This window comes from Theropithecus gelada, chromosome 16, assembly GCF_003255815.1.
Source record: "Theropithecus gelada isolate Dixy chromosome 16, Tgel_1.0, whole genome shotgun sequence".
NCBI classification, from domain to species: Eukaryota; Metazoa; Chordata; class Mammalia; order Primates; family Cercopithecidae; genus Theropithecus; species Theropithecus gelada.
In genome coordinates, this window is record NC_037684.1 from 30,711,467 (window position 1) to 30,848,558 (window position 137,092).

A 137,092-nucleotide genomic window follows, 5' to 3' on the forward strand; every position below is an offset into this window, starting at 1 on the left:
CTCCTCCTCGTTTTCCCTTCTCCCACACTGCCTCCCTGGCCAAGGCAGGACAGGTGGTAGGCACAGAGGTGAATGAAGGGCAGGGGGCCCTTTCAGTATAGGGCTTTCTCCAAAAGCGTCTTACATTCTCCCATAGACTCTTCTGAGACCCAACCGTGAGCAGAGACCCTGCCCCTTTTCTGGGGCTTAGGAAGGGCGGGCCAGACTGAGGAATGGCACACCCTCTGGAGGCAGGTGTAGTTCAGGGTTTTGCCCTCCCCCTCCCCCTCCCTTCCCCCTGTCCTGGAACTTCAACTGTAGACTGGGGTCTGAGAGAGGCCACAAACCCAACCCGGAGGCCAGCCAGGCGGGGAACCGTGCCATCCTCATATTGCTCCCAGACTGCTAGAGCCAAGAGGGGGAGGTGGGGGAGGGGGCCAGGGACACCTGTCCCCAGGCTCCGGGAAAGGGGGAGTTGAGGTGGAGCATGAGGGAGGCAATGGCCTGGTAAAGCTGACCCTGCCCAAGCGGGAAGTTTGGGGACGCCTGGGTCCTGCGCCTTTTCTATGTGAACCTCTACCTATTTTCTGGAAGGTCTGAGTGGGGCTATCAGCCACACCACATGTGGCAGGTACTGACCACCCTCTTAGGCTAACTCCCCTAATCGCAGTGCCCTGCTTCCCTCCCTCCCCCCCTCTATATTTATCCACCCTCCGCCTCCGCCAGGTGCTGGCGCCGGACCCGGCGGCGCAGCCCGCCCCACCCGGGCACCGAGCCACTGGGCCTGCTGGGGACCCCTGCGCGGGGGATGGGAGCCTGACCTGGGCCACAGCACACGGGAGTCTGGCCGCCAGTGTGCAGGGGGGATGGGGGAGGAGACGTCAGGGGATGGAGGTCTCCCACACCAATCGTGCCTCCGTTTCCCCACGGGGAGATTCGACAAAATCAGGCAGCAGCCCAGTGTCCCTCACCATCCATTCCCTCAGGGGTTTCCCAGGAGCCTCACCCGGGAAAGCCGAGAGTTCTGTCCTGAGTGGCAGGGTAATGAGGAGGGGTCCTCAAAGAGCCCCCACCTCCTTTTCCGTGGGGTCCCCGCCACAGACCCCAATCCTGGGATGACTTCTCCCCCTCGCCCAGGTCTCCGCAACGGGAGCTCTCGCATCTGGCCTCAGCGCTTGCGAACTGGGAGCGGAGGGGGACCCAGGCGTTCCAGCCGCCCAGCCGGCCTCGCCACATTCCTCGGCGCTGGCGGAGGCGGAAGGAGACGGGATGGGACGCGGGCCCAGCGGGGAAGGGAGAGGCAGGGCCAGGTCGGGCCACGCGTGACGCCTCCCCTGCCTCAGGGCCCCCAGCAGGTGGACAGCACCCAGCCTGCGGCGGGAGGCCCACAGGCACATCCCGAGTAGGGCTGCTGCTCCGAGAGCTCCCGGGGGCTTTGGCCCCCAGGCAAAAACCTCCCCTACGTCCCTAGTTCGCCAAGCGCGCAGCGTGTGGCTGGAGGCTGGAGCGAGTTCCACGGCCGGTTGCAGACAGAGTGATTGAGACGAGGTTCCAAACCCCCGGGACTTACCCTCCCGCCGCCCGCTGGACTCGGGGTCCGTAGCTCAAAGGTTTCCTCGTCCTCGTCCTCGTCCCCGTCCCCGCTAAGCTCGCCGTCCCCGTAGTCCCGGTGCAGAAGAGTGAAGCCTCGACGGCAGCAGAGAAGCCACCACAGTCCCCCGGGGAGAGGCATCCGGGCGAGGAGCCGGGGATGGGGGCGCGGGCAGCCGCGGCCGAGCAGCAGGGGGTCGGAGGAACTGGCGGGGCTCCGACCCGAGGAGGGGAAAGATGAGGTGGGAGGAGCAGGAGGGAGAAGAGCACAGGGAGGAGGCAGTGTCCTGGGCTGGGGTGCAAGGGGACGCTAGCCAGACGCTGAGGGGGGCTCAGTGTCTGGGCCCCCGGAGGGGGGAGGGGGAAAAGCGTCCAGGGCCCCGGGAGAGGAGGGAGCAATGTCCGGAGCTGGGAAGTAGTGTCCGTTGGAGTGTCCAGCCCTGTGGGGGGCAGTGTCCGGTGCAGCGTCCGAGGTGGGCAGTTGTCCAAGCTCCAGGGAGGGTCGTGTCCGGTAGGGCGTCCGGTGGCCGGGGCCCGGGCCGCGCGCGCTGCGCTCCCTGCAGCCCCGGGACTGGCGCGCTGGGGGCGCGAGCACAGAGCTGGGACCCCGCCCCCCCCAGCCCCCTCCCTCCCGGGGGGCCCCCCTTCTCTCTTCTTTCTCTCCTCCCTTCTTTACTAGGCAGGGTCCAGGTTTCGTCACAGCCTCCTCTGTCCAATCCCTGTGCCTGGCGCCGGGCGCGGCTACCAATCAGACGGCTGAAACCCCGGTGGGTTGCATCATGTGCCCCTGGCTGGGTGACAGCGGGGAGGGGCGGGGAAACAGGGAGGGAGGGGACGAGAAGATGTTAGCCACGCCCCAGTCTCTGAGGTCGGACGCGGGGTGCTAGTGACGTCACGGAAGCCCGCCTTCAGGCTCTCGGTTTAACTCTTGGCTCACCAACCAACAAATTAAAATCCCTGTGAGGAGCTTTGGTACAGGACAGAGGAAAACCCAACTGTCGCTCTCTGAACCCCTGTCTCGTCTCAGGGTCCCTGAGAAAGGGAAACGCCTTGGCTACTAAGAGGATGTAGCTCTGGAGGTGGCCCTCCACGTCTGGGGAGGAGTCCAGTTTCTCGAGTTTCTGGGTCTGATTCAGCTCTCCCCTGTCCTTTTTCTTTTTTTTTTTTTTTTTCTTCCACACAGGGTCTCGCTGTTTCGCCCAGGCTGGGGTGCAGTAGAGCCATCATAGTTTACTACAGCCTCGAACTCCTGGGCTCAAGGGATCCTCCCACCTCAGCCTCTCCAGGAGCTGGGACTACAGGTGCACACCACTATGCCTGGCTAATTTTTTAAATGTATTTTTTGTAGAAATGGAGCCTCACTATGTTGCCTAGGCTGGTCTCGAACTCCTGGGCTCAAGCGATCCTCCCAGCTTGGCTTTCCAAAGTGCTGGGATTACAGGTGTGAGCCACTGCACTTGGCCTCACCTCCTTTTTGAGGTGAAGCAGTTGAGGCAGGCACTCTGGGAAGGCGCAGACCTAGGCCAGAAATAAAATCGAATATAGAGCTCACAGCTCACCGAACTCAGCTGGGGAGAGTGGCTTGAGATTCTAAGGAATTCTGTGGTCTCGGAACAGAGTGGAGGCCTCTTAGGGCGAATATCCTGCTGTTCTGTGTAGGAAGGGGTTAACCCAGGCGTTAGGCGGCCGGGGCGGGGCCGCGGCCTTCGCGGGCGCGCGCGCGTGTTGCTGACTCAGCGGCGATTCCCGAGATCTCTGATGGGGGGTTCCAGGTCGGTCCCCAGTGGCTGGCGAGGAGGACCCTTTGAGGATCGGCGCCGTCTCCGGGTCTTCCCTGGATCCTGGCCCCTAGAGGCCGTGGGGGACCTCTTTTCGCAGCTGCTGCCGGAGGCTCTGAGAAGGACTGCTAGCCCGGGCTGGGCTGGGATGGGCGGGAAGGGGCGGGGCAGGGCGGGACGGGCGGGGCCGTCGGGCCAGCGCCTCCCTTGAGACCTCCTCGCCACGCCCCGCCCTTCTCGACCCTAGACTCCAAGCTGGAGTGGTGGGGACAGCTTTGCTGACCGGTATTAAACCGCGAGAACTGTCGCACGTGAACACCATCCTGCCCGTTTTGATTGTGTAAAACAAAGACCAGGAATCAATGCGAGCGGGTTTAGAGGCCATCTCGGCTGTGGCCTCTCTCCAGATGAGAGTGGCCTGTACTGAGAGATTTCCTAGGAATAGAGATACCACAACCATCTTCCCGGTCTGGATCCCAGGCCCTTGCCTGCAGAGAAGTTTTTTCCCATATCCAACCTCTCTCTTTCCGGCCAGCTCAGTGCATTTCCTCTGACCCAGTCCCCAGAGAAGATGGAGAACAGCAAGTATCCCTCACCCCCACCGCACCCCTGATAACTACTCCGGAAATTTGCAGATTGCAGTCCCTCCTAGGTTTTTCTTCAAGGTGAAAAACTTCAACTCAACTTTTAAAATTAATTTTTTCATTTTCCTTCCATCAGACACTAGGAAGGGATTGTAAACTGGTAATGTAATCCAAATGCCCACCCAAAACGGGAATCTCTTGCCCCTCTCCCCCCTCCCCCCACACCACGCAAAGGCCCACAGCGTCCACGACGGTCTGAACATTCCAATAGCGGGAACTCCGTATTTGCTAAGGCAGCCATTACTGGAGAGCGCTCTGGTTGTTAGAAAGCTCTGCTTTACAGTATTGCAAGAGGAACCCGCGCCCCTCCTTGCCTGGCAGCTTTCCCACCTCACCTCTGTTGGCTGAGGCCGGGTGACGGTGGAGGGAGTGTCAGTGGCTAGAGCTTTAGCAGACTCAGCAGCCCCCCACCCCCACCCAGGCCCTCAGCGTCTTCCACTCAGAGAGCCAAGCGCTGGGGTTGAGGGGCGGGCAGGGGCGGGATGTTAACCCACCGGCTCTGCCCTGCCACAAATCACTTCCAAGTCGGTGACTCAAAAATAGTAACAGTTGTTGGGTTGCATCTAATTTCCATGTTATCGATTTAATGTGGCAAGGCACAGAGGTAGTCCCTTTAGGTCCCTGTCTCTTTCTCAGTGTCCCCCCACCTACTCCCCTTTCCCACGACCCTCAGCCTGCCCCCTCCTCTAGATTCGCAGCCCTAGTTGTCCCAGGAGAGACTGTGGGTCTCCGTGGGAGCTGAGCAGGAAGAAAGGCGGGGCCGGCGGGGGCAGCCGCGGCGGCGATGAGGCCCTGAGGGGCATCCCCCACCCCGTAGCAGCCTCCGCAGGTCCTGGCGGAAGCGCAGACCCAGGAAGGCGTAGAGCACTGGATTGAGGCCGCAGCGGGCGAGGGCCAAGCCGCTGGTCACCAGCAGTGCGACATCCTTGCGTTTGCTGGCTGGGCAGCTCCGCTCGCGCGCAGCCAGTAGATCGGCCGTCTCCAGCAGCAGGGCGAGGCTGTAGGGCAGCTGCAGCACCACGAAGGCCGCCACCAGAGCCACCACGACGCGCAGCGCACGCCGGCGCTCGGGCCCCCTGGCGGCCAGCAGCGTGCGGCCCAGGAGCGCGTAGCAGGCTACCATGACGCCCAGCGGCAGCGCGAAGCCCAGGGCCACCTGCGCCACGGCGCTCGCCCCCTTCACCGTCTGCGTGAGGCCCTCGGGGAAAATGAGACGACAGCGTCGTTGGCCTTCCCGCTGCCCGTCCCGGCTGAAGAGGAGCGCAGGCAGCGCCAGGAGCAGCGACAGCAGCCACACAATGACAGAGACCAAGTGTGCGCGGCCGGGAGTGGAGGGCCGCGGCCCTGCTGGGAGCGCTCGCGCTATGGCCACGTAGCGGTCGGCGCTGATACAGGCCAGGAAGAGGAAGCCGGCGTGGAAGGAGGCCGAGTAGAGGCCAGAGATGGTGCGGCAGGTGACACTTCCCAGACTCCAGCCCTGAAGAGCCCCTGCTGCCGCGAAGGGCAGAGTCAGGGCCAGCAAGAGGTCGGCCAGGGCCAGCTGGAGCAGGTGGGCGGAGGTGGGCGAGCGCGCTGCGCGTCGGGCTGCTAGGTGGGTAGCCAGGACCAGGCCATTGCCGGCCAGACCCAGCGCAGCCACGGTCAGGGAGACACTGGGTTGGAAGGCCCGGCTGAAGGCCTGGACATCGGCCTTGTAGCAAAGCTCTGGCAGCGGCTCAGCCGAGTATGCCTCCTCTTCATCCCCAGAGTAATGGCCCCAGGAGACCTGGGAGGGTCAAATGAGAGGCGGGATCTTATGAGACACATCTGACCACACCACTCCCCTGCCCACACATGCCTTCCAAGCTGAGAGCTCCTGTGTGGTCAGATGTAACAGTACACGGAGAGACATAAGCTCTTCTCCAGACTCTTCCTAGCACACCTTCAGCAGGCCTAGGCTTCTCTTGCACTCCTCCTATCTCTGCTTCCAGCTTTCTAGGTGACCTTGAGCAAGTCACTTGCTCTTTCTAGACCTCAGTTACCTAACATGTAATGTTGAGATTATAAATCCTGACCAGCCGACCTCTCAAGATTTGCTGTGAAGATGGCAATACGGAAGATAATGGCTGGGGAGAACTTGTGTTCTCCAAAGACCATAATACAGAGTTTGTATTATTATTATTTATTATTATTATTTTTGGAGACAGAGCCTTGCTCTGTCGCCCAGGCTGGATTGCAGTGGCACAATCTCGATTCACTGCAATCTCTGCCTCCCAGGTTCAAGCGATTCTCCTGCCTCAACCTCCCGAGTAGGTGGGACTACAGACGCCCCACTACAGACACCCACCACCACGCCCAGCTAATTTTTGTATTTTTAGTAGAGATGGGGTTTCACCATGTTGGCCAGGCTGGTCTCGAACTCCTGGCCTCAGGTGATCCACCCACCTCGGCCTCCCAAAGTCCTGGGATTACAGGCCTGAGCTACCGGACCCAGCCCAGAGTTGTATTATTAATAAATCCTAGAGCTTCAGTTCCCTTTGCAGCGCCCTCTCCTGGAATAATGCCCATATGCAGGCTTTTTCTCAGACCTGAGTCCTGCACTCCAACCTCGGTCTGGGGTGGGTTTCTGTTTGTCTTCTTTCCCTTCCCTACCCACCTTCCCTCTACCTCCAATACCAGCACACTGAACCACTCATGCCAAGGGGGTCTCCGGGGTTGGGACTCAGGTTTTCAGGGCCCAGGTGGGACCCTGGACCTCTAGGTTCAACCCGCCTTTCCCCTCAGCCCTAGTCTCCGTCCCACAACCCCAGCCTCACACCACCAGCCCATTTATCTGGAGGACTCCTAGTCTGAGATAGTGCCAAGAATCCCGAATAAGCCATAGGATGGCAGAGGCCTATTGCCAGGTGGAGAATCCCATTCCTTCCCTGTTTCCTCCCTCTCTGTAACCCTTCTCCCCCTCCCTGCCCCCACTCCCACCTGCTCTGTGGCCTCCGTTCCCATCTCTGGCTACACAGGTTTCTGAGGTATAGCCACAGGGGGTAGAAGTTAAACTACTAGAGGGACAGGAAGGAAGAGGCGGGGAGAGGGGCCGAGAGGGAGGTGGGGATTAGGGTCTAGGGGGTCACTTTCCCATTCCACATCCTCCAAAAGACTTTACTCTCTTGTGCAGGATCTGGATTTTATGAAAAAAAAAAAAAGAAGAAAGGAAGAAAGGAAGGAAGGAAGGAAGAAAGAAAGGAAGAAAGAAAGAAAAGGAAGGAAAGAAAAAAGAATGAAAGAAAGAAAAAAATAATTTACTGTCTTTACTCTGTCAGTGAAGAAAGAATGGGCTTCAGAATATAATCGTTTGCTGTATGATATTGACTCAGTTTCTTGACCTCTCTGAGCCTGAGGTTTTTCATCTGCAAAGTGGAGTAAAGCAAAAATCCTAAATTCATAGTGCCCAGCACCACTCCTAGAGCTTAATTTGCCTTCAGAAATGTTTACTTACCCTTCATTCCATTTCCAGGCACCCCGCCCCCGCCACCACCTCCCTTTTCTTGAAATTTACAGGATGCTTCTGGCCCTAGGTTCCCTATCCTCACCCCTGTGGCCCTAGTCCCGGGCAGCCTCGGGTTACTTGGGGTTTTCTCGGTGGCTAGAGGCTCTCTACCCCCGCCCTTTCGCAGCAGGGCTGAGGCACGCGCTTGCGCGGGGTCCGGGAAACCGGCGCGTGCCAGGAGACAGAGGCTGGGGAAGGGGGGAGGTGAGAGGAGAGAGGGTGGAAAGGAGAAGAGAGAGCGGAGGACCAGGAACGACAGCGAGAGAGAGAGAGAGAGAGAGAGAGAAGAGAGAAGAGAGAGAGAGCGCTTGGGGGCGAAAGGAAAGAGGGAGGGAGGGGTCGGTAAGGAGGAGAGAGCCGTCTGCTGCAAACCCCAGGAGAAGAGCTTGGAGCCCAAGCCAGAACTCGAGCCATAGCCGGAGCCGTTCACAGGGAGGCGGCTGCCGGGACCGTCAGCCCTGCATGATGCGTCTCCGGCTCTTCTGCATCCTGCTCGCCGCGGTCTCAGAAGCCGAGGGCTGGGGCTACTGTGAGTGTTGGGCTTGGAGGCAGGTGGGGTTGGGCCCAGGTGTCCTGAGCCTGCAGGGGGGCCCCGCACCGCATTGCGGCTGGGTGGTCGCGGGTCCTTCCCGGCCGGCGCGCGCCCGCTGGCTCTCATCTTTTCCTCTTTTCCTGCCTCTCCCCCGCGCTCCGCATTGCAGCTCTGAGGCTGCCGCGCGCGCCCGGGGGCTGGGGCTGGGCTCCGGGGCGAGGATGAAGTCAGCCGGGCAGGGATTTGGGGATGGGATCCAAGCAGGAGCTGGTGCCTGGGTTTGAGGCTAGGGCTGGGGGATAAGTGTATACTGGTGACCGAGACTAGGATTAAGGTTTTTCCAGGGCTTGAGGCTGGACTTTGGAGCTGGCCAAGGAGTGGGGTTTGTGGCTAGGGCTGGGGTTTGTGGCTGGGGCTGGGTTTTGTGGCTGGGATCCAAGCAGGAGCTGGTGCCCCTGACTGGTGCTAAGGCTGGACATGGAGCTGGTGATGGTGCTAGGACTGGCTGAGGTTGGGTACAAGGCCTGTATTTGGGGATGGTGCAGGTTTTGGGGGCCGAGTGGGATTGAGGCTAGGGTTGGAGCTGGATTGGTGTCTTGGGCTGACTTAGGTTCTGGAAGATGCTGAGGTTTAGGATTGAGTTTGGGGAAGTACTAAACCAGGGCAGGTATTGGGCTAGCTAGGGAGGGTCTGGCCTTGGGCCTATAGGTGTAGCCTAGGGGTTTCCCTAGAAGGAGAAGGCAGCCTCCTCTGAGCATGCAGCTGTTGCTGCAGCCAGGATTGAATAGATGGCTTTAAGGTAGAGCTGGGCGTGCCTCTGGGGGTGGTGGCTGGGGGCAGAGAAGGGAAGCTTCGGTGGCTAAGTGGGCGGGCCTTTGGAAGGGCCTGGGAGGTGCTAGCGCTAACATGTCGGTTTCCCTACCCTAGACGGCTGCGACGAGGAGCTGGTGGGTCCCCTCTATGCACGCTCCCTGGGCGCCTCCTCCTACTACAGTCTCCTTACGGCCCCGCGATTCGCCAGGCTGCACGGTGAGCTCCGCGGAACATCAGCTGTGAACTGGCAGCGCACCGCGGCAGGGTAGGGGTCTCTGGAGGGCTTCGGGGAGAAGGATAGCCGGTTAAAGCTCCTGTCTCTTCTATAGGCATAAGCGGGTGGTCACCACGGATTGGAGATCCGAATCCCTGGCTCCAGATAGACTTAATGAAGAAGCACCGGATCCGGGCCGTGGCGACACAAGGCTCCTTTAATTCTTGGGACTGGGTCACACGTTACATGCTGCTCTATGGCGACCGAGTGGACAGCTGGACACCGTTCTACCAGCGAGGGCACAACTCGGTACTCTGGGCACCAAGGCGGTAACAGTTGGGGAGCTTCCTCTGCTCCAGGCTCTGGAGGGGCACCAGCCTCTGGGAAAATGGAGGGGGCGGTGGTGAGGGCATGGACGAGGGGCAGTGACTCCACTCCAGGGACTCTGTCCAGAGGGGCTGTCAACTTAGGACGTGCACGAAACACTCGGTTCACAGGGTTTAACACACTTTAGGGTAAAATCTGGGAGAGCTTCCTAAGGAGGTGACATTTGATTTCAGGTCTGAGGAAATAATAGGATGGTGGGAGAGGACACTTTATGGAAACTGACCAGGCAAAGCCGCCTAGCAGGGGAGACCAAAGAGTATTTACTTTCCAGAAGTCGAGATTGGCTGGGTGTGAAAGTTGTGGGCTGGAAGGCTATGGAGAAAGAAGCAGAGGGGGTCCGGGTGCAGTGGCTCCCGCCTGTAATCCTGGCATTTTGGGAGGCCAAGGCAGGTGGATCACTAGGTCAGGAGTTCAAGACCAGCCTGGCCAACATGGTGAAACCCCGTCTCTACGGGGGAAAAAAAAATTAGCCGGGCGTAGTGGTGGACGCCTGTAATCCTAGCTACTCGGGAGGCTGAGGCAGAGAATTGTTTGAACCCGGGAGGCAGAGGTTGCAGTGAGCTGAGATCGCACCACTGCACTCCAGCCTGGGCGACAGAGGGAGACTCTGTCTCAAAAAATAAAATAAAAAAAGAAGCAGAGGGTGGAACGTGGTTACTACTCTCTCCCACCTCCTCAGACCTTCTTTGGTAACGTGAACGAGTCTGCGGTGGTGCGCCATGACCTGCACTACCACTTCACCGCGCGCTACATCCGCATCGTGCCCCTGGCCTGGAACCCACGCGGCAAGATCGGCTTGAGGCTCGGCATCTACGGCTGCCCATACAGTAAGCATGCAGAGAGCGCGGAGGGGGCCCGGGAGACAGACAGCCTCCCCAGTCCCCGGCCCACCTACGGTCCTTTGCTCCTTTGCGCAGAGTCCGACATACTCTATTTCGACGGTGACGATGCCATCTCATACCGCTTCCCACGAGGGGTCAGCCGAAGCCTGTGGGACGTGTTCGCCTTCAGCTTCAAGACCGAGGAGAAGGACGGGCTTCTGCTGCACGCCGAGGGCGCCCAGGGCGACTACGTAACGATCGAGCTGGAGGGGGCACACCTGCTGCTGCACATGAGCCTGGGTGAGCTCGGCGGCCGGGTGCGATGGGGGGTCAACCCCTGAAGTTCTCTCACCGCCCTCCTCGCAGCACCTCCTCCGCGCAGCCGCGCTCGCCTGGTCTTCCACTTCTCTAAGGCCTGGACCAAACTACGCCTTTCTTGTAGTATTTGGTGCTAGCAAAACACTGGAGTCGGAGTGAGAACTGGATTCCAGTCTCAGCTCTACCACTACCCAGAGATGTGACCTCGGATGGGGCACTTCCGAGCCTCAGTTCCTTCCTTGTACACACACACACAGTATCTCATTAGCTTTTCATAACACCCGCGCGATGAAATAGAAGCAGCTCATGTGTTCCCACTTTCATAGACAGGAAGCCAGGCTAAATGGCTTACCCTGTCACACACTCACCAATGGCTGTTGATCTATTAGCCCACTCTCCCTGCTTGCCCTGGGCTTTGTTACAGGCTGCTGCTCTGCCTAGGAGCTTGGACTCCATGGAGTTCTCCTGGCTTGAGGTCTTACTCTGTCCTGCCCCACCCTCAGGCAGCAGTCCCATCCAGCCAAGACCAGGTCACACCACCGTGAGCGCTGGCGGAGTCCTCAATGACCAGCACTGGCACTACGTGCGGGTGGACCGATTTGGCCGCGACGTAAATTTCACCCTGGACGGCTATGTGCAGCGCTTTATTCTCAATGGAGACTTCGAGAGGCTGAACCTGGACACTGAGGTGAGAGACTAGGGAGGTGCTATTTCGTGGTAGGGGCAGGATGCTGGATGAGTGAGTGCAGGTCGGTCTCTCTCTCTCTCTCTTTCTCTGTCTCTCAGAGGTAAGACCTCACATTCAGGCTGTGGGTGGTGGCTCATGCCTGTAATCCCAGCACTTTGGGAAGCTGAGGTGGGAGGATTGCTTGAGGCCAGGTGTTCAAGACCCACCAGGGAAACACAGTGACATCCTACCTCTATTTAAAAAAAAAAAAAGATTATTTTTTAAAGACCTCGTATTCCAATTCCTGAATATCCTAGCAGCCCTTGGCAAACTTGCCGCTCACCAGAAAAAGACCGTTTTTTTTTTTTTTTTTTTTTTTTTTTTTATTTTTGTGGGTGTTGGTGTTAGCATGCAGACTTCCAGGCACCATTTCAGAACTAATGAGGTGGGGTTTGGAAATCCAGATTTTGGGGACTAGGCAAGGTTGGAAAATTGTCCCTTGGATCCTCCCACAACTTTGTGGAGTTGTTAAAGACCCTGACCCCATCTGCAGATAAGAATCCCAGGCAGGCTAATTGACTTGCCCAAGGGCGTGCAGCAGATTTGTGTTGGAGTCAGAGCTTGAACTCGAGCCTTGAAAGGCCTAGCAAGCTTTAGTACCGACGCTGGGGAAATGTGTGTTTCAAATCTTTTACAAAGCCCCACCTGGCGTTTGGGAAAGCATATACGGCGGGGATGCGCGAGAAAGGCAGGCGCGCTCCTGTGCCTAAGGGGCCTCATTCCCACCTCTCCCGCAGATGTTCATCGGAGGACTGGTGGGCGCCGCGCGGAAGAACCTAGCCTATCGGCATAACTTCCGCGGCTGCATAGAAAACGTAATCTTCAATCGCGTCAACATCGCAGACCTGGCTGTGCGGCGCCATTCCCGGATCACCTTCGAGGCCAGTGGGCAGGGGGGTCTGGGAGGACAGGATACCAAAGCCTTGTGGAAAGCAAAGAGGTGGAGCGGGAAGAGATATTGAACATCAGATAAAAGCGGAGGATCCCTCAGTCCCCAGCCAAATGCTCAAGTTGGGAGGAGAGCGGGTCTCACTTGAGGTGCACGAGCCACGCAGGCCCCTCGTTAAGAAGCCGTGGTCGGGTCCAATCACCTTGGTTCACAGATGGGAGCGTAAGGCGCAGAGACAGGGGGTGGCTTGACCAGGGGTCGTGCAGCTGCACAGTGACTGAGTAGGGACTTGAATCGATGGTTTCTTTGATATGCCCCCCTCACCCCTCTCCGACTCTGGAGCTTTGTCGGGAAGCTGGCAGGAGCCTGCTCTGTGGCCCGAAATTGCCTCTCGATACTGGAAGGAGAGAAGCGGTTGCCTAGCAGACGGTGGAGATCAGCGAGAGCAAGCGAGCAGAGTTCCGAGGGCCGACTGGGTTGGGGCCCCCTCCACAGATGGACGAGCTTGGAGGGGATGGGGTCATGTCCTGGTTGGAGATCTCACTCCCGCCAACACCGAAGGAGGGCGGTGACCAGGGTCTTAGACCAGTGTGAAAACCGAATCCCAGCTGAGGCAGAGGCGGCTCACGGGTGTTGATGCGTCTTCACTTGTGCCCCTAGGGTAAGGTGGCGTTTCGTTGCCTGGACCCGGTACCGCACCCTATCAACTTCGGAGGCCCTCACAACTTCGTTCAAGTGCCCGGTTTCCCACGCCGCGGCCGTCTGGCAGTCTCATTTCGCTTCCGCACCTGGGACCTCACCGGGCTTCTCCTTTTCTCTCGTCTGGGGGACGGGCTGGGCCACGTGGAGCTGACACTCAGCGAAGGGCAGGTCAACGTGTCCATCGCGCAGAGCGGCCGAAAGAAGCTTCAGTTCGCTGCTGGTGAGGGCGTTTCGGGGGAGGCACAAGCAGAGAAAAGAAGGGTAGAGGAGCCCGAGAAAGTTGTAGGCCTGGACTGAGGCCTTTACATGCTGGTGAGGGGAGAGGGAGTGAAGGGGGCAGGGCAGGAAGCCCCAGGGTACTGGGAAAAGATGGGAGTGGCTGGAGGCAGTGAGGAGGCGGATCTGAGGGACTAAGGATTCTTGGAGAAGGGGGAAGCCTGGGAGTCCTGGTATTCTTCAGTTCCAGAGGGCCCCTGGAGATCGTTACTCATTTATAACTGTGCAGACTCTGTGGCAGTTGCTGGGTCATGGATAATGAAGAGGCATTCAGAGAGGTCTCCACTGGGTGTGAGAAGTGTAATCACAGGGGCACACAGGCTGCTCCTGGGACACAGTGGGGCTGCTTCCCCACTCAGGACATTCTTCTAGCCTAGTTGCTGCTTGCCTCCACCCACACTATCATCCATTCTTGTCCAGGGTACCGACTGAACGATGGCTTTTGGCACGAGGTGAATTTTGTGGCACAGGAAAACCATGCAGTCATCAGCATTGATGATGTGGAGGGGGCAGAGGTCAGGGTGTCATACCCACTGCTGATTCGGACAGGGACCTCATATTTCTTTGGGGGTAAGTGAGGGCCAACCTGACCAGATCTCTGTTTCTGGGTGGGAAGGCTCCATCTAAGTCCACCCAGATGGGGCCATATGGAGAATTTTGGAGGGAGCAAGCCCTCTTTCCTCTCTGGGGCCTTGGGGAGTAGAAGGTCATTGCCATCTACACTTTGGGTCTAGTCCCCTTTCTTCCTTTATGTCTGGCACCCCCTTGGCATCTCCCTGGGGGAGGGTCTTTGGGGTCTCCCCTGGAGAGGGTCTCACGGGGTGGTTGCTCCAGGTTGTCCCAAGCCAGCCAGTCGATGGGACTGCCACTCCAACCAGACGGCATTCCATGGCTGCATGGAGCTGCTCAAGGTGGATGGTCAGCTGGTCAACCTGACTCTGGTGGAGTTCCGGCGGCTTGGATTCTATGCTGAGGTCCTTTTTGATACATGTGGCATCACTGATAGGTACCCAGGAGCCCCTAACAAGAGGTGACCCCTCCAAAGCCCTCTTCCCTGGTCTCCCAGTAGGAATGGCCTTTCTCAATAGTCTCCCTTCTCCTTGTCTCTGCTCCTTAGTCCCCTGCTTGGGGATGATTCTTCTTTGATCTTTTACCTCTGATTTCCTCCCTTAAGGTGATACACGCTCAGGATGGAAATGACACATCTGTTTTTGGTCCTAGAGGGGTTTTTTGTGCGGGGGGGATGATGGGGGTAGAATAAGGCATGTTTTGCTGTTTTCAGGAAGGGGGAACAGTAGTACTTGAGCCCCGAGGACTGCCTAGTGCCCCTGCATCTGGGCTTACACCCGGCTGGCTAGGCGGGGTGTGTCTCGCTGGGTTCTGGGGCTCCAAGGAGCTGGGAGTGAAGCTTGCAAGGATCAGACCCCCTCTCCAGCTCCCAGTAAGGCTCTTTCCCTTGGTCCTGACCCCTTCCCTAGGTGCAGCCCTAACATGTGTGAGCATGATGGACGCTGCTACCAGTCTTGGGATGACTTCATCTGCTACTGCGAACTCACGGGCTATAAGGGAGAGACCTGCCACACACGTAAGCCAGATGCAGTATGGGGGAGAGTCAGGGACAAGGGAGGTCAGGAGAAGGTTGCTGGGGATCATGAGGCTGCTAGAGATGGTGAGGATGGCCCTTCCAGCCCTCTCTCTTTTTGTTTTTGGTTTTTTGAGACAGAGTCTCACTCTGTTGCCCAGGATGGAGTGCAGTGGTGCCATCTGGGCTCACTGAAACCTCTGCCTCTGAGGTTCAAGCAATTCTCCTACTTCAGCCTCCCAAGTAGCTGGGACTACAGGTGCACACCACCACGCCTAGCTAATTTTTGTATTTTTAGTAGAGATGGGGTTTCACCATGTTGGCCAGGCTGGTCTCGAACTCCTGACCTTAGGTGATCCATCACCTCGGCCTCCCAAAGTGCTGGGATTACAGACCTGAGCCACTGCACCCGGCCAGCCCTCTAACTCTCTAACTGCCTTTGTCTCACCTTACTATCTGCCAGCTTTGTATAAGGAATCCTGTGAGGCTTATCGGCTCAGTGGGAAAACTTCTGGAAACTTCACTATTGATCCTGATGGCAGTGGCCCCCTGAAGCCATTTGTAGTGTACTGTGATATCCGAGGTAAGTGTTTCTGATGGGTGGTGGGTGAGGAGGGAACCGGGAAGGATAGAGTGGTGGTGGTGGTGGTGGGGGCAGTTAGACTAAACAGGTGGGGTAAAGGAGGACAGAGGGTAAGGGGATACTGAGGAATTTGTAACCTAGCCTTAAAAATAAATCCCACGCCAGGTGCAGTGGCTCACCCTGTACTCCCAGCACTTTGGGAAGCTGCTCGGGAGGCTGAGGCAGGAGAATCACTTGAACTTGGGAGGTGGAGGTTGCAGTGAGCTAAGATAGCACCATTGGACTTCATCCTGGGCAACAGAGTGAGACTCCGTCTCAAAAAAAAAAAAAAAAAAAAGTAAATTCCAGCTTCCTTACCCATTCCAGCTATCTCATTTCCAGCCTACAATGCAGAGTGCCCAGGGCAGAGGGGCAATGGAGCTGCTGGCCACGTTCAGTGGCTCTGAGTTGCAGCAGCGGTGGTGAAGGTGGGCAGGGAGATGGGTAGAGAATGCCCAACTCCAGCCAAAGCTCTGTCCCCTCTTGTCTCCCAGAGAACCGAGCGTGGACAGTTGTGCGACATGACAGGCTGTGGACAACTCGAGTGACAGGTTCCAGCATGGAGCGGCCATTCCTGGGGGCTATCCAGTACTGGAATGCATCCTGGGAGGAAGTCAGTGCCCTTGCCAATGCTTCCCAGCATTGTGAACAGTGGATCGAGTTCTCCTGCTACAATTCCCGGCTGCTCAACACTGCAGGTTAGGGCTGGGGTCAGGGAGGGAGGTGGCGGAACTGGAGGAGACACCAGTGGGGGCCTGGGAGAAGGAAGCCAGAGAGCTAGCTGGGGCTTTGGGTTGGAAGATTCAAGGAGGGGTCTGGGCTGGTTGGAAGGGTGAGAGGAGCCCAGAGGCTAACGGAGGGACAGGGCCTGGAAGCTGCCTGCACCTCTTCCCCAGGAGGCTACCCCTACAGCTTTTGGATTGGCCGAAATGAGGAGCAGCACTTCTACTGGGGAGGCTCCCAGCCTGGGATCCAGCGCTGTGCCTGTGGTCTGGACCGGAGCTGTGTGGACCCTGCCTTGTACTGCAACTGTGATGCCGACCAGCCCCAGTGGTGAGAGGGCAAAGAGACAGGGTTTTTAGGACTCCGGCGGGTGGGGGAGCTGAGTGGCTGGGTCTGAGCCATGGAAACCTGCCCCCACAGGAGAACTGACAAGGGACTGCTGACCTTTGTGGACCATCTGCCTGTCACTCAGGTGGTGATAGGGGATACGAACCGCTCCACTTCCGAGGCCCAGTTCTTCCTGAGGCCTTTGCGCTGTTATGGAGATCGTGAGTGGCAATCGCCTTTTGTGTGCCCTCCCAGAGCTGACTCTCCAGTTTCCAAAAGCTAGGCTGCATGAGTCACCGGGGGTCTCTAGCTGGGGTGCCCGACCCCCAGCTCCTGCTGTGATCTCATTGCCACTCTGCACCTCGCTGCTCTTTCATTCCACTCCTTAGTCTCTCCTCCATCACCTCAAACTCTCCCCCTTTGCCCGACTTCCCCTGCCCCCAACCCCAGGTTCTCTTCCTTTTCCACCCTCCAATCTCCCTGACAAGACTTTCCTCCATCTGCTTTTGTAGGAAATTCCTGGAACACCATTTCCTTCCACACTGGGGCTGCACTACGCTTCCCCCCAATCCGTGCCAACCACAGCCTGGATGTCTCCTTCTACTTCAGGACCTCTGCTCCCTCGGGAGTCTTCCTAGAGAATATGGGGGGCCCTTACTGCCAGTGGCGCCGACCTTATGTGCGGGTGGAACTCAACAGTGAGCAGGCAGACTGTGGGAGGGCCTCGGGGTAGATGAAAGTGCTGTCTGGGGAGACATGGGCAGGTGCAGGCTGCGGTTGGAGCCAACGGCAGATGCCCTTTTGACAGGCAGCATGGGAAGGGTTGAGATACCCTGGGTTCTAGCCCTCACTCGGTCTTGATGGCTGCTCAGGTGACCCTAGGCACTCACTTGGCCTCTCTTGGCCTTAAGTCCCTTCCTTGTACATAAGGAAGCTAGACCTTCGAGTCCCTCTCACCGCTGATTAGCCATGCTTCTAGCCTGGGAGGTGAGGCTGGGAAGCTGGTTTCAGGGATCTGTGATGTGGGGAGAGACGAAGGGTATGAGGTTTTAAGCAGTTGGTAAGTTTCATTGTAAGCTACAGACAAATTGGAGGGATATTCAAGAAGCTCCAAAGAGGTGAGGTAAAGAGGTTGTATTGGACAAGGAATCCATGAAGGATCTTGTAGGTCTGAGTCCTTTTCTCCCCCACCCTGCATGACACTGTCCAGCATCCCGGGATGTGGTCTTCGCCTTTGATGTGGGGAATGGGGATGAGAATCTCACAGTACACTCAGACGACTTTGAGTTCAACGATGACGAGTGGCACCTGGTCCGGGCTGAAATCAATGTGAAGCAGGCCCGGCTCCGAGTAGATCACCGGCCCTGGGTTCTGCGGCCTATGCCACTGCAGACCTACATCTGGATGGAGTATGACCAGCCCCTCTATGTGGGTAAGCAGCAACCCAGAGGCAAGTCTGAAGCCTCCTTTACCTTCTCACCCTCCAAGGCCGCTCGCCTTGTTTCCAGGAGCCTCTGTCTTAGGTGCCAGTCCTCTCTGCTTCAGAGCAAGCCAGGGTCTCACTTGTCCCTCCAGGCCTTTGTATCCTATTCTATTCTTCCAGCCCCCTTGGCTCCCTTTCCAACTACAGTACTTACTCCTCTCTCTGGCTCTGCCTCCATTTCTTGACCTGTTGCCTACCCTTTCCAGGATCTGCAGAGCTTAAGAGACGCCCCTTTGTGGGTTGCTTGAGGGCCATGCGTCTGAATGGAGTGACTCTGAACCTGGAGGGCCGTGCCAATGCCTCTGAGGGAACCTCACCCAACTGTACAGGCCACTGTGCCCACCCCCGGCTCCCCTGTTTCCATGGAGGCCGCTGCGTGGAGCGCTATAGCTACTACACATGTGACTGTGACCTCACGGCTTTTGATGGGCCATACTGCAACCACGGTCAGTGCTGCTGGTTACGGGGCAACAGGAAGCCATAGGGTGTAATGGGATGTAGGGAGGGCAGGGAAGGAAATAGCATGTAAAGCCCACATCATGGAAAATTAGAGTTGTCCCTGGATTCCTGAGCTCTGAGTTTGGGGAGTCAGGCAGTTGAAGATGATGGGTGACTCCAAAGGCATGGACAAGGAAGGGATAGTACAGATAGCTGGTGCAAAAAGAGATCAAAATCACCAAGCATGCTTTGGGAGCCCAAGGTGGGAGGACTGCTTGAGGCTAGGAGTTCGAGACCAGCCTGGGCAACGTGGCAAGACCCTGTCTCTACAAAAAAAAATTCTTTTTTTTTTTCTGAGATGGAATCTCACTGTGTCACCCAGGCTGGAGTGCAGTGGTGTGAACCCGGCTCACTGCAACCTTCACCTGGTTCAAGCGATTCCTTTGCTTTAGCCTCCCGAGTAGCTGGGACTACAGGTGTGCACCACTATGCATGGCTAATTTTTGTATTTTTAGTGGAGATGGGCTTTCACCACATTGGCCAGGCTGGTCTCGAACTCTTGACCTTGTGATCCGCCTGCCTCAGCCTCCCAAAGTGCTGGGATTACAGGTTTGAGCCACCGCGCCCAGCCAAAAAAGAAATTTCTTAATTAGCTGGGCATGGTGGTGCACACTTAGGCCTAGCTACTCGGGAGGCTGAAGTGGGAGGATCACTTGCACCTAGGTCAAGGCTGCAGTGAGCTATGATCGTGCCACTGCACTCCAGCCTGGCGGACGCAGCAAGGACTGCGTCTACAAAAAAAAAAAAAAAAAGCAAATTGCTTCCCCACCTTCCCACCATCACCATGGTAACACAGGCGAACTCTCTTGTAAATGTATTTGATAATTGCTGCATTCCTAAAACACGTCAATGACTTGGTTCTTGGTTAAGGTGAGCCTTGACATTCCCCATAGCAAGATTCTACACACATAGCAAGACTGCATCCTCCCTAAGGCTGGCCTATAGGGAGGATGTATGGGCAGATGGGTTACTGGTGGGAGGAGTGTGGGGGACTAGGGAGATACAAGATTTAAGGACCAACAGATTTCTGGTGCTGGTTTGGAAGTGTGAGTAGTGGCACATATACTACATGGGGTCAGGATATCCCCATTCTGATCTTGGCTGTCCCCTTACTGTGTGTCTTTTTTTTGTGTGTGTGAGACAGAGTCTCACTCTGTCACCCAGGCTGGCATGCAGTGGCACGATCTTGGCTCACTGCAACCTCTGCCCTCTGGGTTCAAGCAATTCTCCTGCCTTGGCCTTCCTATAGTAGCAGGGATTACAGGCATGCACTACTACACCTAGCTAAGTTTTGTATTTTTAGTAGAGATGGGGTTTTGCCACATTGGTCAGGCTGTTCTCGAACTCCTGACCTCAGATGATCTGCCTGCCTTGGCCTCCCAAAGTGCTGGGATTACAGGCGTGAGCCACTGTGCCCGGTGTTACTGTGTATATTTAAGCAAGTCACTCCTCATCTCTGAGCCTGTTTCCCCAGTTGTAAAATGCAGGGGTTGGATCAGATGATCTCAAGTTTCCCATGGCTGTAAGAGTCTGTTCTGTGACAGAGGGGCTCAAAGGAACCTAAAAGTAAATGGAGGGTTGTGAGGGTGGCGGAAACTGAAGTCTCAGGATGTGTGTATGGATGACATAAAACCTCTGAATTGGGGAGCGAGCAGTGTGGGGCCCTGACCTCCCTGCTTCTACCTGCAGATATTGGTGGTTTCTTTGAGCCGGGCACCTGGATGCGCTACAACCTACAGTCAGCGCTGCGCTCTGCAGCCAGGGAGTTCTCCCACATGCTGAGCCGGCCGGTGCCAGGCTATGAGCCTGGCTACATCCCGGGCTATGATACTCCGGGCTATGTGCCTGGCTACCATGGCCCCGGGTACCGCCTGCCTGACTACCCCCGGCCTGGTCGGCCTGTGCCCGGTTACCGTGGGCCTGTCTACAATGTTACGGGAGAGGAAGTCTCTTTCAGCTTCAGCACCAGCTCTGCCCCCGCTGTCCTGCTCTACGTCAGTTCCTTTGTTCGTGACTACATGGCTGTGCTCATCAAGGATGATGGTAAGCTCTCCGGGGCTCTCTCACCCCACTCCAGCTTCACCCAGGTGCCCCTAATTCTCCTATTGATTCACAAAGGACTATGTGCTGTTAGAAGATAGGGGTCATGGGAGATGAGACCCTGAATTTCTTCTCTGCACCCCACAGGGACCCTTCAGCTACGCTATCAGCTGGGCACCAGCCCCTACGTGTACCAGCTAACCACCCGCCCAGTGACCGACGGCCAGCCCCACAGTGTCAACATCACCCGTGTTTACCGGAACCTCTTCATCCAGGTATGCATAGAGGGAGGTGAGCCAGTTCAGATCATAACCTCATGATCTCGGTTGTGGCATCCAGGAAAACATCAAATACTCAACATTTGTAGATCACATTTGAATGTATAGAGGATTTTCATGTGTGTCACCTCATGTAACCCTCACAATAGCTCCAAGAGGACAACAGGCATTTTTTTTTTTTTTTTTTTGAGATGGAGTTTTGCTCTTGTTGCCCAGGCTGGAGTGTAATGGTGTGATCTCGGCTCACTGCAACCTCTGCCTCCCAGGTTCAAGTGATTCTCCTGCCCCAGCCTCCTGCGCAGCTGAGATTACAGGCATGCGCCACAATGCCCAGCTAATTTTGTATTTTTAGTAGAGACAGTGTTTCTCCATGTTGGTCAGGCTGGTTTCAAACACCTGACCTCAGATGATCCACCTGCCTCGGCCTCCCAAAGTGCTGAGATTATAGGCATGAGCCACCACGCCCAGCCAGACAGTAGGCATTCTTATTTAAGTGTTTTACAAATCAGTAAACAGCCTCAGAAAGTAAAGTGGTTTCAGCTACTCAGGAGGCTGAGGCAGGAAAATTGCTTGAACCTGGGAGGCGGAGGTTGCAGTGAGCTGAGATCGTGCCACTGCACTCCAGGCCTAGGGGACAGAGTGAGACTCCATCTCAAAAAAAAAAAAAAAAAAAGGAAAGTAAAGTAGTTTACCAAAAGTCAAACTGCTGGTAAGCTGCAAAGATGGGGCTCAAAACCAGGTTTTTAAAAAATATATAGGCCAGGTGCAGTGGCTCACACCTGTAATCCCAACACTTTGGGAGGCTGAAGTGGGAGGATTGCTTGAGGCCAGGAGTTTGAGACCAACCTGAGCAACATAGCAAGACATCGTCTTCATAAAAATATTTAATGAATAAAATAAAAAAATAAAAAAATAAATATATATATATACCAAATCCTACATCTAGGCCCAGGAGTTGCCCACTTCAGACTGAGCTAGGACTCACCCAGCTGGCACCACCAGTTTGGACAGAATGAGAGATCTCCAGTATCTGCCCCCAAGTATATTCCCAGGGTCCACACAGCTCCAGTCCAGCCCACAGGCATCTGCTTGTGGTCCCCGCTCCCTCATCACCCTCCCACTCCCCACCTCAGGTGGACTACTTCCCACTGACAGAGCAGAAGTTCTCGCTGTTGGTGGACAGCCAGTTGGACTCACCCAAGGCCTTGTATCTAGGGCGTGTGATGGGTAAGCTGCAGGTGCGAACGCGTTTTAGGCAAGGAGCTGTGGGATATGTTCCTGGATCCTCAAGGAAACTGAAGGCCCTGGGAATGGCTGTGAGGGTGGTGGGAAAGATGAGTGGGAAACCTGTGGACAGTGAGAGTGGCAGGGCCTTTGGGTCCAAGTCCCTCTTTCTGGGCCTGCCTCTCCCTCAGAGACAGGAGTCATTGACCCGGAGATCCAGCGCTACAACACCCCAGGTTTCTCGGGCTGCCTGTCTGGTGTTCGATTCAACAATGTGGCTCCCCTCAAGACCCACTTCCGAACCCCTCGACCCATGACTGCTGAGCTAGCTGAAGCCCTTCGAGTTCAGGGAGAACTGTCCGAATCTAATTGCGGAGCTATGCCACGTCTTGTTTCAGAGGTGCCACCTGAGCTTGATCCCTGGTATCTGCCCCCAGGTACATTCCCAGGACACAGAGGATGGAAGGGAGGGATGCCAGGAAAGGGAAATGATTCTTAACATGGAGGAGGCATATCCTAACTGGTGCTTTCTCCTCTCCAGACTTCCCGTACTACCATGATGAAGGATGGGTTGCCATACTTTTAGGCTGTGAGTAGCACTGATCACTAAGCTGACCTCCCAAGACTATCCTCTGACTGTCAGCATCCTTTCCCTGCCCCTGATCCCCAAGGCTGCAGGATGGCAAAGGCACTAGATGCATGATGGCACAAAGGATGATAAGACAGGCTATTCTGAAGGTGCCATATAACTGGGCAGAGATTTTTAAATGTTGAGGATGCTACAGATTTTTAAATAAAATATTAAAATGGGGCTATAGCTAAGGGATGGGAAAATGGGGATACAGTAACACCTAGAGAGATGAGAAATTGGGGTAACTACCAGGAATGTGGAAAAAGAATATTAGAAACAGAAGGTGGCAGGGGGTAAGCCAGGAATTCAAACCTGCCAGACACTTGAGATGAGCTTAGTGTGGTCGAACAGCTAGCTGAGTGTCATATATTATGCTTTTGGCCAAAAGTAAGTATGTGTGTGTGTGTGTGTGTGTATACAGGTGAAATCCCAAAGAGTGTGTGTGTGTGTATACAGGTGAAATCCCAAAGAGTGTGTGTGTGTGTATACAGGTGAAATCCCAAAGTGTGTGTGTGTGTGTGTATACAGGTGAGATCCCAAAGATCTGCCCTGAATTGTCCCTTTTCTTCCTTTCGGTTTTGTTGGCCTTTCTGCTGCTGGGGCCGGTGGGAATATTGGTGCATGCGTGCATGCGCGCGTGTGTGCGTCAGTGTGTATATAGGTGAAATCCCAAAGATCTGAATTGTCCCTTTTCTTCCTTTCAGTTTTGGTGGCCTTTCTGCTGCTGGGGCTGGTGGGAATGTTGGTGCTTTTCTATCTGCAAAATCATCGCTACAAGGGCTCCTACCATACCAACGAGCCCAAAGCTGCCCACGAGTACCATCCTGGCAGCAAACCTCCCCTACCCACTTCAGGCCCTGCCCAGGCGCCCACCCCTACACCAGCTCCCACCCAAGCTCCAGCCTCAGCCCCAGCCCCAGCCCCAGCCCCAGCCCCAGCCCCTGGCCCTCGGGATCAGAACCTACCCCAGATCCTGGAGGAGTCCAGGTCTGAATAAGTCAGAAGGGCTTCTGGGACCAATTCCAACTCCTCTGAAATTCCCCGAGTCCTGCCTCTCCCCCACCCGATCAGGGACATTTGGCTTCTCTTAGCTGGCTCTGCTCATCCAGAGGATACCCCCATGCCCCCGCCAAGTTTGGTGGGCAGAGCTATAGATGGGACCCAAGGGAGTGGCCGAGCCTCACTGCCTAAACCAATGCCCTGCTCATTCCTGTTTCCCCAGGCTCCTGGCTGTTTGCCCCAAAGGAGAAGTCTCGTGGGGTTGACATAGGTCCTTCCTGCCATCTCTGTCCCAGCTGCTGTCAGGGATTAACAACAGTGTAGGGGAGATTAACTGCCTCCCTTGCAATAGACACTATCAGCAGGGACAGATGTGTGGGAGTGCAGGGCTGCAGAGGGTATGGGGGGAGGAGGCTGCTAAACCCTATCCCCCAGCCTCCCCCCTGCCCTGAAGAAGATCTTCCATCTGCTTCCACTCAGCTGGGGGCTCGAGAGGGCTTGACGGCTGTCCCCTGTCCCCCTCCTTTGGTTTTTACACAGAGACCAAGAGGCCTCAGTTTAGCACCTTAGTACCTCCGCTGCTTCACTTGCTTTAGCCAAAGCCATAAAAAACCTGCAACGTAGAGAAAATAATGCAGATACCCTGATTAGCCAGCCCTCTACTCCTCCACCCTTTTCCAAGATATGCAATGGCCTTGGTGCCTGTCCAAAGGCTTCGCCCCCTCCAGTGCATGAGGAGCCCTCTTTCCTCCGCTCAGAGATGCTGCTTCATTTACCCAGGAGGTCATATTCTTTATATGTATTTTTTGTTGCAAAGTCTCTCTCTAGAGAAACTCTATATATTATTCGAATTTTTAAAGTATTTGTTTATATATAAAAGAAAAGCTCAGTTGGCCGTGCTGTCCTGTGCTGTGCTGTGCCCACAGTCCGTAGTTTGCCTCTCCTGTGTTGGAAGTCTCATGAGTCCTGCTGGTCACTCACCAGCCTGGTCCGGCCTCCACTCTGAAGCAGGGTTGAGCCTGCTGTGCTCTCAGACACGGAGCCGTTCCAATAAAGCAGAGTGGCAGAGCCCCAGTCTGTGTGTGGTAGCTGGCGTCGTGGTTAGGGGATAAGTGGGATGATTTTAAGGGAACTAACCTGAGGGCTCAGGAATTTCTAGAAGGAGCTCTCAGAATCCTTGCATCACCTTCCAGGGGCTTGACTGGCTCTTGCCGGACCCCCCATCTCCCCCTTTGCCAGACCTCAGTGGGTAAGTGGGGATCAGAATGCTGATGCTTTGGCCCGACCTGCTCCTGGACCCCATCCCTGGATCCTTCCAGCCCCAAAGCACACAGTACACAGCTTGCCAAAATGGATTCTAACACTTTATTCAGATAAGAGGTCACAAGCCACAGGACTTTTAAAGTGCGTGAAATTTATTGGCAATGAAGCCGCATGTATACCAGGCTCCCCCAGTCCCCACCACCTTGCCCCATCCATCATGACGTGGTGGGGAGGGGTTAAGACCCATCTTTAAAAGTGGGAGACAGCAGGGACAAAGGATGGGAAACTGGAGGAACAGGAGTATTCATGAACTGAAGCTGGGACAGGAGGAGACTGACCACAGTGATTCTGCTCACTGAGGGAAGGGTAGGGTCAGTCTAGTCTCTCAAAGGCTGGTGAAAAGTTTTTTTTCACCTATTCCTCATGGCCAGCCCCTGGCATTTCAAACAGACCTAACTCCTCCTCTTCATCTTTCTCCGGTTTTCTCCTCTATGAGTAATTTGGAGCCCACAGTCCAGCTTGAGGGTATCCCTGATATGCACAATGAATACAAACCACGGCAGATGCAGATTTCAGGATCATGCTGGGGCCTGGCCTATTTGGGTGGGAAGAGCTTTCTGTCAGGAGTTGCTGAGTGCGGGATGCATGTGTGCCCTCCAGTGTGGTGAGTGAGAGCGTGTGAGTGTGTGTGCATGTCTCACACCAAACCCTAAGAGGCAGCTGGGTCAGGGGGAACCCCACTTCTTCCTTCATGGGACAACCAGTGGAGTGGGAAGAAGTGGGGGCTGCGAGTCTCAGAAAGAAGGAAGAAGCCTGCTCCCTACTATAACACTCCCAGGCCAATCTACACCCGCCCACGCCCTTTCTACCCAGCACACTATTCCTTGTTCCCAGCCAGCCTGGCACACCTGCCGTGGACACAGGGCAGCTCTTGCTGGCCCCATTCACATGAAATTCTGTGTGAAGCTCGCTCCTCTGCCTCTCCCAGGAGATGAGACAGGACTGGAAGAGAATCTCCCGCTCTTTCTTCTTCCCCCTCAGGAGTGGGATTTGGGCAGGGACCCTAGAGACCTTAGCCCAAACTCTACCCCAATCTATAGACCTTCTAAAATAAATGGTTAAAGTGCTTTGCTCTGCATGAATCCCAGAGAGGGTGGCACCACAGCCTGGAACAGGTGGTCTACCTGCTTCTTCTCCCACTTCACATACCCTCCACCAGTATGCCCTGCACACGGGATGCCAGCCTAAACACGTGCAGTTTAGCCCCTCACCCAACTTGGAACACATATTCCAACTCACCCTTTCCAAACAGCAGGCACTACAGACAGGAAAGCAGATTACACCAATCTTTCTCCTCTCTAGTCCAGGCCTATGCCTGCCTACCCTGAAGAGATAAGCAACACTGGCCGTTGGGCCTTGCCTCCATGGGGAATGGAAGGCCTGAAAACACCTACAAATCCAGCGAGCCAGGGTGCTCACACCTGCCAGGCACACCCCTAATGCTTCTTCAATAGCAGCATAATGCCTGCCTGCAGCTGCTAAGCCAGAACTTTGGAGAGCTGGGCACTGGCGTCTGCTCCCAGGAATCTGAAAACACTTCTCCGTCTATCTCCAGAGTACACAGAGAAGGCTTTCTCAAAGCCTCCTGGGCCCAAGCATAGCAGTTTAACTACTATCACCTGGCTGGTTCTCCCTCTCTGGCCAAGGAAGGATGGCATAGCTTTCCTTCCCCAAGCCTCAAATGCCTGTATTTAGAACCCACACTCTTTCAGTTTGAGCCCTGCCACAAGGGAGGAGGTAGTAAGGTGACCCGTCTACCTCTGAGTTCAGTCTGTGCTGCCTGCCAGGCCTGCCTCTAACCCAGACCACTTGTAGGGTCCAGGGACCACGCTTTACTTAGCCTGTCCTCTCCAGGTCTTAGGATCACAGAGGTTTGCCTGCACCCCAATGACATAGGGACGCCTGATGGGGAAAGCTACAATTACAGGCTAGTGCTTGTGGGGAACTGCCTAAGTTGATTCCTGAGGCCCACAACCTGGGGAGCCGACACGAAATCACATATAAGTCATCTACTCCAGCCTGTGCTCACTTCCTCTGAGGCCAGAGAAAGTCTCCCATTTCTGCAACTCTCTCCTGGGAGGCCAAGCCCTAGCTGCCTCTGTCTCCCCTCTCATTGAGACAGTTTTGTGCCCACTTGACATGGCAGAGGCCTCACTAGAGGGAGTGGGTGGGGGGTTTCTCAGTGTGGGAGACACAGTGCAGGAGACTCGAGCAGCAGTGGTGTGAGCATGAAAGCCAAGACAGTGCCGCTACCATAAATGCTGCCATGGGGCCTGGGAGGGCTAAAGGACGTCGGTCTCCCTCTCGATCCCCACGTACTTGAGAGCATCAGCTTGGCTGTACCTGTCCCAGAGCAGGGAGGAGGAACCAGGTTACTCTCATGACTTTTGTGATTGAAAAGGCGGAGTCCCCTTCCGTTTCACTTCCCCTCCCACTCCTTAACGGCTGTTTACAATGGTCCCACTTCTGAGGCAAGGCACCAGATATCAGAACAAGGGACACAGCCTTGTTCACCGGAAGACTCTCCTCCATCCCCATTACCCTCCCTGAGCCTCCAAATCTATTCCAATGCTAGTCTTTCCAGTTCCGGGGCCACAACCCAAGGACCATTACTGGCACCTCACCTGTAATCAAAGAAGAGCTCTTCGCCAGCTTGAATTGCCCTCTTGGCAAAGATCCCAATCCGATGGTCTCCATTCACCATGACCACTGCAAGCAGGATAAACCCAAGGCTAGGTTCCTACCCAACTCCAAATCAATAACCAGTAGGCTTCTGGGTTGATTTTCTCCAAATTCCCAGTGAAAACATGAATCAAATGGAATTACAAAGTAGTCAATACGGTAGTTGCCTCTATGCTTTTAGATCTGTTATTATGGCAGAAAAATTATCTTTATTATTATTAGTGGTTTTTTTTTTTTTTTTTTTTTGAGACAGAGTCTTGTTCTGTTGCCCAGGCTGGAGTGCCGTGGCATGATCTCGGCTCACTGCAAGCTCCGCCTCCAGGGTTAAGTGATTCTTGTGCCTCAGCCACCTGAGTAGCTGGGACTACAGGCGCGCGCCACCACGCCCAGCTGATTTTTGTATTTTTAGTAGAGATGAGGTTTCACCATGTTGGCCAGGCTGGTCTTGAACTCCTGGCCTCAAGTCATCCACCTGCCTCGGCCTCCCAAAGTGCTGGGATTACAAGCGTGAGCCACTGCACCCAGCCTATTATTATTTGGTGAGGTGGGTCTCACTATGTTGCTCAGGCTGGTTAAATCATGTTTGTGGGAAAGTGTTTATAATGTATTCGCTGAAAAAAGCAGATTATAAAACTAAGATTGAGAGGGGCCTAAAATGATCCCAGACATTAATCATGATTATCTTTGGACAAAAAATAGCTCAGCTATGGAAAAGGTTCAACAACGGATGGAAATCACATTAAAGAGGCATCCATCGCCCGCCCCACCTCCCAGGTCACTGGGACTCACCTTTGGCATAACAGTTGGGATTCACTGAATGATTTGCAAATCGAATTTTGTTTCCTTTCCGAGTAGCATCCACTACAAAATCTGTATAAAGTAAAGTAAATCAAGGAAAACCATGAGCACGCTGGCAACCCCACAGCTTCTCAGCCTGAATTTAAAATCAATTAAATAGTAACAAACACTTTAGTCTGATGGGAATTTTGAAGCCCAGTGTGCTAACAGAAGCAGAGGAAAGCATGCAGCCTCAGAATTCAGCCTTGTGTGGGAGCTCTCCTTTTGGTTCCTCACTCTTTGAATTATGGATCTTCTCATCTACCGGGCAGGAAGATTTCTCAGGTAAAGGCGCTCAGTGCTCCTATTACGAACAGACCCCGGAAATGGAGGTTCTTCCAAAGCAAGGGCACTGTGGCCTGTGGGATCCCCAAGTGTGATCCTGCCCCCTTGCTCTGTGCATCTGCTGGAAGATTTGGAGCTGATCTACACTTGGACTACAGCAAGGGCGATCTGGTAGAAAGACCACCTTGGGGCTGGGCGCAGTGGCTCACTCCTGTAATCCCAGCACTTTGGCAGGCCAAGGCTGGTGGATCACTTGAGGCCAGGAGTTCGATACCAGCCTGGCCAACATGGTGAAATCCAGTCTCTACTAAAAATACAAAAAATTAGCTGGGCATGGTGGTGGGTGCTTATAGTCCCAGCTACTCAGGAGGCTGAGGCAGGAGAATCACTTGAACCCAGGAGGCAGAGGCTGCAGTGAGCCAAGATCGTGCCACTGCACTTCAGCCTGGGCAACAGAGCAAGACTCCGTCTCAAAAAAAAGGAAAAAAAAAAAAAAAGACTACCTTGGAACAAGACAAAGAGACTTCATACCATTATTGAGGTTGAAGAGGAAGCTGGACATGTATTTGTCATAGACCTTTCCGCGACGATCAGCCTCGTCCTGAGAAATGAGCTAGAGAGATAGACAAATAACAAATAGGAGTATCAGGCTGCCTGCTCAGGGCACGGTATCCTGTCCCCAGAAAGGGCTGGGTGGTATCTCACATGGGTGCTTACTAAGTATCACGATGCGAATCATAAGAGAGCAAGCTCAAGTTATGCTGTTCCAATTCCCACCCAGGCCAACTAGTTTGAAGGCTGAAGACAGCCCCCCTCATCTCGTGTCTGGAGTTGCCAAAGAGTTGAACAGTGGTTTCAGTACTGCAAAACGGTTCTGTGGGATCTCCCCAAGAGGCCATGTGAGAACACAGCTAAGTTATTTAGAGATTAATTCAAAGAAGCCTGGCCCACAGAAAATCAGAGTTTCTCATCAGTCTCCCCCGAGTAAGAATGTGGGCCAAAACTATAGCACTCACCTCACCACAGTATTCAGAAATGAATTCATTCTTCTGCACAGACTCCTTTATGAAGGTGCCCCATCCAGCCACATCCGAGGGGGCCAGCAGCAGGTGCTGGGGAAGAGGGGGCCAAGTCTCAGACTACAGGGTGTGCATGAGTAGGGGGTGTGTGCTGGATGTGCACGTGTGTGGTGGGGGTGGGGTGGAAAGAACCAGTAACTGTTAAGAGGATCTGAAAGCAGAAAAAGGTCTAAGCCATTCTGTTCTGCTTGGGGGAGAAAAGAAAATGGGAAGTGGTGATGAATGGAAATAGGATATCTCTTCCCCTATCCATGGAGCCCTCCTGGGCCTTAGTCTGTAGGAATTCACTGCGATGTGTGAGGTAAACATAGACGTCACCAAAGGTGCATACACCTCTCAGCTCCTTTTTGTCTGGCCAGTTCAAGGAACCACTTTTCTTTCTTTTTTGGAGATGGAATCTCGCTCTGTCCCAGGCTGGAGTGCAGTGATGTGATCTCGGCTCACTGCAACCTCTACCTTCTGGGTTCAAGCGATTCTCCTACCTCAGCCTTCTGAGTAGCTGAGATTACAGGTGTGCACCACCATGCCTGGCTAATTTTTATATTTTTAGTAGAGACAGGGTTTCACCATGTTGGCCAGGCTGTTCTCGAACTCTTGACCTCATGAATCGCCAGCCTCGGCCTCCCAAAGTGCTGGGATTACAGGTGTGAGCCACCTCACCTGGCCAGGAACCACTTTTCTAAACCCTACTGGGACTGAAGCCTTTATTAATTCAGTAAATATGTGTCTTTTAGGATTTATCAAGCACTTTCACATATAAAGCCTCAAAAGAACCAGTGGAAAGAGAATGCTTGGAACCGTTCCTTCCTTCCTCCTCCATTTTATCTCGTGTGGGGTCCTAAGGAAAGGCCTCACCTTCTTGAGGCCACGCTGGATGCTGCAGTTTTTACAGGAAACCACCTTGCAGTCCCAGTGCTCTGAGGCCCCACAGGTGAGACACAGGTCAGGGTCACATTCTCGCACTGCCAGATAGCAAGGACATTGCTTGGTATTGCACTGAGTCTTACAGCGACAGCCAGGGAAACGATTCTGACCTGGGAAGGGAAAACAGGTAAGTCTTAGAAGGGAAATAAGCTAATACGCTAATACTGGGGCTTGTGGTTGACTCAAGGGACAGCAAAGGAGTAATTTTTTTGTGTTCAAGGATGTTTGGCAAAATAAGAGGAAGCTCCCTTCCAAATAATCAAATACACAAGTTTTGTCCATAGAAAACCGAGTGCTTCAAACATTCATGCCTTTGAGTCAAAAAAGCAGGTGTGGTCAGTCATGGTGGCTCATGCCTGTAATCCCAGCACTTTGGGAGGCCAAGGCAGGAGAATCACCTGAGCCCAGGAGTTCAAGACCAGGCTGGGCAACATAGGGAGACTCTGTCTCCACAAAAAATTTTTAAAAAATAGCCAGGTGTAATGGCACCTGCCTGCAGTCCCAGCCTTGACGGATGTGGGGGGATGAATTGCTTGAGCCAGGGAGGTTGAGGCTGCAGTGAGCCATAATTGTGCCACTGCTCTCCATCCTGAGCAACAGAGCTGAGATCCTGTCTCAAAAAAATAAAAAAAAATTAAAAAAAAGCAGGTATAATAATAAGAAAAAAGCAGGTATAATAATAAGTGTCCCCTAGAGATTTCCCCAACAAACTTCTCCCTCCCGCTGAGGTGGAGAGTACCCCAGAGAAAATGAAATCAGTGCTTTTCACTGGTAAAATGTCACCATCAAAACAAGTATCATTTTGAGAACAGAATGCATCCGTTCTGTGCCATCCTTCTCCACCCACTGCCCAACCCAGCACAACCACTTCTCTGCTGTGGCTAAGATCACTATCTGCTATGGGTTAGGAGGTATTTCCTCCAGCAAAACCGCCTGGGCACCAAGTTCTGCAAGCTCTGGGGACTGCCATCAAACTGCTCAGCTTTGAGTTGGGAAGGGCATAGTGGGATAAGAAGTGAAAGATAAGTACCCGGATGTCTCTGCTGACATCCAGGCCCTGTCTTCTATCTGATATTAAAACTCCAGCTATTAAATGAAAATAGACATACACAGAATCACAAACAGAAAATATCTGAATTAAAAAAAAATTTAAACAGTATCCAGAAAAGGGAAACTGGGGCTGTAACTTAAAAAAAAAAAGAATCTCACATTTCTTTTCTTTTTGAGACAGAGTCTCGTCCTGTTGCCCAGGCTGGAGTGCAGTGGCACAATCTTGGCTCACTGCAGCCTCTGCCCCCTGGGTTCAAGCGATTCTTGTGCCTCAGCCTCCCAAGTAGCTGGGACTACAGGCATGCACCACCATGTCTGGCTAATTTTTGTATTTTTAGTAGAGACGGGGTTTCGCCATGTTGGCCAGGCTGGTCTTGACTCCTGACCTCAAGTGATCCGCCCACCCAAAGTGCTGGGATTACAGGCAAGAGCCACCACGCCTGGCCTAATTTTTTTATTTTTAGTAGAGATGGGGTTTTGCCATGTTGGCCAGGCTAGTCTTGAACTCCTGACCTCAGGTGATCTGCCCACCCAAAATGCTGGGATTACAGGCATGAGTGGCTGTGCCTGCTGGCCCCCCTCATTTCTTAATTCTCCCCTAGAAGACAAAGTTGGGAAAGTATCTGATTTCTGCTTTTACAATCATGAACCTAAACGTTTTCCAGAAATGACTCTTGCAGATCTCATGCACTTATTTCATTTGTAGAATCCCTAAAACACAGCAAAGAGACTATCAGAAGGCTCATAAGTAGTAAAGGGCACAGGAATGGGGCAAGCCTATGGCACACTGGTGCCGACTGTTTTGGTAGACTATAGGGAAGACGCAGCACACTTACAGTCTGGGTTGCACTGGCAGAACTTCTCACAGAAATTCTGAGTCATGATGCAGGGGCAGGTGCTGTCACAGGGGCGGTCTGGGTGGTCACAGGGTTGGTAGTTGTACACTTGTGTGGAAGAGTTATCTAGGAGAGAGAACAGAGGAAGACGCTGCTGTGACCATACGCTCCAGCTATCTTCCCTCCCAAGTGTCCAGTTGCCCTGATTCAGAGAAGGCTGGTCCTAACAATCTCCTTGGACACACATTTAGCACCTGAAGTGAGAAGACAGGGATGACTGTTATTCATAAGCTGCAATGGGGTGGTCTGCTTTATGGGGAGGATGTGGAGATGCTACACAGAAGTATCTAGAAGTGGTGTCAGCTTCTTCCTTTGATAGGTGATAGGGAAGCTATTCTAAACATTAAATGAAGTCTGGAACCTAGCAAATGGCACACTAGAAAAGTCACAGACTGGCCAGGCACAGTGGCTCATGCCTGTAATCCCAGCACTTTGCGAGGCCAAGGCAGGTGGATCATTTGAGGTCAGGAGTTTGAGACCAGCCGGGCCAACATGGTGAAACCCCATCTATACTAAAAATACAAAAATTAGCCGGGAGTGGTGGTACATGCCTGTAATCCCAGCTACTTGGGAAGCTGAGCCAGGAGAATTGCTTGAACCTGGGAGGCGGAGGTTGCAGTGAGCCGAGATTGTGCCACTGCACTCCAGCCTGGGTGACACAGCAAGGCTCCATCTCAAAAAAAAAGAAAAATCACCGATCACAAGGCCCCTAATGCTACCTCCTAAGAGGTCTTCTCAGTTGCAGTGAGAGGCTGAGCTGTTCTCAGTTGCTGCAGAGAATTCTGCAATCTGCGAAAGTGGCACAGGGTCAACAAGTGCAGCTGTGGGGTAGGGTGATGACCATAGGGTGAAGCCTCCAACTGAACTGCTGAAGAATGCCCTGGTAGAACTTACCTTTCTTCAGCTGAATCTTCCTGCAGTGTGCAGCCCACAATCTGAAAAAGACAGGAAGAATAAGTCTCAGTCACGGCTCTAGGGAGCTCTGTAAATGCAGGTAAATGACAACGTGACTTGCTCTGAGGGACTGTGTTTGATGACTGGGGAGTATCTTCCCAAACCCCTCAACAAGACGACTTTGGTACACAGAAGCAAGAGTCCAGCCTAAATCCAGCTGGCCTGTTCTACAAGATTTAAACTTAAACACAACCCCTCCCAAACGACCAAATAACATAAAAGAACACAACACAGAAACAAAAGAAAGCCCAAGCCTATCGGTCTATTATAAAGCTATTGTTTGTCTCCCCATCTCTCCCTTTGTCTTTGTGGAGGTGGAGATATGGGGGAGTTTCAAGATGGGGAGGTGGGAAGGCCTTTCAGGAATCTTCTCCCAAAGAACTGAAAGGGAGGAGTCACAGGGATTTCCTTCTGTATCTAGAAGTGGTGTCAGCTCCTTCCCCTGATAGGTGATAGTCATTAGGGAACAGAGCCAGGGTACACAATTTTTTTTAAAAAACTTCTAACCTAAGTAAAGGCTAGCTAGAAGACAGTGTTATTATGTAACTCAGAAAAACAACACAAACCAAACAAATAAATAAACTCTGGTCAGAGTTGAGAAATGGGTAAGGTGGTAACTAAACCAACAAGGAGAAATGGCTTCGGAGTGGAGCCATGAAGCCAGCTCATGTCCTATTGGCCAGGAGCTTAAACAGAAAAACAGCCAGTTATGTCATGGTCCACAGCACCTGGGGACAAGCAGAGGGCTGATCCAAGGCACAGACCCTTGGGGAGCACTCAGGAGGCTGGCTCTCAGTCATGTGATGCCAAGCTGATGGGCTTACACAGCCTGTGTGGTTGCTAAAGAGGGAGGCAGATGGGAACTCCAAGGGGAGGTCAGAGCACAGGGAACAGCCTGGCTGTAAAACAAAACACTTTGTCCAACCCTTGCCTGTGCTTTCTTTTCTTCTTCTGTGAGGGGTTCATGAGCTCATCTGTTGGCAGCTTCAGGATAAGTGATTCTTTGACTGCAAACTGAAAGACCTGGAAGAGAAATCCAACAGGGCCTGTCACTCCTCGAGCAAGGGGGTCAGGTAAGTGGCCCAACTGGGTGCTGGTCTTGGGAGGGTTCTGAGGAACTCAGGCAGCTGACTGAGCCTCTTGTCAGTCAGGGAGAGACAGAGTGCCATTGGGAGATTGGGTCACTTGGCTCTGAAGTTCATTCCTAATTATTTATCCTGACTCAGGAAAGGAGAAATACTGAGCACAGTAACACACCCCTGGCCAGAAGCTGTCACCTACTCTTTCTACCAAGCCACAGGTAGAAGAGCGGGCTGATTGTGACCAATAGTATCTTCTTTTTAGGAAGGGTAACGCTGTGCCTTGTGTAACTGAGTGTAAGGCAGGACAGGACAGAACAGGAATGGTTTCAGTGGGCTAAATATTAGCTCCCTCTGTTGGTACAAATATGCCAGAGCTTTGGCCATTTCAATAGGATGCGTTTTTTCTCTTAAAGCACTGGTTTTTAGTTTTTCCTTTTCTTTGCTGGGGCTATTGGCCCTTTGGGGGGGATCTTTGAAAACTGTAAATATTCTCAGGAAAATACAGACAAGAATATTTTTGCATACAAATCCATAGATGGTTACATTGAGAACCTGTGACTCAGGGAAATAGGTATGAGCTCCAAAATGAAAGCAAAGGGCACTTCAGCTTGTGGTTCTTTTTTTTTTTTTTTTTTTTTTAGAGAGAGAGTCTCACACTCTTGGCCAGGTTAGAGTGCAGTGGTGCCATCATAGCTCACTGTAGTCTAGAACTCCTGGGTTCAAGCCATCTTCCCACCTCAGCCTCCTGAGTACTAGGACTACAGGTGCATGGCTTTTTGTTTTGTTTTGTTTTGTTTTGTTTTGTTTTGTAGAGACAGGGTCTCACTTTGTTGCCCACACTGGTCCTGAAATCCTGGCTTCAAGCGATCCTCCCACCATGGCTTCCCAAAGCACTGGAATTCTAGGTGTGAGCCACCTCGCCCAGTCCGTGGTTCTATTAATTGTTCTCAGTACAGGAAACATGAAGTAGAGGCCACAGAGTCTCCTCTCAGAAGCTAGGAAGCCAAAGCACTGGGGTTCCTTTCCTGTTGGACATGCTGGCCCTGACACCTGCCTCCCTGTCCCCGTTCTTCAGTCTGTCTTCTCACTGTGGTCTTTTCCTGTATCCGGAGCATCAGTGGCTGCTGTCAACTGTGTTTCTCGTGATGGTATGAGTGAGAAGGGTGAGGTCCAGGCCCAGCTATTGGGGGTGATAATTAGAAAATCCAGTGATGGCCAAAATCTAGTGGTGGCTCGCATCTTAATTCCAGCACTTTGGAAGGCTGAGGCAGGTGGATGGCTTGAGCCTAAGTTCAAGATCAGCCTGGGCAACATGGTGAAACCCCACCTCTACAAAAAATTTAAGAATTAGCTGGGCTTGGGAGGCTGAGGTGGGTCGATCACTTGAAGTCAGGAGTCTGAGACCAGCCTGGCCAACATGGTGAAACCCCATCTCTACCAAAAAAAATACAAAAATGGCCAAGCACGTTGCCTTACGCCTGTAATCCCCGCACTTTGGGAGGCCGAGGCGGGTGGATCACCTGAGGTCAGGAACTTGAGAGTAGCCTGGCCAACATGGTGAAACCCCGTCTCTACTAAAAATACAAAATTAGCTGGGCGTGGTGGTGCATGCCTATAATCACAGCTACTCGGGAGGCTGTGGCAGGAGAAGCACTTGAACCTGGGAGGCGGAGGCTGCAGTGAGCTGAGATCGCGCCATTGCACTCCAGCCTGGGCAACAGACCAAGACTCCATCTCAAAAAAATAAAACAACAACAAAAAAATTAGTTGGGTGTGGTGGTAGACACCTGTAATCTCAGCTACTTGGGAGGATGAGGCAGAAGAATCACTTGAACGTGGGAGGTGGAAGTTGCAGTAAGCCAAGATTATGTCACTGCACTCCCACCTGGGCAACAGAGCAAGATTCTGTCTCAAAAAACAACAACAACAACAACAAAAAACCAAATTAGCTGGGCATAGTGGCCTGCACCTGTAGTCCCTGCTACTTGGTTGGCTAAGGGGAGAGGATTGCTTGAACCCAGGAGGCAGAGGTTGCAGTGAGCTATGATCATGCCACTGCACTCCAGCCTGGGTGACAGAGCGAAACCCTGTCTCAAAGACAAAATGAAGAGAATCTAGTGATAGAAAATGTGGAGAATAGGCCGGGCACGGTGGCTCAAGCCTGTAATCCCAGCACTTTGGGAGGCCGAGATGGGCGGATCACGAGGTCAGGAGATCGAGACCATCCTGGCTAACACGGTGAAACCCCGTCTCTATTAAGAAATACAAAAAACTAGCCGGGCGAGGTGGCGGGCGCCTGTAGTCCCAGCTAGTCGGGAGGCTGAGGCCGGAGAATGGCGTGAACCCGGGAGGCGGAGCTTGCAGTGAGCTGAGATCCCACCACTGCACTCCAGCCTGGGCGAAAAAGCGAAACCCCGGTCCAAAAAAAAAAAAAAAAAAAAAGAAAATGTGGAGAATAAAATGACTGAGGAGGCTGGTGGAGTGGTGGAGGGAGCGGCAGCTGCAGCAGTATGTGTGCTAAAAGAGCCACAGAAAGACCTGGGAGTCCCTTCTAAGAAAGGGGTACACATTTAGAAGGGAGGCCGGAGCCAAAAAAAAGAAATAAAAGAGTGCAGGACCCAGAAGCATTAAATAGAGGCCAGACAGAAATGAGCATTCAGCAAGGAGGAGGCGGGTCCCCAAACATCATTAGGCCTGGCACTTGCAGAAGGACCATGTTTGGGAAACTCACAGATGCACAGGCTCATCAGGGACTGAACTTAAGACAACTTCTCTCCAGACACACAGCCTAATAAGATGGCAAAGGGCTGGACACAGCAACACGTGAAAGAAACATTTGTTCTGCTGCTTTCAGATGGTACCTGCTTGCACGTCTTAGTCCCTAGAAGCCTGGCTATTGAACAGAAGTTGTTGAAATAGGTGCCATGGAAGACTCGAAAAAGAGATTCTTCAGCCCCAGTCCATTCCACAGGCTCCGAGGGTGCTTCCACTACACAGAGCTGAGGTGGGGCTGGACTAGCCTTCTGTTTTGTGGGAGTCTGACAGCGAGAGTTAGCCTCTGAGAAGGGAAGAAATAACAGAATCAGAAGAAGGTACAATGCAGTTGTCATCAGTAGTTTGTCACAAACTCAGAAGTACTTCATTTTGCTTTAAAAGGTAGTATAATAGGAATGAAAATATTCCCTATCTTTAGGCCAGGCATGGTGGCTCACGCCTGTAATCCCCGCATTTTGGGAGGCTGAGATGGGTGGATTCCTTGAGCTCAGGAGTTCAAGACCAGCCTGGGCAACATGGCGAAACCCTGTCTCTACTAAAAATACAAAAATTAGCCAGGCGGGGTGGCTCACGCCTGTAATCCCAGCACTTTAGGAGGCCGAGGCAGGAGGATTACCTGAGGTCAGGAGTTCAAGAACAGCCTGGCCAACATGGCGAAACCCCGTCTCTACTAAAAATATAAAAATTAGCCAGGTGTGGTGGCAGGTGCCCATAATCTCAGCTACTTGGGAGGCTGAGGCAGGAGAATCACTTGAACCTGGGAGGTGGAGGTTGCAGCGAGCCAAGATAGTGCCACTGCACTCTAGCCTGGGCGACAGAGCGAGAGACTGTCTCAAAAAAAAAAAAAAAAAGGCCGGGCGCGGTGGCTCAAGCCTGTAATCCCAGCACTTTGGGAGGCCGAGACGGGCGGATCATGAGGTCAGGAGATCCAGACCATCCTGGCTAATACGGTGAAACCCCGTCTCTACTAAAAAATACAAAAAACTAGCCGGGCGAAGTGGCGGGTGCCTGTAGTCCCAGCTACTCGGGAGGCTGAGGCAGGAGAATGGCGTGAACCCGAGAGGAGGAGCTTGCAGTGAGCTGAGATCCGGCCACTGCACTCCAGCCTGGGTGACAGAGCAAGACTCCGTCTCAAAAAAAAAAAAAAAAAAAAAAAAAAAGAAAGAAAAGAAAATATTCCCCATCTTTACTGTTTACAAAACTTGTAGAAAGAATTTATAATTTTTAAGAGGTAGTAAAGTTAAGTGTCAGGCAGTGATCCTGGGTTTACCAGAGTCCTTGCATGGAAAGAAAAAGTCTTCATTTTCTGTTCATCGTACCAGAAGAACTGGAGGCCCAGTCATTGCCTGTGTCCCTGTCACTGTCTCCTTCTTTAGTCTCAGCCACAGCAGAGGCTGAGGCGTTGGAGCAGGAAGCACTGACCATGTGGTGCCTTCTCCGGCGACGACCAGAGCACTTGGAGCGGGGGTTGTGGAGCATGGCATATTCCTTTGCTCCTTCCTGCAGTGGACACATTACAGACAGGAAACAGGAACAGGCCCAGAGTCACCATGTTGATCTCATCACCACAAACCTTCATTTTTACAACATCTGTGCTTAAATACAGTAATAGTGTCTTTTTTCTTTCTCTGTACCATATAATAAGTATGATCACGTAACAATGAGAGAGCTGATTAACAAAACTTAAAAACATATTTTTTCTTTTTTTTTTTTTTTTTGAGACGGAGTCTCGCTCTGTCGCCCAGGCTGGAGTGCAGTGGCCGGATCTCAGCTCACTGCAAGCTCCGCCTCCCGGGTTTACGCCATTCTCCTGCCTCAGCCTCCTGAGTAGCTGGGACTACAGGCGCCCGCCTCTTCGCCCGGCTATTTTTTTGTATTTTTTAGTAGAGACGGGGTTTCACCATGTTAGCCAGGATGGTCTCGATCTCCTGACCTTGTGATCCGCCCGTCTCGGCCTCCCAAAGTGCTGGGATTACAGGCTTGAGCCACCGTGCCCGGCCAAAAACATATTTTTTCACAAAAGAGTTGTCCTATAATCTTTTTTTGTGTGTGTGTGAGACAGGGTCTCTCTCTGTTGCCCGGGCTGGAGTGCAGTGGCCTGTTCATGGCTCACTGCAGCCTCGAATTCCTGGGCTCAAGTGATTCCCTTGCCTCAGCCTCCCAAGTAACTAGGCCCACACGCACATGCCCCCATGCCAGCTAATGTCCTATAATCTTAAAAAAGATATAATCTATGCATCTGTGTCTTCAATTTTCCTGTGAGTTGTATCTAAAATTAACTTGCGTGTTAGTTGTCTGGAATTTGAGAACACATTCTCCTAAGGATGAAGAAATGAGATTCAGAGAGTGGAAAAAACTAGCTTGAGAGTATGCAGCTAATAGTTCCAGAGGGGTATAGGAATCAGTGCTCCTTGTCTCCCTAGGCCACTATTCTTTCCATTCTACCACACTTTCTCTGTTTCCTTAATAAAATGTGTAATGCTTAATCTGTACAATCTTACTACTTAATTTTGAAACTTCCTCCCAAATCTGTGTATGAAACTCAGAAGAACATTGTTTCATTATTTTACAGCTATCACCCCCTTTTTAAAAAAATGAAGTAATTATCACTCAGCTAGATCATCAATATATTCTCATCAGACTTGGTTTTCAAAGACTTCCTAGCTGTTTCTGAAAACTAAATCTATTTCTACAAAATAAAGGTTTATCTTCCAGGGACATTGTCTAGAGGCACTCAGAATGGTCCAGCATTTGACATACATGTAGGCTTTTCTACAATACAGCCTTTAACAAAACTAGGCTCTCCTGAGCCCCTAGTAATAGAACTGATTACCTTTATACCAAGAGGGTTGGGAAAGCATTGAAATCTGCATGTGGAGTGTGCCCAGCAGACTTCGGGGGGTTGTGCTATGAGACCTAAAGTTCCTATGAGATTCTCCAAAACAAAAAAGCATGTCAGCAGGGCCTGTGGTGTATCCGTGTGTGCTGAATGTATTGGTACAGGAGCAAGTGTGAGCTCCTTATTGAGGAGCAGAAAATTGTTGTGAAAGTGTTGAAGGCACAGAGTCAGAAAACTCAATTTAAAAATGAAGCTTTTTTTGAGTAATAAAATGAAAAAAAAAAAAAGGTTAACCATCATTGAGGATATTTGGAATTTGGAATAATATACAGTAGGGCCTAAAGGAAATTCCAAAAAAGAAGTTTTGAAATTAACTGAGCCTGATATTATGTGCCTATGGTGTGTGTGAAGTATACAGTATCACTTATACTATTTTAAACATCTATATATTTTTTTCTTTTCTTTTTTTTTTTTAGACAGAGTCTTGCTCTGTCACCCAGGCAAGTAAGTACAGTAGCATGATCTCAGCTCACTGCAGTCTTGACCTTCTAGGCTCAAGTGATCCTCCCACCTCAGCCTCCCAAGTAGCTGGGATTATAGGCACACACCACCAAGCCCAGCTAATTTTTGTATTTTTTGTAGAGATGGGGTTTTGCCATGTTGCCCAGGCTGGTCTCGAACTCCTGGGCTCAAGCTATCCACCTGCCTCAGCCCCCCGAAATTGCTGGGATTACAGGCATGAGCCACCATTTTAATATAATGGTCAAACATTTTAACATAAATAAAATCAAGTTTCCAGACCTAATTTCTAGGTTATAAGGAAAAGAAGACAGAAGAACAAAGAAATGACACTGTGAAAAAACAACAGATGAATCCAGGGTGTGGGTCATCCTACAAGACAACCAGCCTGGAATTTTTAAAAAGATTTAAAAAGTGATAGAATTGGCCGGGCGCGGTGGCTCAAGCCTGTAATCCCAGCACTTTGGGAGGCCGAGGCGGGTGGATCACAAGGTCAGGAGATCGAGACTATCCTGGCTAACATGGTGAAACCCCGTCTCTACTAAAAATACGAAAACCTAGCCGGGCGCGGTAGCGGGCGCCTGTAGTCCCAGCTACTCGGGAGGCTGAGGCGGGAGAATGGCGTGAACCCGGGGGGCGGAGCTTGCAGTGAGCCGAGATCGCGCCACTGCACTCCAGCCTGGGAGACACAGTGAGACTCCGTCTCAAAAAAAAAAAAAAAAAAAAACAAAAACAAAAAAAGTGATAGAATTATTTGACATTAAAAACGAGTAAAAAGACATAATAAGGCTGGAGGCCTTATTACACCTGTAATCCCAGCACTTTGGGAGGCCGGGCAGGCTGATCACCTGAGGTCGGGAGTTCAAGACCAGCCTGACCAACATGGAGAAACCCTGTCTCTACTAAAAACACAAAAATTAGCTGGGTATGGTGGCTCATGCTTGTAATCCTGGCTACTTGGGAGGCTGAGGCAGGAGAATCATTTGAACCCGGGAGGCAGAGGTTGCAGTGAGCTGAGATTGCACCATTGCACTCCAGCCTGGGCAACAAGAACGAAACTCTGTCTCAAAAAAAAAAAACCAAAAAACAAAAAACATAATAACCAAATATGATGCCTGACTGGATAATCCTGGTTTGGAAACAAAACAAAACACAAAAATAGCTATTCTTAGTACAGCTGAAATATATTAATAGAATGGGTAGTAGAGGATATTATACAATTTTTGTTAATTGTCCTAGGTGTAATAATGTGGTTATGTAAGAGAATGTCTTTATGCTGAAACATTGACCAAATGAGCATCACAATGTCTGCAACTTATTGTCAAATGGTTCAGCAAAAGATATACATACACAAATATATGGAGAAAGGAGATATAGAAAAAAATGTTATCAAATCCAGGAAGAAGGTATATTTCAACTCTGCATGATTGAAAATGTTCTTAATAAACAGTTGGGGGAAAATAGTCCAGCATTATATTTAATATGAACTCAAACCTAAAACGCAATAAAAGAAAAACTGTGCGTACATATCTCTGTAAGTTAAACATGCATACATTTCAGGCATTGGCAGCATCTTTGTAATATATGTACAGGGTATCAGGGTGACTCCTGTGAGAAGGGCAATGCCCTTTTGACTTATATAAATGCAGGTATGTTGACATAACATGGTATATATATTTTTAAAGCATGGAGTAATTTCATTTTATTATTAGTATTTTTTGAGATGGAATCTCACCATCTCACCCAGGCTGGAGTGCAGTGGCATGATCTCGGCTCACTGCAGCCTCCACCTCCTGGGTTCAAGCAATTCTCCTATCTCAGCCTCCCAAGTAACTGGGACTACAGGCATGTGTCACCACACCTGGCTAATTTTGTATTTTTAGTAGAGACAGGGTTTTACTATGTTGACCAGGCTGGTCTCAAACTCCTGACCTGAAGTGATCCACCCTCTTCGGCCTCCCAAAGTGCTGGAATTACAGGCGTGTACTACCACACCTGGCTGAAAAACATGGAGTAATTTTAAAAGCATGACCTGTGGAGTTAGACCCTGGCTTGAATTTCATCACTGCCATACCACTGACTTATCAACAAACTTTAGGCAAAATATATAACTTCTGTAATCCATAGTTTCCTCTACCTCATGACACTGTTACAGGATGAGAATAAGACAAGGTATGTTAAGGGCCTACTATGGTACTTGGCACATAGGAAGGAGTCAATACACATTAGGAAAAAAATAAACCCAATAACATCTATTCTTTTGCTTTTACTGTACGGCCCATTTTCCACATGTGTGCCCAACAGCATTCTCTACCATCTTTCCGTCTATTATCCCACTAAAGATAGTTCCAAAAGCACTTGGCTGGCTATATAATTTTAATAGGTGGCAGAAATTTTATCAAGGTATTTTACTCATCGCCTAGGCTCATCCTATTGTGTAAAAAGCCAAACTGTCTTTGGCAAGTCCAATTGATCTATTTCCTTCTAGCTCTCAGTATATTGCCTCCCCAATATGCCAGGTTATTTATGCTGCTTCATAAGGTCTGTCCATCGGGGAAGAGTCCATCTGGTCAATCACAACAAGACATCAGCATCATCTCGTGCTATCTGTCTCATAGTTATATGTGTTTATAAGAAGATAGCAAAGAAACTAGAGAGCGTACACACCCCCCCGGCACACACTTTGCTCCAATTCTAACAATACAGTTTTAGGCTCTGAAATCTAAGCAGATGATATTTAGCGCAGGCAAGCCTTTAATGATTTTTGAATCTGCACTCCATCAGACTAACTTTATAGTCCTACCATGTCTGGGGAGTTCCTTAAGAGCGGTCCCACAGTAACTGGGGAGCTCCTTAAGAGCAAAAACCATGTTTTATGTGTGCTATATGACCCCCAGAGTGCTACGTACTGGCTCACGTGGCTTGTGTTCCCAGAGGCAGAAAGCCTGAGGACCATTTCCTGCTCAATCTTCAATGAAGTTAATAATGCCAGAACAGCTTAAGAACATACCAGCAAAAGGAAGCAGTCTGTGCCACATGGTTCTGGTTCAATCTTGATTTCTTTATTCTTGCGTTTATATACATTAGGGGTGGCATGAAAAGCTGGAAAACAAAAACTGTCTTGTTGCCAGTGGTCTATCCACTTGACAAGATGAGGAAAAACAAAATTGAATTAGAGAGCTATTGTAGGAGTTAGAATTCGATATAAACAGCTACTATCAGGGTGCACAGAATTCAGTCATTTCTGACGCCAACACAATGCTTTCAAAGCTAGGAGGTCCTGAGGGACAGATATATTGCTGGCGAGCCTGTCCCGATCATGCAGAGCATGTTGCACTATAATTGAACAAGGCAAAATAGAACTGGCCCTTTGTAAAACGTCATAACAGAAGCCAGGAACTCTAGACGAGAAACCAGAACAAAGAGAAGGAAATAGTGGCTGGGGATGGAAGAGAGGAGAGCATTTCAAACAGAGTAGCCCTACTCACGGTGAAGGAAGCAGTCGTATTTAAAGCAGCGCCGGCAAAAAAGTGTGTGGAAGGAGTGCAGAGATTGCTCCCGCTGCACAGACTTGGCATTGGGGCCATCGATGTTGGGTGTGCACTGAGGGGGAAGTGCATTGGGGTCTGACATCTCTGTTAGCTCTCGATACCTATTTAAGAAAAGAGAGATAAGAGTTCCTCCAAGGGACCGCCTCCACTGAGGAAATACAGATTGGGTACTGACAGTAGCCCACCTACGGTCTGCCAAGGGAGGATGGGTGTTTTTTATAGGTCTAGTTGATAAGAGAATGGTAGATAACTAAAGTGGGTACACCATTGTAATTATGCTGGGTTGGGCAAATGTTGGAAAGTAAGGGGAGGGAAGGATTTGATAAGATGGTGCTGGAGCAACTCTCCAGAAAAATGGCAGAGTAAAAGTTCTCTGCCCAGACCCACTCAAAAGCCAGTATATGAAGACCCTTAATATAGTAAGGGGGGCATTCAGAGGTAATTGAGTAAGCAAAAATAATCCAAGTACAGACAAATCATAATGCCTTTACCATAAACAAAGCTTTTTAAAACCAAAAATTAGAAGGGAATAAAGGTTTTGTCCCGAGCACTCTGTATACGGCCTAAGTGGGACAACTTTCCCTACCTCTCCTTCATGTCATCTGGGACACCATTCTCAGGGAACATTGAGGCAATTGCACTGAAGATCATGTCATTTGGGAACTGTTTCTTGGAACTCTTTTTGTTGCCTGAATTGAAAATACAAAAAGCTCCTGAGTGCGATTATCAGAACATGCAAACAAATCTGTGCGATCTGTGCAGCATTTTGATTAGAGCTGCTTTGTTACCTAACCACTGATTGTTTGGAGATACATAAACATCAGTGCTATCTGAACTTATCTGATATAGGCTACCAGTAAATAAGGAAGTTAGAGTAGTCTACATACTAACCACAAAATCCACCGTCCCAGTTAGAATCTGGATGTGAGGTGGCTCATGCCTGTAATCCCAGTCAGTACTTTGGGAAGGGCAGTACAAGGGGGCAGATCACTTGAGGCCAGGAGTTTGAGACCAGCCTGGCCAACATGGTGAAACCTCAACTCTACTAAAAATACAAAACTTAGCCAGGTATGGTGGCATAGGCCTGTAGTCCCAGCTACTTGGAAGGCTGACACACAATAATCGCTTGAACCAGGATGGAGGAGGCTGCCGTGAGCCGAGATTGCGCCACTGCACTCCACCTTGGGTGACAGAGCAAGACTCTGTCTCAAAAAAATAATAAATAATAGATTTTTAAAATAAAAATAAAAATTTGGAGGTGAAAAGAGTGTTCATGGAGAGACCTGAACACAGAAGAATCCTATCATAAAGTGGATGCTGAAGAACTAGACTGATACGATAATTATGATATAATAAAAGAGAATACACTATGTCCCTGGACATAGTGTATAATTAAATAACATATAATATAATTAAGGCATTAAATTTTAAATTAAGTAAACAGTGACATGGAAAAGTACTCATAAGATTAAATAAAAAGGGATATACAATTTGATATATACATATACATAAATTGGCATGATCCCAATTTCACATAACACATATAATTAGAAATGAATAGCAATGATTATTCTGTCAGTTCTTCTACTTTCTTCTTCACCTAAGTCACAGCTACCTGAAGCTATCAGTTAATGATCATGTTCTCCTTTTAAGTGAACCAACAAGAAGCACCAATAGCCTTTAATAGGCCACAAACCTTTCCAGTTCTTCCTTCTTCCCTATCCCTGTCACTTTAAAAACGGAATAAGGGAGCCAGTGCTACGTACCTTCAATAGCATGTCGCTTTCTCTTTCTTGTTACTGGCAGATCTTCTTTGCTGTCATCCTGCTTTCCATCTGAGGTGTCATTGTGCCCATCTTCCTCCTCATCTGAGTATTGATTCAGGGCATCGACCAACTCCAGAAAAACAGCATCACTAATCAGGACGGATCCAGGGATCATCTCTGAAACATGAGGATTCGAAGGATGAGCAGTGGTGACTTCACATTCCATTAGTCCCCCTAGGCAGGTTTTCTTGTGCTCACTCCAGAGGCCCAGATAAGTCACATTGTGTACATTTTCACATGGGAGATCTGGAAATTACAATCATTTGACTGGCTACTACACATGCAGTAGGCAGCTGGCTAGAGTAGGAATACAGCTATAGGCTTTATTCTTTTTTTTTTTTTTTTAAGACAGAGTTTTGCTCTTGTTGCCTAGGCTGGAGGGGCGATCTCAGCTCACTGCAACCTCCACCTCCTGGGTTCAAGTGACTCTCCTGCCTCATCCTCGCGAGCATCTGGGATTACAGGCACGTGCTACCACCCCAGCTAATTTTGTATTTTAGTAGAGACGGGGTTTCTCCATGTCAGGCTGGTCGTGAACTCCTAACCTCAGGTGATCCACCTGCCTTGGCCTCCCAAAGTGCTGGGATTACAGGTGTGACCCACCATGCCCAGCCATAGGCTTTATTCTTACTGAAGAACTTCACTTCCTCAGTCACAAGTCAACTCTGATTCTGGTTCAAAATCTCACGAAAGTTTGTCCAAACAATCTCTGGTAGAGCAGAGAAAAAATAAAAAAATGAAAATTCTCTTGGCTTTGCTGCTGATGAGTCAGTAATGACGTCTCTAAATCAAAATACAGCAATTTTTCCTAAAATTGTACTTTATGGAGATGTACTACAATTTAGGAGGTCTTTGAACACTAGGAGGCACTGTGGACAAATAATGTAGTTCAACAGCATCACAACAGTGCCTACAATTGTCAAAAGAGCAGGTGGGGCTGTTGGTTTACAAATTGATGGGGAGCCTCTCCTCTTTCCATTTCTTACACATGGACAGACTTTTCTAGAATTATGACTAAATCCAAACAATTGCTTTTAGGAAATTCAGATTATTAAAACCATCTAGGGGATGCCTGGATCAAAGAAGTATGGCAGAGAGGCTCACTGCCATTCTCAGAGAAAGAGAAATAAAGAACAAAATGATCTTGGATGTACTTATGGAAAACTAAGTCCTAAGATTAAACTTATTTATACAATAAACTTTCTCTCCAGCCACTGATTACTACATAATCCTTTTATGTCCCAACTCCTTTTAAAATTTAACAAGGGTACTTTAAATAATTTTTATTTCTGTTTCTGCTGCTTGAATCAGAAATAACTAGGGAAAGAAAGTAAGAAAGAAAGAAAAAGAAAGAAAGAAAGAAAGGAAGGAAGGAAGGAAGGAAGGAAGGAAGGAAGGAAAGGAAGGAAAGGAAGGAAAGGAAAGAAAGGAAAGAAAGGAAAGAAAGGAAAGAAAGGAAGAAAGAAAGAAATAACTAGGGTATTTTGGACCAGGCATGTTGGCTCACTCTTATAATCTCAGAACTTTGGGAGGCCAATGTGGGAGGATTACTTGAGGCCAGGAGTTTAAGACCGGCCCGGGCAATGTGGTGAGACTCTATCTCTACAAAAAAATTTTAAAAATAAGCCAGGGCCGGGTGTGGTGGCTCACGCCTGTAATCCCATCACTTTGGGAGGCGGGTGGATCATGAGGTCAGGAGATAGAGACCATTCTGGTTCACAAGGTGAAACCCCGTCTCTACTAAAAATACAAAAAATTAGCCGGGCGTGGTGGTGGGGGCCTGTAGTCCCAGTTACCTCAGGAGGCTGAGGCAGGAGAATGGCGTGAACCTGGAAGGCAGAGCTTGCAGTGAGCCGAGACTGCACCACTGCACTCCAGCTTGGGTGACAGAGCAAGACTCTGTCTCAAAAAAAAAAAAAAAAAAAGCCAGATGTGGTGGAGTACACCTGTAGTCCCAGCCCCCCAGGAGGCTGAAGCAGAAAAATCACTTAAGCCCAGGAGGTCGAGACTACAATAAGCTATGATTGTGCCACTGCATTCCAGCCTGGGTGACCGAGTAAGACCCTGTCTCTAAAAAAAATAAAAATAAAAAAATTGGGCCAGGCATGGTGGCTCATGCCTGTGATCCCAGCACTTTGGGAGGCCGAGGTGGGTGGATCACCTGAGGTCAGGAGTACGAGACCAGCCTGACCAACATGGTGAAAACCCATCTCTACTAAAAATACAAAAATTAGCTGGGCGTGGTGGCAGACACCTGTAGTCCCAGCTGCTTGGGAGGCTGAGGCAGGAGAATTGCTTGAAACCAGGAAGCAGAGATTGCACTGAGCCGAGATTGTGCCACTGCACTCCAGCCTCGGCAACTAAAGTAAAACTCCGTCTCAAAAAAAAAAAAAATTAACTCCCAGTCATGTGATGACATTGAAATATTCTTCAGTGTGTGCCCCATGGGGCAGAAGATAAAAGCAAGATGGCGAGATGATGAGGTACCAAATAAGAGGCCTGATTCTAACAAAATTTTCTCCCAAAGAGTTCAGTACTGCTACCTTCTTCACCATGGACTTTCCCATCATAGTTATTGATCAGCTCCTCAATAAAAGTCTCATCTTCTTCTTTCACTTCATCTCCCATGTAGGGAATATTGCACAAAACCGTCTCATCTTCTACCTGAAATCAAACCAGATGTGATTCATTCCATGAAGCCATCATGCATCTCCTCTTTCCTATTTAGTGGAATCTTTGCTGAACTTTGTTTGCTGCTTGAGTCTCCTGAAAAATGCCTTTGTCCCAGAGTTTCCTGCATTTTAAACACTGGCCATTTTGTTTTGCCAGAAAAACCTCAAATGGGGCCAAGCGTGGTGGTTCACGCCTGTAATCCCAGCACTTTGGGAGGCTGAGGCAGGCGGATCACGAGGTCAGGAGATTGAGACCATTCTGGCCAACATGGTGAAACCCTGTCTCTACTAAAATACAAAAAATTAGCTGGGTATGGTGGAGTGCGCCTGTAGTCCCAGCTACTAGGGAGGCTGAGGCAAGAGAATCGTTTGAACCTGGGAGGCGGAGGTTGCAGTAAGCTGAGATCGTGCCACTGTACTCCAGCCTGGCAACAGAGTTAGACTCCGTCTCAAAAAAAAAAAAGTGGCTAATTGTTTTCATAAGTAGAGAGATAGATGGATAAATAAAAATGAAGGCTTCTAAGATTATGATGTGCAATTTAACTACGAAATAAACTGGGTAACCATAAGACATAGTATTTTATAAAATGGACTAAGATTCTACAATAATAAAAAAAAATTATGATTACAACTCATGCCAGTCACACTCAATGGGAACCTAAAGTCAACTGCAGCCTAGGCTATGGATATTTTTTGGCAGTAAACAATAGTAAATAATTTTGGGGGAGTGAGGTGCTCAGCAGAGAATACAGTCATTCTGAAATCCCCAAGTAGCAAGTAAAATTATTCTGAAGTTTTATTCTAAGAGATGATTCCCTTCTATAAACCTCGACCTCATTCCAACCAGTAGTACGGCTATCTGTCACCAGGCAGATGATAAGCAATGGCAGTATTTAGAGAGGAATGATTATCAAAACCACAAATAATCCTAATAGGAGTCAGCACAAAGGCCCAGATGAAAGGACTGTGTGCACGTCTGTTGTCTCAGCTGTTTTTGTAGCATCTTGCATTTAGAGAATTCATAAAGGATTACTCCATCAACAGGGAGCAGACAACCTGCTCAAGCCTCAAGAGTCTGATTTAGACCGCATTTAACTGTGCATAATATTGGGCCAAGGTACTAAGAGAAAATTAAAGTCTTGCCCAATCTTATTCACTTAAAAAAGAACCAGCATCAATTCCAAAGCACACATGAGAGAGCATAAAATCTGACAAGTTAGAATAACTTGCAATATATATTGTTTAGAATAAGTTAATTACCTTGTTCTGCCCTGCATGTCCTAGCTTTGTTAAGTATTGGACAATCTTTACCCTAAGAGGAGCTCTGGCATATCAACATAAGATAATCATACAGTTTAAATAACCACCCCAGTGCTTTCAATACATACCATAAAGTTCTGTTGGAGAGGGGACCAGGAATACATGATGGGAACCAATGCAACTGTGTTCAGTGACCTCATTAACATATGTTGGCTTGCAAATCCCGGGAAAATGCTCTCTATGGTACACTGAAATATAAGCAATGACATGGAGAGGGAAAGACGGGCATATAACCCAAGAAAGAAATGTAATTTCCTTCTAAAATTGGCCGGGCATAGTGGCTCATGCCAGTAATCCCAGCATTTCGGGAGGCCAAGACAGGCGGATCACTTGAAATCAGTTCGAGACCAGCCAGGCCAACATGGTGAAACCCCATCTCTACAAAAACATAATCCAAAAATTAGCTGAGCATGGTGGTACACGCCTGTAATCCCAGCTATTTGGGAGGCTGAAGCATGAGAATCACCTGAACCTGCGAGGCGGAGGTTGAGTGAGCCACTGCACTCCAGCCTGGGCGACAGAGCGAGACTCTATCTCAAGAAAAAAAAAAAAGAAAGAAAAAAATGATCTTAGTAGCCTCTAGTTCTTACAAACTAATAAATTAAACTAAGAATATTCAGATGGCATTTAAAATTATAAAAAATTTGGCCAGGCATGGTGGCTCATGCCTGTAATCCTAGCACTTTGGGAGACCGAGGCAGGTGGATCACGAGGTCAGGAGATTAAGACTATCCTGGCCAACATGGTGAAACCCAGTCCCTACTAAAAATACAAAAATTAGTCTGGGCGCGGTGGCTCATGCCTGTAATCCCAGCACTTTGGGAGGCTGAGACGGGCGGATCACGAGGTCAGGAGATCGAGACCATCCTGGCTAACACAGTGAAACCCCATCTCTACTAAAAATATAAAAAGAAATTAGCCGGGCATGGTGGCGGGCGCCTGTAGTCCCAGCTACTCGGGAGGCTGAGGCAGGAGAATGGCGTGAACCCAGGAGGCGGAGCTGGCAGTGAGTGGAGATCGCACCACTGCACTCCAGCCTGGGCGACAGAGCGAGACTCCGTCTCAAAAAAAAAAAAAAAAAATTAGCTGGGCGTGGTGGCACACGCCTGTAGTCCCAGCTACTTGGGAGGCTGAGGCAGGAGAATCGCTTGAACCCGGGAGGTGGAGGTTGCAGTGAGCCAAGATCACGTCATTGCACTCCAGCATGGTGACAGAGCGAGACTCTGTCTCAAAAAAAAAAAAAAAAAAAAAAATTTAAAAACAAATTAATAAATTGAGAGTTTTATAACATCATCTTGCAAAAGGAATCCCTAGACTGCAAACCTGTGAAAAGCAGAAACTCTTTTTTTTTTTTTTTTTGAGACAGGATCTCACTCTGTTGCCCAGGCTGAGAGCAGTTGTGCAATCACAGCTCACTGCAGCCTCTGCCTCCCAAGCTAAAGCCATCCTCCAACCTCAGCCTCCCAAGCAGCTGGGATCACAGGCATGTGCTACTACATCCAGTTAGCCAGCTAATTTTATTTATTTATTTTTGTAGAGACAGGGTCCAACTAAATATTGCCCACGTTGGTCTTCAACTCCTGGACTCAAGCAATCATCCTGACTTGGCCTCCCAAAGTGCTGGGATTACAGGTGTGAGCCACTACACCCGGCCAAAAGCAGGGACTCTTCTTCACCTTTGTGTCCTCTACAGAGTTCAGCATAGTACTTCCCAAACTCAACTGATGTTTACTTCAACTCAAACTGTTGGTCTACTTGGGTCGTACATAACAATAAAGAGCCTCTGAAAGTCCTGAGAGATGAGGAAGTTTTCTGAAGACCTAAACTTTAAGACAGTGGACATCAACTTAGCTGCATAGGTGATAGGGATAGTACATGGAGAAGCAAAGTGGTATAGAAATTATAGTAACATTCTGATTCAGGAAAGATATTTGCTCTCAATACACCATCTGCTTTTTGTTTTTTGTTTTGAGGTAGGGTCTCACTCTGTTGCCCAGGCTGGAGTGCAGTGGCACAATCTTGGCTCACTGCAACCTCCACCTCCCGGGTACAAGCAATTCTGCCTCAGCCTCCCAAGTAGCTGGGATTACAGGTGCACACTACCATGCTCAGCTAATTTTTATATTTTTAGTAGAGACAAGGTTTCACCATGTTGGCCAGGCTGGTCTTGAACTCCTGACCTCAGGTGATCCATCCGCCTCAGCCTCTCAAAGTGCTGGGTTTACAGGCGTGAGCCACTGTGCCTGGCTTCTGCTTTCTTTTTTTTTAAGAGACAGAGTCTCACTCTGTCACCCAGGCTGGAGATCATAGCTCACTGCAGCTTTGAACTCTTGGGTTCAAGTGATTCTCCCACCTCAGCCTCCCAAGTAGCTGGGATTATAGGCATACACTACCATGCCTGGATAATATTTACTTTTTATATTTGAAAAATATTATCTATTTCCCAGGTGTTGGAGGTTACAGTGAGCTATGATAATGACACTGCACTCCAGTCTGGGTGACACAGTGAGATCTTCTCTCTAAATAATAATAATGATAATAATTTATTTTCATAAAGTTTCTTTTTTTTGGAGATGGTGTTTTGCTCTTGTTGCCCAGGCTGGAGTGCGATGGTGCCATCTCAGCTCACTGCAACCTCCACCTCCCAGGTTCGAGCGATTTTCCTGCCTCAGCATCCCTAGTAGCTAGGATTACAGAAGTGCGCCACGATGCCTGGCTAATTTTTTTGTACTATTAGTAGAGATGGGGTTTCACCAGGTTGGCCAGCCTGGTCTCAAACGCCTGACCTCAGGTGATCCACCCGCCTTGGCCTCCCAAAGTGCTGGGATTACAGGGTGAGCCACCGCGTCCTGTCAAAGTTTCTTAACTAGAACGTTCTTTTATTTATTTATTTATTTATTTATTTTTTGAGAAACAGTCTCAGTCTTTCACCCAGGCTGGAGTGCAGTGGCGTGATCTTGGCTCACTGCAAGCTCCACCTCCCGGGTTCAAGAGGTTCTCAGGCCTCAGCCTCCCAAATAGCTGGGATTATAGGCACGCACCACCACACTCAGTTAACTTTTGTATTTTTAGTAGAGATGGTGTTTTGCTATGTTGGCCAGGTTGGTCTTGAACTGCTGGCCTCAAGTGGATCCATCTCCCTCAGCCTCCCAAAGTGCTGAGATTACAGGTGTGAGCCACTGTGCCCGGCCCCCAAGATTATTCTTGAAGCTACAGATTTACTATCTTAATAATTCAAAGTTGACTAAAATAACTGTATCTATTAACCTTAACCTTATTTATTTATTTATTTCCTTTCTTTCCTTTTTGTTTTTTTAGACATAGGGTCTTTCTCTGTCACCCAGACTGGAGTGTTGTGGTGAAATCATAGTTTATTTCAGCCTTGAACTTCTGGGCTCAAGCAATCCTTCCACCTCAGCCTCCCAAGTAGCTGGGACTACAGGTGTGCACCACCACGTCTCGCTAATTTTCTTAAAAAAATTTTAGAGACACAGTCTATGTTGCCCAGGCTGGTCTCAAATTCCTCACCTCAAGCGATCTTCCCACCTCAGCCTCCCAAATAGCTGGGAATACTTGTGTGAGCCACCATACCTTGTCTTACTTATTCACTCTCTAAAAAGTCACAAATATAGGAAAAAGCTTTAAGCCCAAGGAAGAGAGGAAGACTGAGCTTAAACTCCCAAAAGTACCTTTTTGAGAAAAGGGTGTCCACTCACAGGCTTCATCGACTGAACAGGTTGGACACGAAGCTTCTTCCATTCTTCATTGAGGATCTGGGTTTTTTCTTGAACCTTTGCAAAATTTGCCACATACAAAGCCTAGCAAAGCCATGGAAAAGATTAAGATATATTGTTACTAGGCCGGGTGCGGTGGCGCAAGCCTGTAATCCCAGCACTTTGGGAGGCCGAGACAGGCGGATCACAAGGTCAGGAGGTCGAGACCATCCTGGCTAACCCAGTGAAACCCCGTCTCTACTAAAAAATACAAAAAACTAGCCGGGCGAGGTGGTGGGCGCCTATAGTCCCAGCTACTCAGGAGGCTGAGGCAGGAGAATGGTGTAAACCCAGGAGGCGGAGCTTGCAGTGAGCTGAGATCCGGCCACTGCACTCCAGCCTGGGCGACAGAGCAAGACTCCATCTCAAAAAAAAAAAAAAAAGATACATTGTTACTTAACTAATTAATAAATACATTATTTTTTTTTGAGACGGAGTCTTGCTCTGTTGTCGCCCAGGCTGGATTGTAGTAGTGTGATCTCAGCTCACCACAACCTCCGCCTCCTAGGTTCAAGCGATTCTCCTACCTCGGCCTCCCAAGTAGTTGAGATTATAGACACAGACCACCACACCTGGCTAATTTTTGTATTTTTGGTAGAGACGGTGTTTCACCATGTTGGCCAGGCTGGTTTCAAACTCCTGGCCTCAAGTGATCTGCCCGACAGCCTCCCAAAGTGCTGGAATTACAGGCATGAGTCACCGTGCCTGGCCTTTTGTTTTTGTTTTTTTGAGATGGAGTCTTGCTCTGTCACCCAGGCAGGAGTGCAGTGGCACCATCTCGGCTCACTGCAACCTCCACCTCCTGGGTTCAAGCAATTCTCCTGCCTCAGTCTCCCGAGTAGCTGGGATTACAGGCGCATGACACCACGCCTGGCTAATTTTTGTACTTTTAGTAGAGATGGGGTTTCACCAGGTAGGACAGGCTGGTCTCGAAGTCCTGACCTCAGGTGATCCACCTGCCTCAGCCTCCCAAAGTGCTGAGATTACAGGTGTGAGCCACTGCGCCTGGCCCTGTTAAGATTTCAAAACGAAAGTTAAAAAAAAATTCCAACCCCTTTACATTGGATCAGTATATTGAAATACATAAACTTTCACTTGGGAATTATTTTTTTACCTTTGCACCCATATTTGCCTGAAGCCGTTTAAGTTGTCGAAGTCGCATATATTCAGATTTCACTTTTCTTTTCCAGTAAGTGATACATTTGGAGGTAGGGGGATTTGGTATTTCCATCTTGCTCTAATCTAAGAGAGAGAGAGATGAGAATTAGCATTTTATTACCTGGAAATGAAGCACTCCTCAAATACAAAAAAAAAAAAAAAAAAAAAAAGATCAATTATGCTTTCATTCCCATTAAATTTACTCATAAAAACATAAATTTACAGAACCCAAATGTGTGAGTTCAACAAAAAGTTTCAATTTAAAAAAAAGAGGCAGTGGCTCATGCCTGTAATCCCAACACTTTAGGAGGCCGAGGTGGGAGCACTACTTGAGCCCAGGCATTTGAGATCACCTTGGGCAACATGGTGAAACCCCATCTCTACAGAAAATACAAAAATTAGCCAGGTGTGCTGGCGAGTGCCTGTAGTCCCAGCTACTCAGGAGGCTGATGTGGGAGGACTGCTTGAGCCCAGGAGGTCAAGGCTGCAGTGAGCCGTGACCACGCCACTGCACTTCAGCCTGGGTGACAGAGTGAGACCTTGTCTCAAAAAGCAAAACAACAAAAAAAAACAAAAAACAAGTCCAGGCATGGTGGCTCATGCCTGTAATCCCAGCACTTTGGGAGGCCAAGGTGGGCAGATCTTCTGAGGTCAGGAGTTCGAGACCAGCCTGGCTAACATAGCGAAACCCCATCTCTACTAAAAATACAAAACAAAACAACAACAAAAAAATTAGCCAGGCATGGTGGCTTGTGCCTGTAATCCCAGCTACGTGGGAAGCTGAGACACGAGAATTGCTTGAACCTGGGAGGCAGAAGTTGCAGTGAGCCAAGATCGCACAACTGCACTCCAGCCTGGGTGACAAAGTAAGACTCCATCCCCCCTGCAAAAAAAATGGCCTGGTGTGGTGGTTCATGCCTGTAATCCCAGCACTTTGGGAGGCCAAGGCGGGTGGATCACAAGGTCAGGAGTTCAAGACCAGCCTGGCCAAGATGCTGAAACCCTGTCTCTACTAAAAATACAAAAATTAGCCGGGTGTGGTGGCACACGCCTGTAATCCCAGCTACTCAGGAGGCTGAGGCAGGAGAATGGCTTGAACCTGGGAGGCAGAGGTTGCAGTGAGCCAAGATCGCACCACTGCACTCCAGCCTGGGCAACAGAGCAAGACTTCATCTCAAAGCAAAAACAAAAACAAAAACAAAAACAAACAAAAAAACAACAACATTTCACATTAGCAATTTCTGGTCCAATTATCAAAAAGCTTAGCCTCTGTCCTCCTGTGGTATCTTGTTTTTAATTTACCACTTAAGAAGTTCTCCCACAGTTACTAGGAACTTGGATTACTTCAAGATATGTAAGTCTTCTCTTTACTTTGAGTAAGAGAAGTGGTCAGCAAGAACCAAGTTTGCATCCAAGGGTTTCATGGAAAGACCCACCTATGTTACAAAACCATACTGCCAAATTGTCTAAATCTACCACATGCCTAGCAGTAAAAGTAGGATATGACAGCAGTATAATCTTATCTCCAAGTCAGCAGCAAGACATATGGAAATAGCAATGCAAATCCTCCCTTTTTTGGTATTTGAATTAAGGTTCAACGTTTTAAAGAAGTATGTATTATAATATACTTTACCTACCTCATAGAATGCAAGGGGAAGTGCTGGGTATTACGGTGTGCCTCTGTTCTTCAGGAGAATGGCAAGACACAACAGCAGAACAGATGTCCAGCTTTTCAAAAGAGAACAGACAGTGGTTCTATTAAGTTAGTGCGGCAAGTTAGACCCTGAAACCCTCGGTAGGATTTTCCCCCAGAATCAGGAAGACTTCAAGGTTTCTCCTGCTATTTTTGTATGTCTAAGACAGGTCTCTATAATACTTGATGCCATTCGGGAAGAGGCCCTTTACTTTATTAAATTATATTTTTCTTTTTTTTTTGAGACGAAGTCTCACTCTGTCACCCAGGCTGGAGTGCAGTGGCCGGATCTCAGCTCACTGCAAGCTCCGCCTCCCGGGTTTACGCCATTCTCCTGCCTCAGCCTCCTGAGTAGCTGGGATTACAGATGCCCACCATCATGCCTGGCTTTGGGAGGCCGAGGTGGGAGGGTTGCTAAGAGGCCAGGAGTTTGAGATTAGCTTGGCCAACACGGTCAGATCCTATCTCTATTTTTCAAAGTTTTCTTTTGCTATTGTTTTTGTCATTGTTTAAAGGAAAAGAGGCTGGGTGCAGTGGCTTACATCTGTAATCCCAGCACTTTGGGAGGCCAAGCTGAGAGGATAGCCTGAGCTCAGGAGTTTGATACAAGCCTGGGTAACATAGTGAGACCTCATCTCTATTAAAAATAAAAAACATCATCCGGGCATGGTGGTGCGTGCCTGTAGTTTGGGCTACTCAAGAAGCTTAGGCGGGAGGATCACTTGAGCCCAGGAGATCAAGGCTAGAGTGAGCTACTGAGATTGCACCCCTGTACTCCAGCCTGCGCAACAGAGTGAGACTCTGTCTCAAAAAAAAGAAAAACAAAAAGAAATGATCAGGCCACGTGCAGCAGCTCGTGCCTATAATTCCAACACTTTGGGACTCTAAGAAAGGCTGAGGCGGGCGGATCACCTGAGGTTGGGAGTTCGAGACCAGCCTGACCAACACGGAGAAACCCCGTCTCTACTAAAAATACAAAATTAGCCGGGCGTGGTGGTGCATGCCTGTAATCCCAGCTACTCTGGAGGCTGAGGCAGGAGAATTGCTTGAACCCAGGAGGCAGAAGTTGTGATGAGCCAAGATTGCACCATTGCACTCCAGCCTGGGCAACGAGAGCGAAACTTGTTCTCAAAAAACAAATAAATAAATACATTAATAGAAAATAAACTGGCTATAGTGGCAGATGCTTGTAGTCCCAGCTGAGGTAGGAGAATCACATGAGCCCAGGAGTTCAAGACTACAGTGAGCTATGATTGTGCCACTGAAATCCAGCCTGGGCAACAGAACAATAGTCTGTATCTCCAAAAAAAAAAAAGAAATCGTGTGGGCGCGGTGGCTCACGCCTGTAATCCCAACACTTTCGGAGGCCAAGGCGGGTGGATCACCTGAGGTCAGGAGTTCAAGACCATCCTGACCAACATTGTGAAACCCTGTCTCTACTAAATACAAAAATTTAGTAGAGGCACGGTGGCTCACACTTGGAATCGCAGCACTTTGGGAGGCCAAGGCAGGTGGATCACCTGAGGTCAGGAGTTCAAGACCAGCCGGGCCAACATGGTGAAACCCCGTCTCTGCTAAAAATACAAAAATTAGCTGGGCATGGTGGTGCATGTTTGTAATCCCAGCTACTTGGGAGGCTGAGGCAAGAGAATCACTTGAACCTGGGAGGCAGAGGCTAGAGTGAGCTGAGATCATGCCACTGCTCTCCAGCCTGGGTGACAGAGCGAGATTCTGTCTCAAAAAAAAAAAAAGAAGAAATTAGCCAGGTGTGGTGGTGCATGCCTGTAGTCCCAGCTACTTGGAAGGCTGAGGCAGGAGAATCACTTGAACCTGGGAGGCGGAGGTTGCAGTAAGCCGAGATTGTGCCACTGTACTTCAGCTTGGGCAACAAGAGCAAAACTGTCTCAAAAAAAAAAAAAAAAAAAAAATCTGGGTGCTCATGCCTGTCATCTCAGCCAGCACTTTGGGAGGCCAAGGCGGGCAGATCACGAGGTCAGGAGATCCAGACCATCCTGGCTAACATGGTGAAACCCCGTCTCTTCTAAAACTACAAAAAATTAGCCCGGCATGGTGGCAGACGCCTGTGGTCCCAGCTACTGGGGAGGCTGAGGCAGGAGAAAGGTGTAAACCCGGGAGGTGGAGCTTACGGTGAGCCGAGATCGCACCAGTGCACTCCAGCCTGGGTGACAGAGCGAGACTCCATCTCAAAAAAAAAAAAAAAAAAAAAAAAAGGCCGGGCGGCTGACATCTGTAATCTCAGCACTTTGGAAGGTTGAGGCAGGCGGATCACGAGGTCAAGAGATTGAGACCAGCCTGGCCAGCATAGTGAAACCTCGTCACTACTGAAAATACAAAAAATTAGCTAGGCATGGTGGCGGGTGCCTGTATTCCCAGTTACTTGGGAGGCTGAGGCAGGAGAATTGATTGAACCCAGGAGGTGGAGGTTGCAGTGAACCGAGACAGCGCCACTGCACTCCAGCCTGGTGACAGAGTGAGACTCCATCTCAAAAAAAAGACAAAAAAGTCATCAGCATGGACAAGAAAACAGCAAAATTTGACCCATTACCACACATATACCACAATAAGCTCATGATTATAATATCTCAGGCACATGGATTTTTTTTTTTTGAGACGGAGTCTCGCTGTGTCACCCAAGCTGGAGTATAGTGGCACGATCTCAGTTCACTGCAGCCTCCACTTCCCAGGTTCAAACGATTCTCGTGCCTCAGTCTCCTGAGTAGCTGACATTACATCACCATGCCCGGCCAATTTTTGTATTTTTAGTAGACACAAGGTTTCACCATGTTGGCCAGCGTGATCTGAAACTCCTGGCCTCAAGTGATTCGCCTGCCTCAGCCTCCCAAAGTGCTGGTATTACAGGCATGAGCCACTGCGCCCGGCCAAAATAATGGTTTTAAATTGCAATCCCTCTTCCGTTCCTTTTTGGCATTCATTTTCCTTTTTTCCTATTTTGCTTTTTGAAATAGTGAGCTTAGGTTTCTCCATGTATTTGAAAATGAAGATTTCCAGCTGGGGCAACATGCCAAAACCCAGTCTCTACAAAAAAAATTACAAAAATTACCCGGGCTTGGGCCGGGTGCGGTGGCTCAAGCCTGTAATCCCAGCACTTTGGGAGGCCGAGACGGGCGGATCACGAGGTCAGGAGATCGAGACCATCCTGGCTAACACGGTGAAACCCCGTCTCTACAAAAAAAAATACAAAAAACTAGCCGGGCGATGTGGCGGGCGCCTGTAGTCCCAGCTACTCGGGAGGCTGAGGCAGGAGAATGGCGTGAACCCGGGAGGCGGAGCTTGCAGTGAGCTGAGATCCGGCCACTGCACTCCAGCCTGGGCGACAGAGCGAGACTCCGTCTCAAAAAAAAAAAAAAAAAAAAAAAATTACCCGGGCTTGGTAGCCTGTGCCTGCAGTCAGTCCCAGCTACTCAGGCGGCTGAGTTGGGAGAATCACCTGAGCATGGGGAGATAGAGGCTGCAGTGAGCCATGATCGTGCCACTATACTCCAGCCTGGGTGACAGAGTGAGGCCTTGTCAAAAAAAAAAAAAAAAAGTAAGGAAAGAAAGAAGGAAGGGCCGGGCACAGTGGCTCACACCTGTAATCCCAGCACTTTGGGAGGCCGAGGTAGGCGGATCACATGAGGTCAGGAGTTCGAAACCAGCCTGGCCAACATGGTGAAACACCGTCTCTACTAAATATACAAAAATTAGCCAGGTGTGATGGTGGATGCCTGTAATTCCAGCTACTTGGGAGGCTGAAGCAGGAGAATCACTTGAACCTGGGAGGCAGAGGTTGCAAAGAGCTGAGATCGTGCCACTGCACTCCAGCCTGGGTGACAGAGTGAGACTTGGTCTCAAAAAAAGAAGAGAAAAGAAAAGAAGAAAGGAAGAAGGGAGGGAGGGAGGGAAACAGAAAGGCAGGGAGGGAAAGAAAAGAAAAAAGAAGATTAAGTAATGGAATGGAACATAATCTACAGCTGCTGTCTTGTCTGGCTGGCTGCGGTGGCTCACGCCTGTAATCCCAACACTTTGAGAGGCTGAGGCGGGTGGATCACTTGAGGCCAGGAGTTCGAGACCAGCCTGGCCAACATGGTGAAACCCTGACTCTACTAAAAATACAAAATTTAGCGAGCCATGTTGGCACACACCTACTTGGGAGGCTGAGGCAAGAGAATTGCTTGAACCTGGGAAGCAGGGACTCACTTCATTGAGCCAAGATCTTGCCAACTCCAGCTTGGGTGACAGAGTGAGACTCTGTCTCATAAAAAAATAAAGAATACATTTGTTTTTAATTACAGAAAAGAGCTATAGCTAAAATGTGATCTCCTATAGTCTGTCAAGAGATGACAGTAAATATATCATCATAATCCAATAATTAATGGCATCATTTCTAATTTTACTCAACTGTTTTATTTGGCCAGAGGAATACACACATATACATGAAAATGCCATTAAGATTTAACGGATTACAATATAAAGTAAGCCACACTTCCTCCTTTTACAATTAGAGTGATATTTGACTCTCATGTGTCCATAAGCGAATATTTATCTTACGTGGCTTTTCAATGGGTCTTCAATGTCTCTAAAAGTTTATTTGGCAGTTGGTCAGTCCTCACAAAGTGTCTAAGAAAGATGAGAATACTGTTTGAAACAGACAGATATGATTAAAATAAACACCTGAAACACAGCCATAAGATGAGTTTTCATAGCAGCTGGACCCTAACCAACAATTATCCTATCAAAGTTTAAAAAAAGTGAACAAATAAAAAACTTAGCATTCACTAGAACAGGCAGATTTGGAGAGATGGATTCATTCATGTTGGGCAACGGGAGTGGCACACAAAAAATACTTTATATTTCTACTAGATCTATTCTTTAGTTACTTACACATGCAAAACAGCACTTATATTCCAGTTAGGTACTTAGCTAGTACTTAAGAGCCTTTCATTATGTTCATCTACACATTGAAGATAAACTCCAAAACATATGCTGTTTTGATCAAGAAATTAAAAAATAATTATTTATATAAGCAAGTCCTATAGCTCAATAATAAGATAAATCACCGATAAAAAGTGAGTAGAAGGCCAGATGCGGTGGCTCACACCTCTAATCCCAGCACTTTGGGAGGCCGAGGCAGGTAGATTACAAGGTCAAGAGTTTGAGACCAGCCTGACCAACACTGTGAAACCCTGTCTCTACTAAAAATACAAAAATTAGCCAGGCGTCGTGGCGTGTGTCTGCAATCCCAGCTACTCAGGAAGCTGAGGCAGGAGAATTGCTTAAACCCAGGAGGTGGAGGTTGCAGTGAGCTGAAATCGTGCCACTGCACTCTAGCCTGGGACACAGAGCAAGACTCCATTTCAAAAACAAAAAAAATAGTGAGTAGAAATTTGAACAGTTATTTCACCAGAAAAGATACAGGAATGGCAAATGAGCACACAAAAAGTTGCTCCATATCATTAGTCATTAGGGAAATGCAGATGAAAATTACAATGAGATACTATTAAACACCATTACCATGGCTAAAATAAAAAAAGACTGACAATACCACTTGTTGGTAAGGACGTGAAGCAACTGGAATCCTCATACGCTGCTGGTAGGAATTCAAAGTGGTATAGCCACTGTGGAAGACAGTTTGCCAGTTTTTCAAAACTAAAGCTGAATATATACTTACCACAGAATCTGGCATACAATTTCTAATTATTTGTCCAAGAGAATTGAAAACGTATGTCCCCACAAAGATCTGTACACAAATGTTCATATTTATTTATAATAGCCAAAAGTGAAAACAACACACATATCAATGGATTTGCTAATGGATACAAAATGTTGTGTGTGCGTGTGTGTGTGTGTGTGTGTATATATATATATATTTATCTATAAAAAAAATTCCTTTGCCCAACATGAATGAATCCATCTCGCCAAATCTGCCTGTTCTAGTAAATGCTAAGTTTTTTATTTGTTCACTTTTTTTTAACTTTGATATGATAATTGTTAGTTAGGGTCCAGCTGCTGTGAAAACTCATCCTATGGCTGTGTTTCAGGTGTTTACTTTAATCATATCTGTCTGTTTCAAACAGTATTCTCATCTTTCTTTTTTTTTTTTTTTTTTTTGAGATGAAGTCTCGCTCTTATCCCCCAGTCTGGGGAGTGCAATGGTGCAATCTAGGCTCACTGCAACCTCCACCTCCCGGGTTCAAGCGATTCTCCTGGCTCAGCCTCCTGAGTACCTGGGATTACAGGTACGTACCACCACACCCAGCTAATTTTTTGTATTTTAAGTAGAGACGAGGTTTCACCATGTTGGCCAGGCTGGTCTCGAACTTCTGACCTCAGGTGATCCACCCATCTCAGCCTCCCAAAGTGCTGGGATTACAGGCCTGAGCCACGGCGCCCAGCCTCTCATCTTTCTTAGATATATGTATACACACACACACACACACACACACACACACAATAGAATACTACTCAGCAATAAAAAGCCATGAATAGTTTCTATACATTCACACCACATCTCAAAACCATTAAAAGACTATGCTGGTCGAGCGCAGTGGCTCACGCCTGTAATCCCAGCACTTTGGGAGGCCGAGGCAGGCAGATCACTTGAGGTCAGGAGTTCGAGACCAGCCTGGCTAACATGGTCAAGCCCCATCTCTACAAAAATTCAAAAATTAGCCGGGCATGGTGGCGTGCACCTGTAATCACAGCTGCTTGGAGGCTGAGGCAGGAGAATCACTTGAACCTAGTGGGGCAGAGATTGCAGGGAGGTGGAGACTGCAGTGATCTGAGAACGTGCCACTGCGCTCCAGCCTGGGTAACAGAGCGAGACTCTGTCTCAATAATAATACTAATATTAATACTAATAATAGTAATACTAATAATACTAATAATCTGTCTCAATACTAATACTAATAAAATAAAATAAAAGCACTATGCTAAGTGAAAAAAATAAGACACAAGTAACTGCACATGATTCCACTTAAGATGTTCTACTGGCCAGTTGCTGTGGCTTCACATCTGTAATCCCAACACTTTCGGAGGCTGAGGCATAAGGATCCCTTGAGCCCAGGAGTTCGAGACCAGCCTGGGCAACATAGGGAGACCCTGTCTCTATTAAAAAAAAAAAAAATTATTCTACTAGAATAAATCTAGAAAGGGCAAAACTAGTGACAGAAAGCAGATCACTGGTTGCCAGGGGCTGAGGTGGGGTAAGAGATTAAATAGGAAGGAACACAAGGGAGCTTTCCTGGGATGATGAAATGTCCTAGACTTCAGTGGTGGTGATGGTTACATGACTATATACTTTTATGAAAACTCACTGAACTATATAAAGTGGGTGGATTTATTGTATGTAAATTTTTACCTTAATAAAGCTGACTTAAAAAAATAAGTCTTGGTCAAGTCAGTATTTTCTAGACATTTACTACTAAAAATCTGCAGGCAATTCCACCTTTTTTTTTTTTTTTTTAACTCAAGTAAATTTGGAATGAATAAGTATAATAATATAATCAATAGTGGCATTAGCTGTAACAAATGTTACATGTATACTAATATAAGATGTTATTAATAGCGGAAACTGGATGTGGATTTACAGGAACTCCCTACACTAGCTTTACAATTTTTTTTCTTTTTTTGAGACAGAGTCTCACTCTGTCGCCCAGGCTGGAGTGTAATGGCACAATCTCGGCTCACTGCAACCTCCACCTTCTGGGCTCAAGCGATTCCCCTGCCTCAGCCTTCCAAGTAGCTGGGATTACAGGCACATGCCACCGTGCCAAGCTAATTTTTGCATTTTTAGTAGAGACGGGGTTTCGCCATGTTACCTAGGCTGGTCTTGAACTCCTGACCTCAGGTGATCCACCCGCCTCAGCCTCCCAAAGTGCTGGGATTACAGGCGTGAGCCACCGTGCCCAGCCTACAATTTTAAAAATAAATCTAAAACTATTCTAGGGCAGGCGTGGTGACTCATGCCTGAAATCCCAACACTTTCGGAGGCTGAGGCAGGTGGATCTCTTGGGCCCAGTTGTTCGAGACCAGCCTGAACAACATGGTGAGATCCTATCTCTACAGAAAAAAAAAAAAAAAAAAATTAGTTGGGCATGGCGGCGTGTGCTTCTAGTCCCAGCTACCAGGGAGGCTGGGGTAAGAAGACAGATTGAGGCTGCACAATCAAGGCTGCAGGAGCAAGCTGTGACTGCGCCACTGCACTCCAGCCTGGGTGACAGAGTGAGATCCTGTTTCGAACAAACCAAAAACAAACAAACTATTCTTTTTTTTTTCTTTCTTAAAAAACAAACTATTCTAAAAAATAAGAGTTTATTTTTTAAAAAGATTAATCATTGGAAATACGAACCACTTTATTTACATGTCATATCTCTACAGGAAAAGAAGGCTATAAAAATGTGGAAATCTTTCCCCAGAAAGCTGGATCTCAATTTGCTGCAAAGGCTAAAACCAGAATGTAGTCTGTCACTAGGTGGAAATGGGAAAACATTACTGAAATTGTATGGCAATAAAAAATTTAAGGAACAGCAGGGCACCGTGGCTCATGACTATAATCCCAGCACTTTGGGAGGCTGAGGAGGGTAGATCACGAGGTCAGGAGATTGAGACCATCCTGGCTAACATGGTGAAACCCCATCTCTATTAAAAATATAAAAAATTAGCCGGGCATGGTGGTGGGTGCCTGTAGTCCCAGCTACTCAGGAGGCTGAGGCAGAAGAATGGCGTGAACCCAGGAGACAGAGCTTGCAGTGAGCTGAGATGGCTCCACTGCACTCCAGCCTGGGTGACAAAGTGAGACTCCGTCTCAAAAAAAAAAAAAAAAAAATTTAAGGAACAATGTTCTTAAACTTAGAGAAACTGAGATCAGAATACAAAAGTTCCAAACTATTAAATTTTTTCATTTACATAAGGTGTCCCTTTGCAGAAATAGCTTCTTTGTCTTAAGGGCAAATTCAGTGTCTTTGCTCCTTTCTCTTAAATAATAATTTTATTAACCAGCAAGGCTAAGTAAGACTTTGCAGGCAGATGGCACTATAGATTTTTATTTTTTTATTTTTATTTATTTATTTATTTGAGACGGAACCTCGCTCTGCTGCCCAGGCTGGATTGCAGTGGCACGATCTTGGCTCACTGCAAGCTCCGCCTCCTGGGTTCACTCCATTCTCCCGCCTCAGCCTCCCGAGTAGCTGGGACTACAGGCGCCCGCCACCACACCCAGCTAATTTTTTTGTATTTTTAGTAGAGACGGGGTTTCACCATGTTAGCCAGGATGGTCTCGATCTCCTGATCTCATGATCCACCCGTCTCCGCCTCCCAAGGTGCTGGGATTACAGGCGTGAGCCACCGTGCCCGGCCTATTTTTCTTTGTTTGTTTTTGAGACAGTCTCACTCTGTCACCAGGCTGGAGTGCATTGGTGCAATAACGGCTCACTGCAACCTCTGCTCCTGCTAATTTTTGTATTTTTAGTAGAGACAGGGTTTCGCCGTGGTCTCGATCTCCTGACCTTGTGATCCACCCGCCTCGGCCTCCCAAAGTGCTGGGATTACAAGCATGAGCCACTGCGCCCGGCCTCGGCCTACAAGATCTTACGGTGTTTCCCAGACAGGCCTTGAACTCCTGACTTGAAGCAATCCCCCTGCCTCAGCCTCCCAAAGTGTTGAGATTACAGACGCGAGCCACCGTGCCCAGCCAGAACGCTGACTTGGAAGAGTAAAAGAAATCTCCTAACAGGTCAGAGCACTATCTTGATTGATTCTGTACTATGTCAGCCCAAAGTTTAATACTGTACTGCATTTAGTGACTGCTCATACCGTCCAATAAAAATAAGACTTTTTCATCTATTTTGAATCAAATTAGTAGGGTAGGTGAGTTAGAGAATAAAACACACTAAAGATACTGAACTCCAACTACCCATTAAGTAACTCATGACTTTAGGGTGTAGTGTACTCAAGTCCCAACTGATGACTGACCGATAGACTAAAGAGTAGGAAAGAATCTAATATGTACACAGTTTGGACAGAAAACAAACGAAAAGCGAGGGACTTTCCAGAATGGAGAAGCACAATTTTTCTTTTTTTTTAACTTTTTTTTAACTTTTTTTTTTGAGACGGAGTCCAGTTCTGTCGCCCAGGCTGGAGTGCAGTGGCGCGATCTCGGCTCACTGCAAGCTCCACCTCCCGGGTTCACGCCATTCTCCTGGCTCAGCCTCCCGAGTAGCTGGGACTACAGGCGCCCACCACTGCGCCCGGCTAATTTTTTGTATTTTTAGTAGAGACGGGGTTTCACTGTGATCTCAGTCTCCTGACCTCGTGATCCGCCCGCCTCAGCCTCCCAAAGTGCTGGGATTACAGGCGTGAGCCACCGCGCCCGGCTTTTTTTTTTTAACTTTTAACCCTTCCCCTCAATCCCAGCTTACCTAATTATCTTCACTTTTCTCCACACATTGTTCTCTCTTTTCTCTTTATTTTATTCTATGTAGAAATGGAATTAGTGTGTTTTTAGTGTTGCTACCTCAAATCTTTTCTGGGATGCTACTAGTGAACAAAGTGGAAACTTTTTTTTTGAGACAGGGTCTCCCTCTGTCGCCCAGGCTAGAGTACAGTGGCGCCATCTCCGCTCACTGCAACCTCCGCCTCCCAGGTTCAAGGGATTCTCGTTCCTCAGCCTCCCAAGTAGCTGGGATGACAGGTGTGTGCCACCAGGCCCAGCTAATTGTAGAAATGGGTTTCACCGTGTTGGACAGGCTGGTCCCAAACTTCTGGCTTCAAGTGATCAATCCCTCAGCCTCCTCCCAAAGAGATGGGATTATAGGCGTGAGCCACAGTGTGGGGGACCCAAAGTGAAACTTTTTAAACTTAGTCCAAGACCAGAAAAAGATATACTTAATGACATGAATTGTTACATGTTTCATATAAAGAGCAAATCAAAGGGAAGGAACTGTTGCCTATAGAGTAAGGAAGCCAGGTTTCAGATCCTAGGAATTAAAAATAGACAAAATTAATATTCTGAATCGGTTTCTTATTTTGTTTTGATTTTGAGACAGGGTCTTGCTTTGTTGCCCAGACTGGAATGCAGTGGCTTGATCTCGGCTCACTGCAACCTCTGCCTCCCGGGTTCAAGCAATCCTCCCTACTCAGCCTCCTGAGTAGCTGAGACTACAGGCCCACACCACTAGGCCCAGCTAATTTTTGTAATGTTTTTGTAGAGACAGAGTTTTGTCATGTTGCCCAGGCTGGTCTCAAACTCCTGAACTCAAGTGATCTGCCCACCTCAGCCTCCCAAAGTACGGGGGTTACAGGCGTGAGCCACATGTCTAGACTGAAATCGGTTGTTTGAAGGTATAATTCAAAGGCAAATATATAAGTAACAAGCCCGACCACATTTTTCTCATCTTTCCCTTCTCCCAAATGTCTCCTTGGGAGTAAAATTTCATTTTTAGTTCCAGCCTCATTCTAGTGTTGTCTCTTTTTTTTTTTTTTTTCCTGAGACGGAGTCTCACTCTTTCATGCCCAGGCTGGAGTGCAGTGGCGTGATCTCACTGCAACCTCCCACTCCCGAGTTCAAGCGATTCTCCCACCTCAGTCTCCCAAGAGCTAGGATTATAGGTGTCTGCTACCATGCCTGACTAATTTTTTGTATTTTTAGTAGAGATGGGGTTTCACCATATATTGGCCAGGCTGGTTTTGAACTCCCGACCTCAGGTGATCCACCAGCCTCATCCTCCCAAAGTGCTGGGATTATAGGTGTGAGCCATCAAGCCCGGCCTCTAGTGCTGTTTCAGAGGGCACTAATGAAGAAGTCATTTACACTTTAAGGAATTTTAAGCTGGGCCTTAGCATCAAGTTCCACGATTGACATACAAGTACTCTGCCAGTTACTGACAACACTAGCATCCAGATCACCTGACTCCCAGTGCCAGAAATTTCCCCACAATTTATTCCACAAATATATGTTGAGCACCTACTATTATACTTAATAGTAGTGTCTACTATGTGTTACTGTTTTAGGTGTTTGGGGTACATCATTGAATAAAACATACATCCCTGCCTTTGGAGTTGACTCATTATGTTTGTGATACAAAACACTAAGCATAAACCTTGACAATGATAGCATTATTACAGTTTTATAAATGGTCCTTTCTCCTATTATGTATGTGCATTTTTAAATACTTCTCTCTCCCTTTTTTTTTTTTTTTTTTTTTTTTTGGAGACAGAATCTTGCTCTGTCACCCATGCTGGAGTGCAGTGGTGCAATGTTGGCTCACTGCAACCTCCACCTCCCGGGTTCAAGCGATTCTTGTGCCTCAGCCCCCTGAATAGCTGATATTACAGGCACCCACCAGCACACTCAGCTAATTCTTATACTTTTTTGTAGAGAAGGAGTTTCACCATGTTGCCCAGGCTGCTCTCGAACTCCTAACCTCAAGTGATCCACCTGCTTCGGCCTCCCAAAGTGCTGGGATTACAGGCCTGAGCCACTGTGCCTGGCCTCTTTTTTGTTTTTTTGAGACAGAGTCTCACTCTGTTGCCCAGGCTGGTGTGCAGTGGCGCCATCTCGGCTCACTGCCACTTCCCAGGTTCAAGCGATTCTAATGCCTCAGCCCTCCCGAGTAGCTGGGACTACAGGCGTGTGCCACCACACCTGGTTAATTTTTGTATTTTTAGTAGAGATGGAGTTTCACCATGTTGCCCAGGCTGGTCTCAAACTCCTGGGCTCAAATGATCCATCCACCTCAGCCTCCCAAAGTGCTGGGATTACAGGCATGAGCCACTGCGCCCAGTTTTGTTTTTTTTTTCCTTGAGACAGGGTCTCACGCGCTGTCACCCAGACTGGAGTGCAGTGGCAGGATCAGAGCTCATTGTAACCTTGACCTCCCAGTCTCAAGCAATACTCCTGCTTCAGCCTCCCAAGTAGCTGGGAGCTGGGACTATAGGAGAAGCCCACAACACCTGGCTAGTTTTTTGTTTTTGTTTTTGTTTTTGTTTTTGTAGAGATGAGGTCTCACTACTGTTGCCTGGGCTGATCCCAAACTCCTGGGCTCAAGCTGTTCTCCTGCCTAGGCCTCCCGAATGCTGGGATTTCAGATGTGAGCTACCGAGCCCAGCCTAAAGTACTTATCTCCTAACACACACTCTCTCCTATGTAAGTAATCTCTTCTATCAATGGCATATCTGGGGATTCCGAGACTTAAAATAGACAAGCTTTCACAGAAACCTCTAATAGGGTTAGCACCTCTCAGGCTAGAAACCTCCTTCAATATCAGCTTCCTAAACTTAAAAAACACTGAGTGTGGGAATTTTTCTATTCAACGGCAGCATGGCAGCAAACGCGGAGGAGACCCACGTTTTCAATGCCATCCTTGCACACCCCTAATTGCTAGTCTGCCTGAGCTCTTTGACTTCATCCTCCCCTGCCAAGCGTCAGGTTCCTATCGGCCTGGGCTACACCATTTACAACCCTACATTCCACCCTCCATATTCCTTCACATTCCCTGGGGGCACTAACATCCTTCAGGCATCCCTTCCCTTCCCTGCTCAAGAAACAATTCCTCAGTAGTCACTTTTTATTGAAATAAAAGTTTGTCCCACATTTCCTAACAGGCATGTCCCAAATACAACACCTTGTCTTTGCTTCGAGGCACTTTTATTTATATCATTTGATCCTCGGGAGAATGGTGGGGGTGAGCGATCATTGGCGTGAGACCAAAAGTCTGGAGTGAAGGAGATTCTTGCTCAGGGCCAGGCCCGGGGCAAGGGGACCGAGGCACCCAGGACGCACGTGAGGAGGCGCTCACTGCATTTGCACGACCCTGAGTCAGTATTCCTTTACACTTTGTGCCTTGGGAGCCTGACTCACTCACCTCACCCTAGTCCCGGCCCTGTTTTTACTGCTACCCCCTCCTCAACAGCCCCCAAAGCCATCGCAAGATTAGCCCCGGTCTCTAGCCCCCCACAAGGACAGCTCCAGGTCCCCAGAGTCCACCTCGCTAAAGGCCCCCGCAGGTGCCACCGCCCACCCGCGCCCTTTGGGCGCTGGGGCTCCCGCCCATCGTCCCACCCCGCCGTCCAACGGGATTCCCCGTCCCCGAGCCCGCCCCCGCCGCTCCTCCTCCCGGGCACACAGCCCTCGTAGTCCCAGACGCTGTCCTCGCCTGGGGCTCCCTCGCCCCGTCGCCCCCATTCCCCCAGCCCTCGGAATGAGAAGGGGCGCCTGCTACCCCCGGCCAGAGAGGCAGTGTGTCCCTCGAATTCCTTCCAATTCCCTGATCCCTCCGCCTCTCCCTCCCTCAGGCCCAGGGCGGCGAGGGGAGGAGGCCCGGCCCCACCGCTCGGCCCAGGCTTGTTTACTCACTCACCCTCCATCCCGAGCCGCAGGGACCCGCAGCTAGGACGCATGCGCGCTGCGGCCCCACCCCTGCGCCGCGCCCCGCCCCGCGCCTCCTGTCGGCGCGTGCGCATTGACCCACTCGTATCGCGCGGTCGCACGTCGGTCATTTGCCGCCAAAAACCCGCACTGAGGAGTCCTGACGGGTGCAGCCGCCCCGACGGCTTCCAAAGCGGCGCTGGCAGGGGAGGGCAAGGGCTCTGGGGAAACCTTCGCAGAGCCACTAATATTTTCCTGAAGACCCTATTCAGCGGATGCGCCATCGTCACGCGCTGGTTGCAAGCCACATCTCACTTCAGCATTTGAAGCCAACCCAGAGCACCTTCATACCGATGCTTCACCCCTACCAGTTCCCCAGACACCGGTCTATGGGCTCTAAGCCCTTTATTTACGTCTAATCTCCCTATTTCTGTCCATAGTTCTTCTAGTCACTTAGAATCAAAATTGTAGCCTTGTATCAAAATAAATCCCCACAAGACACCCACTAGTTACAAAGGTAAAAAATAGCAAATTTACAGATAAGAATCTGGCAGACACCATCTTAACAAAGTGATCAAAGTTAACATCAGTAGTCATGAGAGGTATTGTTTTCTTCTCCTTTTTTTTTTTTTTTTTTTGCCGGAGTAGGGGTGGGGCGTGACAGAAGGCTGGAGTGCAGTGGCGAGATCTCGGCTCACTACAACTTCTGCCTCCGGGGCTCAAGCAATTCTCCCACCTCAGGCTCACTACAACCTCCCGGGCTCAAGCAATTCTCCCGCCTCAGCCTCCCGAGTAGCCGGGAATACAGGCTCGTGCCACCACGCCTGGCTAATTTTTGTATTTTTAGTAGAGATGGGGTTTCACTGTATTGGCCAGGCTGCTGTCAAACTCCTGACCTCAGGTGATCTGCCTGCCTCGGCATCCCAAAGTGCTGAGATTGCCAGCATGAGCCACCACTCCCGGCCTCCCTCTTCTTTTTAAGGAGACAGGGTCTTGCTGTGTTGCCCAGACTGATCTTGAACTCCAGGGTTCAAGCCGTTCTCCCACCTTGATTTCCCAAAGTGCTGGGATTACAGGCATGAGCCATTGCCCCCCCGCTGAGAGGTATTACCAAGTCCCTCTCAACATGATGCGATGAGAAGTGCACAAAATCACTTCTGTGTCATTCTTGACAAATACGCGTAAACTGATTTTTTTTGTATTTTGTTTGTTTGTTTGTTTTGAGATGGAATTTCACTCTTGTTGCCTAGGCTGGAGTGCAATGGTGCAATCTCGGCTCACTGCAACCTCTGCCTCCTGGATTCAAGCGATTCTCCCGCCTTAGCCTCCCAAGTAGCTGGATTTACAGGCATGCACCACTACACCCGGCAAATTTTGTATTTTTAGTAGAGATGGGATTTCATCATGTTGTCCAGACTGGTCTCGAACTCCTGACTCAGGTGATCCACCCACCTCGGCCTCCCAAAGTGCTGGGATTACAGGCATAAGCCACCATGCCCAGCCTGCATAAACTGAATTGAATTATGAGGAAACATCAGACAAATCCAAAATGAGAGACAATCTACAGAATAACTGGCCAGTATCTCCAAGTGTCAAGATCATGAAAGACAAGGGGTGAGGAACCATCTCAGATTGGTAGACTGAGGAGATATGACAACTAAATGTAATGTGTGATCCTGGATTGAATCCTGGTCCAGAAAAAGAATACCAGTGAGATAATTTGATGAAATTAGAATAAAATCTCTATTTTAGTTCATAGTATTTTATCAATCTTATTCCTGGTTTTAATCATTGTAATTGAGGAAGTTTGATGGACATATAGGAACTCTACCATATTTGCAACTCTAGTAAATCTGAAATTATTTCAAAATATAAATTTTTAAAATTAAAAATTAAAATGCAAAATAAGACCATCTTGATTTTGATTTTGTCTCAAAGTGTTTTATTAGAAAAGCTTGTAATGTTCATTTTTTCAAGTAATCTTCATAAAAACTCTAAGAATTATGTAGAGCAACTTCAGTTTATACATCAGGTTATTCTGGCATAAAGGAGTTAAAAGACTTGCCTTACACAGATGAATAATTCTGTCAGGTCTTAAACTCAGGTTGCTGGATTCCATCCAGATTTAGTGTTCTTTTCTTCATATAAAAACTTCGACTTTGCTGTTTTTCCTTTGCCCCTATCCATTTAACTACCAAATCAAGGAAAATATTCCTTTATACTTGCAATTTACACTGGCATTCTTTTCTATTCCCGCTGCCTTCTAGATAAGTGGTTCTGAAACTTGGCTCACACTTGCGGAGCTTGAGGAGCTTTTATTTTTTGAGATGGAGTTTCACTCTTGTTGCCCAGGCTGGAGTGCAATGGCACGATCTCAGTTTACCACACGCAACCTCCGCCTCCCGGGTTCAAGTAATTCTCCTGCCTCAGCCTGCCCGAGTAGCTGGGATTACAGGCATGCGCCACCATGCCTGGCTAATTTTGTATTTTTAGTAGAGACGAGGTTTCTCCATGTTGGTTAGGCTGGTCTTGAACTCCCGACCTCAGGTGATCCGCCTGCCCAAAGTGCTGGGATTACAGGCGTGAGCCACCGCGCCAGGCCAAAGAGCTTTAATAACTACTGATGCCCACCTCCCACACCCAAAAATCTGATTAATTGATCTAGGGTATGGCCTGAGCTTCAAGAGTTTTTAAAGCATCCAGGTGATTACAATGTGTAGTGAAGTTTGAGAGGCACTGCACAACATTAATAATTGTTGGGAGAAAGACTGTGGCTTTAGCTAAGGAGAGCTGTTCAGAAGATCTGAATGTCAGGAGAGAGACTAGTGAGAGATCTGGAAACCATCAACATATTGATGGTAACTGAAGCCACAGAAGTGGACAACACTGCCTTAGGAGAGGATGCCACATAACAAGAGAGTAGATACAAAGACATTTTGACACAACAAAGTATGGTTACAAAAATATTTTGAGGTGGAAAGGAAGTTGAAGGGATTTATGCCAAAGCTGTAGATCAGAATCTGATCTACAGCCTAACCTAAGTTCCCTTTGCCTGAACCTGGGAAGTCAATACTGCAGTGAGCCGTGATTGCACCACTGCACTCCAGCTTGGGCAACAGAATGAGAACCTGTCTCAATAGTAATAACAACAATAATAATAAAAACAGCTTTCCACATCACCAATAAGCGTGAGGTTCTTGGAGGAAAATTTGTTTGCCAGTTGGTTCCTACTTACTGTGATGGGAGAGTTTTTCCTGAGACCAGACCCTTTCTTTTTTTTTTTTTTTTTTTTTTTTTTTTGAGACGGAGTCTCGCTCTGCCGCCCAGGCTGGAGTGCAGTGGCCGGATCTCAGCTCACTGCAAGCTCTGCCTCCCGGATTCACGCCATTCTCCTGCCTCAGCCTCCCGAGTAGCTGGGACTACAGGCGCCCGCCACCTCGCCCGGCTAGTTTTCTGTATTTTTTAGTAGAGACGGGGTTTCACCGTGTCGGCCAGGATGGTCTCGATCTCCTGACCCCGTGATCCGCCCGTCTCGGCCTCCCAAAGTGCTGGGATTACAGGCTTGAGCCACCGCGCCCGGCCGACCAGACCCTTTCTTAGCTGACAATTCCTGAGACATTATCAGCCAAACTTTAGCTAGCTCTTCCTCCATAATTCTTTTTCTTTTGCAACCCTTCAGGTCTTTGTCCTGTAAATTCGTAGAAAAACTTCTGGCAAGTGGTCAGCAACTGGACCTTTGAAAAACAGTATAATCACCCCTGCCCCACTCCTTCCAGCCCCACCCCCAGGCAGTTAATGGGAGAAGGGAATAACTGTGTCACTCCTGGCTTCCAGTTGCTCATCTTGCTTTAAATTGGAGGCCTCTGGGGCTGAAAGAAACTGGACAAAGTGTGCTGAGTAGCCTAATAGGGCTGGTTCTTTTTCTGAAAGTTCCCTATTGCAGAAAAATAAAATTATGTGTTTAATTTTTGAAACTTGATGCCTGATTTGCCTTGGCAGCTACTCTCCTGGGCTTGGCCCAGAGTCCAGCAACCCTAGTATACTGATTAATACCAGCTCAACTTGCTCCCTGGAGAAGAAGAGAATTATTTACTTGACCATTTTCTCAAATCCTTTTTAATTTGCTTATATTTTAGCATAATCTTCTTGGCTTTAACATGCTACATCTTTGACCACTGGGCCCAGCGAAGCCTTAGGGAAGACTGCTCTGCTCTGTATACTCACATCCCCATCACAAAGCAAGATTGTGTTCAAGCCCGTGATTAGAAATGACATGTCACGTGTTCTAGTCCTTCTGGGAGTTCTAAGTGTACTTTCGTCCCCTGCTGGTCCTCAGGCCACTGGTAGAAAGGGAAGGAGATGATGCTTCTCAGAATTCAAACAGAGCTCTCTGCGCTAGTATTCTTGCCTTCCAACCTCAGCCCTCTTCGGACAGTGACCCCTTGGCCTGTTGTGCCCCTCCCTTGTAATGCCCACAGAGATATCAAATAGCAATTTTCAGAAGGGACACAGCGGACTGAGGAAAGGCTGGGCCCCAGACAGTCCCTGACAGGGAAGTGTAAACACAGCTGTGGAGATGGGAGCAAACCATCCTCCCTCCCCTCAGTTCCCACCCAGAAGCAGGGAAAGGCCACCCTGCCATGAAGAAACAAGAAAACAAAGCAAAGCACAACCCAAAAGTTGCACGAAGGTCACCAGAAACTGGGGCTGCTGCCCAGGACTTGGTGGGGCCTGTTGAAGTGCCAGACCCCTCCCTGAATACTTAGAGGTGAAGTCGGCTCCAAAGCAAGTTGAGGTCTGGACATTACAGAGCCTGGAAACAGGGCTCAGTTTTTGAAGCCTCTCCACTCCCGGACACTTTGTCCTCTGATCGCAAAATCCTAGCTGTCTGCCTTAGGTACTTAGCTCCTGACCCCTAGTTGCTTAGGCATCATAATAATGAATTCAATTCAGCAAGTAAGAACAGGCCCATAATAAACCCTTGTCCATGGCTGTTACAAGTTTAAACTCTGAGCCTCTAAGCCAAAATATCAGAAAGGGCTTCCACAGCCTTTGTTAATCACAAAATAAATAATTCCAGCAGGAAGGAACTTTCTCTTTTGGGCACTCATTTGGGTGGAAGTCATGCCTTGATTTGCACATACCCTCAAGGCTCCAACCCCACAGCTAGCATGATGCTGCTGGTTCTTGCTGTCAGCACAGTTAATGCAGGGTCTTGATCCCTAAGGACGTGCCTTTGGCACAGCCCTGCCTGGGAAGTAGCTCTGATCGGGTGGACAGCTAATGAGCTGTGCTTTCTTTCTGGCCATTAGGGTCCTCAACTGTGAAAATGAAATGGCAGAACAAGAGAAAATGGTAACAGCTTTCAAATACTGAGTATTTACTATGTGCCTGACACTGTCCTGAGAGCTTTATACAAATCATCTGATTTCATATGAATCAGCAATATTCTTTTTTTTTTTTTTTTTGAGACAGAGTCTCGCTCTGTCGCCCAGGCTGGAGTGCAGTGGCCAGATCTCAGCTCACTGCAAGCTCCGCCTCCCGGGTTCACGCCATTCTCCTGCCTCAGCCTCCCGAGTAGCTGGGACTACAGGCGCCCGCCACATCGCCCGGCTAGTTTTTTGTATTTTTTAGTAGAGACGGGGTTTCACCGTGTTAGCCAGGATGGTCTCGATCTCCTGACCTCGTGATCCACCCGTCTCGGCCTCCCAAAGTGCTGGGATTACAGGCTTGAGCCACCGCGCCCGGCCGGAATCAGCAATATTCTTATCCCCACTTTATAGCTGAGGGTTTAGAGAGATTCTATAACCTGCCTCAGGTCATCCAGCTGGTAAGTGGTATGGCCAGGATTTGGGCTCAGTTATTCTGGCCACCCCAATCAATGCTCTGAACCACTCCACTATACCGCCTCCCTTCTCTGAGGTCTTTTAGCTCTGACATCATGATTCTGGATTTTCTCCATTGCTTTCTGCTCTCACCAGTGGTGCCAGAAAGAAAATGTGTTTGGGACTCTAGTCTGCAAGTCCAGAGGAAAACACCTCCTGAAAGTTAAGGAGCTCCTTACTTCCTCTGTACTGGAGATGCCAATCAAAGCTGGACACTTGACAGACCCCCATATCAACAGGGAACATACAGCCTGTGTAGAAGACAAACAAATCCTAGCCAGACAGGAAAAGGGAGTTTCCCTTGGTTCTGTGACTTCCCCTTCTCTCTTCCCTATCAGCAGGGTCCCACACTGGTGATGCTATGGCCTTTTGAACCCTTCTGTGGCTAGGATGAAACACCAGGCTACAGAGACACTTTGGGAGCAAGAGAAGTGGCCATTGTATTCACAGTACACACATCTACAAATTCTATCCATGATACTGCATGTAAAGGAGCAAAAATAAATCACATTTATTTATACATTTAACAAGTTGCTTTTAGCATTTATATTATCACTAGACATTGCACTGGGTAGGAATCCCATGTAATCCTGGCAAAATGCCTGGGAGTCAGGTATTATACACATTTTACAGAGAAGAACACTGAGGCTCAGGGAAATTGACAACATTCTCCATAGCCCCAGGCTGGTAAGAAGGAGAGCTGGAATTCAAATCCAGACTAGGCTGTCTGACTCCAAAGTCTATATTTGTTTCAATAAAAGGAGTGTTGCATGGTAAAAAGAGCAAAATTATGAAACTGTAAAGATCCCAGAATATCTTGGAAATATAATTGTCATAATTATATGTGTTACACATTATGATAGTAACTTCCATTTATCACATGCTTAGTAATGCCAGGCATTGGGCCAAATGCTTTACATAGTTCATCTGTACCACTCAGCGAGATACATGCTAGTGATCCCATTTTGTAGATAAGATGACAAGCTCAGAGGAGTTAAGTAACTTGCACAAAGTCTTTTTTTTTTTTGTGATGAAGTCTCGCTCTGTCGCGCAAGCTGGAGTGTAGTGGTGCGATCTCAGCTCACCACAACCTCTGTCTCCCAGATTCAGGCAATTCTTCTGCCTCAGCCTACCAAGTAGCTGGGATTACAGGTGTGCACCACTACACCTGGCTAATTTTTTGTATTTTTAGTAGAGACGGGGTTTCACCACGTTGGCCAGGCTGGTGTTGAACTCCTTACCTCAGGTGATTTGCCTGTTTCAGCCTCTCAAAGTGCTGGGATTACAAGCGTAAGCTACTGTGCCCTGTCACACAAAGTCTGATACAGCCAAATAAGCAATGGAACTGGGATGCAAACCCAGCTCTACTTGACTCCAAAGTGTGTGCTCTTAAGCACTAAGGCAGTAATAAGAATAATGTAGTATTAACTATGGGCCGAGTTGTGCTTTAAGTGCTTTATACTTTGTAACTTACAGATATTATTATCACCCCCATTTTACAGATGAGGAAAATATTGCCTTTTGTAATATTATGCTCACATTACAGGCATCACACGTTAAACATATGTGTTATTAGTGTCATGTTTGCTTAACATATGTTGGATCCTTGTTTATGATCCAGAAAATAATGCATTTTTTTCTTTCTTTTTTTTTTTGAGACAAAGTCTGGCTCTGTCACCCAGGCTGGAGTGCAGTGGCGCGATCTTGGCTCACTGCAACCTCTGCCTCCCGGGTTCACACCATTCCCCTGCCTCAGCCTCTCAAGTAGCTGGGATTACAGGCACCCACCACCACACCTGGCTAATTTTTTGTATTTTTAGTAGAAACGGGGTTTCACTGTGTTTGCCAGGATGGTCTCGATCTCCTGACCTTGTGATCCGCCTGCCTCAGCCTCCCAAAGTGCTGGGATTACAGGCATGAGCCACTGCACCCGGCCTGTATTTTTTTTTTCATTGTCCATCTAATGTGTTAATGTGTCTTGCAGGAAAGAATGTGAAAAGGTACTGTCTATAGACAAAGTAAGCATAATCAGGAGAGGGGCAGTACTGAGTGAGGAAAGACCTCTGTGCCCTGAGGGGCCCTGTGGGGTTGCCCTTCTAGCCAATCTTCCTCTTTCTTTCCTATTCGATTCTCTCTAGCAAGTTGACTTATTTTTTTTTAAGCTGTATCCAGTTTTATTAAAGATACTTTCCATAAACAATCATGGCGTTTCAGGCAGGACGTGGGCAGACAATCATTAACAGTATACAACAACTTTCAAACTCCCTTCTCCTTCAATGGACTACCAAAAATCAGAAAGCCACTATAAAACCCAATGAAGTCTTCATCTGATGCTCTGAACAGGGAAAGTTTAGAGTAAGGATTGATATTTCACATTTAGCATGTTGTTTAACAACTTTTCATAGGCCAAACCTGACTTTCAGGAAGTGAAATGAAAATGGCAGAATTTATCTGAAGATCCACAATCTAGAAATGGAACCACTGCTCTTTTGACAAGTGCCATCTCAGTGGCATCACTGGAAAGTCCAGATTGCCTGACACTCTGGTAACCAATGACTAGAGGTCAGGTCCCAACCGATGTCTGGGCTTAAGGGAGTTAAGTGTATGCTGAAGTATGAAAAGGGAGAAAAGGACATAAAAATGAATTTGTTTTTCCATAGCACAAGGCTTTTGTGCCAAGGTGGCCATGTGTGTCAAAGTCAGGGAATTCCTCCTCCTGAGAGCCAAGAGGAAATCTTTCAAAACTAGAAGGGAAACGTGTTTTCCCCACATCAATCCAGCTGTGGAGACATTCTATTAGTGACATATGCCCCTTTCCCAAAAAACAACAATGAAGTGTTATGTGTGCTAGCAACATAGCTTAAAAAAAAAAAGGTAAAACAAAATTCTGCATTTTTAAAAAACTTGATAAAAAATAGTATTTCAAATTGTACAGTCACCAGAAGTACACAGTTATCAACAATGCACACACTTCACTTGGCATTTCCAGCACCTTCAGCTCTCTGTGCCTGGTCTGTTTTGGTATCTCCATTTTCTGCAGGGTTATTCCCCTCCTTGTCAACATCACCTTTTCCCTTTTTCCCTTTGGGTACCTTCTCTCCCTTCTTTACAGGGGCCTTTTTAGGCTTGGGCTGTGGCTTTGGAGGAGCAGGTTTAGTAGACAACCTCGCAGATCTTCTCTGTGATTTGTCCTTCACCTTGGCTTTATCTCCTTTAGCATCCCCTTCAGCCTTTGTCTTGGGCATGGTGGTGGCAGCGATGGTGGCGGGATGTAGGCGCTGGACGCAGGATGCAACGGCAGGCACGCGGGCTTTGGTCGGTCTGGGGGTTGTTCTCACCTCTTCTTCTTCACACTGCTCCAACTTCTTTTTTTTTTTTTTTTTTTGAGACCGAGTCTTGCTCTGTTGCCCAGTCTGGAGTGCAGTGGCACTATCTTGGCTCACTGCAACCTCCACCTCCCAGGTTCAAGCGATTCTCCTGCCTCAGCCTCCCAAGTAGCTGGGATTACAGGCATGTGCCACCACGCCCAGCTAATTTTTGTATTTTCAGTAGAGATGGGGTTTCACCAGGTTGGCCAGGCTGGTCTTCAACTCCTGATCTCAGGTGATCCACCTGCCTTGGCCTCCCAAAGTGTTGGGATTACAGGCGTGAGCCACCGCGCATGGCCTGTTTGTTCGTTTTTAATACAGGGTTTTGCTCTGCTGCCCAGGCTGGAGTACAATGGCATGATCATGGCTCACTGAAGCCTCAACTTCTGGGCTCGAACAATCCTCCCACCTCAGGCTCTTAAGTAGCTGGGACTACAGGCACACACCACCAGGCCCAGATAATTTTTTGTAGAGATGGGGTCTCCCTATATTGCCTAGGCTGGTCTCAAACTCCCGGGCTTAAGCAATCCTCCTCCCACCTCAGTCTCCCAAACTGCTGGGATTACAGGAGTGAGCCACCATGCCTGACCCTTATTTAACCTTTGAGCCTCAGTTTCCTTGTCTGTAAAGTGAGTTGCTATGATACTTAATTTAATAGTTCAGTTTTAAATAAAACTATTTGTATGATGCATTGAGCATAACAGCATATTGCCTGTCATCTTCAAGGCTTGGTAAACAAACATGAGTAACCTGTATTATGCAGTATCCAGGCTCCTGGTGTGCCAGGATGGGGTAGAAGTGCTCCTGGGGAGGGTTTCACAGGACAATCCTAATGAATGGAGGGAGAAAGCAATCCTGGCATCTGGCATTGGGTCCTACAGCAGCCATGAGTCAGCCCCAGGTGCTAAGGGACTAGCTGTGTTCTCAGCACTGCTGGGTGTGTGCTATGGGTCACTTGGCCACGGTCCTTGACAGTCACGCTGCCTGAGCATCATTCTTGTAAATCTGGCCTGGGTTCTTCTTAAAAAACAGCCTCCACCATGTGATGTCATTGTCCAGCCAGGGTTGGAGAAGGAAGGAGGAGGAGGGTGTGTGCACACACTCTGGGGATCTTCCTATTTGTGGAGGAGTCAATTTGGTCCTGGAAGAAACTCTCTATCCTTCTCTCCTCCTTTCCAGATCCAGTAAGAAATTGGTATTCTGATGTGGAGTGAGAGGAGGTGATAAATCATAATGGCTAAGACATGAACTTTAGCATCAAGCTATCCTGGGTTTAAATCCTGGCTCTGCCAATTACTAGCTCTGGGACTGTAAACTTTCTCCTCCTGTTTCCCCATTTCACACATGGAGAAGATAATTCTGATGTTATAGTGGTGTGGCTTTAAGACATACATACAAAGCTTTCAGCACATGTGTCAGTAGACACACTATGCAGCCTAGAGTAAGTGCTTAATAAATGGTAGTGACTGTTAGGTCCCCAGCAGTTGATGAGTAATATGACTTGATCAATTTCTCTGGAAGGACCCCGTCTTCTCCAATGTTTTTTTTTTTTTTCCTTCAGACAGAGTTTCACTCTTGTTGCCCAGGCTGGAGTGCAGTGGCACAATCTCAGCTCATTGCAACCTCTGCCTTTTGGGTTCAAGCGATTCTCCTGCCTCAGCCTCCCGAGTAGCTGGATTACAGGCAGACACCACCATGCCCAGAGTATTTTTAGTAAAGACGGGGTTTCACCATGTTTGTCTGGCTGGTCTCAAACTCCTGTCCTCAGGTGATCCGCTTGCCTTGGCCTCCCAAAGTGCTGGGATGACAGGCATGAGCCACCGCACCCAGCCCAATGACTACTTTTCCCCCTGAAAGGTAGTCAGGCCCCTCCCAGGTGTGCCATCATTCTGGAGATGAGGAGGCTAGGGAGAGATGGCGTAGTTGTGTCACCACTCCTTTGTCTTCCCTTCCTTAGCTGGCTCCCTGGCTATGGCTCCTCCACTTCTCCCTGCTGTCTCCCTGCCCTCTCAAGAAGTCTGTCTCCTCTCTCTAGTTAGGAAGGATCAGCCCCTGCCAGCCAGGACTTCTGGCTTCCCCGACCCTGACTCTTTCTCACATCTTCTCTTGTGCTCTGCTCTTCATTTTGCAGACAGCTGGGGGAGAGGCCAGCAGGTGTGAACTGTGCGCCATAGAGATGCTTATTGCAGGATGCTCCACATATACTTTCAAGGTGTAGAAGGCCCTAGCACTTTTTACTTCCTCCTGGGTGGCTCTGGATTTGTGTGTGTGGTAGGGGTGGAGGTTGAAGATTAAAGATGCCACTCTTTCCAAGGGGTAAGTCACCTTTTGCCCTGCTCCAGGCAGGATGACCCTTGGCCTGTAACAAGAAGGGAACTGGCAGTAGGACAGTAGTAGGATTCCTGCTCATGAGGAATTAACCTACACTGGGGCCAGAAGTCTCAGGACAATGTCCAGCTGAATGAGAACCAGATCCCTCTCTCTCCAAGCCCTAGGTGGTGAGGGGCAGAAGAATAAGGAAATGTGTAAGAAACTTAAAAACTAGATTTACGGCTGGGTGCGGTAGCTCACGCCTGTAATCCCAGCACTTTGGAAGGCCGAGGCAGGTAGATCACCTGAGGTCAGGAGTTGGAGACCAACCTGACCAACATGGTGAAACCCTGTCTCTGCTAAAAGTACAAAAATTAGCCAGGCATAGTGGTGGGCACCTGTAGTCCCAGCTACTTGGGAGGCTGAGGCAGGAGAATCACTTGAACCCGGGAGACGGAGGTTGCAGTAAGTTGAGATAGCACCATTGCACTCCAGCTTGGGCAACAAGAGCGAAACTCTGTCTCAAAAACAAACAACAACAAAAAACAAACAAACTAGATTTCCAGGCCAGGAATTGTGGCTCATGCCTGTAATCCCAGAATTTTGGGAGGCCAAGGTGGGCAGATCACTTGAGGTCAGGAGTTTGAGATAAACCTGGCCAACATGGTGAAACCCTGTCTCCGGTAAAAAACCAAAAATTAGCTGGGCCTTGTAGGGGGCATCTGTAATCCCAGCTACTTAGGAGGCTAAGGCAGGAGAACTGCTTGAACCTGGGAGGCGGAGGTTACAGTGAGCTGAGATCACACCACTGCACTCCAGCCTGGGCAACAGAGCAAGACTCCATCTCAAAAATAAATAAATAAATCATAGATATCCAAGACATGTTACTAAGTCTTCCTTCCTTTCATTCCTTTTTCCTCTTTCCCTTCCTCTTCCCCTTCCCTTCCTTTCTTTCTTCTTTTTCTATTTGGAGACAAGGTCTCACTCTGTAGCCCATGCTGGAGTGCAGTGGCATGATCATGGCTCACTGCAGCCTTGAAATTCTGGGCTCAAGGAATCCTCCTGTCTCAGCTTGCTGTGTAGCTGGGACTACAGGCATGCGCCACCAAGTCTGGCTAATTTATTTTTATTTTTTGTAGAGACAGGGTCTTGCCATGTTGCTCAGGCTGGTCTCGAACTCCTGACTTCAAGTGATCCTACTGCCTTGGTCTCCCAAAGTGTTGGGTTTACAGGTGTGAGACACTGTGCCTGGCTTCTTTATTATTATTACTATTATTATTTTAGACAGAGTCTCGCTATATTACCCAGGTTAGTCTCCAATTCCTGGGCTCAAGTTCCTGCTTCAGGCTCCCAGGTAACTGGGACTACAGGCATAAGCTGAGTACCCAGCAAGAGTGTTACGTTTTTTAAAAGTCACTGAGGCTGGGAACAGTGGCTTATGCCTGTAATCCCAGCATTTTAGGAGGCCAAGACAGGTGGATCCCTTGAGGTCAGGAGTTCAAGACAAACCTGGTCAACCTGGTGAAACCCTGTCTCTACTAAAACACAAAAATTAGCTGGATGTGGTGGCGTGCACCTGTAATCCCAGCTGCTCAGGAGGCTAAGGCAGGAGAATGATCTAACCTGGGAAGTGAAGTTTGCAGTGAGCCGAGATTGCACTACTGCACTCCAGTCTGGGCAACAGAGCGAGACTCCATCTCAAGAAAAAAAAAAAAGTCACTGAATAATAGGAGTATAAAATCGGCCGGGCGCGGTGGCTCAAGCCTGTAATCCTAGCACTTTGGGAGGCCGAGACGGGCGGATCACGAGGTCAGGAGATTGAGACCATCCTGGCTAACACAGTGAAACCCCGTCTCTACTAAAAAAAAAAAATACAAAAACTTAGCCGGGCGAGGTGGCAGGCACCTGTAGTCCCAGCTACTTGGGAGGCTGAGGCAGGAGAATGGCGTGAACCCGGGAGGCGGAGCTTGCAGTGAGCTGAGATCCAGCCACTGCACTCCAGCCTGGGTGACAGAGCGAGACTCCGTCTCAAAAAAAAAAAAAAAAAAAAAAAAAAAAAAAAAAAAAAAAAAAAAAAAGGAGTATAAAATCCCATTTATGCTTTTCTTTAAAAAAAAATCCAAAATATGTGGGAAATGAGATAGGAGTGGGGACACAAAGTTTTCTGGGTTATATATTTTGCAACTAGTATATACTTATATATTACTTGCGATTTAAAAAGTGTATTTTTTAATAGCAAAAACAGAAAGGGGCTTAGAAAGGGAAGGTGAGGGCCCTCAGCAGTGGAAAACAGGGGACTTCCCATGACAAAACCAGCTTCTGTTTCTAATACAGCCCTTCCTCCACCCATTGCTACAGATCATCAGATCGTGGGACTATCCCCTATGGCTACATGGAAAAGAAAGGTGAGGTCTCCTGTCCCTATTCATCTCCAAAGACCCCCAAAGTAAACCCTCAGTTACCAGGATGCTCTCAGAGGTCAATAAAAACATTCAAACATCCAACTGGCACGGAAAAGTGGAAGAGGAAAATCAAAACGAGAGAAAATTCCCAGATTCTCCAACTAGACAGTTTGGACACCCGAGCTCAGAAATGACTATAATAAGCTCTCCTTCGGAGGTCTCAACATCATGATGCAAACTTAACCCCAATCCTAGTCTAAAAATAAAACTTCCCGAGGGCCAGGTGCGGTGGCTCATGCCTGGAATCCCAATACTTTAGGAGACTGAGGCAGGAAGATTGCTTGAAGCCAGGAGTTCGAGAGCAGCCTCGGCAACAAAGCAAGACCCCATATCTACAAAAAATAAGCCTGTTGTCCTAGCTACTTGGGAGACTGAAGCAGGAGGATCTCTTGAGCACAGAAGCTCAAGACTGCAGTGTGCCATGATTCTTCCACTGCACTCCAGTGTGGGCAACAGAGTGAGCCTCTGCTCCTAAAAAGTAAGATAAAAATAAAATAGGAACTTCCTACCAAGTTACCTATATTTTCTTTTTTGATCTAAAGGCCATTTTACATATGAAAATCTTGAGCTCCAGAGATGTGAAATAACCTGCCCAAGTTACTTGCAGTAAGACAGAGGCAGAACCTACCTTCAGAATCCCCATCATTTTTTAATTTTATCCATTATCATTATCCATTATCATTATGCCATATTGTCCTTTTTTTTTTTTTTTTTTTTTTTTTTTGAGACAGGGCACAATCACAGCTCTCTGCAGCCTCAACCTCTGGGGCTCAAGTGATCCTCCTGCCTCAGCCTCCCGAGTAGCTGGGACTACAGGTGCATATCACTATGCCAGGCTAATTTAAAATTATTATTATTATTTTTTTGTAGAGACAAGGCTTCACTATGATGCCCAGGCTCTATTTTAAATCTAACATTTGCTTTTGTCCCCTTTAATCTTGACCCCAACCCCAGTCCTAACCCATAGTGGGCTCATGTGCTTCTGGCCCCAACCCAGTGAAAATGGCTTGTTTTGCTTTCTGCACCTCCTTGCTCCCTCCTCCCATCTTATCACCCAGAAATCTACCATGTTTCCTTCTTGAAAGGAGCAATCCTAGGCAGGCAGGAAGGACTAGATTTGGTCCCAGCCTGAAACGTCTTGGAGACTGCCTGGCTCTTTTCTGAATCATTATAGAAATGATCCTTACCAGGAGGACTTTGGAGTTCATGTCAAGCAGGCCATTGACTCTCTCCCACTGGATTCCTTGCAAAAGCAGCCTCTTGACCATAGAGGAGGACAACAGGTTATCTGTGCCCATGATCCAAGAGCTTGAGATCCTGAGATGAAGACTTCAAGAGAGATCATGACAGATAATTTGTGGTGGGCAGTAAACTGGGACAACAGCAGCAGCTGAGTCCAAAGGTCAGTGTCTGGGAGTAATTTAGGAAAGTTTGGTGCTGACAGCTGTGTCTGGGACTTGAACGTCATGGCCAAACCGGCTCTTGGGTTCCTCAGCTGCCTCAGAGTAATGAACCTCTGGCCCAGGACACAAGAGGCAACTGTGGTGTGGCCAAAGTCAGGGCCCCTGGAGGCCCAGGCTCAGCCTTGCTGCTTCCTTAACGGTGTGACCTTAGATAAGTCACTTAGGAAAAGAGGAAAGGAAACTAGCATTTAGCGAGTGCAGTGCCCTTTCACAGCTGCCATCGTCACTGTTTGGTGAGGAAGCGAATGTCCCTATTTTACACGAGAAGTCCTAAAGGTAAATGTGTCATTCAAGGCCCTATATCTGGGGAGTAGGAAGGCAGAATTAGAACCCAGAGCCTCTGAATTCAAATCCCGGGCTGTTGGCCCTGAGCTTTAGTTTTTTGGTCTGTAAAATGGTGATACACTTACCAGGCACATGAAGTGGCACACTGAAGGTTCTAAAACCCCTCCCTTCTTTCTCCCAACCGTGGTCCTGAAGAACTGTGGCACCTTCTTCCTGGGAACGTAGCCATCGTATTTTGTCCCCCCCCCCCAACAGGTTTGTGGGGTCTAGGCCCCAGGAGGTATCTGAAGGGAGGGTATTTGGACTTTGTTTTCCCCTCTACCCCACTCCGCAGACCTTTTCCCGACTCTGGAGGGCCGGCTCCCGCTTCTCCTCCCTGGTTTTGGCTGGTGGGCTGACATCAGCGGGTGTTCCTAGGGATAGGATAAGGAACCCTGAGCTGCCCGGCTCAGCTCCAGGCGCCCCTTGCCCCACAACCCAAGACAGCCCTTTGGATGCAGCGGCGTCGAGAGGCCGCTGGAGCTCCCAGCCTCCTCCCTGTTCTCCAGGTCTGGGAGAGCAGCTTGCCGACCCCTACAGACCCGAAAGAGAGAGAGCGCGACTCGAATCCAGGGAGCGATCCTGGGAGACCCTGGAGAGTCCTGAGCGCCACGCAGCCGAGCCCCCGAAATAGATCCCGGTTCCGGGGTTCCGGGAGCTGTCCAGCCTCGCGGGGTGAGCTACGAGAGGGTGGGCCAACGCCGGCGAGGCGGAGGGAGCTGCGGGCGCCAGGCGCGGGTGCGGCAGCTACTCCCCCTCCAGCCTCTGGCCCCGGGCGTCGCCCCCGCCCCCCACGTGGCCGCCGCCGTCCCAGCCCCTCCGAGGAAGCGGCGCGGCTTCCTGCAGCTTGGGCTGGGGATATAGGCGCCCCCACACCCGGGCCCGGCTCAGCGCAGCCGCCGCTCCTCGCCTCCTAGCTGCACGATGGCCTGGCTCCGGGTGGAGCGCGCCGGCGGCCCGCGGCTCCCTAGGACCCGCGCCGGGCGGCCGGCAGCGCTCCGCCTCCTCCTCCTGCTGGGCGGTGAGCGCGGCGCCCCGAGGCCCGGGCGGGAGGCGCGGGAGGCCCCGGAGGGGAGAGGGGAGAGGGGCTGGATGGCCGAGGCCGGAACGGGCCCGGGGTGCGGGTGCGGACCGACGGACCGAGCAGCACTGGCCTTCGGACGGTCCCTGACCCCACCTCGGGGAGGGCGCAGCACGAGCTGCTTCCCACCCGGGGAAAGCTGGGGTGCCGGCCCCGGCCCGGCGGAGAGGGCTTCGGAGGACAGGAGCTGGCCAGAGGTGAGGGGGCTTTGGGCCTGGGTGTGAGTGACTAGGAGCTGGTGCCAGCCCCTCCCTCCCCGGCACTGAGGCGTCCGTGGGGGCTAGATTATTCCTCTTTTTCTTCCAAGGTAGCCCTGTTTACGGAGGGTCTCAGTCCCCCAACCCCGTCGCAGGCTCCACTACCTGGGTCGCCGCTATGCTACCCTCCTCTCCCGTTTCTTCCCACAGCTGTCCTGAAGCCCCATGAAGCCCTGGCTCAGCCTCTTCCCACCACAGGCACAACGGGGTCAGAAGGTGGGTACCCGCGGTGTGGAAGGGTGGCCGAAGGCAAGGACGACAGCAAGTTCAGTGGGGAGGGTCCCTTTCCCACAAGGCCTGCCCCACCCCAGCTGATGCCCCACTAAACTCCCCTCTGTTCTCTCATGGGGTTCCTTGCAGTCTTTCTCCCTGTCCTCTCACGTGCAGGTCGGCCCCTTCGCGGCTCTGAGCTGCCCACCTCACAAGTGGGCTAGAAGACCCCAGGAAAAGGTGTACGTGGAAGTTCTTATCAGGCTGGGATGGAAAGTGCTTAGCACATGGAAGTCATTACATGATTCCTGAGCTGGGACTCTGTCCTCCGCCAGAATGTCTTGCTAGGGAAACTTTCTGAAGGGTTCCCACGTTTGAAGACAGGCAGTTCACCTTGCAAGCACCTGGGCAGGAGGGTTTGGAGGGAGGGGCAGGGGTGTGGTCATTGTTCAGCATCTGTACCTACAGGGGTGACGGTGAAGAACTATGAGACAGCTGTCCAATGTTGCTGGAATCATTATAAGGATCAAATGGATTCTATCGAAAAGGATTGGTGCGACTGGGCCATGATTAGCAGGTAGGGGCAGTGCTGGAGGGTGGCTCAGGCCAGGGGGTGGGCCTGCTCATTGCAGGTAGACCTTGAGTGAGTGTGGGGCACTCTTCTCCCTGGGCCCACCCCCTCCCTCACTCAAGTCCTCTTCTGCGCCTAGGCCTTACAGCACCCTGCGAGAATGCCTGGAGCACTTTGCGGAGTTGTTTGACCTGGGCTTCCCCAATCCCTTGGCAGAGAGGATCATCTTTGAGACTCACCAGATCCACTTTGCCAACTGCTCCCTGGTGCAGCCCACCTTCTCTGACCCCCCAGAGGATGTACTCCTGGCCATGATCATAGCCCCCATCTGCCTCATCCCCTTCCTTATCACTCTTGTAGTATGGAGGAGTAAAGACAGTGAGGCCCAGGCCTAGGGAGCCACGAGCTTCTCTATAACCACCTTACTCCACTTCCCCACACCAACCAGGCCTCCCTCCTCCCCTCTTACTCCCTTTTCTCACTCTCTTCCCCACCACAGATCCCTGGATTGCTGGGAATGGAAGCCGGGTGGGGTAATGGCACAAGTTCTGTAATCTTCAAAATAAAACTTTTTTTGTACAATGTCCTTCTTCCCATTTCAGTGGAACCTGTGTCCTTCCCTGCCACTCCCATAGGCCCTCAGCTCTGGGTAGTAGAACTGGAAAAATCTGGATGGCCCATTGTTCTGTTCATTTCACCTGCCCCCCTGCTCCCTGCCTCCATGAAGGTCACACCCCTATATTCTTTCCTCCCAGGCGGGCCTTTCCTGTCCTTATCCAAACTCAGCTCCAGGAAACAAGCAGGAAGAGACTCCCTTCCGGTCTGGACAGCAGCTGGGGGCCTGCAACTGAGGAGGTGTGGGGGAAGGGGCAAAGGAAAAATCTGTGCTTGTGACTCCTGCAAGAGGAGCAGGAGGCTGCCCAGGAGCCCTGACTATTCCCCTTCTTCGTGCCTCAGTTTACTCCCAGGGCCTGGGAAGAGGAACCCTGACTGAGCAACAGGAATCCATTCCTAAGGACCTCACAACTGTGGGAGAAAGCAGTGGGGGCTTCCTTTACTAGGTTCACAACCCCCCTCCACCTCCCTTGCCCTCATCCTACATTGTCCTGGACTGGGTGTGGCCTACAGCCTAGCAACACACTGCCCCCTGGTGTCCGCTAAAGCCAGCAATCAGGAGACGTATGTGATCTGGAAGAAGCTCAAGGCTGAGGAGCACTGGACCCTGGGGTCAGAAAACCGCCATCTCCACAGCAAACAGTTCCTTGTGTGTTTGTTTGTTTTTTGAAACAAAGTCTCACTCTGTCACCCAGGCTGGAGTGCAGTGGCACAAACATGGCTCACTGCAGCCTCGACCTCCTGGGCTCAAGGATCCTCCCACCTCAGACTTCCAAGTAGCTGGGACCACAGGCGTGTGCCACCATGCCCAGCTAATTTTTTTTTTTTTTTTTTTTTTTTTTGAGATGGAGTCTCACTCTGTTGCCCAGGCTGGAGTGCAGTGGCGCAATCTTGGCTCACTGCAAGCTCTGCCTCCCGGGTTCACGCCATTCTCCTGCCTCAGCCTCCTGACTAGCTGGGACTACAGGCGCCCGCCACCACGCCCAGCTAATTTTTTTGTATTTTTAGTGGAGACGGGGTTTCACCATGTCAGCCAGGATGGTCTCGATCTCCTGACCTCGTGATCCACCTGCCTCAGCCTCCCAAAGTGCTGGGATTACAGGCATGAGCTACTGTGCCCAGCCCACCCTGAGCCTCTTCAGGGACTTTCCTTCTTGTTGAAATATCTGCCTCCTTGAGTACATGCATGTCCATTTCTTGGGGCATCCTGCCTTTTCCATATATACTTGTATGCTTCCTGGAACATGCCTATTCATTCTCTGAGACACACATCTCTCAGGGCACATCTGTTTTTCTAGGCACACATATGTTCCCTAAAAATATTTTGAGTTTTCTGACTGGGCGCAGTGGCTCACACCTGTAATCCCAGCACTTAGGGAGACCGAGGCTGGTGGATCACCTGAAGTCAGGAATTCGAGACCAGCTTAACCAATATGGTGAAACCCGTCTCTACAAAATATATAAAAATTAGCCGGGTGTTGGGGCCTGTAGTCCCAGCTACTTAGGAGGCTGAGATAGGAGAATCGCTTCAACCTGGGAGGCAGAGGTTGCAGTGGGCTGAGATCGCACCACTGCACTCCAGCCTGGGTGATGGAGTGAGATTTCGTCTCAAAAAAAAAAAAAAAGTATATATATTTTGAGTTTTCACCTGAAATACAGGTTTGCTTTATTGAATGCATCTGTCTTCCCTAAAGGTATCTACTCCCTTTGTGGCATGTATTTGCCTTCATGCATTTTATTAATGTACATCAAAGACCTGCAGGTATAAGACATTGTGTGCGCAGTGGCTCATGCTTGTAATCCCAGCACTTTGGGAGGCTGAGGCGGGTGGATCACGAGGTCAGGAGTTCAAGACCAACCTGACCAAGACGGTGAACCCTAATCTCTACTAAAAATACAAAACTTAGCCAGTTGCAGTGGCAGGCACCCGTAATCCCAGCTACTCTGGAGGCTGAGGCAGGAGAATCACTTGAACCCAGGTGGCAGAGGTTGCGGTGAGCCAAGATCATGCCACTGCACTCCAGCCTGGGCGACAGTGAGACTTCGTCTCAAAAAAAAAAAGACACTGTGTGGTATATTATGTTGGAAAGATAGGTTAGATAGAGTCTGGTTTCCTGCCCTCAGTGGCTTTCATCTAGTGAGAAAGTTGACATGTATACACATTAACAAACAAAAAAAAATGTGTAATGAGAATCGTGCTAGGGATACAAACCAAATGTTATCTGAGTTCGAGGGAAAAAGGGATCACATCTGGCTGAGAAGATCACAAGGGACATGATCACAGGAGGGTGACTGCAGAGTCGGTAGATGACTAGGTCATAGTTGGAGTATGTTCTCCTAGGGGAAAGAGTAGACAGGGAGGTGAATTAGGAAATTATTGCAATAATCCAGACCTGAGAAAATGAGGACACGGAGCAAAGGAGTGTTGAATGGGGAAATGGAAAATAATTATAAAGCAGAGGATAGGATTAAAAACGGGAGGGAGAGGCCAGGTATGGTGGCTCATACCTGTAATCCCAGTGCTTTGGGAGGCTGAGGTGGGAGGATCACCTGAGGCCAGGAGTTCAAGACTAGTCAGAGTAGCATAGTGAGACCATGTCTCTACAAAAAAAACAAAACACAGGCAGGGCGAGGTGGCTCATGCCTGTAATCCCAGCACTTTGGGAGGTTGAAGTGTGTGGATCACTTGAGGTCAGGAATTTGAGACCAACCTGGTGAAACACCATCTTTTTTTTTTTTTTTTTTTGAGACACAGCATTGCTCTGTCACCCAGGCCAAAGTACAGTGGTACAATTTTGTCTCACCGCAACCTCTGCCTCCCTGGTTCAAGTGATTCTTGTGACTCAGCCTCCCAAGTAGCTAGCACTACAGGCATGTACCACCATGCCCAGCTAATTGTCATATTTGGAGTAGAGATGGGGTTTCACCATGTTGAGCTGACCAGGCTGGTCTCAAACTCCTGAGCTTAGGTGATCTGTCTGCCTCGGCCTCCCAAAGTGCTGGGATTACAGGTGTGAGCCACCGCGCCCAGCCTGAAACCCCATCTCTACTAAAAATACAAAAATTAGGCCAGGCACGGTGGCTCATGCCTGTAATCCCGGTACTTTGGGAGGCTGAGGCAGACGGACCACCTAAGCTCAGGGCTTCGAGACCAGCCTGGCCAACATGGTGAAACCCCGACTCTACTAAAAATACAAAAACTAGCCGGGCGTGGTGGTGCATGCCTGTAATCTCAGCTACTCTGGAGGCTAAGGCAGGATAATTGCTTGAACCTGGGAGGCAGAGGCTGCAGTGAGCCGAGATCGCTACACTGCACTCCAGCCTGGGCAACAGAGCAAAACTCCGTCTCAAAAAAAAAAAAAAAATAGGCTGGTGCAGTGGCTCACGCTTGTAATCCCAGCACTTTAGGAGGCCGAGTCTGGTGGATCCACGAGGTCAGGGGATTCAGACCATCCTGGCTAACATGGTGAAACTCCGCCTCTACTAAAAATACAAAAAATTAGCCGGGTGTGGTGGCACGCGCCTGTAGTCCCAGCTACTCAGGAGACTGAGGCAGGAGAATCGCAAATAGCTGGGTGTGGTGGTACGTGCCTATAGTCTCAGCTACTTAGGAGGCTGAGGCAGGAGAATCACTTGAACCTGGGATGCGGAGGTTGCAATGAGCCAAGATCACGCCACTACACTCCAACCTGGGCAACAGAGTGAGACTCCGTCTCAAAAACAAACGAACAAACAAACAAGAACTCAGTTGGGTGTAGTGGCACATGTCTGTAGTTCCCGCTACTTGGGAGGCTGAGTGGAGAGGATCAGGAGTTCAAGGTTACGGTGAAGTATGATTGGGCCACTGCACTCCACCACGGGCAACACTGTCTCTAAAAAAAATAAAAATACGAAAATAAAATACCAACAGACCCTTGATGTATATTAATAAAATGCATGAAGGCAAATACATGCCATGAAGGGAGTAGATATACCTTTAGGGAAGACAGATACATTCATGGAAATAAAGCAAACCTTTATTTCAGGTAAAAATTCAAAATATTTTAGGGAATATTTTCCACTTCCCCATTCAACACTCCTTTGCTCCATGTCATTTTCTCAAGCTTAGATTATTGCAATAATTTCCTAATTCACCTCCCTTTCTACTCTCTCCCCTAGGGAGGAAATTAGCAGGACTTGGATAAAACAGGAGGGAGAGGCCAGGGCTGAGGGAGGAGAGAGGTTAGGGGTGACTCAGGCTTTGGACTTGAGTTACTAGGACAATGATGGCAGTAATAATAGAAAAGAACCATTGAGGAGGAGGAATTGTCCTGAAGAAAAGCATGTACAATTATAAGGTAATAGTGGAACAAGCTGTTATGTTCCATAGAGAGTTAGAAATGGGGGTGATGGGAGTGGAAAGAGGTTGGGTCTGGAAATACAGGTGTGGGAGTCTCCTGTACAGAAGTGAGCTGTAAAGGCATTAGATGGATGAGAACTCTAAGACAGAATAGTTCATTGAAAAGAGGAAGGTTAGTCGGGAGCAGTGGCTCACGCCTGTAATCTCAGCACTTTGGGAAGCCAAGGCACGCACAGATCACCTGAGGTCGGGAGTTCAAGACCAGCCTGGCCAACATGATGAAACCCTATCTCTACCAAAAATACAAAAACTGGTCAGGTGTGGTGGTGTAAGCCTGTAATCCCAGTTTCTACAGAGGCTGAGGCAAGAGAATTGCTTGAATCCTGGAGGCAGAGATTGCAGTGAGCCAAGATCGTGCAGCCTGGGACACAGAGCAAGAGTTTGTCTCAAAAAAAAAAAAAAAAAAAAGGAAAGAAAAGAAGGCGGCTGAGATTACACTCTTAGGAAACATCACACTTAAAGAATGAGAAAAGGGCTGGGCATAGTGGTTTATGCCTGTAATCCCAGCACTAGGAGGCTGAGGCAGGAGGATTGCTTGAGCTTAGGTGTTCAAGACCAGCCTGGGCAACATGGCAAAAACTCATCTCTATAAAAATTTTAAAAGTTAGCCGGGTGTGGTGGTGCATGCCTGTAGTCCCAGCTACTCAAAAGGCTGAGATGGGAAGATCACTTGAGCCTGGGAGATCGGGCTACAGTGAACCAAGATCACACCACTGCACTCTCCAGCCTGGGCAACAGAGTAAGATGCTGTCTCAAAAAACAAATATATAGGCCGGGCACGGTGGGGTCATGTCTGTAATCTCAGCACTTTGGGAGGTCGAGGCAGGCGGATCACGAGATCAGGAGATCGAGACCATCCTGGTTAACACAGTGAAACCTCCTCTCCACCAAAAATACAAAAAATTAGCCGGGCGTGGTGGCACGCACCTGTAGTCCCAGCTACTGGAGAGGCTGAGGCAGGAGGATTGCTTGAATCCAGGAGGTAGAAGTTGCAGTGAGCCAAGATTGCACCACTGCACTCCAGCCTGGGTGACAGAGCAAGACTCCATCTCAAAAATAAATAAATAAATAAATAAATAAATAAATAAAAGAGTGATGGAGGGAAGATCAGAGACGTAATAGCAGAACAAGAATAAAAGAGTGTCAAAGGCCAGCCGTGGTGGCTCATGCCTGTAATTCCAGCACTTTGGGAGGCCGAGGCGGGCAGATCACGAGGTCAGGAAATCGAGACCATCCTGGCTAACAGGGTGAAACCCCGTCTCTACTAAAAATACAAAATTAGCCAGGCTTGGTGGTGGGCGTCTATAGTCCCAGCTACTCGGGAAGCTGAGGCAGGAGAATGGTGTGAACCCAGGAGGTGGAGCTAGCAGTGAGCCGAGATCGTGCCACTGCACTCTAACCTGGGCACCTGGGCGACAGGGTAAGATTCTGTCTCAAAGAAAGAAAAAAAAAAATTAACCGGGCCTGGTGGCGGTGCCTGTAATCTCAGCTACTCAGGAGGCTGAGACAGGGAGAATTGCTTGAACCCGGGAGGCAGAGGTTGCAGTGAGCTGAAATCACACCACTGCACTCCAGCTTGGGTGACAGAGCGAGACTCCATCTCAAAAAAAAAAAAAAAAAAAAAAAAAAAGGCCAGGCCAGTGGCCAAGGCAGGCGGATCACCTGAGGTTGGGAGTTTGAGACCAGCCTGACCAACATGGAGAAACCCTGTCTCTACTAAAAATATAAAATTAGCTGGGTGTGATGGCACATGCCTGTAATCCCAGCTACTCGGGAGGTTGAGGCAGGATAATTGCTTGAACCCGGGAGGCAGAGGTTGCAGTGAGCCAAGATCTTGCCATTGTACTCTAGCCTGGGCAATAAGAACAAAACTCAATCTCAAGAAAAAGGAGTGCCATAAAGGCAAAGGAAATAGTGAGCTTTGAGAAGGTATTATCAACTGAATAGTTCATTCATTCATTCATTTAACAAACATTTGTTGGTCATTCTGTGGACCAAGTATAGTGCATAGTGTTTTTACCTTTTTTTTTTTAATTTCTTTTTTGTTTTTTTGAGGTACAGTCTTGCTCTGTCGCCCAGGCTGGAGTGCAGTGGCGTGATCTAAGCTCACTGTAACCTCAGCCTCCCGGGTTCCAGCAACTCTCCGGCCTGAGCCTCCTGAGTAGCTGGGGTTACAGGCGTGCACCACCACGCCCGGCTAATTTTTTGTATTTTTAGTAGACACAAGGTTTCACCATGTTGGCCAGGCTGGTCTTCAACCCCTGACCTCAAGTAGTTCACCCACCTCAGCCTCCCACAGTGCTGGGATTACAGGCATGAGCCACTGCAGCTGGCCTTTTGTTTCTTTTATTTTCTTTTACTCAGAGACTAAGGTCATAGGAACTGCGCATATGAAGGATTTGGGTGAGGGAAAGGTTGGAAATCAGACAGAAAATTGAGATGGCAAGGTCAAGGTTTGTACTTTTTTATTTATTTATTTTTTTGACACAGAGTCTGGTTCTGTCTCCCAGGCTGGAGTGTAGTGGTGTGATCTAGGCTCACTGCAACCTCTACGTCCTGGGTTCAAGAAATTCTTGTGCCGCAGCCTTCTCTATAGCTGGGATTACAGGTGTGTGCACCACCACATCCAGCTAATTTTTGTACTTTTAGTAAAGACAGGGTTTCACCATGTTGCCCAGGCTGCTCTTGAACTCCTGATCTCAAATGATCTGCCCGCCTCAGCTTCCCAAAGTGCTGGGATTACAGGTGTGAGCCACCATGCCCAGCCTATACTTTTTTTTTTTTTTCTTTAAGAGAAAGGGTCTTGCTCTGTCATCCAGGCTGGAGTGCAGTGGTGCGATCACACCACACTGCAGCCTCAAACTCCTGGGGTCAAGCAATCCTCCTGTCTCAGCATCCCAAAGTGTTGGGACTACAGGCATGTGTCACAATGCCTGGGTAATTTCTAAAATTTTTTGTAGAGATGGAGTCTTGCTATGATGCCAAGGGATGTAAATATTATTATTATTTTTGAGATGGAGTTTCGCTCTTGTTGCCCAGGCTGGAGTGCAATGGCATGATCTCAGCTCATTGCAACCTCTGCCTCCCGGGTTCAAGTGATTCTCCTGCCGCTGCCTCCCAAGTACCTGGGATTACAGGTGTCCACCACCATGCCCAGCTAATTTTTTGTATTTTTTAGTAGAGATGGGGTTTCACCATGTTGGCCAGGCTGGTCTTGAACAACTCCTGACCTCGTGTGATGCACCTGCTTCGGCCTCCCAAAGTGCTGAGATTATAGGCGTGAGCCACTGCGCCTGGCCCAGGGATTAAATATTTTTAATTAAGGAAGACCTGCACATGTTTACAGTATATGGGAGAGGAGCTAAGGGCAAGGGAGAGAAGGAAGATGATAGAGAAGTCCTGGAGGAAGTTGAAAAGGGGAGGCAAGAACATATGCCAAAGGGTGCAACACTTCTTCTGAGTCCAAAAGGAGGGAGTAGGCTGGGTGCAGTGACTCATTCCTATAATCCCAGTACTTTGGGAGGCCGAGGTGGGCAGATTACTTGAGGTCAGGAGTTTGAGACCAGCCTGACCAACATGGTGAAACCCCGTCTCTACTAAAAATAAAAAAATTAGCTGGGCGTAGTGGCTTATGCTTGTAATCCCAGCTACTCGGGAGGCTGAAGCAGGAAAATCACTTGAACCAGGGAGGCAGAGGTTGCAGTGAGCCGAGATCAAGCCACTACACTCCAGCCCAGCAATAGTTTTAGACTCCGTCTCAAAAAAAAAAAAAAAAAAAAAAAAAGGAAGGAGTAAAAGTGGAGAGCAATTTTTGAGTGATGAATCAAGTATAGAGACGGACAGAGGGAAAACTTAAAGGGTTCACATGCATAGCCTCAATCTCACAAAGCAGGAAGGAAAGGCATTTCGCAGAGAGCAGAGAGATGGGGACAGGTGGAGTGGCTTGATGAACGTGGAAAAGTTTGAATAGTTATCTTGAGGGTGACAGGGAGTCAATAAAAGACAAAGGATCACGGAGCTGCCCTCAGAGCCTGGCAGTGAGGCTAGTCAGGGAATCTGGGGCTTGGCAAACATACTCTGGTTATTTTTCTTCCAGCAATACTCCAGAGACCAGGAGTGAAAAAAAGAGGTGGGGGACATGGAGCAACGATCATTGGTTTGGGAACTGACCTGTAGGTAGGTAGGTAAGGGGACAGAACTGAGTAGTTTAGGCTGGGTAAGGAGTCAGATAAAACCAAAACGGGTCCTAAGTCTTGAGACAAGAAAGGCAAGGTCATGGCAGAGGTGAGAGATAGGCGGCTGTGGTCAAAGACTGCAGCTCTGCATTATGGAAGTAGAGCTGTCTCTAGTGATTCAAGCTACAAAGTGTGCTCCCATGGGTGCTGCCTGAGGAATGGTGAAGTCAAAGGAAATTGGAGGGCCAGGTTGGTCACCTGTTATCCCTTTGGGAGGCTGAGGTCTGGAGATTGCTTGAGCCCAGGAGTTTGAGACCAACCTGGGCCAACATAGTGAGTGCCCATCTCTAGAAAATATTAGCCTGGTTGCTGGGAGCATTAACTCACGTCTGTAGTCCCAGAACTTTGGGAGGCTGAGGCAGGAGGATCACTTGAGCCCAGGAGTTTGACACGAGCCTGGGCAACAGAGAGAGGCCCCCGTCTCTACCAAAACAACAACAACAATATTTATTTAATAACTGGGTGCGGTGGTGTGCACCTGTAGTCCCAGCTACTCAGGAGGCTGAAGCCGGACAATCGCCACAGCTTGGGAGGTAGAGGCTGCAGTGAGCTGTTATTGTGCCACAGTACTCCAGCCTGGGCAACAAACGGAGACCTTGTCTAAAAGATAAATAAATAGATAAATAATTAATTAAAAATAAAACAAAGGACACTGGAATTGAGGAGCTTGGGTAATTGTGAGTTGATCAAATCAAATGGTAATTCACAGAAATGTTAATATTAAAAGAAGTCTAGTATAGAGGAAACAAAGGTAGGCTAGGATCTGGAGATCTGGCCTCTATTTGCCGTCCTACTTCAGCAACAAAAATTCGCTGCTTTGGGGAAGCCATGACCTTTCTCTGGGGTTGAACCAGAAGACTTCCCAGGACTCTTCCTGCTCCAAAAGATACGGCTTTTTAGGATAACAGCGAAGGACTGGCTGATGACGAGGACTCCTCCTGCAGATCTTCCTCTTTCAAGAAAGACGTCCGGAACCTTTCTGCATTGCTTTCTGCCCGGACGCGCGGAAGCGAAGGCCGGAAGTCCTTAGCCGGTAGCTTCCGGGTTTCCTGGGCTGCTACGATGGCGATGAGTTTCGAGTGGCCGTGGCAGTATCGCTTCCCACCCTTCTTTACGTGAGGCTCAGACCCCAAGAAGCCCCGCTGTGCCTCCCTCCCCTCCCCTGGACCGTGGGCTCAGCCCTGATGCTTCAAATGGGGAGGGGGAGAAAAGACCCGGCCGCCAACCCCCTCAGTCCCTTACTTTCTTCCCGAAACGCGTCCCGGGCAAGTGCTGCCTCTCGCCCTCTAATTCTGCGCCCCACTCCCTTCACCCGGCAGGTTACAACCGAATGTGGACACTCGGCAGAAGCAGCTGGCCGCCTGGTGCTCGCTGGTCCTGTCCTTCTGCCGCCTGCACAAACAGTCCAGCATGACGGTGATGGAAGCTCAGGAGAGCCCGCTCTTCAACAACGTCAAGCTACAGCGTATCCTCCCTCAGGCTCTTCCACAGCCCAAACTGATGTACTTCTGCGCTTTCCCACATGCCCAGACGCCCCCTACCCCGCCACCCCCACCAGCTCCCCTTTACCCATGGTAGGCAGATTCCTACCCAAACTGGGCTTAAGGAGTGAAAATGTGTAGCTGACATTTTACCCCCCAAATGCAGTACCAGACCCTCTTGTTCTTGGCAGTGATGACTGCTCAGATGTCATTAAGGTCTTAGAATTTCTGCCCTGAAGCCAAGTTCCAAGCTTTTTAACCTAAACCTTTTTGACTGTATCTTCCATCCTTTTCTGTGTGAGGCCCAGATTTGGGTAACTACCTTTAATTATTTTCTCTGCCCCTCTCCTGCCAGGAAGTAAGGGTCATTTGGTTTTGCTGCCTGATTCATCCCTAAAATATCTGTGGAGAAAGGCTGAAGGAAGGCAACAGACAGAGGGTGAGGAATGACAGTACCTTTCATTTTCTAAAGCTGTTTTTTTTTTTTTTTTTTTGGAGACAGGGTCTTGCTCTCTTGCTCAGGCTGGAATGCAGTGGCACAATCACATAAAGCTCCTTTTAATTGGAAGAGTTTCTCTTTACCTTCCTCCTTTGAATATCCAGGAAATGACAATTCATATCATGTTGGGAAATTGCACACATACGTGTGTGGGAGAGGAAGGGGCAGGTGTTTCTCAACATGGGACTGGCTCTGAGAATTTTTATCCTACCCGACTCATGTGTATGCCATTCCCTTAACCTTAAACCAGGAAAGCTTCCTGTGGAGTCGATCCAGATTGTATTAGAGGAACTGAGGAAGAAAGGTGGGTTCAGTTCCCCAGATTCCTTATTTTTCTTCCTAGTTGGATTTTCCTGAGGGCAAATTAGGATAACTCTTTTTCCCTTTAATAACTTTTTCTCTTTCCTGGCTTGAAGGCCAGAGTCTTCTGTAAAGTAGGCAGCCCAATTCCCAAGTCCTTTCTTCTTCTTTGTACACAAAATTGAAATCTCTGTGCCCTAAACCTGAAGAGCAGTGGAAGAAGGATGAGTACCTTGTAGATAATAATAGTAAAATAAATATTGAATCTCTCTGAAAGCTGAGTCTCTTCTACTCTGTCCCATCTTGGTATTTTATTTGCCTCTTTGTTTCTTTTTAGGTCATGATGCTTTTTTTTGCGGGGGGGAGATAGGGTCTCACTCTGTCACCCAGGCTGGAGTGCAGTGGCTCAGTCATATCTTACTGCAGCCTTGACTTCCTGGGCTCAGGTGATCCTGAGTAGCTGAGACCACAGGCATGTGTCACCACACACCTGACCAATTTTTTGTATTTTCTGTAGAGACAGGGTCTCGTTATGTTGCCCAGGTTAGTCTCAAACCTCTGGGCTCAAGTGATCCTCCCGCCTTGGCCTCCCGAAGTGCTGGGATTACTGGTGTAAGCCACTGCGCCTGGTTATGCTTTCATAAGTATCTGTTTTACAGGGAACCTCGAGTGGTTGGATAAGAGCAAGTCTAGCTTCCTGATCATGTGGCGGAGGCCAGAAGAATGGGGGAAACTCATCTATCAGTGGGTGAGATCATCCTGCTGCCAAGTGTTCAACAGTGACCCATGGCAAAGGATATTAGGGCCTAGCAGATACCTGGTGTCCCCAGATCCAGACTGAGCAAAATGGGAAGGGGGCAGAAAGAGGAAGTGTAGGCCTTCCAGGCAAACCTCTTTCAGTGACTCAATGCCTTTGGCTGTGTAGGACCTCCCTTTCTTTGCCTGTAGGAGGCCAGGGGCTATGTGAGGCCATATTTGGAGAATGCAGAACTGGGAACCCTGAGTGCTCTTGTTGGCTGGAGCCTCTGGCCACAGGAGATAAATGGGGAAAGGAAGGGAAAAAACCTGGGGCCCCTCCCCCACTTCACCCTTATGGGACTGTCCACAACATGAATGAGATATTCTGAACCAGTGTGGGTGTGGGGACAGAATACCCTTCCTCCTAAACCACCAGCCCCAAACATTCCCAAGGAAGAGAAGAGGGTAAGAAGCATCAACATTCTAAATATAACAAATACACAGCATCCATTCTTGAACAGGAAAACAACCAGAATGAGAGGTCGAGGTCACTCCTCAGACACGTGAAGACCTGTGGTTTAGTGGTTCCAAATGAGTGTGTACACATGTAAATATAGCACTTGTAGGGTTTATGGTTTTTAGGCCACTCTGCAGAGGTGACAGTGAGTCTTCGTTTGGGAATAGGTATCATTCCTGGATCAGAGGGGTGGAGCTGATGAATTTACTGTCTCCCAGGAGATTCTTGGTTCTAATTCACTCCTCATTCTCTGTGTTCACAGGTTTCCAGGAGTGGCCAGAACAACTCCGTCTTTACCCTGTATGAACTAACTAACGGGGAAGACACAGAGGATGAGGGTAATGCCTTTCCCTTCCCACCCACAGTTCATTTTTTTTGTTGTTGTTTTGTTTTGTTTTGTTTTTGTTTTTGTTTTTTCTGATATGGAGTCTTGCTCTGTCACCCAGGCTGCAGTGCAATGGTGCAATCTTGACTCACTGCAACCTCCGCCTCCTGGGTTCAAGCGATTCTCCTGCCTTAGCTTCCCGAGTAGCTGGGATTACAGGTGCACGCCGCCACGCCTGGCTAATTTTTTGTATTTTTTTTTTTTTTTTTTTTTTCAGACGGGGTCTCGCTCTGTCGCCCAGGCTGGAGTGCAGTGGCCGGATCTCAGCTCACTGCAAGCTCCGCCTCCCGGGTTCACGCCATTCTCCTGCCTCAGCCTCCCGAGTAGCTGGGACTACAGGCGCCCGCCACCTCGCCCGGCTAGTTTTTTGTATTTTTTTAGTAGAGACGGGGTTTCACCGTGTCAGCCAGGATGGTCTCGATCTCCTGACCTCGTGATCCGCCCGTCTCGGCCTCCCAAAGTGCTGGGATTACAGGCTTGAGCCACCGCGCCCGGCCAATTTTTTGTATTTTTAATAGAGTTGGGGTTTCATCATGTTGGCCAGGTTGGTCTTGAACTCCTAACCTCTTGATCCGCCTGCCTTGGCCTCCCAAAGTGCTGGGATTAGAGGCGTGAGCCACCGTGCCCCGCCGGTTTTTTTTTTTTTTTTCTTTTTGAGACAGAGTCACTCTGTCACCCAGACTGGAGTGCAGTGGCACAGTCTCTGCTCACTGCAACCTCCGCCCCCAAGGTTCAAGCAATTCTAAGTTCTTAACCCACGTCCGAGGATTCCATAAGCCACCTGAATTCACATGCAAAAAATCCCAAATTTTATTTTTGTGGATGCATGTGCATTTTTCTAGGGATAGATATTATAAGATTTCCGAGGGCATCTATGACCCATGAAAAGTTAAGAATTTCACTTTTCAGCTGGGCACAGTGGCTCGTGCCTGTAATCCTAGCACTTTGGGAGGCTAAGGCAGGAGGATTTCTTGAGACCAGGAGTTTGAGACTAGCCTGGGCAGCATATGGAGATCCTTTCTCTACAAAAAATTTAAAAATCAGCTGGGCATGGTGGTGTGCACCAGTAGTCTCAGCTACTCAGAAGGGTTAGGTGGGAGGATTGCTTGAGCCCAGGAGGTCAAGGCTGCAGTGAGCTGTGATCACACCACTGCACTCCAGCCTGGGCAACAGAGAGAGACCCTATCTTAAAGAGTAACAGTAGGCTGGGCGCAGTGGCTTACGCCTGTAATCCCAGCACTTTGGGAGGCTGAGGCGGGTGGATCACCTGAGGTCAGGAGTTCCAGACCAGCCTGGCCAACATAGTGAAACGCCGTCTCTACTAAAAATACAAAAATTAGCCGGGCATGGTGGTACATGCTTGTAATCCAAGCTACTTGGGACACTGCAGCAGGAGGATCACTTGAACCCGAAGGCAGAGGTTGCAGTGAGCCGAGATTGTACCACTACACTCCAGCCTGGATGACAGAGTGAGACTCCATCTCAGAAAATAATAATAATAATAAAAAAGTATTATAAATAAACTTTCTTCATTCAGCATCTGCTATAGATGCTGAATGAGGAACAAGGGCAGGGGATTAAGCTTGAAATCTCATTCCTTGCTGACTCAGGCTCTCTTCCACCTTTTATTCTTATAGAAGACTCAAGATTTGTGGGTGTCAGCTGAAGAGATTGGGCAACACCCCCAGCCCATTTAAATAATTTGGTTTCCGGCCAGGCAAGGATTTGTATAGTGTTTGATTTTTACATAGTGTAAATACTCTTGTTCTTTTTCTCTGACTCCATATTCTGATCCTCTGGATCACCACAAGTTTCGATCTTAGCTGGGATCATAGGGGATGTCTCCCCTTTCTGCCAGGCCCTGGTTGTCCTAGCAGAGTTTACAGCTCTTGGCTGTTCCCCTTCCTGCCCTGCAGGTCTCTGCTTGCTACTCCCACCATCACCCCATGATTTCAGCACTGTAGCCTTGCCCAGCCCACTACTCAGGCTGGGCAAAGTTGGAGGCTTCCTCAGAAAGCAAGTTCCCTGACTTAGCTGAGCCCCCGCAAGGGGTGAGGTAAGCAAGCCTGTCAGGGCTTGTGTGCTGCCTCCCACATCTCCCTGCAGTATCTTACCATATCTCCACATACTCAGCTAACCATTGGCTCCCAATTTTTTTTTTTTTTTTTTTTTGAGACGGAGTCTTGCTCTGTCGCCCAGGCTGGAGTGCAGTTGCGCGATCTTGGCTCACTGCAACCTCCACTTCCCGGGTTCAAGTGATTCTCCTGCCTCAGCCTCCTGAGCAGCTGGGATTACAGGTGACTGCCACCATGCCCGGCTAATTTTTTGTATTTTTAGTAGAGACAGGGTTTCTCCATGTTGGCCAGGCTGGTCTAGAACTCCTGATCTCAACCCCTGACCCCCCCCCCCCCCCGCCTCAGCTTCCCAAAGTTCTGGGATTACAGGCGTCAGCCACCGCCCCTGGCCTGTGCTCCCAGCTTTTAACTAGAAAAAGGGCAGATATCAGTGCTAGAGTTTAACAGTCTCCTGGCCAGGAGTAGTGGCTATATTCTTTGTGTTAGGATAGATCCTCTAGGGTCAGTGTCTAGTGACAATGGCTCCGATCTCCCTAGGCCTGATTTTCACGGCCCCTTTGTGGCCCTAAAGCAGATGGTGTCATTCTTGAGCATCAGACACAAATGGGAGGTGTGGGAGAGGTTGAGTCTAAGAGGAGAACCAGGAAGGGGGAAATAAGCACAAACTCATTTCATGCTGATTCAGGCTTTCTTCCACCCCTTAATACTAAGGAGTGCCTGGGAAGTGTGGGTAGCAGCTGCAGCAGTATAGATGGCATATGCATACCCTGCCTCTGGGAGGTCTCAGCTTCCAGCCAGACCACTCTCCTCAGAGGCCTTGGGCCCCAGGAGCTGATTGTCTCTGACTGCCCATCTCTCCCTGTTCAGAGTTCCATGGGCTGGATGAGGCCACTCTACTGCGGGCTCTGCAGGCCCTACAGCAGGAACACAAGGCCGAGATCATCACCGTCAGCGATGGCCGAGGCGTCAAGTTCTTCTAGCAGGGACCTGTCTCCCTTTACTTCTTACCTCCCACCTTTCCAGGGCTTTCAAAAGGAGACAGACCCAGTGTCCCCCAAGGACTGGATCTGTGACTCCACCAGGCTCAAAAGGGCTCCAGTCCTGAAGGCTGGGACCTGGGGATGGGTTTCTCATACCCCATATGTCTGTCCCTTGGATAGGGTGAGGCTGAAGCACCAAGGAGGAAAGATGTGCTTCTTGTTGCCCTACCTCCTTTCCATCCTAGACTGTCCTTGAGCCAGGGTCTATAAACCTGATACTTTATATGTGTTCACACATGTAAGTACATACACACATGCACCTGCAGCACATGCTTCTGTCTCCTCCTCCTCCCACCCCTTTAGCTGCTGTTGCCTCCCTTCTCAGGCTGGTGCTGGATCCTTCCCAGGGGATGGGGGAAGCCCTGGCTGCAGGCAGCCTTCCAGGCAATATGAAGATAGGAGGCCCACGGGCCTGGCAGTGAGAGGTGTGGCTCGACCCGATTTATGATATTAAAATCTCAACTCCCACTGCCTGCCTCTTAAATTACTGCAGTACTGGAATGGGGATGGGGAGGGCTGTGAAGTGTTGCCACCTGAGTAAATCCCAGCCTGGGAGAGGGGAGAGAAAAGAAAGCTTATGACTTTTGTAGAAGAAAAGGTCCTCCAGGGCTCTGCGGGCTCCAGTGAGCCTGTGGTTTTACATCTGCTGGGTGGGCTGTGTGGAGGAGTGCTGATGGAACACAGCTTGGGGACAGACTGCTTTCTCTCTGAATTGGAGTCACTTAAGGGCTCCCCCTTCCCTCACCGTCTCCCCCATGGAAGTCCTGAGCTACTCTGAAGCCCCTCCCTCCATCCATCTGGTCTGGGTGGGGTAACTGTGGCCAAGGGGAGCTGAGGGGGTAAGCCGGATGTGGACTTTGGTTTATTGGAGACTTTGGCAAACAGAAAGGGAGGAAGGAGAGCCCACATTGCAAAAACAGCCACTCTGGCCAGGACTAGGCTGCGGCCAAGGTGGCCTGGAGGGGATGGATGACCGGGCAGTTTGGGGGATGGACTTATCCTGGGGAGCACACACCCATTCCCTATGCAGACCAGAGGGACAACAACGTCAGACCTTTCCACTGTCCTTTCTGTATGTTCGGCCTGGGGCTACTCCGGACAGTTAGGAGGGGGTGGTGCTGCCTTATCTGGGGTGTGCAGGCCGGTGGTAGCCTGCCCCTAAGTAATCCCCCACTAGGATCCGAGTGTCTTCCTCTCCTGCACTCCCCCGCGCACAAACAGGTTTGTGCACTCTTAGTGCGGGAGGACGCACCGCGGTCTCCCACTCAGTTCTGGCCTCAGAGTGAGACTGCGGCCGGGGGCTCGGGAAACAGGGGGACGCGGCTGGGCGGGGCGGCGACTAAGGTTAGGGGCTGCTCGCGGGGAGCCGCTCGGAGGGGCGGCCGTGGGGGGCAAGGGCGGGCCGCGGGGCGGGGTCAGGGGCGGGGCGGGGTCAGGGGCGGGGCCGGGCCGAGCCGGGGGCTGGGGCCCCAGCCGCTCAGCCGGAGCTCTGCGCGCCCAGCGGGTCTGCCTGTCAGACCGCCTCGTCTCCGGCCGTCTGGTTTTCTACCCTTCGGCGCCTTGCTCTTCCTCATGTTGGCACCCCCGGCCACGGAGGCCACCGTCCCCATGTCCCAGACTGAGGCCGACCTGGCGCTGCGGCCCCCACCGCCTCTTGCCACCGCGGGGCAGCCCCGACTCGGGCCCCCTCCTCGCCGAGCGCGCCGCTTCTCCGGGAAGGCTGAGCCTCGGCCGCGCTCTTCTCGTGTCAGCCGCCGTAGCTCAGTCGACTTGGGGCTGCTGAGCTCTTGGTCCCTTCCACCCTCACCCGCTCCGGAACCCCCCGATCCTCCGGACTCCTCTGGTCCTGGCCCCGCAAGGAGCCCACCGCCTAGCTCCAAAGAAACCTCCGAGGGCACGTGGACCAAGGGAGCCCCTGTGAAGGCTGCAGAAGACTCCGCGCGTCCCGAGCTTCCGGACTCTGCAGTGGACCCGGGGTCCAGGGAGCCGCTGAGGGTCCCTGAAGCTGTGGCCCTAGAGCGGCGGCGGGAGCAGGAAGAAAAGGAGGACATGGAGACCCAGGCTGTGGCAACGTCCCCCGATGGCCGATACCTCAAGTTTGACATCGAGATTGGACGTGGCTCCTTCAAGACGGTGTATCGAGGGCTAGACACCGACACCACAGTGGAGGTGGCCTGGTGTGAGCTGCAGGTGCGGCTGGGAGCCCCCTCGGTGGCACCTTGGGATGGGACTCTGGAGGTCTTAGGATGAGAGACAGAGGGTGGGGGAGACAGCATCAAGGGAAGGATATATTTTTCCAAATGTCTATAGACACCTCTGCTGTCTTTGCCCTGAATGATCTGGCTGACTCTGGGCTGCAGAAGGAGAGACTGAGGCAGGTGGTGTCTGGTGACTCTTCCATGGGTATGAACATTCTCACTTTAAAGTCTTCATACTCAACCCTGAGAGGTGGAAGATAGGATGGGAAGTTGGGCAGGGGATCCAGTTCAGGTCAGTTTCCTGCTGGTGGGTACCCACAATCCCTTCCTCTCCCCTAAGTCCTGAGATCCTCAGTTATGACCCTGGTCCTCTTGATCCCCTCACTCCTCCCTGTCCCCACCTGTTTGCAGACCAGGAGGCTGGGATGTGGGAAGCCAGGAGCTGGGCAAGAGTCCTCTCCAACTCTAAAAGATTTAGGGCAGTTGTGGCGGAATGGGGCCCCCTAGTCCCTTCTGGAGCAGTCAGACTTCTGGACTTCACAGCTGCGAGGAGGGGGACATAGGGAGCTCCAGCTCTGGAGTGAGTCCAGTTCTGCTCCTCATCCCACTGCCTACCTGTGCTCTCCCTTCCCTCCCATATCTAAAGGCACTAAGCCCATGGGCTTTAGAAAGACCTTCCTCCCATCGCTCCCATGCTACATATGGGTTAGGAGAACCCAGTCAACTTGGGGCCCGAAGCTTCGGATTCAGATTGGGGGACAGAGCCTAGGGGAAGGGTCCCTCTCCAGCCCTGGCACAGGGCTCGCCCCTTGCGCCTGCCAGTGCCGCGCCCCAGGCTCTGGGCCAGGCCAGGAGAGGCAGCCAAACTGGGGGGTGAGGGGAGGGAGAGGAGCTGGGGCGGGACAACTATGGGGGTGGGCGGCCTCTTGGCACCTAGTTCTGGATCTTTTCTTTCCTTCTCAGTACCAACCTCCATATCCCTCCTGCCTTCTGTCTGGATCTAGCAGTTCCCAGTTTCTGGGGCCAACCCCCTTGCCGGCCCCAATTCCCTGCCCGCAGTCTCCTGCTGCCCGCCTGCTGCCTGCTCACTGCCAGCCCCCGGGTGCCCCCTCCCGCCCCATGGCCGGCCTGGGCAGCCACAAAGGCACTATTGAGCTCAGGACTCCGGGACCGGGCTGCATAAAGGAGCTTGTGTCCAGCAGGGGGTCTAGGGGGCTGCCCCAGGCCCAGGTTGGGTGTGTCCTTGGATCAGCTTACGTGGGGGACTGTTGGAGAGTTCAGGGTCTGCAGCCCACTGGGCGAGTGATCCCACTAATCCCACCCCATCTGTGGGCTCCAACCCTTACTTCTTCCCCCAACCCCACTCCAGGTGTTCCTTTCTGTGGGGGTCCTGGGCCTGACATGACACCCGTCCCCCATCCCACAGACTCGGAAACTATCTAGAGCTGAGCGGCAGCGCTTCTCAGAGGAGGTGGAGATGCTCAAGGGGCTGCAGCACCCCAACATCGTCCGCTTCTACGATTCGTGGAAGTCAGTGCTGAGGGGCCAGGTTTGCATCGTGTTGGTCACCGAACTCATGACCTCGGGCACACTTAAGACGTGAGCTCTGCGCATGAGTGGGTGGGGAGAGGGAGACTGGGATGTGTGCCCACTGCTTCCTGAACTCCCAGGTTCCTCAAACTCTCTAATATCCAGGTGTAAAACCAGGTTCATCATCTCCCTCTCACCCAGCCTTTGCCTCGGTGAGTGGCAATGTCCACCCAGCACTCCAGTCAAAAACTTGGGTGTCTCCCCAGACTCCCCTCTCTCCACTCTGCCCCCTCATCAGTCTGTCCCCAAGTCTTTCCTTAACCTCTCCCCACCTGGCTTTCACTGCTTCATCCATGCCACCACCTCAATGCCATCTCGCTGATCTGGAGCCCTACAGCAGCCTCCTGAAGGGCCTTCCCAAACTCTGCCACCCTCTAAGCGATCCTATCTTCCTGCAGCCTGGAGGATCTTTCCCAGTCGAAAATCTGAACTGTCACTCCCCTCCTTAAAACCCCTTCAAAGTTTCCCATGGCCTTGGAATAAAGCCCACACAGGCTCACCTGTTCACAGACGCCTTGGGATACAGCCTCATTTTTAGCCTAAGTTCCAATCACACCAAATTCCTGGCACCTCGTCCCACCCTGCCTTGTCACTGGCTTTTTCCGTGCCTTTGAGCATAGTGTCCTGTCTGCCTGGGAAGTCTCCATCCCTTCCCCCTTTCACCTTTGAGCTCCTACTCATCATTCAAGATGCAACACAAAAGTATTTCCTCTCCGAAGCCCTCCCTCATGCTTGGGGCAGTTAGTCATCCCTTCCTGCGCTTCCACAGCACCTTGGCTGCGGCCCTATCAATTTACTTCCCAACCGGTTTGGTAACGTCATGTCTATCCACCACACCCCCTGACTCAGTTTCTCCCTGTGGCCAGGCAGACATAGACTAGGAGAATGCTGGCAGAAGATGCGGAGGCGGCAGCAGGGTGCTGCAGGGGGGAACTTCCCAGTGAGGGGACTCCTCCCCATTGGCCGTGTCCCCCACCAGGACCCTTGCTATGTGCCCTCCCCCAGGTACCTGAGGCGGTTCCGGGAGATGAAGCCGCGAGTCCTTCAGCGCTGGAGCCGCCAAATCCTGCGGGGACTTCATTTCCTACACTCCCGGGTTCCTCCCATCCTGCACCGGGATCTCAAGTGCGACAATGTCTTTATCACGGGCCCTACTGGCTCCGTCAAAATCGGGGACCTGGGCCTGGCCACGCTCAAGCGCGCCTCGTTTGCCAAGAGTGTCATCGGTGCGTCTCTCCAGGAGGGTCCATGCCATTCCTTCCTCCCCCACCTCAGAAGAGAACCTGGGTACTCCCTCCCCTCAGCAAGGGCCTTCAAGGTCCACGGAACTACCAGATGACAGGGGAGCTGAGGAGACCTATGGCATCCCTTCTCAACCCCACTGTGGGCCGGGGTCACTTGCACTCGCAGGGTTGCCTGGGGCTACCTAGCCCAATGGGAAGGACAAGGCCAGAGTGCCCAGCAACCTGATCCCTGCTGTTGACCCTATAGGGACCCCGGAATTCATGGCCCCCGAGATGTACGAGGAAAAATACGATGAGGCCGTGGACGTGTACGCGTTCGGCATGTGCATGCTGGAGATGGCCACCTCTGAGTACCCGTACTCCGAGTGCCAGAATGCCGCGCAAATCTACCGCAAGGTCACTTCGGTGAGAGGGATGGGGCTGGCGGGAAAGGCAATTCCAGGGCCACTTCCCATTTTCCTGCCCCGGCCAGCCCGCAGTCAATGCCCTTTGCCTGCACGAAAACAGGCTAGACAGAGTCGCCTTGGTGAACACAGGATATTGAATGCACACGCACCCCCTCCAGTACACGCTATTTAGAATAATATCTGTGGTGCTCCCAAGAGTTCACAAATGATTTCGCATCCCATCTCTCATCCAATCCTTCCAGCTGCCCTGTGAGGTGAGCGGGGCAAATGTTCCACCCTGCGATTTACAGATGAACAAACAGCGGGAGACTTGTTCAAGGTCACACTGTAAATACTTGGCGGGGAGTGAGATTTGAAATCACATCTTCCAGTGGCAGTCAGGCTTTTGCAACTGCACGCGTAGCTGCCTAAGGCGGGAGTGGAGTAAGGGGTGGGGGAGTGTCAAGCCGAGAGCTGGGGATCAAAGCACCGGAGGTGTCATGCAACCCCTTCCCCCAGGGCAGAAAGCCGAACAGCTTCTACAAGGTGAAGATACCCGAGGTGAAGGAGATCATTGAAGGCTGCATCCGCACGGATAAGAACGAGAGGTGGGGGTGAAAGGGCAGAGCATGGGTAGAGTAGGGCCGCGGGCCGCGGCGGGCTGGGCTAACCCCTTGCGTCACCCTCAGGTTCACCATCCAGGACCTCCTGGCCCACGCCTTCTTCCGCGAGGAGCGCGGTGTGCACGTGGAACTAGCGGAGGAGGACGACGGCGAGAAGCCGGGCCTCAAGCTCTGGTTGCGCATGGAGGACGCGCGGCGTGGGGGGCGCCCACGGGACAACCAGGCTATCGAGTTCCTGTTCCAACTGGGCCGGGACGCGGCTGAGGAGGTGGCACAGGAGATGGTGAGCGGAGGACAGACTGTGCTGCCAGTGGACGTGTAAAGGGCATTGACCCGAGGAGATAGTACAACAGGGATGGGGCGCAGGAGGCGTGGCAGCGATGGGGGCGGGGCACCTTACTCCTCTTAGAATCTCCTGCAGCGTCTCCCTACCTCTCCAGCCCTAACTTACCTGCACCCACACCCAGTTTTCCTTTACAGAGGGAGCCCTGGGTCCTCCAGCATCCCTGCTTTACCTCCAGCTGATCTGTTCTTCCTGGAATGCCCTTCTTGCCAATTTATCTTTTCCTTCTTTCCTCCCTCCCCCTTGTTCTTTTTCTTTTTCTTCCAATATGATCAGAACCATCGATTTCGGGAAGCCATCCCCTCTGGAGTCAAACTTAAATGCTTCTTTCCACTTCAGCAAGTTCTCTGTTACAGCACTCCCCACTATCGGTCCTGTCTTAGACCTGAATAAGTTCCTATCTTTCTTCTCCACTAGACTATAAACTCCCTGAGGGCAGAGACTGTGTTTATTGATTCTTCTATCCCTGGCAGTGCTTGGCACATAGTAAGAGCTCATTAATAGTCCACATCTGTACATGGCTTAAAGCACTTTCACATGCATTTGATCTTTGCTACCCATCCTGCATAGGGGGCAGTTTTATCTCAACTTGTTGATAAGGAAATGGAAATTTAGAGAGGTTGAATACCTTGGCCAGTGCCCCAAGTAGGTAAGTGGAAGAGCTGGATTGAAACTGAGGTGGTTCAGATTTTAAATCAGGTTACCCTTCCCCACCTCCTTTACTCACTCAGCAAAGCTTGTGGCTAAAAGGAAAGAGGAGGTGATGAATGGAAGCTGGTAGAAGGGGAGAGGCATAAGATGCAAGGGCAGACGCCTGGGGACTGGCTTAGGAAGTCCTGAAGGGAGTATGAGATTCTTTTGGGGGAGTAATGGAGTCTCACTCTGTCATCCAGGCTGGAGTGCACTGGCACTATCTCAGCTCATTGCAACCTTCGCCTCCTGGGTTCAAGCAGTTCTCCTGCCTTAGCCTCCTGAGCAGCTGGGATTACAGGCACCAGCCACAATGCCCAGCTAATTTTTGTACTTTTTAGTAGAGACGGGGTTTCACCATGTTGGCCAGGCTGGTCTCGAACTCCTGACCTCAAGTGATCCACCTGTCTTGGCCTCCCAAATTGCTGGGATTATAGGTGTGAACCACCGTGCCCGGCTGAGTATGGGATTCTTAATACAGACATGACCGTTGCAAGGGTGGAGACCACCTACAGTGGGACAAGAACCTGAGAATGTGTTAGAAATTTAGAGCAGGTCTCCATATCATGGCCCAACCTGACCTGAGATCCAATCTTGATCCATTGCTGACAAGGGATTCTTGGCCTTGGTACTGTTGGCATCTTTGTTTCAGGGACTGCCCTGTACATTGTAGGATATTGAGAAAAACCCCTGGCTTCTACTCACTAGATTCAGTAGCATCTACCTTTGAGTTGTGGCAACTAAAAATGTCTCTAGATATTGCCAAACATCTCTTCTTCCCATTGGAAACCACTGACTTACTGTATAACTATGAACTGGTCAATTCATTACTCTCTAAAATGGAATGGTAAGGTTTATCCCACAAGGTTGTTTGGAGGATCTAATGATGATAATGTAAGGAGCTGCCAGTTAGCAGACATAGTGGGTCATCAGTAAGTGTTGGTTTCCTTCCTCTCGTATCCCGGAGTTCCCAAGAAGGTGTCCTGATGGATCTTTGAGAGGGGGTCCCAAGCTGTGTTCCTCATCCCCCACCCCAACTCCAGGTAGCTCTGGGCTTGGTCTGTGAAGCCGATTACCAGCCAGTGGCCCGTGCAGTACGTGAACGGGTTGCCGCCATCCAGCGAAAGCGTGAGAAGCTGCGTAAAGCAAGGGAATTGGAGGCACTCCCACCAGAGCCAGGACCTCCACCAGCAACTGTGCCCATGGCTCCTGGTCCCCCTAGTGCTTTCCCCCCTGAACCTGAGGAGCCAGAGGCAGACCAGCACCAGCCCTTCCTTTTCCGCCACGCCAGCTACTCATCTACCACCTGTAAGTCACCCTGATCTTGAGACATAGGTCCCAGAACACCTTGGACTCTGCCCCAAACCCAGAAATTCACCCCCACCGCAGTCACTTACCCTGCCTTCCACCTCTAGCCATGAAGCTCCCTCCAGGAAGGAACTCTCCCACAGCTCCAGGCCCCTCCTTGCTTAGGCAGGACCCCTCCTCTGCCACTATTCCCTTTCATTTCCCCTTTTCTTGATCCTCTCCCTCCCCAACCAGCGGATTGCGAGACTGATGGCTACCTCAGCTCCTCCGGCTTCCTGGATGCCTCAGACCCTGCCCTTCAGCCCCCTGGGGGGGTGCCATCTAGCCCAGCTGAGTCCCATCTCTGCCTGCCTTCGGTGAGAGGGGGTTGCATGGGGGACTCCCAGCCATTCCAAGCCTATGACCTATCTCCCTCCCTGTGAAACCCAATCTCATGATCCAGCCCTATGTCCCTGGAAATCTACCATTCTTGTCCTCCTTTTCCCTAATTCCATCTCCCTAATATCCTCCCAGCATCCTTGACACCATCTCCCTAGATTGCAACAGTTATCTTCCCCTGACCTCGTGAACCCTTATCCTGTTTCAGGCTTTTGCCCTATCCATTCCACGTTCTGGCCCTGGAAGTGACTTTTCCCCTGGGGACAGGTATGTTCTAGTACAAGTTGGGGTGCCAGGGTGAGACACTTGGGACACTAGGGTCTCAATGTCTGCTCTGACAGTCATTCTATCTCCTTTCTCTTTACCAGCTATGCCTCAGATGCAGCTTCAGGCCTTAGCGATGTGGGAGAAGGGATGGGACAAATGAGGAGACCCCCAGGGAGGAATCTCCGGCGCAGACCCCGATCCCGGCTGCGGGTCACTAGTGTAAGGATGGAGTACAGGAGATAGAGAGTAACCTACAGGGCCAGGAGGGGAGTGTCAGGGGAAAGCCGGGGGGGTCACCCAGAAAAGGGGAGAAGCAGTGTGTGACTGGTACTTAAGAGGCGACTAGACTTTAGGGGTGGGATCTACTTATCTCCAAGTCCATTGTGGCTGCTGTCACTTGGCTGGGTTAGGGTGGAGACACAGCATGATGACAGAGGGCTTGACTTCCTCCCCTCTGCTGACTTTGAATCTGAAGGTCTCAGACCAGAATGACAGAGTGGTTGAGTGCCAGCTACAGACCCATAACAGCAAGATGGTGACCTTCCGATTTGATCTGGATGGGGACAGCCCGGAAGAGATTGCAGCTGCCATGGTGAGGGGGAGAGAGATGAGGACAGAGTATTTGGATCTGGAACAAGAGTCTCCTTCCGGATGTCCGCTGGGGCTGAAACCCACTGATCCGACAGCAAGGGTTTTTAAATCTCTGGTTGACACTTAGCACAGTGACACTGAAGACGTCTCAGCCCTTGTTTTGTGGGGAGATTTCTCTTTATCCAGTGAGGTTTGGCTTCTCAGCTGGAGGAATCTGAGATTCACGTTGACCGGGTACACACAAGTGCTATGTGTAAGTGCCTGGTAGACGTGCAATACTGTGGCTGTAGGTGAAGGACGGACTGGGCAGCAGAGGCAATGGGCTTACCCAGGACCTTGGCAGATGGGCGAGAAAGGCCGTGAAGGGTGGAAAGGCTGTGAAGGGTGTCCCTATGCAGGGACAGCATAAGCAAAGGCATTCCAAGTAGAGAGTGACTTGGAATATGGGGCTGGGAGGGCTTCATGAGGGAATCACTATCATTAGAAGTAAAGATTCCTACAGGAGAGTTGCGGGGAGTGAAGCTGGGTAGGTAAAGTGGGTCCAGATTATAGAATAGACAATGTTAAGAGTTAGGCAGAGGCCAGGTGCAGTGGCTCACGCCTGTAATCCCAGCACTTTGGGAAGCTGAGGTGGGCGAATCACCCAAGGTCAGGAGTTCAAGACCAGCTTGGCCAACATGGTGAAACCCCATTTCTACTAAAAAATACAAAAATTAGCCGGGCCTGGTGGCGTATGCCTGTAGTCCCAGCTGCTCGGGAGGCTAAAGCAGGAGAATTGCTTGAACCCGGGAGGCGGAGGTTGCAGTGAGCCGAGATCACGCCATTGTACTCCAGCCTGGGTGACAAGAGTGAGATTCTGTCTAAAAATAAATAAATAGGCAGAGTGGGCTGGTTCCAGTGGCTCACACCTGTAATCCCAGCACTCTGGGAGGATGAAGTAGGAGGATTGCTTGAACCCAGGAGTTCAAGACCACCCTGGGAAATATAATGAGACCCTATCTATACAAAAAATTTTAAAAATTAGCCATGTGTGGTGGCACATACCTGTCATCCCAACTACCTGGGAGGCTGAGGTGGGAGGATCACTTGAGCCTGGGAGGTCAAGGCTGCCGTGAGCTGTGATCATGCCACTGCACTCCAGCCTGGGAGACAGAGTGAACTTTGTCTCAAAAAATAAAAATAAAAATAAAAAAAAAGGCAGAGTGTAACATGGTGACAGTAGGCTTTGTGAAGACCATCTGCCATAGGATATGGAAGGGGGTTAGGGGAAGGGAGGGAAAATACCTGGGAGGTAGACCCAGGAAACCACCTGTGGACAAAGGAGAGAGTAGCTTATGGGAGGGAAGAAGAGAAAGGGTGAATCTGAGGGTTGTTTCGGGAAAATAAGTTACTCTGTAATCCAGTAACCTATTGACGTAGTACAGAACATAGTACATAGTAGATGCTCAATAAATATTTGCTGAGTTGATATGATAGGGAGTTAGGGAGAAGGGATGTCAAGGACAACTTGTAGGCCACCAAAGGAGAGTAGGAGAGTAGGTGACCAAAGGAGAGAGGAAGTTAGAAATTAAAGAATTTTTTTAAGAGGTCATGATGAGCTTGAGTGAAGAAGGGACAGCCAAGACAAGATCCTCCATAGCTGAGGGATATGGGTCAGGCAGGGCTGGAGAGAGGTGGATGGAGGAGTGGTCAGTACAGAGTTGAGAGTGAAGGGAGATGAGCCTGCAAAGCCAGAGACACAGAGGGTTGCAGAGTGTGTTTCAGCGCATACCACCAGTTCTGGAGTGGGAAGCGGCAGGGTAGGTCATGGAAGGACACAGAGATGAAGCCACAGAGGTAGGAGGAAGTTAGTCAAAACTGAGTGAGGAGAGAGTTTCAAGGAGGTGGCATAGGGTGAATCCTCAGGCAAGACCACACTGCCTTTTGTTAGGAGATCTTTGTGGGAGACCAGTTTCAGTGGAGTGGAGGTGGTGGATGCCAGCCCCTGGGGTGAAGGAGGGAAAGGAATGGGAGAAACGCCAGGTATTAGGAGCCCTCTCTAAAGCATCTCCTCCATCATGTCATTCACCTTGTGTCTAGGACAAAGACACAATATCACCTGGCACACAAGGCTCATCACCTTCCATCAAACCACTTGACCCTTTCAGAGTCTTCCCTCCAGCCACACGGGTTTCAAAACAGGCCTCTGGAGAGGTTGGGTGCCTTCCTGCCTCTGCCTCCACCTGCTTCAGGGGCTCTCTCTCTTAGAGCCTTCTGTATTGGGCTTTCAAGCCCCCTCTGATTCTGCACAGCCAAAGTGACCCCACCCCATGCATCCAGAGTCCTTTGCCCTCTTTTCTCTCCTTACCCAGTCCTCCCTCCACTCCTCTGCAGCAGGGTTCTCCTGAGACTTGGATCTGATCTGTTGATTTTCACCCGAAATTATTTAGTGGCTACTTGTAGTTGTAGAGTAAGGTTCAAATTCCAAAGCCTTTAAAATTCACAGCACACTCAGCTACACTTGAGTCCTCACTATTTTAAGAACAGGCCATGCCAGGCGTGGTGGCTTACGCCTGTAATCCCAGCTACTCACAAGGCTGAGGCAGGAGAATCACTTGAACCCGGGAGGTGAAGGTTGCGGTGAGCCGAGATCACACCATTGCACTCTAGCCTGGGCAACAACAGTGAAACTCTGTCTCAAAAAAAAAAAAGAAAAAAGAAAAGAAAAAAGAAAGAAAAAAAGATTGAATAGGCCAGGCGTTGTGGCTCATGCTTGTAATCCCAGTACTTTTGGGAGGCCAAGGCAGGTGGATCACTTGAGGTCAGGAGTTCGAGACCAGCCTGGCCAACATAGTGAAGCCCTGTCTCTACTAAAAATATAGAAATTAGCTGGGCGTGGTGGCAGGCGCCTGTAGTCCCAGCTACTCGAGAGGCTGACGCAGGAGAATATCTTGAACCCAGGAGGTGAGGTTACAGTGAGCCGAGATCATGCCACTGCATTCCAGCCTGGGTAATAGAGCAAGGCTCAGTCTCAATAAATAAATAAATAAATAAATAAATAAAATAATAATAATGTACCATGCCTTGCATGCTTCAAAGCTACTACACTGTTCTCTCTGCCTAGACTGCTCTTCTCTTGCTGGTGAACAGCCTGGAATGGAGGAAGGGATCGCTTTCATATAATACCTAAGTTCAAACTTCAGCTCTGTTATTTACTAATCCAATGAACTTGGGCAAGTTTCTTAACCTCTGTAAACTTCAGTTGCATATAAGTAAAATGCAGATGATAGTATTTGTTTTGCAAAGATGTTCTGATGTGATACAATGTAATGTAGAAGTGTCCACACGTGGTAGGTCCTCAATAGAGGTTGCTTTTCTCATCTGTCAATGTTCAGCTCCAAAGACTTACTCTGTGAAAGTGTCCCAGCTTCCCCCCATCCCCAGTGTGGTATTCTGCCTTTGGAATAGCATTTTTAAAAATTGTGATTAAAAAACATAAATGTAAAATTGACCACCGTAACCATTTTTAAGTGCGCAGTTCAGCAATGTTAAGTATATTCACATTGCTGTGAAACAGATCTCCAGGGGTTTTCTTTCCTTGCAAATCTGAAACTCTATACCCATTAAACAACTCTGCCTTTCCACCCCCCTACACCCGCAACCCTGGAACAGCATTTCTATCTATATCTCACTTGTAAGTGCCTTACCTATTACAGGCTGCCTTGCAGTAGGTTTAATTATGTATTTATGTATCTCCTCCACTAAGTTTTGGGCTTTGTTAAGACTAGGACCTTGTTTCATGCTTCCCTGTATTCCCACAGTACCCAGCACAATGCCTGCACATAGTAGGTGCTCAATAGGTATTCATGGATTTCAATGTGACATTTGCCATTGATTGCCTTATTTTGACTTAACTTTGTGGGATGGGTGTATGTGGGCCTGTGTGTTATACTTTATAAACCCTATGGGGCAGAAATTGTGTCCAAAAGCATGTGAGGCGGCAGTGAAGATAACTCAGGCTCTGGCTTTAGGTAGATGTGGGTTTAAATCCGGTGACCTTAGGCAGACGGAACTTAACCTCTTTGAGCATTGGTTATCTTAATTCTACCACAGTGATATTAATATGGGCCCCAGGAAGTTAGTGGTGTTAAATGTGATAATATATGCAAAGCAGCTGGCATATATATGCATCCTATGAATGTTAGCACCTTTCCTTCTAGGCTTATTTCTCCTTACACCACACAGTGCCTGGAACACAATAGGCATTTACTTGTTTTAGGTTGGTGGTTGGCAGAAGCAGTAGTGTGAAGGGTGGATTTTTTATTTTTATTTTTTTTGAGACGGGAGTCTTGCTCAGTCGCCAGGCTGGAGTGTGGTGGTGTGATCTTGGCTCACTGCAACCACCGTTTCCCAGGTTCAGGTGATTCTCCCATCTCAGCCACCCGAGTAGCTGGTATTACAGGCCCCAACATCATGCCCGGCTAATTTTTGTATTTTAGTAGAGATGGGGTATCACTATGTTGGCCAGGCTAGTCTTGAACTCCTGACCTCAGGTGATCTACCCGCCTCGGCCTCCCAAAGTGCTAGGATTACAGGCGAGCCACCATACCTGGCCTGATTTTTAAAGATGAGAAGCAGGGGGAGAGGGATGAGAGAGATAACAAGCTCTCCCTCCCCATCCTATTGACCCTCGCCAGGTGTATAACGAGTTCATTCTGCCCTCGGAGCGAGATGGATTTCTCAGACGGATTCGGGAGATTATCCAGCGAGTGGAGACCCTGTTGAAGAGAGACACTGGCCCCATGGAGGCTGCTGAAGACACCCTAAGCCCCCAGGTCAGACCCCTCTGGACACTTCCAGGGGAAATGGACTCTCTGCTCCAGGGTTCATTACTCTCTGCCTTCAGCGGTCCCCTTGGATCTCACTCCTCTTCATCTCTGGGACCCTAAAACAGTGGCTCTTACCCCATTTGAGAATATGATGAAAGCCATCGCCTCTTGTTCTGGAAAACTTGTTCAATACATACTTTTCTTTTAACTCATTATTTTGAAATAATTTCAGACTTGTGGAGAGAAGTTGCAAGAATTGTATAAAGAACCCCTGAATACCCTTTGCCCAGATTTGCCAGTTGTTAGTGTTTTGCCACCTTAGCATCATCATCTCTCTTCTTCTCCCCTCTGTATGTGTGCATACATACTATATTTTTCGGAACCACTTGAGAGTGAGTTGCAGACATCATGCCCTTTTACCTCTATACATTTCAGCACATATGCTTCTGAATCCCTTGAAACTCATGTAGACTCCTAGAGGTTTATGGGTCCTAGCTTAGGAACCCCAGTCTGACACCTTCCATCTCAGACTGCTCTTCCCCACTGTGACTGTGGACTCCTTTCTCTGCCTCAGGAGGAGCCAGCACCATTACCTGCCCTGCCCATCCCCCTCCCAGACCCATCCAATGGTATGTACTGATTCTGTCCTTGCTCATCCCAACCCTTGGGGTTGCTCCTGGGAAGGGCACAGGGCATGTGGGACCGTGGTCTCAACACACCCTCCTTCCTAGCAGAGCTCCAGAGCAGCAACTCCCTGGAGCACAGGACCTGGGCAGCCTTCTCCACCTCCTCATCTTCTCCTGGAACTCCTTTGTCTCCTGGAAACCCATTTTCCCCTGGAACCCCCATTTCCCCAGGTCCCATCTTCCCCATCGCTTCTCCCCCATGTCATCCCAGCCCTTCCCCATTCTCCCCCATTTCTTCCCAGGTCTCCTCAAATCCCTCTCCACACCCCACCAGCTCTCCACTTCCATTCTCCTCCAGCACACCTGAGTTTCCAGTCCCACTCTCTCAGTTTCCCCGGAGTTCTCTCCCCATGACTTCTCCACCTACATTCTCTCCCACTTGTTCTCAGGTCACTCTTAGTCCCCCTTTCTTTCCTCCATGCCCCTCCACTTCTTCCCTCCCCTCCACCACAGCAGCCCCTCTCCTCTCTCTGGCTAGTGCATTCTCACTGGCTGTGATGACTGTGGCCCAGTCCCTGCTGTCCCCCTCGCCCGGGCTCCTTTCCCAATCTCCTCCAGCCCCTCCTAGTCCCCTCCCTAGCCTGCCCCTTCCCCCTCCCCTTGCTCCTGGTGGCCAGGAGAGTCCTTCACCCCACACAGCTGAGGTGGAGAATGAGGTGAGTAGAAAACCAAGAGGGATGATTAGGGAGACTCCACTCTGCACTATTCCCTTCTCATGGCCCCACACTTTCTAGGCCTCGCCACCTCCTGCTCAGCCTCTCCCAGGGGAAGCCAGGCTGGCGCCCATTTCTGAAGGTGAGGCCTCTGACCACTGACCTTCCCCTGCCATTATCCCTACTCATTGTCTCTCCTGTCACTGCTCTCCTTTCCTCATGCCTTCTTCCTCGTCGCCCTACAGAGGGAAAGCCGCAGCTTGTTGGGCGTTTCCAAGTGACTTCATCCAAGGAACCAGCTGAGCCTCTTCCCCTGCAGCCAACATCCCCCACTCTCTCCGGTTCTCCAAAACCTTCAACCCCTCAGCTTACTTCAGAGAGCTCAGACACAGAGGACAGTGCTGGAGCCGGGCCAGAGACCAGGGAAGCTCTGGCTGAGAGCGACCGTGCAGCTGAGGGTCTGGGGGCTGGAGTTGAGGAGGAAGGAGATGATGGGAAGGAACCCCAAGTTGGGGGCAACCCCCCACCCCTGAGCCATCCCAGCCCAGTGTGGATGAACTACTCCTACAACAGCCTGTGTCTGAGCAGCGAGGAGTCAGAAAGCAGTGGGGAAGATGAGGAGTTCTGGGCTGAGCTGCAGAGTCTTCGGCAGAAGTGAGTCTGGGGAGGATGGAGGAGCGAGAGGTGAACCTGGGAGAGCATGGTGTGTGGCTAGCCCTTTCATGCCCTCCGTGCATCCTCAGGCACTTGTCAGAGGTGGAAACACTACAGACACTACAGAAAAAAGAAATTGAAGATTTGTACAGCCGGCTGGGGAAGCAGCCCCCACCGGGTATTGTGGCCCCAGCTGCTATGCTGTCCAGCCGCCAGCGCCGCCTCTCCAAGGGCAGCTTCCCCACCTCCCGCCGCAACAGCCTACAGCGCTCTGAGCCCCCAGGCCCTGGTGAGACTGCAGTCACCCAGCTTCCATCTTTTCCCTGAGACCCCTTCCTGTCTACTGTTTTTTTCCAGGTCCTGGGGGTCTGCCCCAGGGGAATAGACCCCCTCTCCCCACCTCCCCTTTCCTCACTTAGTGCTCTCCCTCCCCCATCCTGCTCCCAGGCATCATGCGAAGGAACTCCCTGAGTGGCAGCAGCACCGGCTCCCAGGAGCAGCGGGCAAGCAAGGGGGTGACATTCGCCGGGGATGTTGGCAGGATGGTGAGGGCGGGCCCAAGGGAGGGAGAGCCCAGGGAATCAGGGAATGGTACCTGGCTGCAGCTTTGCCATCCTCCCGCCTTGGAGGTTTCTTCATCACTTTTTCTTTTCCCTCCAGTGAATTCAGAACAGAAGCCATGTATCTCCCCCACACCAGAGCCCACCATGGAGCTTCTGTTCTCAGAATCTGAGGCTTTTCTGACCAACACAACTGAGCAAGGAAGATCCCAGCACTGAAGGGGTAGAAGGCCGGGGGGCATGGAGAGTGCAGCTCCATTATAGTGAAGAGCCAAACATATGTGAACTGTTTGCTGTGTGGAGGTGTTAGTCCTGCAGCCTACCATCTTCATCTCTAGCCCCTCTCCCCTGCCAAGAGTCAACCACTAAGCAATCCCACCCAAGCCCAGATGCTTCTAGAGGGGCCCACTCCCAGCTGGGAGAGTGTAGGTGATATGCTCACACCACATTAGCAGCAACCAATAAAAATGCTGGAAACAAGGATGCTGTGAATCCATATGCCATGCCTTAGGAATTGGGGAGCAAAGCCTTGTGGGGTGAGGTAGGGGAGGATTTAAAAGGGACTTTTCTTTTCGCAGTGGGAGGCAGCGGTGGAAGCTGCCCAGCCCTCTGGCTTCCTACCATCAGTTAATGAGGAAACTGCAAGGTCAGTGATCCACTTGACTAAGTTAGGATCCCCTCTAGACCCCACCCTAGACCTGTACAGGCAGGTACAAGGGAAAGTTAAAAGAATGAAGACTGCTTGTCTTTCACCCTTCATCCACCTCTCTCTCCCTCTCCCTCTCCCTCTGGGGATGGGAAAAGCAGTAGAGTTACAGTATGTTCTTGTGGGTAGAGGACAGAAGAGTGACCTTCCTTCCCCTAAGACGTGGGTTCAGTCTCAAACCACCCAGTGATCTCTCCCTTAAATCAGGTGGAAAGATCTCATGGAAAAAGTAATTCTAGTTAAACATTTACAGCTCCCTGGGGCAATGCCACCACTGCAGCTACTGCTTGTGAAGCTTTCCAGCATGAAGTGCCATATACTGCCTCTCCGCCTCCATACTCACTTGACTCCAGGAGAATGATTCAGTTTATTATCTCAATTTGACCCTATCTATACCACTTTAGGCTCAAACACTGTACAGAGCTGCCACGCCTAACCTCGTAACAATCGCATCCCTGGAAGGTGAAGGGGGTAAACCACAAAGTCAGAAACATTGGGAAAAGCCACAGTCGCACGCACATCTCTCAAGGAAACAAACTACAAGAAAGGGCTCCGTCATTGTACACAGCAAGTGTGCAGTGGGCAAAGTTCTGTTCTTTTGACAGTAGCCAAATGCTTAAGTCCCTGGTTTCTTGGGATCAATCATGGCCCAAGGTTAGTAAGAAGGCCAACAATGTTGTGAGCAGGATTCAATTTCTACAGGGTCATGGGGCATCATCCACCATGTGAAGGGGCTCCAGCAGGTTGGACATGATCAATACCCATCCAGATTAGGATCCTGATGCCCTCGCCAGAGCTCGGGCTCGGGCAGCTTTGGCCTCGTCTTCTAGCTCATCTAGGAAACGCTCCTGGGAGATCGAGTAGATAGTGTAACCATCTGGGGAGGTAGGTTCAGGAAACCACACGGACTATGCACATTCCCCTTTCCTAGATTTGCTCTACCACGCTTGTTACCTTCCCAAATCAGTGATTCCGGCTTCCCACCGCTGCTGTTTCTAAGCCCTGAACCCCAACTCCGTTATTAATAAATCAAAATAAACGAGTACCTTATGAATAACAAAGTACTAACCCCATTTTACCCCAAAATTAAACGGGTGGTTCAGCCCTCTTGCACATTCTGTTCCCCTTCCCCTATATGCGGTCCCCTTGAGTCTACAACAAGGACGGATACAAATAGCTAACACCAGGGCCCCGATGCCTAGGCCGGTCACGATGTTCCGGGTCCGCCGCTGCGGTAGGACCTTCTGCCACTGGGCAAGCTGCGCCGACCGCATGGAATACAGTTGCTCGGATGTCAGCTTCTCCCGCGTCGGGTCGATACGCTGAGCGAAAGGGGCCTCTCCACGCTTAGCATCCAGAGGGTCACCAGCTCCCGAAGCCGCCATGTTGCCGCTCCTCTCTTCGCGTTGCCGCCGCGCGGTGCTCGCTGGGAACAGTAGTCCTGGGCCACTGCAGTGGACTCTGGGAGATGTAGTCCGCGTGCCCTTTGCTAGGCTGAACCGCGGTTCCGGGGCACCCGGGATGGATGCGGGAGGCGAGAAGCGGACGTGCTTTCTGATTGGCTGAGGAGTCCGCGGCCGTTGGGGTGGGAAAAAGCTGTGGAGGGTTCCAGGCTGTGGTGGTAATTGGGTTTTCCTCAGACTTGAAGCGACGACACACTCATTGGAAGGGGCGAGGAATCCAGGGTGTGGCAGAAGACTAGAGAGGAGCTAAGGGGGTCGGTATGTGGATCCAGTGAGCCCGTCCAGGTGCCCCAAGAGGCTCGTGAATATGGACGGACCCATGAGGCCAAGATCGGCCTCCCTCGTTGACTTTCAGTTTGGAGTTGTCGCCACAGAGACGATCGAAGACGCCCTGCTTCACTTGGCCCAGCAGAATGAGCAAGCAGTGCAGGAGGCTTCGGGGCGGTTGGGCAGCTTCAGGGAGCCCCGGATCGTGGGTGCGGCTGCAGGGCCGGGGAGCTGGGTTCATGGGAGACTGGGGCTTTTGTCTTTCAGGCACGACCTTGAGATTCCGTTGATTTTATTCATTCAGAGAATGTTTGCTAACCTTCTCTGTGGGGTGCTGGGGGTATACTGATGGACAAGACTCACCAGTGCCCTCCCCTTGATTTCTTTGACATGTATGGAGTACTTATGAGTGGCACCGCTTGGCTAGAAAGGAAATAGAGGGCCAGGCATGGTGGCTCACACTTGTAATCCCAGCACTTTGGGAGGCTGAGGTGGGAGGATCACCTGAGGTCAGGAGTTCGAGACCAGCCTGACATAGTGAAATCCCGTCTCTACTAAAAATACAAAAATTAGCCAGGTGGGATTACAGGCGCACACCTGTAATCTCAGCTACTTGGGAGGCTGAGACAGGAGAATCGTTTGAACCCAGAAGGCGGAAGTTGCAGTGAGCTGAAATCGTGCCATTGCACTCCAGCCTAGGCGACAAGAGCAACACTGCGTCTCAAAAAAAAGAAAAAAGGCCGGGCGTGGTGGCTCACGCCTGTAATTCCAGCACTTTGGGAGGCTGAGACGGGTGGATCACAAGGTCAGGAGATCGAGACCATCCTGGCTAACACGGTGAAACCCCATCTCTACTAAAAGTACAAAAAAATTAGCTGGGCGTGGTGGCGGGCACCTGTAGTCCCAGCTACTAGGGAGGCTGAGGCAGAAGAATGGTGTGAACCCGGGAGGCGGAGCTTGCAGTGAGCTTGGAGTGCCACTGCACTCCAGCCTGGGCAACAGAGTGAGACTCCGTCTCAAAAGACAAAAAAGGCTGGGCGCGGTGGCTCAAGCCTGTAATCCCAGCACTTTGGGAGGCCGAGACAGGCGGATCACTAGGTCAGGAGATCGAGACCATCCTGGCTAACACGGTGAAACCCCGTCTCTACTAAAAAATACAAAAGGCCGGGAGCGGTGGCTCAAGCCTGTAATCCCAGCACTTTGGGAGGCCGAGACGGGCGGATCACAAGGTCAAGAGATCGAGACCATCCTGGCTAACATGGTGAAACCCCATCTCTACTAAAAAATACCAAAAACTATCCTGGCAAGGTGGCGGGCGCCTGTAGTCCCAGCTACTCGGGAGGCTGAGGCAGGAGAATGGCGTGAACCCGGGAGGCGGAGCTTGTAGTGAGCTGAGATCCGGCCTCTGCACTCGAGCCTCCGTCTCAAAAAAAAAAAAAAAAAATACAAAAAACTAGCCGGGCGAGGTGGCGGGTGCCTGTAGTCCCAGCTACTCGGGAGGCTGAGGCAGGAGAATGGCGGGAACCCGGGAGGCGGAGCTTGCAGTGAGCCGAGATCAGGCCACTGCACTCCAGCCTGGGCGACAGAGCAAGACTCTGTCTCAAAAAAAAAAAAAAAAAAAATGAAATAGAGATAGAGGTCTTGCCTTCAAACCATGTGCAAGTTGGGGGAGATATTAGAACAAATATGCAATGACTAGGTACTATGATTAGATAAGTGATGTCAGAGAGAGATAAAACAAGCGTTTATGGGGGTTGAGAGGAACGATATGGTAATAGGAAGAATTCAGGGGATGGCCCAGGCATCGGGACATTTCAGGCAGACCTTGAAGGAAGGAGGACATTGGTTTGGTGAAGGGGGAGGAAGGTGACAGCGTTTCTACCAAAAAGAGGTAGCATGAGTAACGCTATGGAAATGGGGTGCTTAGGGTGCATGTGGGTACAGTGCAGTCCATGTCGGCCAGTGCATGTGGAAGAGAGTTGAAATTAAGACTGGAAAGGTAGTTTGGAGACATTCCATGTGGAAGTTTGAATGCCAAGGGGGAGAGTTTATCCTTGGTTTAGTAGAAAACCAAGAAGACATTGAAGGTTTTAAAATAAGGGATATGACGGTAACCCTCCCTTAGTAAGCATTATTTTGGCAGTGATGTAAGGGAGGTAAAGGATGGATTAAACCAGAGGGAGATGGGAGGTAGGCAGACAGGTAGAGTCAATGTCACCAGGTTAGGTGATAGGGTAGAGGGAATAACAAGGGAGGGTGTATTAAAAACATTCCAGAGGCAAAGTCTAGGGTTCTGCTGTGGATACATTTAGGAAGTGAAGGAGAGAAAGGTGACTATGCTAAACGGTTGAGCCTAGAAGACTGGAAGTATAGTGGTCACTAAAAGAAACACACAGACACAGCCGGGCACGGTGGCTCACGCCTGTATTCCCAACACTTTGAGAGGCTGAGGTGGGTGGATCACAAGGTCAGGAGTTCGAGACCAGCCTGGCCAAATTAGGGAAACCCCGTCTCTATTAAAAATACAAAAATTAGCTGGGTGTGGTGGCAGGTGCCTGTAGTCCCAGCTACTCGGGAGGCTGAGGCAGGGGAATTGCTTGAACCTGGGAGGCGGAGGTTGCAGTGAGCCAAGATCGTGCCACTGCACTCCAGCCTAGGTGACAGAGAAAGACTCTGTCTCAAAAAAAAAAAAAAAAAAAAAAAAAAAAAAAAAGAAACACACAGACACACTACACAAAGCAGGAGGAAAAGTAACTTTTGTTTGGGAAAGATAATAATAGCTTTGAAGCCTGGCCAACATGGTGAAACCCCATCTCTACTAAAAATACAAAAATTAGCCTAGCGTGGTAGCAGGCAACTGTAATCCCAGCTACTCAGGAGGCTGAGGCAGAGGAGAATGGCTGGAACATGGGAGGCAGAGGTTGCAGTGAGCTGAGATTATGCCATTGCACTCCAGCCTGGGTAACAGAGTGAGACCTTGTCTCAAAAAAAATAAAAATAAAAATAAAAAATATATATACATACACACACACACATATATATATGTTAGAAGAGAGGTCAGAAATGGAGATCAAGGTTTTCAAGTTACCTTCACAATGATACTGTTGAAACTGTGGCAGAGGATGAGCTCCTAGAAGGCGAAAAGAAAAGCAGGTCAAGGACAGTTCCTTGGGAAAACACTTTTTGTTCAGGGAATTGGAGTAAGAAGACTTGTGAAGGAAATAAAAGGAGGAGATAGGAATAGAACCAAGGGACTTTTGGAAGTCAAGAGGTGACTGAAAAGGATGATGGTCAGAAGTTTCAGATGCTTTAGGGATATCAACAGAACTAAAGATTGCAAAAAGCCATGATATTTAACAATTTGGACATATTTACTGTCCTCTGAGAATCATTTCAGCAAGTTAGGAAAGGTAGAAGCCAACATATAGAAAATTAGGGAGTGAATGATGAAGTGGAAGCAGTAGGTGTGTAAGCCAGGCTTTCAAGTAATTCAAGTGAGGCTGAGACAGGAGGACTGCTTGAGCCCAGGAGTTTGAGGCCAGCCTGGGCAATGTAGCAAGATCCCGTCTATTTATTATTTATTTATTTGTTTAAAAAAATTCAACAGTGATGGAAAAGAGAGAGGTGGAGCCCTACCCTAAGAGGTTAAAAGGGGAGGGTCTTTTAGTTAATAGCAGATCTGACTATGATTGTTATTGAGGAGGTGGGGCCAATAGCAAGGGAAAGGTGTAACCCTCATCCATTCCACCTAATCCAAGCTCAGTTTCCTTGGCAAATTAAAATGGAAAACAGAAACAAATGCCTAGATAATTCAGAGCAAAACCAAACCAAAACTCAACAACTGCACACACACACAAAGAACAAAACTAAGAAATAAAGCCTAAAGTCAAGCAAATAAAATGACTAATAAGAGACACAATTACATGTTCTAGGGTATTTTGCTGAATTGCTTAAACTAATTCTGTTCTGCATTAGACATTGCTAGCCAAACCGTAGCCTCTGTAACGATGAGGTTTTGTACGTCTATGTGTAGTGTGTGCTGAGTAGATTGTTAAACTGTCTTGTGTAAGCTTGACTTCATTTTCTAAGAAAGTTAAATTTTCTCTGAAGACATATGATTATTTGACTAAATGTGTAATTCTCTACTGATCAATGCTAAAAGGTCTTCGGTCTGTAGGAGCTTTCTTTGTTGAGAACTGATATTTACCTTTGTTTCCACCCTCTAATGATATTGCAAGATAAATATAATTCTATCTGGAGCTGTTCTTGCAAAGAGAAACAGAGGCAGGCTAAAATCTTGCCAAGGTATCTCACCCTTCCCACCTTCCCAATGACTCCCTCCCCCTAAATTGGGCTATGTTCCCCAATTTAGGGGATGTTTCTTCAAAAACAAGCCACTTCACAGTAACACACTTGCTCCTGGGGAGAGGCTCAGCCACCAGATTTACCCAACAAACTGGTGGTGGAGAGATGGTGTCCAGCTGTAAGGTGACTTGTGTTTGTAAAGCAATGGGAGTTCTCCAGAGGGTGGTTACTAAACAAACAGTGTCATAAAGAATATCGAAGCTCCAGGAGGGATCTTTCTGTTCCTGCCAACATTCCACAGAAAACAGAATATAGCAGTTAGGGTTTTTATCCATCCAAGAATCTTCCTTGAAGCTGGGGGTTCCCAGCATGGTGTAGAGGTCACCTAGACCAGCTGGTATGTTTGTGTGTAACCAGCCAAGCCTTTTATCAGCTGAAACCCACACGAAGGCTCAAGGGTCACTGAGGGGGCTTGGTAAACCCTTGTCTTTGGCACTCAGTCAGCCTCCTTTTCATGCCTCTGATCTGCCTATTGGCAGCAAAGGAAACTAAGCTCAGCTTTGGTTGTTTCAGTCTCATCTTTCTCACCTCCTGACCCTCTTCCCTTGGCCCCATCATGGCTTTTACACAACGCCAAGAGTTCACAGAGTGGTTTTGGTTGCATCTTGTGAATTAGGCTCTTTTTTCCTGTTTTGGCAGAGTTTGTTTTTCTCCTGTCTGAACAATGGTGTCTGGAGAAATCTGTGAGCTACCAGGCTGTAGAAATCCTAGAAAGGTAAAGCCCTGCCGTAACGCCTTTGTGAGCGGCACCTCTCAGAGTGGCTAATGTACCTACATCTTTAAGAAAGTACAAGTAGTTGCCCCTTACCCTGAGACCTGGTTTTATACCCTCTCTAACTTGCAAATATAAATTTCTTTGTTCTTATTGTTGTTTTGAGACAGGGTCTTGCTCTGTTACCCAGGCTGGAGTGCAATGGTGGGATCTCGGCTCATTACAGCCTTGACCTCCTGGGCTCAAGTGATCCTCCCACCTCAGCTTACTGAGTAGCTGGGACTACAGGCATGTGCCTCCATACTTGGCACTTGGCTAATTTATTTATTTATTTATTTTTGGTAGAGACGGGTTTTTGCCATGTTGCCCAGGGTGGTCTTGAACTCCTGGGCTCAAGTGATCCGCCTGCCTTGGCCTCCCAAAGTGCTGGGATTACAGGTGCGAGCCACCATGCTCAGCCTCAAATGTAAATTTCTTAGCCAGCAAATTAAACTCCCTTTAGTTTGAGTGTGGATTGTTTACTCTCCTTCCCTTCCTTATAGGTTTATGGTAAAACAGGCAGAGAACATCTGCAGGCAAGCCACAATCCAGCCAAGAGATAATAATAGAGAGTCTCAGAATTGGAGGGCTCTGAAACAGCAGCTTGTCAACAAGTTTACTCTCCGCCTTGTGTCATGTGTTCAGTTGGCCAGCAAACTTTCCTTCCAAAACAAAGTAAGGAGCTGGGGTTGCTCATGGGCACCTGAGTGTAAGGAAGAAACCGGCTTTTATACAAAGGGGGCTGTGATGAGCTTCAACTCAGTGACAAGAAGAAAATAAATAAATTACAAAGTAAAAACAACGGCCAGGCATGGTGGCTCATGCCTGTAATCCCAGCACTTTGGGAGGCTGAGGCAGGTGGATCACCTGAGATCAGGAGTTCAAGACCAGCCTGGCCAACACGGTGAAACCCCATCTCTACTAAAATACAAAACTTAGCCAGGTGTGGTGGTGTACACCTGTAATTCCAGCTCCTCAGGAGGCTGAGGCAGGAGAATTGCTTGAAGTCGGGAGGCAGAGGTTGCAGTGAGCTGAGGTCGTGCCATTGCACTCCAGCCTGGGCAACAGAACGACTGTCTCAAAAAAACCAACAACAACAACAAAAAAAACTAGGTAGCTGTGAGAAACCTACTCCTAGGTTAGGTGATACAACTCGTGGAAATTCCAGAGTGTAGTTATGCTTCCTAAGCATACCTCCTACACACACACACACACACATGCTCACTCTTTCTCCCCCTCTCACTCACACACAGGCAGGTATTAAATAGCCTGAAGTTCTGTTCCCAAAGTATAATTGGGACAGATGCCATCATTCATACTGGTCACCTTTCCTCCCCTTGGACTCAAGGGCAGTTTACATAAGGTGCCTGAATTGCCAGCATACCTATCAGCAATAAAGGCACACTATTACATTTACAAGGGGAAAAAAATGTTTCCACATCACTACCCAATGCCTACACAGTAAAATATCATTCATTCAACAAATACTTACTGAGTTCATTCTATGGCCAGATGCTGCACTAGGTGCCATGGCTACAACAGTAAACAATATTGTCTGTGCTAACAAGGAATCTATTATGTAATGGGAAAAGACACATACAAATAGTGTGAAAAAAAAGCTCTGATTAATGTAAATAGAGGGCTATAAATGTACCTCATCAGCCTTGAATGACTTCTTGAAATGGGGTGGATGGGAAATGGGAGGATCCCAAGAGAAGAGGGAGAGGAATTAGGGAGGAAAAGAAGGGAGATCCAGGTATAGAAAACAGCCTGTGTAGTGGCTTGGAGAGGGACAGCATGGTGGGTTTGGAAACTGCAAGTAATTCTGAATGACAAGCAGAATATGAGGGGGAATTACCATGAGACAAGACTGAGATGAAGGAATGGGCTGGATTATGAAGGGCTTTGTGCACTCTGCCAAGATGTATGGCCTTTATCCTAACATTCTTCTTTCCTTCTCTTTTCTTTGCTCAGATAATCAGCAACATTACAGTCTTGAATTTCCTCCAGGCTCTAGGCCATCTACACACTAAAGAAGAACTGCTGGAGTCAGAGCTTGATGTTTTGAAGTCCCTGAACTTCCAAATTAATCTGCCCACTCCCCTGGCATATGTGGAGATGCTCCTAGAGGTTTTAGGTATCTTACTGTGTTAGGGAATATGGGTTGGAGACTTCCATAGAAAACAATACAAAATGTGCAAGGGGAGGCGGGCATGGCTCATACCTATAATCCTAGCACTTTGGGAGGCTGAGGCAGGTGGATCACTTGAAGCCAGGAGTTCAAGACCAGCCTGGCCAACATAGTGAGACCCCATCTCTACTAAAAATACAAAAATTAGCTGGGTGTGGTGGTGGGCACCTGTAATCTCAGCTAATTGGGAGGCTGAGGCACAAGAATTGCTTGAACCTGGGAAGTATAGGTTGCAGTGAGCCAAGATCGTGCCACTGCACTCCAGCCTGAGCGACAGAGAGGATTCCTTTTCAAAAAAAAAAAAAAAAATTGTGCACAGGAATTTGGGAGCAGTGGGCAGAACCTGCCAATGAGGAACAGTAGGAAGCTTGATGGTGTCTCTGGATGACTGAAAAAGGTGTTCCCTCTGGCACTTGTCAGAGAAAGAAGCTCAGAGTGTCTTAGCAACTGGTTTCTGTTTGGACTTACTAGGCACTCTTATTGCAGGATCAAAGAGTTGACTTTATAGAGAAGCATAAGATAAGAGAGGGACAACTACATGCTAATTGTACATATACTACAGATAGAGGTTTCTCTACCTTTACTTTTGTCCTTCAAAACTGATCTCCAGCTAAACAGGTTTCTTGCAGAACATAGCAACCAGGAAGCACATTAGCACCTCAACAGCTTTATGTCACAACTGTGGTTATGATCAGAGAAGATAGGATTATAAATCATCCCTATCATTCCCATACTCCATCTAGGATACAATGGCTGTTTGGTTCCAGCCATGAGGCTGCATGCAACCTGTCTGACACTGCTCGACCTGGTCTATCTTCTGCATGAACCCATATATGAGAGCCTGTTGAGGGCTTCAATTGAGAACTCCACTCCCAGTCAGCTGCAAGGGTAAGACAACTCCTATAAGGTAGGCTCCTTCCAGGAACAGGGAAGGGGAGACAGACCATAAGAACTTGGGGAATGGAATTAGCCTAGCATGGCATCCAGTCCTGGATAACCTACTCAGGCTACCTGGTTCTCATTAGCTTCCAATATGTTGTTTGGATGCAGAGGACTGAGCACGGTCAGGAAAACCCTAAAGGCTTTTACTTTTAAATTTAAATTACTTTAAGTAATTAACATATTTTCTTTCCTAGTTTTTTCTTTATAGCTGCATATAACTCAAGGTTACTGGACTGCTTTGGTCAGTCACTTAGGAAAAAAAAGTCGCGGCACAGTGGCTCATGCCTATAATCCCAGCACTTTGGGAGGCCGAGGCGGGCGGATCACAAGGTCAGGAGATCGAGACCATCCTGGCTAACACAGTGAAACCCTGTCTCCACTAAAAATACCAAAAATTAGCCGGGCATGGTGGGCGCCTGTAGTCCCAGATACTCGGGAGGTTGAGGCAGGAGAATGGTGTGAACCTGGGAGGCGGAGCTTGCAGTGAGCCGAGATCGCGCCACTGCACTCCAGCCTGGGTGACAGAGCAAGACTCCATCTAAAAAAAAAAGAAAAAAAAAAAAAGAAAAAACAGTCACAGGGTTGCAACTTGGACAAAAGTGTTTGATCACTGTAAAAACAGGCTGTTTAAAAGCCTCACAGTTACAACCAACCATTAGGGAGACAAATAGAACTACAAAAGGCCTATAAACCATTCAGACATAAGGCTCATGTTAATCCCAGTTAAGTTGGGGGAGAATGGGAGAGCAGGTAAATGAGCTATTACTTGACCATTTCCTTCCATATCTAAAAAATCCAAGATGATTGACACAGATAATTCATAAAGTTCCATGACCCTATGATTTGGAAGATCAAGTTCCATTCTAGCTTTAAAATTAATGTGGTTTTAATCACTCAGGGAAAAGTTTATTTCAGTGAAGGAAGACTTCATGCTGTTGGCAGTAGGAATCATTGCAGCAAGTGCTTTCATCCAAAACCATGAGTGTTGGAGCCAGGTATGCACCACTGAGCAGGACCAGCATGGTGAGAATTCATTTAACAGGAAGCATTTCACCCATCAGTTAAAGGAAAACAGAAGACAACCTACAGAAGTGCCAAGACCCAGGATTAGGATTAGTGTGCAAGATTTGAGAGGGAAAAATCTAGGATAGGGCTGAAATGTTTCCTTGTTTTCCTTTTATAAATCTGGAAACGGAGGCCCAAGTTCAGCTTGTTCATTTCTCTCTATAATGATAACCTGCTATTATGTTAAAAGTCCAGGCTGGGCATGGTGGCTCACGCCTGTAATCCCAGGATTTTGGAAGGCCAAGGCGGGAGGACTGTTTGAGCCCAGGAGTTCAAGACCAGCCTGGTCAACATAGAAAGACCTTGTCTCTACAAAAATTAAAAATTAGTCATAGCTGGGTGCAGTGGCTCACGCCTGTAATCCCAGCACTTTGGGAGGCCGAGGCAGGTGGATCACCTGAGCTCAGGAGTTGGAGACCAGCCTGGGCAACATGGCGAAACTCTGTCTCTATCAAAAATTAAAAAAAAAAAATCAGCTGGGTATGGTGGCACACGCCTGTGGTCTCAGCTACTAAGGAGGCCAAGGTAGAAGGATCGCTTGAGCCTGGGAGGTAGAGGTTGCAGTGAGCCAAGATTGTGCCACTGCACTCCAGCCTGGGAGATAGAGTGAGACCCCATCTCAGGAAAAAAAAAAAAAAAGAAATTAGCTGGGCGTGGTGGTGCATGTCTGTAGTCCCAGCTACGTGGACTACTTGGCTGAGATGGGAGGATCACTTGAGCCCAGGAGTTGTAGGCTGCAGTGAGCCATGATTGTGCCACTGTACTCTAGCCTGGGCGACAGTGAAACCCCGTCTCAAACAAACAAAACAAAGCAACAAAAAAAAAACAGGAAAAAAAAAAAAAAAAGGGTGGCTTACGCCTGTAACTCCAGCATTTTGGGAGGCCAAGGCAGGACTGTTTGAGCCCACAAGCTGGAGACCAGCCTGGGCAACACCGTGAGACCTCATCTCTACAAAAATAAACAAAAGTAGCTGGACATGGTGGCTTGCGCCTGTAGTCCCAGCTACTCCGGAGGCTGAAGTGGGAGGATCACTTAAGCCCAGGAGGTGGAGGTTGCAATGAGCCTAAAATCACACTACTGCATTGCAGCCTGGCAGCCTGGGCAACAGAGTGAGACCCTGTTTCAAAACAAAGTCCAACAATTATATCTTCTCAATTAATGAAAATGTCAAGGCCCAAATATCATTCTTATATTTCACAAAACTTATCTCCAGCAGAGGGAAATGTCTAGCAGAAAGTTTCCATGCTAACATTATCAGGGAAAAGGTATCCTAATATAATTTGGCCATTGGCAAACACTGGAATCTGGATTTCAGAAATTTGAATTTACAATTGCCTTGAGAGAACATCCCAAGTAATGTGTGTGTTTGTGCACTAAAACATGTTGAGATTTTTTAGTAATAAGAAATCTGTCTCTATTTCTGAAGGTTGTGGGGCATTTGCAGAGCATCACTGGTATTGCCTTGGCAAGCATTGCTGAGTTCTCTTATGCAATCCTGACTCACAGCGTGGGAGCCAACACTCCGGGGAGACAGCAGTCTATTCCTCCCCACCTGGCAGCCAGAGCTCTGAAGACTGTTGCTTCCTCTAACACATGAGGGAAGCTGAATCCACCAAATATAAACAGCCTTCCGTCACTGCACTCATGCCTCCCTCTGTTTACTTTCATACTAAGGGTACAGAAGTTCCAAGTCTCTTTTGAACTGTATTTTGTATGCCAATTTCATGCTTATTTTTTCTTTATCAGAGAGAGTTAAGGTGGACGAGCATGCCCTTTTTGTTATATCAGCCTGAAAATGTTAAAAAGCTAAGTGGAGACAGATCAGTTGTTTCATTTTTGTTTAACAAGATATTTATACTTTTAATTTCATTAAGAGGAACATCAGGCATGGAGATCAGTATAAATCAGGGGCTCAAATACAGACTATCTGGGTGACCTTGACTAAGCATGAAGGAGGTAGCCTTTATTTCCCCTTAAAATTAGTTTAACATCTCTGTTCCGTTATTCAGATCTACACAAATGGGGCTTCCTCAACAGTTATCTATTTTTACTAGAGTCTTTTTTTAAAACTAAAACTAACTCTGAACATGTTTCAACAGAATTTCCACATACCTGCATTAGAATTCAATTCTCCCAGAATACAAAGTACTCTATTTTAAAGAAAAACCCAACAGTGCGCCCCTGGGCAGTTTTCAGACTGCAGCAAATCTTTTATTACAAATAATTAAATCTCTCCATAATGTCTCAAACAGTATCAAACACCATTTCATATCTCTAACACAGAGCAGAGTCGGCATTCAGTATGAGAACCGAGTGAGAAGTGTTACATTTCAAGCATCTGCACATCACATGGTGACCAGGTAAAGCTTAGATGTCATTTTCCCACATTATCCAACTGTGCATCTCAAACATATCCTCGTCTCAGTAAAGACGAGTTTCTATTTCATACTGTTAAGTGCGGGAAGTTGAGAGAGATACAAATCCAGTGAAAACACATTAATCTCAATTCAACTCAGTTAAAAAAAAAAAAAAGCAAATTTAAATTAGTTTTTTTCAGAGAAGAAAGGGAAAGGAGTCCATGGGGTTAAGAGTCAAAACTGTGACAATGGTTGGCAGCTATACCTGGCATGTTGTAGCTCTGGAAACTATCTGTCATATGATATTTTAAAATAAAGTGGCTTTTGTGGATTTTTTCTTTTTTGGTATTGTAAACATGTACTGTTTAATATTACCCGAATTTAATTTAAAACATGTTTGCAAACAAAACAAAATTAAAAGCCTTTAAGGCAAACCTCCCCCTAAGGAAAAAAGTCATTTGTTATAAAATTGTGAGGATACCCACGCAAGACCCCACTTAAGATTCGTCAGCATGAACTTGAGAGCTTTTGTCCACTGCTCCTCAGAGTTAAACTGGGTTTTGATGGAA

General features: G+C 49.4%; 10 protein-coding genes and 1 pseudogene across 23 annotated transcripts in view; 5 read left to right on the forward strand and 6 right to left on the reverse strand.

Moving 5' to 3' along the window:
- PLEKHH3 (pleckstrin homology, MyTH4 and FERM domain containing H3) overlaps positions 1-2,193 on the reverse strand; it is an 8,804-nt gene extending 6,611 nt beyond the window's left edge. For all 4 annotated transcript variants that reach the window (XR_003116315.1, XR_003116314.1, XM_025363747.1 and 1 more), the window contains exon 1: positions 1,550-2,193. Coding sequence is in view for 2 of the 4 variants with exons in the window: in XM_025363747.1 (XP_025219532.1) it covers positions 1,550-1,711 (162 nt within the window). In the remaining 2 variants the exon portion in view is untranslated. The remainder of the gene's footprint in view (positions 1-1,549) is intronic.
- Positions 2,194-4,038: 1,845 nt separating this feature from the next.
- Positions 4,039-6,977, reverse strand: CCR10 (C-C motif chemokine receptor 10). Its single transcript, XM_025361475.1, has 2 exons — positions 6,950-6,977; positions 4,039-5,756 (listed from the first exon to the last, which is right to left on the reverse strand). Exons 1-2 carry the CDS (start codon positions 6,971-6,973, stop codon positions 4,692-4,694), a joined length of 1,089 nt encoding a protein of 362 aa, XP_025217260.1. The 5' UTR covers positions 6,974-6,977; the 3' UTR covers positions 4,039-4,691.
- A 743-nt stretch (positions 6,978-7,720) lies between these two features.
- CNTNAP1 (contactin associated protein 1) lies at positions 7,721-24,674 on the forward strand. The gene is made up of 24 exons (XM_025361468.1): positions 7,721-8,043; positions 8,974-9,075; positions 9,189-9,382; positions 10,140-10,287; positions 10,378-10,581; positions 11,103-11,287; positions 12,064-12,207; positions 12,876-13,137; positions 13,614-13,763; positions 14,028-14,199; positions 14,672-14,778; positions 15,239-15,358; positions 15,892-16,095; positions 16,294-16,450; positions 16,541-16,668; positions 16,960-17,145; positions 17,658-17,879; positions 18,137-18,376; positions 20,118-20,471; positions 20,616-20,743; positions 21,880-21,973; positions 22,162-22,407; positions 22,512-22,559; positions 23,306-24,674. The coding sequence occupies exons 1-24, from the start codon at positions 7,977-7,979 to the stop codon at positions 23,596-23,598; spliced, it is 4,155 nt and encodes a 1,384-aa protein (XP_025217253.1). The 5' UTR covers positions 7,721-7,976; the 3' UTR covers positions 23,599-24,674.
- A 277-nt stretch (positions 24,675-24,951) lies between these two features.
- Positions 24,952-71,300, reverse strand: EZH1 (enhancer of zeste 1 polycomb repressive complex 2 subunit). 5 transcript variants are annotated; one of them, XM_025361470.1, is made up of 21 exons: positions 71,214-71,300; positions 56,783-56,873; positions 55,102-55,229; positions 53,904-54,032; positions 50,283-50,402; positions 48,766-48,886; positions 46,163-46,339; positions 44,983-45,085; positions 44,334-44,497; positions 43,856-43,947; positions 38,807-38,987; positions 37,574-37,770; positions 34,562-34,653; positions 33,571-33,611; positions 32,617-32,742; positions 30,662-30,840; positions 29,744-29,839; positions 29,259-29,340; positions 28,395-28,475; positions 27,548-27,632; positions 24,952-27,266 (listed from the first exon to the last, which is right to left on the reverse strand). In XM_025361470.1, exons 3-21 carry the CDS (start codon positions 55,216-55,218, stop codon positions 27,206-27,208), a joined length of 2,244 nt encoding a protein of 747 aa, XP_025217255.1. In that variant the 5' UTR covers positions 55,219-55,229; positions 56,783-56,873; positions 71,214-71,300; the 3' UTR covers positions 24,952-27,205. The 5 variants fall into 5 exon arrangements, with proteins under 5 accessions (XP_025217255.1, XP_025217258.1, XP_025217259.1 ...); XM_025361471.1 differs by having other exon boundaries at positions 24,998-27,266; positions 53,931-54,032; XM_025361473.1 differs by lacking the exon at positions 55,102-55,229 and having other exon boundaries at positions 71,214-71,240.
- Positions 71,301-80,078: 8,778 nt separating this feature from the next.
- LOC112610098 lies at positions 80,079-80,351 on the reverse strand (annotated as a pseudogene).
- A 6,722-nt stretch (positions 80,352-87,073) lies between these two features.
- RAMP2 (receptor activity modifying protein 2) lies at positions 87,074-89,736 on the forward strand. Of its 4 annotated transcripts, none has more exons than XM_025362648.1 (4): positions 87,074-87,708; positions 88,522-88,587; positions 89,050-89,158; positions 89,292-89,736. In XM_025362648.1, exons 1-4 carry the CDS (start codon positions 87,489-87,491, stop codon positions 89,545-89,547), a joined length of 651 nt encoding a protein of 216 aa, XP_025218433.1. In that variant the 5' UTR covers positions 87,074-87,488; the 3' UTR covers positions 89,548-89,736. The 4 variants fall into 4 exon arrangements, with proteins under 4 accessions (XP_025218433.1, XP_025218432.1, XP_025218434.1 ...); XM_025362647.1 differs by having other exon boundaries at positions 87,489-87,771; XM_025362649.1 differs by lacking the exon at positions 87,074-87,708 and adding an exon at positions 87,823-88,054 and having other exon boundaries at positions 89,035-89,158.
- Positions 89,737-99,429: 9,693 nt separating this feature from the next.
- On the forward strand, positions 99,430-105,905 carry VPS25 (vacuolar protein sorting 25 homolog). Its single transcript, XM_025362275.1, has 6 exons — positions 99,430-99,516; positions 99,721-99,866; positions 100,632-100,685; positions 101,341-101,429; positions 102,199-102,274; positions 105,264-105,905. The coding sequence occupies exons 1-6, from the start codon at positions 99,464-99,466 to the stop codon at positions 105,374-105,376; spliced, it is 531 nt and encodes a 176-aa protein (XP_025218060.1). The 5' UTR covers positions 99,430-99,463; the 3' UTR covers positions 105,377-105,905.
- Positions 105,906-106,940: 1,035 nt separating this feature from the next.
- On the forward strand, positions 106,941-122,896 carry WNK4 (WNK lysine deficient protein kinase 4). 2 transcript variants are annotated; one of them, XM_025361969.1, is made up of 19 exons: positions 106,947-107,626; positions 109,061-109,233; positions 110,230-110,450; positions 110,716-110,873; positions 111,374-111,462; positions 111,544-111,760; positions 113,554-113,818; positions 114,053-114,174; positions 114,405-114,463; positions 114,565-114,682; positions 114,939-115,055; positions 119,731-119,868; positions 120,437-120,491; positions 120,594-121,204; positions 121,283-121,343; positions 121,447-121,855; positions 121,945-122,144; positions 122,303-122,400; positions 122,516-122,896. In XM_025361969.1, exons 1-19 carry the CDS (start codon positions 107,009-107,011, stop codon positions 122,516-122,518), a joined length of 3,732 nt encoding a protein of 1,243 aa, XP_025217754.1. In that variant the 5' UTR covers positions 106,947-107,008; the 3' UTR covers positions 122,519-122,896. The 2 variants fall into 2 exon arrangements, with proteins under 2 accessions (XP_025217755.1, XP_025217754.1); XM_025361970.1 differs by lacking the exon at positions 111,374-111,462 and having other exon boundaries at positions 106,941-107,626.
- A 573-nt stretch (positions 122,897-123,469) lies between these two features.
- Positions 123,470-124,544, reverse strand: LOC112609360 (cytochrome c oxidase assembly factor 3 homolog, mitochondrial). The gene is made up of 2 exons (XM_025361984.1): positions 124,293-124,544; positions 123,470-123,998 (listed from the first exon to the last, which is right to left on the reverse strand). The coding sequence occupies exons 1-2, from the start codon at positions 124,504-124,506 to the stop codon at positions 123,892-123,894; spliced, it is 321 nt and encodes a 106-aa protein (XP_025217769.1). The 5' UTR covers positions 124,507-124,544; the 3' UTR covers positions 123,470-123,891.
- A 73-nt stretch (positions 124,545-124,617) lies between these two features.
- CNTD1 (cyclin N-terminal domain containing 1) overlaps positions 124,618-137,092 on the forward strand; it is a 13,186-nt gene continuing 711 nt past the window's right edge. The window contains exons 1-7 of one of the 2 annotated variants that reach the window (XM_025361975.1): positions 124,618-125,060; positions 129,856-129,931; positions 130,471-130,642; positions 131,942-132,104; positions 132,902-133,046; positions 133,999-134,095; positions 135,593-137,092. The exon at positions 135,593-137,092 is cut by the window's right edge and continues 711 nt beyond it. In XM_025361975.1, the coding sequence (XP_025217760.1) occupies positions 124,892-125,060; positions 129,856-129,931; positions 130,471-130,642; positions 131,942-132,104; positions 132,902-133,046; positions 133,999-134,095; positions 135,593-135,763 (993 nt within the window). In that variant the 5' untranslated portion in view covers positions 124,618-124,891 and the 3' untranslated portion in view covers positions 135,764-137,092. The remainder of the gene's footprint in view (positions 125,061-129,855; positions 129,932-130,470; positions 130,643-131,941; positions 132,105-132,901; positions 133,047-133,998; positions 134,096-135,592) is intronic. The other variant, XM_025361976.1, reaches the window with a different exon arrangement.
- Positions 136,351-137,092, reverse strand: part of BECN1 (beclin 1) — a 22,199-nt gene continuing 21,457 nt past the window's right edge. For both annotated transcript variants that reach the window (XM_025361973.1, XM_025361974.1), the window contains one exon: positions 136,351-137,092. This exon is cut by the window's right edge and continues 54 nt beyond it. In XM_025361973.1, the coding sequence (XP_025217758.1) occupies positions 136,978-137,092 (115 nt within the window). In that variant the 3' untranslated portion in view covers positions 136,351-136,977.

Excerpts from the sequence above, each read along its gene's own strand:
- EZH1 (XM_025361470.1), bottom strand. The coding sequence starts at position 55,218 with ATGGAAATACCAAATCCCCCTACCTCCAAATGTATCACTTACTGGAAA. Across the intron at positions 34,654-37,573 it reads GGACTAAGACGTGCAAGCAG|GTCTTTCAGTTTGCAGTCAA; the intron begins GTACCATCTGAA and ends TTTCTCTTCCAG. Across the intron at positions 27,267-27,547 it reads GAGCTCTTCTTTGATTACAG|GTACAGCCAAGCTGATGCTC; the intron begins GTGAGGTGCCAG and ends GCTCTGGGACAG.
- CCR10 (XM_025361475.1), bottom strand. The coding sequence starts at position 6,973 with ATGGGAACGGAGGCCACAGAGCAG. Across the intron at positions 5,757-6,949 it reads GAACGGAGGCCACAGAGCAG|GTCTCCTGGGGCCATTACTC; the intron begins GTGGGAGTGGGG and ends TGACCCTCCCAG.
- WNK4 (XM_025361969.1), top strand. The coding sequence starts at position 107,009 with ATGTTGGCACCCCCGGCCACGGAGGCCACCGTCCCCATGTCCCAGACT. Across the intron at positions 110,451-110,715 it reads GTTTGCCAAGAGTGTCATCG|GGACCCCGGAATTCATGGCC; the intron begins GTGCGTCTCTCC and ends TTGACCCTATAG. Across the intron at positions 121,344-121,446 it reads GCTGGCGCCCATTTCTGAAG|AGGGAAAGCCGCAGCTTGTT; the intron begins GTGAGGCCTCTG and ends GTCGCCCTACAG.
- RAMP2 (XM_025362647.1), top strand. The coding sequence starts at position 87,489 with ATGCAGCGGCGTCGAGAGGCCGCTGGAGCTCCCAGCCTCCTCCCTGTT. Across the intron at positions 87,772-88,521 it reads GCTGCGGGCGCCAGGCGCGG|CTGTCCTGAAGCCCCATGAA; the intron begins GTGCGGCAGCTA and ends TTCTTCCCACAG. Across the intron at positions 88,588-89,049 it reads AGGCACAACGGGGTCAGAAG|GGGTGACGGTGAAGAACTAT; the intron begins GTGGGTACCCGC and ends CTGTACCTACAG.
- LOC112609360 (XM_025361984.1), bottom strand. The coding sequence starts at position 124,506 with ATGGCGGCTTCGGGAGCTGGTGACCCTCTGGATGCTAAGCGTGGAGAG. Across the intron at positions 123,999-124,292 it reads GGCCCTGGTGTTAGCTATTT|ATGGTTACACTATCTACTCG; the intron begins GTATCCGTCCTT and ends CTACCTCCCCAG.
- VPS25 (XM_025362275.1), top strand. The coding sequence starts at position 99,464 with ATGGCGATGAGTTTCGAGTGGCCGTGGCAGTATCGCTTCCCACCCTTC. Across the intron at positions 100,686-101,340 it reads AGAGGAACTGAGGAAGAAAG|GGAACCTCGAGTGGTTGGAT; the intron begins GTGGGTTCAGTT and ends TCTGTTTTACAG. Across the intron at positions 101,430-102,198 it reads GGAAACTCATCTATCAGTGG|GTTTCCAGGAGTGGCCAGAA; the intron begins GTGAGATCATCC and ends CTGTGTTCACAG.
- CNTNAP1 (XM_025361468.1), top strand. The coding sequence starts at position 7,977 with ATGATGCGTCTCCGGCTCTTCTGCATCCTGCTCGCCGCGGTCTCAGAA. Across the intron at positions 10,288-10,377 it reads CATCTACGGCTGCCCATACA|AGTCCGACATACTCTATTTC; the intron begins GTAAGCATGCAG and ends TCCTTTGCGCAG. Across the intron at positions 14,779-15,238 it reads GGGAGAGACCTGCCACACAC|CTTTGTATAAGGAATCCTGT; the intron begins GTAAGCCAGATG and ends ACTATCTGCCAG.